At 43.3% G+C, this 144179-nt stretch overlaps 1 protein-coding gene across 2 annotated transcripts; it reads left to right on the plus strand.

Moving 5' to 3' along the window:
* Positions 1 to 18210: 18210 nt before the first annotated feature.
* On the plus strand, positions 18211 to 119955 carry cdh8 (cadherin 8). Of its 2 annotated transcripts, none has more exons than XM_056413038.1 (11): positions 18211 to 18468; positions 59412 to 59706; positions 87695 to 87814; positions 94032 to 94199; positions 94465 to 94652; positions 101566 to 101813; positions 110120 to 110256; positions 113014 to 113135; positions 113830 to 113947; positions 117337 to 117588; positions 117780 to 119955. In XM_056413038.1, exons 1-11 carry the CDS (start codon positions 18211 to 18213, stop codon positions 118271 to 118273), a joined length of 2400 nt encoding a protein of 799 aa, XP_056269013.1. In that variant the 3' UTR covers positions 118274 to 119955. The 2 variants fall into 2 exon arrangements, with proteins under 2 accessions (XP_056269013.1, XP_056269014.1); XM_056413039.1 differs by having other exon boundaries at positions 117789 to 119955.
* Positions 119956 to 144179: the final 24224 nt, after the last annotated feature.

The following is a 144179-nucleotide window of genomic DNA, read 5'->3' on the forward strand; positions in this document are numbered from 1 at the left end:
ACCTGCACTTCCTCTGCAGTCTTGGGGAATGTCAAGGATCCTTTGAGCCATTTTCAGTTTCCAGTGATGGATATTGGCAAACAGCTTGCCTCTGTGAGTAAGGATAACCTTCCATTTGATCAATCTTGCACCCGTCTCTAAGACTATACCCTCCAATAAATCAATAGCCTAGATGTGTTTGTCCTGGTGTTTTCCATTCTCCTCGAGCCCCTTCCATACGCTCTTGTCCTATAGTGCCTTTCTTTCCTTCTGCTGCCCTCGACAAGTCGACTATGATATCTGTATCCCTTTGTTTTTTCTTTTACAACTTATTTGTAGGCCTATTTGTCAGGCATGATCTAAAAGCTGTTGCAAGTTGCGTACTCTACAAATGTTTCATGATATAGCAGTTCACACTATGCTGTCTGTTGTTGGTCAATATTCGAGAGAACAAAGGAAAGGAAACAGTGGGAATTGGATTGAGAGCCAGGACAAGTGGCAATTTATCATCAAACAATGAAGTAAGGCACCGAGAACAACAGGACTTATGGTGTTAGCATTCACATTTTTCCATTAAGATTCTTCCAGCCCAGAGGGAAAAAAAATAGCTTTTAATTTCATGTTAGAACAGAGTTATTATTTTGTAATACTCATAGGAACACGTTTGTGGATGCCGCAATTAAATTTCATGAACAAAACACTTTTGGTCCTGCGGTACAATCCCTGAAGGACTGCTCGTCGCCTTCTTTTTCTACTAAGATTCCATGGAAGGGGGAGTTTTCTAATGACTTCAAATAATCTTACAGAGCGTCAGCCACATATACTAATAATTAATTAGACACTGGAAGTCCCTCTGAGATCCTGTCTTGGTACAAGAGAAAAAAAGAATTAGGTAGTCCAATTAGTTGCCAAGCTGCGAGCTATTCTAAGGTTCATCTTCAAATGTCGGATCGACTGCCAAGTATCCGGGAGTTGCATCAAAACCTTATTATATGGTGTACATATGCACAGTGACACAGTTACATGAGCTATTTGTTCTGGCTTTGTAGTTACACATTAGCCTGATACACTGATTGATACTGCAAAACATTGAGATCTTTCACCCATTGGTGTCCCCTCCTTCTGGAACTCTCCACCAGCACCTCGTTTGTAACCCCAACTAAGTGGTTTTGTTGCATAAACCTAAGTTTACTTTGGTTTTGTAGCATAATGTTTACAGGAAAAATATGCCCTTCAAAGCGACACACAGACAATACCATCAAACTATGTTGGATCATCACACACCACTAGCTTTTGAGTATATATTCTTCTTTGTTATAATACAATGGCCAATCACACACATCCTGTCTGCCATCTGAGCTTCAGGGTATTTTCAATCACATTTATTTTTACAGAATTTCATGTGGTTACACAGAACTATTTTGTTCTTTTGAATCAACCATTTACTGTTCTGCTGTGTACATGCACTCACAATCATTGCACAGGTATGGTCAATAAAAGAACCATATTCATGTTGCATAGCTTTATGTATAATGCAGGCATGAAAACGGGTCAGGGGTGAAAAAGGTGAGGAGGATAGGCGCGGGTGTGCTGGTGGTGACTTCCACGAACATCGATGTTGGACGTTGTATGATAATCTATAGGTCCTCCATTCTGACACCAAGTCAGTGATCGGGCCCTATAATACTATAATAATAGTAATATTGTGTATAATATGGTCATTCATGAACCAACTTCCTTTTTTTGTTGTTGGCGTGAACAAGTCTTCAAGTCTTGTGCTCTGCTGAGCCATGAGTCTGTTCCTTGAGTCTGTTCCTCGAGTCTGTTGTGCCTCTACCTGGTTGTCACGATCTTCTATACCATACCTGCCATAAATATCATGATACAATACCATAAAAACAGTATACCATAAATACGATACTGGTATATTTATCTATAATAGTAATAAATAAAATATCTGTATGGTTCACTTTTTACCAACTTTTTCAACACTTAAATAGCAGTAATATTAGTATTAATACAGCAAGATATTAATGAAACTACATGGAGCCATCATAGCATTGATCAATGATTATACACTATGAGGCCGTTAGTCTCTGACCAGAGGATACAGAGTTCATCAGGAAGAGCAGCTGTAGAGTTACAGAACTTTACAGACTGACCTTAAACATTTTACTTCTGGCATCTTTTTTTATTTTTATTTTTAAAGCCGAAAATTCCGCCACTTAACGCGTGCGCTCTGATCGCTCTTTTAATGAAGTATTGAGACTAAAAATATGCTAAATCACATCGCTCTGAACGTACGGGTACTTTGTTAGCATCGCTCCACCGTGCAGCAGAAGTAGCGTCTAACATTCAAGCTAACCTAAACCACCAAACGCTGAAGACATCTTGACGCTGATTGGCCGAGTCGCGACACGTCCCATCAAAGATGTTTTATTGCGAAGAGCAACACTTCACACTTTCTCCGCGTCCCACTCCAATCTCATAAACGCCGGCCGGCCAATTGATCCCCCCCTACCCCAAAACAAAAACTCTTCGGATCTACACGATTCACGTAAGTCACCTATTTTGGTTTCAAAACGGCGAATTTCGCCGAAAGGTGAGGGATTCTCATGCCTGATAATGGTATGTGACCAGGTGAGTGGGGAAGTCGGGTTATGCAGGTCAGGAGAGAGTGGCAGGGTGTGAAATGGCAGAAGGGTTAGAATCAGTGGCGGCTGGTGAATTTTTTTGGGGGGGGGGGGCGCAGTTTAAATATCACTCAACAATGAGAAGAAAAGAGGTTTTGAGTAGAATATTGTAAAAAACAAAGCTTTATTTAAAGAACACAGCGTGCTCAACACTGTCCAATAACAACTATCAACACACTGTAACTTTGGGCATGAGAGGTTCAGAGCAGCTTTAAGGAACATTGGGTTGGGTTTCAGAGGTTTGCAAAATAAAAGAGGTTCAGAGCAGAATAGAGTCAGAAAGAGATGCAGCACATGTTACATTGGGTGACAGAGCAGACCCACTACTGTAAAGAAAAGTAGCCTCCTCTCTTTAAAGTGGTCACTTTACTCTCTGGTTAAAGTCAATCATGTCTGTAACCAGCCTGTTTCCATTATTCTTGAGGGAATGTGTCTGTTTTTCAGAACTTCTTCGTTGTGTTTCGATGCCAGTTCGGTCTCCTTCTCCTGACTGTAAACAGGGTTAGCTTCAGGCTGTTAGCGAGTTAGCTCCATGCTCTTAGCTAGATAACTGCGGCAAGATTCGTGCTTTACACTTGTCTGCAGCTCTTTAGATCCCTCACCCTGTTGTAGTCCAGAGAGTTTCAGTCCCTTTGGAACAACAGACGGGAAATTAAACAGCGCATTACTCACTGAGCCTCCAGCTGACAGCTCCGTTAGCAACCTGCTCCCGTAGCTCCGTGGAGCTCTCTGGCTGAGGGAACGCCGGTCTCTGATCTGCCGAATAGTCCAATCACGTGAAATAATAAAACGATGTCATTGGCCAATGAGCGCACATTTTTGCGACCCAAGATTCACGTTTCATCCGCCAATGAGAAGCCGTCCTTACTGAAACGACCGTGAAATGTTTTCTCGATGCCGTACACACACGTTAGACCAGCGCCTCGAAAATGGGGCGGGGCTTCTCTCCGTGATAATGAGTGGCGATATATTATATTTTTTCACATTAACTTAAGTGGTTGTTGACAGGCTGACGGTCTCCCACACACATTTAGCGCGTCAACACGGTATATTTACTATTTAAATGATTTGGCATATAATGTTTTTTGACAGGATGTATTTTTTTTTCTTCTTTTTTTTTTTCATCTAAAAATTTTAAGAGGGGCGGCGCCCTAGCGCCCCCTATGGACGAACCGCCACTGGTTAGAATGCTAAAAAAACAGGCTAGAGGAGGTAAGAGGAATAGGGAAGACTTTGGTTGATATGGGCACACTTTGTCTTTCTTGCCAAAGCATTTCAGCTGTTAATGTACATTTATTGCATACAAACAAGAATTTAAAGGGTACAATCAACTTTCAAATATGACCTTATTAAAATGTTGATGGGCGCAAAGGACGACTTCACTCATAGTTGTGGATATGAGAAGGTAACCCGTGCCGCAGCCTCTCCCTGAGCTGGCAGCATAGGGTTTAGTTGGTTAGGTTCTCATGTCAGACAGTTTTTCCTACAGCCCACCGTAAATTAAATAATACGTTCTGAGTTGGAAAGCATTTTTGCTTATTGTTTATGGTTGCGAGTTACGGATGTGAGGTTATTTATTGATATTGGCTGCTAGCTCACACTTACCAAACTACTGCACAAGCACTTATGTACACTCTCACATACCCATACATCTAATACTCCTGACCTATGGAGTATTGAAATAGATCTACACCACTGTGTATGCTATATATGATGAGTAATGTATGCACCACCTCAATATCCCACTGTAACTTCTGCACCTGTTTTGACTGTTCATACTCACTCACGTAATCACTAAGGGAGGGCTTTGACACCCTTCTTCTTTCTGTGTGCGTTTTAGTCGTACACCCCTGTTCAACATTTACCAGACCTGATCCTGGTTTGAACTTGTCTGGGCTTCAGGGGTTCTATAAATCATAAGACCCTTCCTTGGTCTATGTCCTGACGACAGCTCATCTTTCATCCTCTTTAACCAAGTGGCTAGTCCTCTTAATGAGTCCTATTAAAAAGGTAAAGTGTCATTATGGCAGCACTCTCTCTATTCATTACAACCATCAATGTCTATTGATGTCTGTCTTCATCTCATCATAGAACTATTGCACCAGCACTTGTCTGTATCTATTACCTCACACTCGCATTACACTCAATTAGTGTCCAATTATTTCCTTTTTGCCACATTCAGTTTTGCTGTCGTGTCTGAATGCTCACAGGATGACGGCCGTCAGAGAGGCTGAAAAAGATGGAGACATTTTTATGAAGAGAGCTTGTTTTCGTAAAAATGACTACACAGTCACTTTCTCTTGACTGTGGGTTTCCATAAATAACTACCTTTCTAAGCTCAATGCAGTTTAGTGAATCGAACACACCCTTAATCAAACCAATATATAAAAATGGGTATGACTCTTCTGATGACTTTTAGCCTTCACTTTCACAGCCGGGTCAAATTGACCCGGGAACATCATCTCTGTTATATAAACCTGCAGGGGGGGGTTGCAAATACATGATATTTTTTTTGTATTTTTTTTACGTTGATTACACTAAATAAGCTAAGCAGAAGAAGTTTTATACAGAAAGAGTACTTAGAAGTATTTTTCCTAGATTTTCAAACTTTGAAACGGGTCAATTTGACCCGCAACATAACAGGAGGGTTAAACAAGTGTGCAATACATTAGACCTGAGGCTGTTGCAACCAGTACAACGCATACATTTCATGAGCAGCTATGAATACCAAAAGCTAAATGAAAAAAACTCTGATGAATCTCTTGCCAGTGTTGATAGTTGGTCAACACTGAAATAACTCAGTGCCAACAGAAATGTCCAATACTTACAATCTTATGACAAATGTGATCTGTACCTTGTGTGTATTTACCATTTTCTTTGGCTTACGTAATGTTATGTTGCATGAAGATGGGTTTCAACATGTTCTCCCTCCCAAAGCTGTTCTCCCTACCAAATTTCGACATTTGCCCTCTGCTTAAAATGGTCCTGGATCCCCTTACAGGGAAAAGGCAGACATAACCCAGAGGAACCTGAGGCTTTTCTCATGGTCATGGACAGAAGGCGATGGCGTCATACCAGGATCCGAGGCAAGGTGGGGAAGTCCAAATGTGCATGGTCGGCAATGGAGAAGCAGTCGGAGGGTAAACGCTGGAGGGTCTGGCATGAATGCAGAGAACGATCTGGCAGTGAGTGTGTGTGAAGAGAGGGCTTAAATACTGAAGGGAGTAGGTGCAGCACACAAGGCAGGTGAGAATGATGGAACTGACGAGGTGGGGGTCACCAAAAAGTGTACAGTGGCAGGAGAGCAACGAAGCTGAACTGTGACAGGTCAAGCAGTTAGGCAACACAACTAGTTGTTATGGTTTAGGTAGCCAAATACTTGGTTAGGCTTTGGATATGGTTGTGATTTGGGTCAAAATAACTACTCTTCACTTCGTGACGAATACAACGGTTCAATAAGTCAACGTTAATTTGACTTATTGACGTGGACAGTGGTCTCCTGGGTGAAAGTCAGGACCCAGACATCCACCCTGCCATCCCTGAGCGGAGTATCTCACCCTTTCTTCTGACCACCTTATACTGACGAGATGGGTTTAGATTGGAGTAAGTTGAAAGCCTGGTGTGTCTCATACAAACATCAAAGAGGGCCTCAGCGTGTCGGTATCAGGTCCCCCGGGGCACGGACAAAGTGTCAGTATTTGATGACCAGAGAATGAGAACTGTTCACAGCTACATGTGAAGTGGGTTTTCTTCACGGAGTCCACATGTTTCGACAGTAGTCCAAAAATAGAAAACACACTGGCTCGAGCAAATACTCTCTTTACCTGACCTAAAGGCCACGGCAGTTCTCCGATGTGAGCCAGAGAGCATAACTGTGTTACCGCCAGCCGCCGTATGAATTATGTTGCTACTTAAGTTGTGTTATTGTGGTCAGGATGGCCTCTGAGCTTGTGAACGGTGCTAACGCGCTTCCACGTTGACCAGTTCTACGGTAAACGCAGGGCTATTCAGTTGATTTTAATCTCCAACCGCAAGGTGTCACCAAGTCCTACACAATGTTTCATATGCAAGTGACTTTTTTTTGTTGCTCCGTCCCGATGTGCGCAGACACGCCGGCATCGGAGCTCTGCGGCGCGCGAGACGGCGAACCGAGAAGTGTTAACGTGACACGTGGAGACAGAAATGACATGCTGTTGTGTAGATACGATCAATAACAGACAGCTGTTAATTTAATAAAAGAACAAAGACGTGCTCTTTAAGAAAAGGGACCTTAAATTACTTCTGCTGTAATTTGCCGCTATAGAGAAAATTACAGTGTGGCGGGCGGAGATCGACTGGTAGATCGCGATCGACGTATTGAGCACCCCTGCCCTAGACCCTCTATGGGGTCTAGGGTCTTTATTGCTATAGAAATATATAAAAATCAAATAAATGTATATAATATATTAATGTTGCACATCAAATTAAACAACAGAGCCAGGGCTACAATAATCAGTCAGCCATTTAAAAAAGACTCAAACTAAAAACTAAAATAATCATAAATATATGATGAACATAATTCGGCCCACTCAGCACGTTTCCGGAACCAGCGACCCTTAGCTGAGTGCTATCAGAAAAACTCTGGTAGCAAAAAGCACGACCGTTCTACACTGATTCCACACATATCTTACAAATCCGACGACATCAAAGCATCAGCGAGATATGAGCCAAAGAACACACCAACATGAATCGCTTTATCCTTTTACAATCAGCAAATAGTAGGATAATCAAAACACTTTTCCCGGTAAATCCACTCCTGGACATGCAGAGGTAACATGTGACCATGTGTAGGGAAGTTACTTTCAGCCTGTCGGATTTTACAAATGGCGACGACTTTCAGGATTCTATTGGCTCCCAGGGCTGTCGATCTTATCTTGGTTAATAGCCCTCAATTCTACTGGCTCTGACTTTTTATGAAATTGACCCATCCCCCGCTAAACTAGAGCCTTGCATACTTGTTTTTCATGATCAAATTTAGTTTGATGTATTTCAAAAGTGAAATATATGGTTTGGTTCATAAGAAAATTCAAAGAATTTTTTTGTGCCAAAAAGTCCATTTTGGAAACCTTCTCTCTGTACTAAAACCTCTCTAACTTTTTTCTGCTTCACTTTTTCAAAGTCAAACTTTCGTAAAGAATATTCACATATTGTACTTTGATTTGGGAGAAACCATTCAACTGCACCATTCCAAAGAAATAATCATCCTGAAAGTCCTTTCTTTCAATATTGTTTGCTATGTGCCATCTTCATTAACCAGTAATATATAATCTGATCCGTACACATCTGAACAAAAAAGAAATGTTTTAAAATTTTAAATTTTAAAATTATTCAAATAGCCCTAGTGGTTGCAGAGATACAGCCTTTTTTAGTTTGGGTATGCAATTTTTGAGCAGAGGCCTAAACATATCTTGGTCATCAGTAAGTTACACAGTGTCTTCATTCCTGACATTTTTCATAGATTGAATAACATAGGATGTTACAAAGGCATGGTGTTTTTTTAGAGACATCTTTGCTGGACAATCTGATCAACACTCAAATTCAAGCCTTATCTTTACACACTAAAAAAAAAAATTCAGTTTACTGCTTTCTCACAAGAAAAAACACCAAATATCCGAAATATTTAAACAAATATGGATACAAATATACTGAATATTGCACATTAGGCTTGCTGTAAGTTCACTCAGTGTTTGAGCAACGGTAATTCTCGCGTTGAGCCTATGTGAAATACACACATGTACGGGTAGGTGTGTGTGTGTGTGCGTGCGCGTGTGTGCACACACACACAACTCATTACTGAGTTGTAATGCTCATTTCTGATGCTCTAGCTTCTTGTTGCAGCAGCTCTGCAACCTTGTGTATGTATGTGTGCCTCCATCCCCTGAGCGTCTTATTACATGCATCGCCTAATGAAGCAAAAAATGGAATCACTGTTTGTTATATCAGCGGGGGTCTGAGGACTGTCCTGCATAATTGGGAAGTAAGTGGAATAGATATGTAAAGGTGAATAAATAAGCCCGATTTAATTAATGAGGACCAATGATTCGACCGGTGATAATTAAATCTGCCGTGTTGTTTAATTTGCATGATTAAGACATTAGTTAATGTTATGTTGTACCCATGCGTTACAGGTTGTTCATTCTCAAAATGTCAACACATCAGAATTCTCCACACTCCACTTATCTTCAGGAGCTTTAAAACTATCAGCTATATCAATTAACCTTAATCCGTAACCAATTAAAGTGTGACTTTTAGGAATGTTTCTGTACCAGACGCTGTACTTTTATCTTGTCCAGCCCAAACACAGACATCACCCAAAATCTCTTTACGGGAATTGTTGTGCATTTATTATGTTGCCTTCGCAGAAATGTGACGCGCTCAGTCTACGAAAATATTTAACATGCAAGAACTGCTGACTTATTTCTTCTCAAAACATTATTAGTCAGGGAATTAGTGTAATAAATGCCTTGATAATGTGTGATACTTTAAATTAGAACTAATCTGTCCATATATTTATTAAAACTGCAAGGGCTGCAGCTGAACTTTGCTAAGCTCCGGCCCCAGCAGCAACTCCATCAAGGTGTCGTAGCTACAATGGAGCCCACACTGTCACTAACTGCAAAGCATGATTAGATATAATTTTAAATGTTATGATATGGAGATTTTCTGAAAAGCAAAAACGTGATTTCAGAGAGAAGCAGACAGTGGCGTCAACAATTTGCATCAGAAGCACATATCCAGTACTCAGAAGCAAAAACTGGTTACAAAAAACAACCATGGCTCCACCCCAATCCACAAAAACTGCCTGAAAATTAAGAAAATGTTAAACCACTGCTTGAGTATTTATTGCGAAAGACATTTAGTTGTTGGTCCCTGGTAGGAGCCGTCTAATGTATGGCATGATTGGTCTACGTTCGTGGAGTCAAATTTAGCAAAGGATCAATTGTTTTGACCCCAGTACATTAGTATTTCATTGTATTGTTTAAAAAACAATCATAAAACATGCAGACAACAATAATATTAAGTCATTAGGAACAAATAGTTTGATAAAGTCATGATGAATTGTGATTAAAGCGCCTGGTCATTTAACAGAACGTATTCCTCTTGGTTTCCCAGTTAGTGGGATTAAGATAAAGCAGATGTCATATTCTTCAATACACCCCTCTTACTCGACTGGAATAAAAGTTTGATTTAATGCCGCGTTTTGTGATTTAAAAGAGGTCAGGAATAATTAGCATATTTAGACATTTTAAACAATTCACAGCTCCAAAAATAGTGTTTTAAAAAGCTGCCTGAATCAGATATGGCTCTTTTGAAGGAGCCAAATGGAAGAAACCAGTCTGAAACACTCAATTGTGCTGTTAACATTATACTGTCAAATGAAGAGGGCGGCACTTGACAAAGAAGAACAATGAGTATTTCCAAGCCTTTCATGTCCCCCAGCAACATGCCTATTGAGTTCAGCACTTTTACTGATATTGTATTGTAATTTTTCAGTGACCAAAGAAGCAGGTACAAGGTGGAAAGAAGGAAGAAGAACAACAAGAAGAAGACCATTAGGTGAGTTTAGACACAGAGCCATTCCCCCCACCTTAATCTACCAAACCACACTAACACATGCTAAGGCCATCCGACCTCTGCAGCTCATCCAGAATGCAGCAGCTCGACTGGTCTTCAGCCTCCCGAAATTCACCCACACCACTCCGCTCCTCCGCTCTCTTCACTGATTACCGGTGGCTGCCCGCATCCGCTTCAAAACACTGGTTCTGGCGTACCGTGCTCTGAACGGATCGGGCCCCGTCTACATCCGGGATATGGTCACACCGTACACCCCGGCACGTTCGCTCCACTCGGCAACAGCCAACCGACTTGTGACTCCTGCACCTCGAGCTAATCACTCGAAATCCAGACTGTTTGCTGTCCTGGCTCCTCAGTGGTGGAACGAGCTCCCCACTGACATCAGGACAGCAGAAAGTCTCTACATCTTCCGCCGGAAACTAAAAACACATCTTTTCCGACTATATCTGGATTAAAACACAGAGTAGCACTTCAGTGGCACTTAAATAGCTCTTATTATGGTACTTTTGTCGTTCGACTATGTTGAGGAAATGTTACTGTCTGTATTCCTGTTGTTCCTAGTTTGGATAAAAGCGTCTGCTAAATGACATGTAATGTATTGTAAGGTAACTGCATTGTCATTCACCGATATCCCCATTAAAAACTTGCTTCTGCCCCAATGATTGTTGCAGAAGCCCAAACATTAGCGAGACAAGGTTGCGACCACAATGAAACTACAGTCGTAATCTCTTGATCACATGGGAAATCCCGTGAGGAGGAAGTGAATGAGCATTGGTCCTAAGGGTGGCAATTTCTTTAAAGCTGCAATGTGACATTTCTTTTGTGTCAATGCCTCAATAACTGAACCAAAAAGACCCGAGCAAAACAATGGGTCTTTTGCCTTCTAAACTAGCCATGGCTTTTACAAAAGATTCATATCAGTGTTTTTCTGGTTTACGGTTATTAAGTTCATATTTTTACTAAATATCTTTGGCTTTGAGACTGTTGGTCCAACACACAGCAAGACATTTGAATAGGTCACCTTGGGCTTGAGGAAATCCTAATTTACATTTGTCAGTATTTTCTATTTTCAAGCAATTTTAAGACAAGGTGATTGATTAATTGAAAAATAATAAGCAGCCTAATCCATAATGCAAATACGTGCTTTTAAAAACAAAGGTAACAAAGTCCTTCACAGTTAAAACGCATGTGAATATATAGACAGACTGTATATGTGATCAGCTGGACTCTCAGCTGGATTGTTGGTTGAGCCGAATCATTTAACGTCTTAATTAACAGCATGTTGACTTCAATCCCAATATAAACTGGAAGCCAACATAATGAAAGCAGCACCAGGGTGATCTGGGAATACGGTGGAGTTGAAGCTAAACTACTTGTAGATGTACTACAGCTTCTTGGCTTGCAGCACACAGCATTACAATAGTTAAGATGTGAGGAGGCAAAACAATGTTTTTTTAAAATCTGGATAACAAGTGGTGCAGGGGGCAATCTTTCTCCCAAATCGCCTGATACGGATGCTTGTTCTGTGGCCCTGACCTTTAAACCCTTCTAGTGTTAGCTTTGGACACGTCAGGGACGTCAGTTCAATAGATATGCATAGTGTAATTTCAAAATTAACTCCCGACATAGGCTTACTAGTTACTAGTTATCATGTTACATATGCAAAAATCTACAGCACTTGATTAGGTTTTGACAAAAATAAAATAATTGGTAAATGTTTTAATAGAAGATTGTTTTGGGTTGACATCTATGTGTTAGTACGTATCTGGCATGTAAGTTAAGCAACAAAACTATACGATAAAATAAAACAACATATATAAGGAGCGACCGTAGTCATTGGGGTGTTAGAATTGGTTCAGTCAGGAACACACGTCCTAGATTTGTACCCATGTATTGCAACAAATATTACAGAAATAGTTATACTTAACGTTTTTTGATGCTTTGAGCTGCTGTCGCCATCTTGTATATTTGCTAACAGAAGTGACTGAAGAGGGAGGAGTCAAGTACACCCGAATGCTGAAACAGACATTTGTCGGCAACCAATATGTTACAATTACTTCATAAGAACAGAAAACACAGAGTGAAAGGGTTAAAGTTCAAAAACAAAAACATGTAGAGACATGTCAATCACAAGGTAGCCAAGCCCTGAATCATACCCTGTTTTATCATCTCTAATAGTCTAAATGGGATCCTCAATTAAGATCATTCTCTATTAAAGGAGACATAAAACTAGCAATTCAGATAAAAAGTCATGTTTAATGTTGTTGCCAGGCACAAACAGCGGCCTCCTGAGTGAAAATCATAGACTTTCTGACTCTTAGTAATGACCTGGATGGATTCATGTTGGCGTTATTTGAAATCCTGGTTGTGTTTCACACAAACATCTCAGTGAGTCAGTATCAGATCCCGAGGGACACTGATCAAGAATGGGTATTTAACACGGCAATAAGACAGATTTGCTTTTGAATATTCTTGAAATGAAAATAGCATGGCTGAATAACCAAGAGCTTTTTTTATAAACTGGGAAGAAAATGTGTCCTCTGCGTCTTTGAGAAGAGTCATTATTTGCATGACTGAAAGAGGCCACAGGTCAGAATAAATGAAAACATGCCACGGATCAGCTTGGCCAACCTTAGCTGTCGAGATCAGTCAATGAAGACTCATCAAACTGAGTGATGCGTCAGAAACTTGGCCAACCTCACCTTTTATGTACAAAATGTGTATTTGACGACATTTAACAGGCCCATGTACTGGCAACTAAGAATACCTCGGTGTGACCAAGCATACGAGTGGGAAAGGTTGTGCTCTAAGTGATTGGTCACTGAACAAATCACATCAAATGAATTCTAAACTATACCACAACATCTCCTTATAGTACCGGCCACTGTGGTGGTACTTGTAGTGCGGAGTTTCAGATGTGGAAGTCAGCGGCACACACACTGCAACCGCTCTGTGATTAATACCGCTGACAAAGCAGTGACGAATGATCGATTGAGGATGCTTGGATTCTAAAGACCATTTCCCCTCCACTTACTTTGCCTTTTTTCACAGCCATCTGATATTTTGATCACTGGCCGGACCAATGCCAGTGGAATTAATCACTAATTTCAAGCTGGAACCGTCTCATTTGCAGGAGTTTGAATGATAGTTTCACATTTAAGCGATGTCAACGGAGCTTCTACCTGATGCTAAGATAAATCCCAGAAGGAGGAAGTGAATGAGCACTAGTCCCAGTGGGTCCTCCTCCTTTCAGAGCTTTAAAGTGAGATTTTGTTTCACAATATAATGATATCAAACAAGTTGGATATAGACACACACAATTTCTTCAGTAATGCCACGTCCGTACTTATTTGAACCCAAACTACAATATTTTCCAAAACTTACAAAATAGTTTCCTTGGATCAAATACCTTTATTTTAAATATATTGTATTGACATTTGTAGGAAAACAAAGCATGACAAAACATGGAATAACTTTTCGTAAGATATCCTATGAGGCGTTGTATCAGGACACTAATACTTCGACTAAAATGTGCAAAATGTTGTCCAAACCAAATGTGTCCTTTGCCAAGCCATTATTGTTTCACAAATATTCATTTAAATGTTTTCTGTCTTAAGAATTGGTTAACCTTAGACAACAAAAATAAATGGAATAAGGTTAGGGAAAGCAAGTAACAAGGACTTTCAACTCGTGTAGAGCAAGAATAAGTAACATTTGGTAATGCAGCATGAATCAGGACTTCTGCTGCACTTGTGCTGTGTTCTGTTAGACACTATGTGTGTGATTAAGAAAGAGAAAGGGCTAGATTAGATGCACCATGGAAGTAGTTAAGTATGTTTTTTCTGCTTATTTACTCAAATATGTACAGTGAATCTAACCGACCAGTCCCCTGCAGTAGTCCTGTTTTTATCCATTTTACTCATACACACACACGCAAATACACACACACACACACACACGCACACGCGCGCGCGCACACACACGCGCGCGCGATACCTGTCCGTCAATGACATTTTCACTCATATCGAGGAAAGGAAACATGGCTCAACATTTACAGCCTAATGCATTATGCAGCAGGAGCTTTTAAAAAGAGATGATTGGAGAATTCCCATCTGAAACGCAGCTGCAACATCAAAGTGTGAGTGGGAAGAAAATTAAACGGTACAGAAATAAATAATGGTAGACTTGATGTCTTTGCTAATTGGGTTCTTTGGCACTTGGGTCAAAGGGGCCTCTGCCAGGCGAAGGCTCGGAAGAGCTGTTGTGGTAAAGGTGCTCTCTTACACAATAATGTGGCATGCTCGTCGTGGACCTTCACCCGCGGAATGCGTGCGCTAAGGCAGTCAGCTGGGGCGCTGGGAACGGCGGAGGCCGTCATTGAAACAAAGGCACGCAGACAGAGTGCGTAATACTCGGTGAGGTTGAAATTAGTTTCACAGAGAGTCTCGCAGTGGGGTGGGGGTGGGGGGGAGATAAGGAGCCATGTGTGTGTCAGACAGAACTCTGACCGTCCTCTCCGGCTGTATGAACGAAGGCTGCCCCCCTCCCGCCCCTCAAAGCCTGCTCCGCTGCTGCCAAGGAGCCGGACAAACACTAGAGGGCTCTCTCTCGTGGACGGCAGCAACTGTGTGTGCGTGTGTGTGTGTGTGTGTGTGTGTGTGTGTGTGTGTGTGTGTGTGTGTGTGTGTGTGTGTGTGTGTGTGTGTGTGTGTGTGTGTGTGTGTGAGGGGGGGGGGGGGGACTCTGCTGTCGCTCACACACGCACACTGGCATCCAGCTCGAGCATGACCTTTTCACTAACTGTCTTAATAACACCCGTGTTTCACCTCCCCCTGCTCCTTTGTCTCTTAATAATGTGGGATTTAGTTTTTTCACGCGCGGACACGTTCGTGTGTCAATAATACAAATACACTAACACCATCGAAGTGTCACTTTAAGGGGCTGGGGAATGCTGGGGAGCCGACCACACTTAGACTAGTTTGTACTTTCTGCTGTACGATGTGCGCGTCCGTCTGTCCATAGCCTATATCTAGTGACGGTGTAAATGAGCCGCGTATAGGTTTCGTTTAACTAATTGCCGTGGTCTATTTCATTCCGCTAATAACTCCGCGCATTGAGGGTGAACTCGTGCGTCGCCGCCTCAGCCAAGAGACGAGTTCGTTGAACGTAGAGAAGAAGCACGCAGTAATGAGACGACTTTTACCTGCACACGCCTATAACACCCACAGCTACAATATAGCAGGTAATCTGAGACAGTAACCTCTTTGCGCGTCCGCTGCTGGGCAGAGCTGCATGCATTAATTTGTGCGCCTGTTGACCAGGCTCCTCATCAACCCAATGAGCGCAGTGAATGGGAGGCTCTTTTCGCCACTGCGCGTCTCTCCTCCATCTCCTCCTCACTTTTCCAGTCGGCCAGCGAGGCTGTCGGAGCTCTCAACTACACGACCCCAACACTGTCACTCCGTCTTGACAAACCGCAGGAAGGATTTCTAGCCTCTGCGCGGTTATTTTTGTGTGTGCGCGCGTGTGTGTGTGTGTGTGTCTGGTGTTCGTTTACTCTCCGCCTCGTATGACACGCATTGGACTTTCTTTTTTCTTTTGTTGGCGTATTTTTGATGGAACGGTGAAAGGATGCAGCAGCGGGAAAGGATGCAAGTCTCACCGGTAAGTACACCCGCTTCCTTGATGGGCTATATACAACCAAACAGGTATCACTGATTCTGCGTTGGAAGGGTTTACCGGGACTTCTCCGTCGCGGGGATGCAGTGTATTTTCTTTTCCACCTCCCCGGCCCGGAGCGACAGAACAAGTCTACAGGAAGGTCTGCAACTTGGGTTTCTTCTTTATTCACGTTCCCCTCGACGCTTCTGTGGTTAGAAGTCACACACACGCCGCCTCTGTGTGGTAGCCCCCCCCCCCGTAAATCGGACTGCCAGTGCGCTCTGGCGCCACATTTCATGAGCGGAGAGGCGGGCTGATTGGAAGCAATGTCTCCTCTAAGGGTAAAACTTCAGAAAAGAGGGCAAATTCGGGTAATCAAGGTACGTGCCGCAGAATAGGGAGAGGCGTTAAAAGCAAGTTCAAACTTTGCAGATTTAATTATTTGCCGGGTGGCAAGACATTATATCATGTATCATCAAATCCTTGTATTTCTCCAGCTAATAGAGCACCTCGGACAGCTCCGCCGCTGCCGTGCGCTCGGTTGGCGGCGGAGCTGGCTGGAGCGGCTGCTTTCTGGCGTGGAGCTGTCCTAACCCCGTGGTGCCGAAACAGTCTTCTTTGCCACGCACTACCTTGGCTTAAAATGCAAAAGAGAGGAACACGCAATACATTAAATCAGATATTAATGGTTATATTCATACGTTTCATAAATGTTGGTTTATATTATCTTCATAACTCCCTTTATTATCCTTTTTTAAAATAAATTAAATGAAGAAAAAAAATATTTTGGTGGAGTTGGAGAATGTCACAGTAACTCGGATCACTCCACACTTTGTGATATTTCAGTTTGGCTTCAGGTGGAATACGTTTCAGATTGTTGTCCTTGAAATTGCAATTCTTGGAACCACACAGCAGTGGGACCACAGCGACGTACTGCTGTAGTAAAACTTACCAGAACTAACACCGGCAGAGCACAGCATGTCCACCTGCACCAGTTGTAGCCGAGGGAGAGCTCAAAGCAAACCCTGTGCCTTTTTTTCTTCTCCTCTGGTTTTGAATTCTGGTGAACAATGCGCACCAGTGTGTTGTACTGAAGCGACTGAGCTTCTGAAATGGACGTCAAAGCTTAAACTGTTTTTGATTAAAGGGCAACATTTACATAAGTTCCCTTTCCGTATTGCACAGCTGTGTCACTGTTGTATTTCATTTGGCAATTTACATGTGTTTTATTACAGTCTTACTGTGTAAAAAAATAAAAGTTAATGCCTGTATCGATTACAAAAAGGCAGTTCCACTGTAATTTCTCATATTTGATTCAATGATTAAACCGCTCCTCTAAAGACCCTCACAATGATCTCCTCTGGATTACTATGATATCAGTGAACTGCAGCACTGTTGACATTGTAGCGTTCACCTGCTCCCTATATCTGTAGTTTACACTATTGTGTGCATGCACCGGAGTTTGATGAATCTGATCGCGGCCCATAATACCCTTCCAAACAAAAACGTGTTATGAACGCATTCATCATAAGGAACATGTAATTGCTCAAAATCTTTTTCAGGATAATCCCCAGAACAACAGATTAAAGCAAGACAATCTGATGTTCTAGGCTGGATAGCCTCAGAGTACATGGGATACCCATTTGTTGTTCGCTAGTAATAATAATAATATAACAACACGATTGGAATAAAGTTTCATGTCTGTAAGATGTCACTTTATTATGAAAAAAGTGACATCTTAACTTCTTGTAAAAAAATTGGAATTCTCTCCCTGTTTTTAGAAATAAATTGGTTTTTAAGACATATAAATATACTTGCATTCAAAACGTTTTTTTCTCTCTCGCTTCTTCTTTGTGTCATCTGATTTGTTCTTTACTTTCTTATTACTACCTCCCCCTTTCTCTCCTCCCCAACTCCTCCTCCCAACAACTCCTCACTCGACTAAAAGACAGCTAACAATCGACTGTGGTTGCTCCCTTGTAGGTCTCCCCTTCGGAGTAACGGCAAAGGGATGCTGCGCTGCGATCCTCAACCCATCACCAACTGCTATGGAGGCATGCCAAGCCATGAGAGTGACCTTTATCACACCATGAATGCAAGTTCTGCCGTTCAAAGAGGACACAAGTAACCTTTTCCTTGTTATCAAAGAAGGAGCTCTTGATCTGAAGCGAGGGGCTGGAAACCAGAGGCCGAGAGAGAGAGACAGAGAGAAAAGAGTCTCGATCAAACACACAAAGAAACAAACAAAACACACAACGACAACATGCCAAAGCGGTCCGAGGAGATGCTGGTGGATCTGTGGATGTCCTTGCTGCTGGTGTGGATTACTTGTGTTCCTTGTGTGTCTACGACTCCCATCGTAGCCCAGTCCAGAAGCACACAAACCGTTGGGTCCGCAGCCGAGGCGAGCGGTCCTGGCGAAGGACAAAGATTACTGAGCCGCGCCAAGAGAGGATGGGTTTGGAATCAAATGTTTGTGCTGGAGGAATTTTCTGGACCCGATCCAATTCTGGTTGGCAGGGTGAGTGCTGTGATTGTCGGCGTTATATTAAGCTCGCTTATCGTGTGGAAACATTAATTCGGCCATTTGAATGCTCCCTCTGTTTTTCTTTTTTTTTACACTTCCCATGGGCCGTGTGAGGGTTTTGGGTGTCGAGGGGGAAGCAGAGATATGGGGACAAGAGAGACGGACGCTCTGAGGGGTGAGGGGGGCGGGAGGGGGTCTTGAAATGCTTTTGTAAATAATTAAACTCTCATTAAATAATGGTGGCAATATTTTCTGCTATGTCGGATGTCTTTGAAATATAAGAAAGTGTGCAGCAGTAACACAAAATGTTACTTAGGTTTTGCTTAAGTTTCTATCCTCCTCACAACATACAGACGCACGAGAAAGGCTCTGTTTCTTTTACATTAATCCCCAATTTTCTGCTAGATCTTTTTTCCTTCTTTTTTTTCCTATGTAACGGTTTAATTTGAGTTGTGCATAAAATAGGAGAGGTATGGTTGGTTCTTACCGTCGCGGCTCTATAATGAACAGAGCGTCGGGCTAATCCTGCAGCTAAGGGCCACCTGCTCCCTGGCCTGTGTGGAAGTGTCAGGCAGGTTTTCAGAGGAGGAGAAGGCTGCTGGCCAGCGCGGCCAAAGCAGCTTGTTCACAGCTCATTGCTGGGACTCACCTGGGGAGAGTCAGCCTGGCTGCTACGCTCGCTTCCCTCCCCAGAATATACATCATCCCACCCTCTCTGGCACGGGCAGGAATGCAGGCCATCAAGCATATTTGATCTCGTTCAGGAATAGCTTTTGCAAACACTGTTATGGTGCCTAATTGGTGGGCCTTTCTTGTTTACAACATATTGTATTGCATTTTACGATATCCTTTTTTTCAACCCCCAAAGACGTGGCACCTGAAAGCACTGAAGCAAAAAGTTGATTTTGCACGAGAACAATAAGTCACTCGGAACGTTTAAATACTTTTAATTTCACTTCCTTTTGTTGTTGTTCTTCTTTTCCTTTTTTCTTTCTTCTTCTTCAATTTCTTCTTCTTCTTCTATGCCGAGCATTGTCATATGGCTGCATCAATTAAACATTTGCCAACATGTGGGATTTGCACCTGTGTTCTCCAAATACCATACGAACAGAAAAATGCTGTTAAGTGATGCATTAATTTTGCAGGCGAGTCAATTAGGCAGTCTCTGCTGGATTCGACGAAGGCTGCTCATCAGAACGCTGGAACAAACAAGCCACCCGCGGGGCCGCGGTGACCGTACGTACGTGAGCTTGGAATTTAAAGGTTAGCTCTCAGCTGCCAGATATTGAGCATCAAAGATTTGATATATCAACCTAGTTAAATATTGATGGTTATTTTACCTGAAAATGTGTTTAAAAAAAGAAAAAAAAGGCCAAAGACGTACAAGATGGATGAAGCAGTTGTGACTCATAATTCCGAGCTCACACACACGCCGTGTGCCTGTGGCCTGAGTGTGAAACGATCCTATGATTGTCAGCAGAGGATTGGTGCGAAAAAAAACAAGTGTGCATGTGAAGGAGGCTTCTCCTCAAGGCCTCTCCGCAACACACCTATAGGACAGGTTAGTCACAGGTATGAGCATCTTTCCCTGGCGGAGGACATTCGAGGATCGGGTGCAGGCAGGGGGGGGGGGGGGGAATCAAGAAAAACTTGGCATTACCTATTGCGAGTTGATGATGATGATGATGATGATGATGGGTTATGTTCACTGCAAGGTTAAGTGCTCATGACTATGCCTGGCAGAGGTGAGATAAGTCCTAAGTTAAACCAAGATGGCACTCTATTGGTTTAGGACTATAAATCTTCCTCCCTCCCGGTACCTTTTCTTCCCTTTTTCTTACGCTTAATTAAAAAAAGAATGACATGTGTGATTCTGGTCATACAGATCTCTCCGTATTCTGCAGAGTTTCCCTCCCTTTCTGCTGCGTGTGTGTTTGCGGGCCTTTTATCAAGGAAGTCCAGGCCACGATTGGACTCTTTCCATCCCATAGCTGTTGGTGTGCGTGCGTCCCCCAATCTCTGCCTGCGACCGCGGCTCCCCTTGACTCCTCCAATGGCGGGAAAGCGGCGTGAGAGCCAGTGTTTGCGAGAGCGACAGCGAGAGATTGCGCCATCGATTTTTACCGGCGTGTTCTCTCTCAGCTGAGGCTATTAGCATAAATGCAGGAAAGCAGGGGAGGGTGGGGTGGGGTGGGGGGCGTTTAGAGGAAGCGAGGTTGTGGAAGAGCGAGGAGGACGGCCACAAGGCGTGACAGCAGCCTGCCCCTTTGCTGTTCTTCTCCGGCGCGTCGTTCTCTCTTGACATTGTGATTCACTGAGCGGCGTGTTCGTCAGCCCCCGTCAGTCCCATTGGCGTCGGGGGAGCGGACATGCAGTACCTGTTAAAGTGAAGCAGGGGAGACAGCTGTGAAAAGCTTGTCGCTCGGCTGTAGCTTAAAGCGAACACGGCGTCGGAAGGGATTTTGGGATTATTCATCGTGAGCCAGGGCACGGTTCAGAAATATCCCGTCATTAGAAATAGGCAAATGGAGTGTTGAAGGTAGTTCGGCGCGGACTCAGCGAGGCGACGTGCGTTGGGCCATTGTTGACCACGAATGGGAGATGCCACTCCAGTGAGTAAAGACTCTCACCATTGGAAGGCAGGCAGAGGGTACTTTAAAAAGTAAAGCAGCTCTTGATTTCCAATTGCACAGCCATGATGGAAAAGTGTAGCCCGGGTTTTTAAGTAGAATTAGCGTTCTTTAGTTATACTGTTGTTGTAGTGTTGTTGAAGAACTTTCTTTGTCTTCTTTGGCACAAGGCCTATCCAAACCCAGTGCAATGTCAGCCATGTGTTCCCGCCATTTTTGCCCTCTCTTCAATCAAAGCCATTTCAATGATTCAAATCTCCACAGAAGCAGCTAATTTACACCGGGCTATTAAAGGCAAAACAAAAGAACAAGTTTATTGTGTTTGCACCAAAGCAACATCAGAATTCTTTACATTGTAGTGCGAGGCAGATTGATGGCACTTAGCGCCGCCGTATCTAACAGCCTCAGATGCATCTTTTAAGGATCCCTTACTTGTCGGCGATCATTTAGCATATGGCATGTGAGGATTGATAATGATGGATTCCAGTCTTCCCAATTGTAGTGCAGATGTGGTAAATTGACTGATCCTTCATCCCGTTGTCCAATGCTGTTATTCACCACGACATTGTATGTATTTTTTGCACAAAGAGAATTGAAAATCAACTATTAATATTCATTAATTCAGGCTGTACTGCAAGACTGACAGTGATGCAGAACCGGGGAAAAAGTCTTTGATTATTGATTCAGCAAAGGAAATTGATATGTTCGGAAGAAAGGAAATGGCTTTGTCTTTGTGGGTGCTGGGGTAGAGAAACACAGGCTTCATTCTCCCATACAAGCTGTTTGACAGGATTCCCAGCAGGAAGGGCCACAGTCGTATCATATCGGTGGTGTAATGGAAGACTGCCAGGCGTTTTCCTGGAGGCACAGGTGATATTCTCTCATGAAAGTGATGTTTGCTGGGCTCCCCCCTTAAAATGTAAGACCCTTACTGTGACTAGTCTGTAAAAGTTTCTTTGTTGTTCTAACTCACACAGGCGGTACCCTCTAATGCGTGCATCATACTCTCCTCCAATAGCGAGCATGCATTATGTATGTAAGAATGAGCATTAGCATAGCATAAGAAGTAGGCGGGCTGTGGTGACTAACCTCCAGCCGCTCATGGTCAGTGTGGTTGAATATATTTTTATGTTAGGCAGGGCGTGTTTTTATCAGGTTCCGTCCAATAGAGTCCAGTGGAAGGCGGACAAAGGTCACGATATTGTAACCCTAGTTCTATAACCACAGGCTTCACCCACCGAAGGGGATGTGCAGCTCCTACCCGAGAGGGTGTGGGATAGCAGGAAGCTCGTCAGGAAGCTTGTGGTGCTTCCCTATATACTCTGGTGTTCAGACATATTCGCAAAGATACATCCTGATTGGCTACAATGAAGCACATTTTCTGTGGGCGGATGTGTGCCTGTGTGAATGGAGGAGAGTATAACTCAACTTGTGGGTATAGAACTAAGGTTACAATATTGTAACCTAGGTTGATCCAATTCAGAGGGACGTTGAAATAAGAGAAGATAAGATAAGAGACCATAGCACGGAGACGTTGGCTCAGAGTGTTTCTCAGATAAAGCAGGTGCCCTTAATATGTATTTATTCATGTACTGAATGGTGTATCTGATGAAGTTGAATGTCCATGTCTCAATGCTATTCTATGTTTACCACCTCGACTAGGGCCAAATTCAATTCAGAACTTGTTGTGCCTTTTGTTGCTTTCTGCACTTTGGACTGCGAGTACAAAATGTGGGACATACGTCTATAAATACTGATGTGAGCTGTTCAGCTCGGCTGGATTGCCTGTCAGTCTCCGTCTCTGTCCCCCACCTGCACCTCTTTCCCCCTTTCTGTGTGTGATGGGGTGATTATGGAGAGAGGGACTCTTGAGCCAGAGTAAGCTTGCCTCCGGTGCCAACGGGGTGCGGTGCAATGATATTGTTGAATTCTCCTCCAACTGTCTGGCTTCAGCAATGCTCGGCCAGCGAGTCAAAGCTAAGGCGGGATGGCGTCCTGAACGCAGCCGCTGGAGCAGTCTGAGACTCCCCGGTGCCACTGGAGGCCTCGCTGATGCTGGTTGCCAATGCACCAAAGCCCCCCCCCGATTAGCAAAGATCCCCGACCTTAATCTGCATTCACACCGGCTCCGTCACTTGAGCGGATATCTGGCTATGCCTTTGATTGATGCCTGAGGAGTGGGAGTTAACGAGAATATTAGCCGAATTATTACAAATGATTGATAGCCATTATGACACATAAATTATAAGCATTGGCTCGGCTTTAATACATTCTGAAATATAGCCTAAATTAGACACAGGTTCCAGTGCCATACTGGGAGCCGGTTGAAAAGAAGCTGTCATCATATCCCGGAATGGAAATCCCCGTCGATGTGTGTTGGACTTCGTTTCATGCCATTTGGTTTCCCACAGCCACAACAGCTCCTGGAATACAGCTCTGTAATCTCTCTTCAGGCAGCACCACAAAGATCCATATTGAGCTGCAGTGTAGCAGCAGCGCCTCTGTCTCTCAGCTCTTAGATCTCCATCCTCTCCTCTTGTGAAATTTAGCAAAGAAAGGGAAAACAACCCTAAACAAACAAACAAACATGCTTCCATCCCTCTGCCCCCTGCCTCCTTTCCCTCTCTGTTACCGCTCTCCCCTCTCTCTCCCCCCGAAGCTCACCTGTACAGTATATCACTGATGCCGGCAGGGCCATTATATCAATGGGTCCATGGTCACAGTCTCCCTCTTCTTTTCCAATCTCTCCCTCTGTCTGTCCCTCCCGGTCTGTAATAAAACACTGGGCCCAGCAGTGGCTCTGATAGAGCTGTGGGAACACATTAGTGCTGCCCTCCAAGAGCCTGACAGGTTGTCTATGGCTTTGTGTTGTCGTCCTGGTTCCCATTAACAAGCTGCGTACGTGCATGAGTACATGCGTGCGTACGTGCGTGCGTGTGTGCACGTGTGTGTGTCGTACAGTCGTCTTTTCGATTATTGGCGTTATGGACTAAAATGAGATAGGCTTGGATGGAGTACATTTAGACATGAGGGTTATGTGTGCACCAGTAAATACAGCGTGTCCATGAAGCTTTGTGTCAGCGGAGTCATATCCATGAAGAATTCCTCTCGAAACTGCTCTATTTGTGTTTTGAGCAGAAATTGCAGCGTGATTACGGTGGTATTTCCACTTTAGTGGTGACCTCATCCTGACAGGTATTATTGCTTTTCGTATCACCGCCGCTTGTATCTTAAATGTTATTGCCAAGTCATATGACCAGTCTGTCAGTGATCATTTAATAGAAGCACTCTGAAGCACGTTGAAATATGGCAAACTTGTCTTTTTTCACCCATTCTCTTGATGTCTTTCTGAACACACCCAACACGTGGCTGCCGGTGCGCCGCCTCTCCTCTCACATGCACCGAGTGGCCGCCGTGCATTAAACCGCATGCCGTGCATTAAACCGCATGCCGTGCTGCAATTCTCCTCCCCAGCTATTTTCATAGGGGAGCTGAAATCATGTTTCAGCTGAGTGTATCGTAAAAGGAGGCCGCGCGGCACGTCTCGCCCGTGATCCCCCGAAGCTCTCCTGTGTACATGCATCAGCTGCAATTATGATTTAACAGGAAGGCACATCCATTTGCGTGGCTTTTTAGAGTCCCTGAGCAAAATAACAAGCTCGCCGCTATCACGCGCATCTGTGGCTCGGCGTGATTAAATCCATGTAATACAGTGTTTGTGTGTGTGTGTGTGTGGGGGGGGGGGGGGGGGTTGAGGACCTGGGAGGGGAAGAGGAGGAGGGGGGGGGGCGTTTTGCCAATTCATAGAAAAAGGGTCCCTTTATGGTTTCACCTTGGACCGCGCTGCCATGATTAGCCCTCTCCTGTGTCAGTGTTTTGTCAGTCAAATTCTTCCTTTGGAAATTCTGAAAAAGCCCTGTCTTCTCATTAAGTTCCCCCCTCTTCTCATCTCCTACCTCACACTCTCTGGCTCACCGGGCCTGGCCTGTGCGGAGGTGGAGCGCTTAGCAGGCTAAATCATTCTGGCTCCATGCCTTGAACTTTGCTCCAACTAATTTATAGGAATTAAAGCACTTCACCTCAAAAGCTTGGCTCATGCGCTGCTTTGGCGGAATTAGCCTGGTTCCCTTTCAAAACGTTGCCTTGTTTCCTTCTCGAAGCATCAAGAGATGCATTTGCAATCGGACGTGCGTAGGCCACGTCGGCCGTCGCCCCGCATTGACATTTAAACAGTTGTTGATTTGTCAGACAAAACACGCCGCTGGATAATCATATCCCTGAACAGGCAGCGAGAGCCTGATGCTGGACATTCTGCTTACTTATTATTAATCTGCGCCGTGCTTCCCAGTCAAAACACCGGCCAAGCGTCGGTAGCAGTAAATGAGGTTACAATTATTCAAATCTGATTATTCAAATCAAAAGATGATGATTATCTGAAACCTGCTAATTGGCCCTTGCCTCTGACATGGTGGATGTGGGCACAGCGGCAGCGGCTAAAGACTCCGTTCCCCGTGCCAGTGTGCTCTTGTGGGCTCAGTGTGTGGCTCAGCTCCCCGAGCGACGGCTCCCCTCCTATGGACGGAGCCCAGCGTATGTGAAATTCTGCAGGCGGCTTATCCCTGCGCCTGCGCTCCTATTCACACGTCCCATCGGCCAAACTGGGTTGCGGGAGTAATCTTGTTAAGAACGGATGTTGTCATTGTGAGACTGGATGTGCATTTTGGCTTCACGGTTTGCTGGGAGCACGTGGGCTGGAGGCCGTGGAGACAATGCGGGGGGAGGGGGGGAGTTTTGAATCAGTGGGGGGAATGAGTGCCTATTCCTGGCACTTAAAAGATGACAGTCCTCAAACCTCTTCCTCCGCCTCCTTACTCCCCCGCCCTCACTCCTTTCCTAGTTCCTTCTACAGCTCACTCACCCGCCCCATGCGGCCTAATAATAACAACAAAGCTTCCGCGGTAAACAGTGGATGTGACATTTACCTGTAGATCGGTGTCTTCACCTATAACAGGTATTAAAGATGATGATTATCATACCCGCTGAGTGGATGGCAGAAGGTTGCTCACCTCAATCATTGAGTTGACAATAAGAAAAAACACACACACACACACACACGCAGTAGAATCAATGCTCATCCTTTGCTCTTTTCTCCCCTTCAATGCAAGCACTCCTGATGCTGGTATCTGGGTGCCAACAGACTGTGGTTTTGACCTTTCTCACAAATGAATTATTTCGGTTTAATGATCCCTTCTGCAGAGAGTACAAAAACATGAGCTGAAATAATAGCCACGGGAGGGGAGGGCTGGAACGTAAAAGGGCAGCACTTTCACCCCCGCCCCCCTTCTATCCCCCCCTACCATCTCCCACTCCCAATATTTTACACTCTACCTGTGAAGACACCTGCATCCCTCTAATAATACCTCTTCCTTGTGTTTGTGTCTCCAAGGTGCATGTGACACATCTAGCCTGAGCCTTGTAAATGAAGTGACTTCAAGAAAAAGAATAAAAAAGAAAATTGGATGTACCAAGCAGGTGGTGATGGAAACACACCGTGCGCGTTTGTGTGTGAGTGTGTGTGTGTGTGCGCGTGTGTGTGTGTGTGTGTGTGTGAAAGTGACACTTTGCTTCTTTATTTTTCCTCCAATGTTTGATTAATTCTCCTTTTTTTTCCGGCTCAAGAAGGGATGGGTGGGAAGGAGAAGAGAGGCAGACGCATACACAATTCAGAACGTTATAATATAAAATCCAGATGAATCATGAATGCCTAATGGGAATCATGGTCGCGCGTGCAGGATGTTAGAATTGTTCTCAAAGAATCCGGGTGTATGTGCGCTTGTCAGCCAGCGGCCGCGTGCGCAAAGAGGTACACGCCGTGTTGCGCCGGCCCTCTCGGCTACTCCGCCTCTCTCGATGGCAACGGAATGAGGTGTTGAGGGACAGTGAATAGAGGATGCCAGAAATATGTGAAAAGCTTTTAGGGAGTAGAGGCCGTCTGCTATGGAAGTCTGGCTAATTACCTTCATCCGAGCTGCAACTGCCTGTTGTTGTGCTTGTGGATCGGACATGCACCGCTCATCTATTTGATGAAATATTAACTAAATCTTTTCTAACACCCGGTCTTCTTCTATTGTGTTTTAATGAAAGGCAGAGTTCCAAGAAAAACGTCTGCTATTATGAATAATAGAACATCCAATTAGTGTAACATCATCGCAGATGAATTTGATGAAAGACCAGACTGGTGTAATGTTGGAGGAGTGTGAGCATTCAGTTAAGTTATCACAATGCGTTGGGGCCTTGTAGGTTGATTGTGTAAGACTCTGTGACGCCGTCATACAATATTAAAACACGGGGAGGGCTTTTTATTGAGCATTGCCGACAAGGACGTTGAGCTGAAGTTTGAATTATGAATTTCACTTTTTGTGTATAAAAGATGTTGAAGCCGCCACTACTTTGCATATTGTTGTTGTGTTTTTCAGAGGAGGATGACATCTTTTTTGTACATATTTGTGAAAAACAGCGCCTCAGCCTCAAGCTCCCATGACAGCAGTGGACTGATATTTGAGAGGCAACTTGGCTAGAAAAAAATAAAAATAAAGGAGTAATATCAACTGACTGGAGAATGTCACAATCTCTCGTTCAAATGTTGAGAAAATAAATATTGTATCTTTGCTTTCAACAAGCACACATACAGCAACATATCCTCATGGAACAGTTCTTATGGTTGTATACGAGAAGTGATTTCATAATTGTTTGTGCGTTTTAGTGATCAGTGCATCCCTGCTGTATTTACACAACAACTACCTGATTAGGGTTCAGAAAAGAATGTGGTTTAGTTCAAACAACTACAGAGGTGACATTGACTTGTAGTTTCACTCAAGACCAGGACAGCGATCTCCTGGGTGAAAGTCTGGTGTTTATTTGTTTATTTATTGGATCCCCATTAGCTGACGGCTTAGCGACCGCTAATCTTCCTGGGGTCCACAGAAATCAACCACCCATTTGTCCTGGCTCATAATTACCTGTATTATATTTCTAGTGCATTACTTTGCCACAAACTAATTGTGAGAAAAGCTGTTTATGTTCAGCTTCAGAGGTTGTATTGTAAGGCCGACCGTTTACGCCCACTAGCTCTTGAACTCTCTGTGTAGATCATTGGTTCTCAAACTGTGTCTGTCGCGCCCCACCGCACAAACAACATTGTAACATTGTCCATGCTGAATTTTCATTGAAATAACAACTTTGTGTGACTCCTGTGAGACAATTGCAATCACTTTGAATTAAACCAGATTGCTCCATCAGACAAAAACAAATAAAAAGTGGAATCATGTTGGTCTATCAATGCAAAAAACAAGTTTAAATATTTGGCAATAAAGACTTACACTAAATATCTTTACAAAACCATAATATGCAACCGGTGCAGAACTAAATTAGTGCAGGTATGTGTGAGCCATCAAATTCTATCAGTATTTGTTAAAATTTACTCTGAATGACCGAGAGCCTGAAAATTAATCATTATAATTGAAAAAGTATATTATAAACTGAGTCCACCTCCTCTTTGCAGAATATTATGAGTACAGTTTTAATTGTACTGTCCTGTATGACACATGTCATCATATGACGGATGTTTAGTGTCTCTGAGCTCAAAGACGCGACAACACGTTTCCTCGTGAGAGCCACCGAGCGTCATGTGAAACAGCTGAAGGCTCCGTCTCCTCACAGAGTGAAAGCAGTGGTGCTTTCAGGGACCTTGTTTTTATGAAATTGACCACGCTGATAGCATCGGTCAAAACCTTGTGTCGTTCACGGCACATCTAGGCTTCTCTGTGTATGACACAGTGTGTCCATTTGGAGACACTCTTAATCAGCGCCTGCACCATCTGTGCAGAAAGCCACACAACTCTCCCATCTCAGCCCGGGTTCTGCAGGTTACTGGTCAGCTGATGGCACTTTTACAAAGGGATTTTCCCGCATGCGTTATTGAACAATTTAATTCTCCCTGCTAGCACACATAGACATTGCACAAATTACAGTACTGCCATTATTAGTCAATACCAAAGTGTCAGACCAACAATACTATGGTAACATATTATTGTAATGGCTGTTGTCACAGCAGAAGAATTAACATAAATGTCCATCTTTTGGAAGTTATAGTTTTGACCATTACATGATTGACCAATGTACTTCAAAGGCAACAATAAACTTTCATATCATATTTGAAATACTATAAAGATAAACTGTGTATAAGAAGTGTACATGCTCACCAGGTTGTCGGCCAATAGTGTACTACGGTTTGAAAGCCTCAAGTTCAGTTGGCCATAATTTACTAAATGAACAAGAAGACTTAAAACCATTAAGACCATAAACTCATGTTTACAATGTTTACTGATGGAATAAATGAAGAGATAAGGAGAGTACTTTTCTCACAGACTTCTATAGAACCAGAGGAGTCGGTCCCTGATGGCCAATATATAAACTTTGCATATTCATGGTACTTCCCCAATGGATTGACTTTTCAGAACCAGATGTTGCGGCCTTAATATAAAGCATTTCAATAGTTTTATGTACATGGATGAATTGCTTTGTTATTATAACAGAGCTTTCCATCTCCTAAGCTTATCCTGCTCTGGGTCACAGGGGGCTGGCAGCAATCCCAGCATGCACTGGGCACGAGAAAGGGGTACACCCTCACAGGCTGCTAATCTATCACAGGGCTCAACACACATTGACACATTCACACTCACATTCACACGTACAGGCAATGCAGAATGTCCCGTTCACCAGTTAACCCGTGTGTAGCATCGATGTACTCCTATAAATAAATAATGCTGTTTTCTGGGGGGTTATTTTTTCCCATATATTATAAAATAGTGTTGAGACAAAATAAAAGCTCCATTTGCTTTTCACTTGTGCGATTAAGAATGCCATTTGAGTTACGCATTAAACTGAATATCCCAAAATATAACATTGTCCAAAACATTATCCTTTGAGGAAATTCTATATAAATAGTGAACACAAGAACGTAAAGATACTTTAAAAATTCACAAAAAAACTAGAGTATGTCTCCCCCCCCCCCCCCTCACCTCTAAGAGGAGGAGCACTTTGCCAAATGGCACGCTGCCCTTTCACGTTACTTTCTGTGCTTCGTCTGCGTCGCGAAGGCCGTTAGCTGATGAAGACGGGGAGCAGCTGTGGTGAGGCGGCAATATTTTAAAGGCTCCACACATCTTTGAATGGTTTGTCATCGGGCGGGGAAGAAAGACCGGCCTGGGCCAACCCCAAAACCATTGAAGCCTTCCATCTGGATGGGAGCACAAGTCCACGCCCATCTCAGTCTGTGCAGCAATCCCGGTGTTTACAAAAGTCGGCGCATGCTTGAACCACCACTTGCCAAGATGTGGCCTGTTTATCAGCGTCCCTACATACACGCAGTAGTGCGCAGGCACATAAACACAGGGGCAGGTAAACACACACTCTCTATGCGTCTTACTGAGTGGCCAGATAAGAAAACATAACATTATCCTTTTGGTGTGTCTGCTCTACCTATCTGTGTGTGTGTCCGCGCCATGAGTGTGCACTCAAAATGCAAATGTCATATCTGCCTTGATGACTTTTTTCTTCTTTGTAGATGGCCGGTGTTTTTTCTTTCATAAACATCGTGCTGATATCCTGGGACGTGTAATTACCACGCTGCAGCCGCGCGATGCCTCTTTATTAGTTTTCTGACAGTGGCCGTCTCCGTGTTTCCTGTGTGTGTTTCAACGTGTGCGAGGCTCTCCTGTGTTCCTGTTTGCACAGCTGAATCCTACAGCACACTTGTCCTCACAGTATAGTACATTCTGCCGTTCACGCACACCCACTTAAGTGAATGGAAGATATTAATGTGTCAGTTCAGCTCAAAAATAGTCATAATATCCCAGTTATTCATCTGCAGGAGCTTCTCATCGTCGGGTATTTATGAAGGGATCATATGCAGGTGACACGCACATGGAAATAGGGCGGAGGGCTTTAACTGAGCAGCGCGCCGTGGAACTTCAGCAAATACCGCCGCCGCATCAAGGCGGATATTCAGATAAGGATCTTTTTGCACAACCCAAACTTGTGTGTGAACATTTGCCTTACGGGAAAATGCATGTTGGAAAGGTCTCTGTGCATACGTAATGAGACTACTCTGCGTTAATCGATAAGGATCACACTTCCCAGGTCCGACTCCGGGGGGGTGGGGTGGCAGGGGGGAGGATTAGGGCAGAGGCCCCTTGATCTCGGGCGGTTTTGCATAAAAATCACAAGACTCCTGAATTCTGCGCGCAAAAGGAGCTGAGCTGGCTAATTGTAAGGTGCATGCTGGGATGGACACGCTGTAGCGCCGTGTAGTGTCCTCAAGATGCCTTTGACAAGGCCGCAATTACAGTGAAGTCAGAGTGCTGTGTTAATGGCGCTTTCAGAGTGGAGGAGAGTAGATGGCTGTTTGGAGTCATGCAGCAATTGACACAACGTGAGCATGCTTTCAAATTGAGCGCGCACACACACACATGGTGCACAGTGCGTCAGAAATATCAACTAATTCCAAATCACAGCAGGCGATCAGACAGGAAACGTGTCCGTCATCTCTAAGCAGACGTGCTCATCCTCAGCCGTAGGAGAAAGGGTATCCAGAAACGCTCTGGAGCTGCATTCAGGGTCCTCGCTAACTCCGCATCAGATCAACATGCGCCTAAGCGGCCAATGCAGCTAAAGCAGAGAGTGGGGGTGGGAGGGCATTAAAGGAACTTAATTGCTACTAATGACCATTAGGAGTTTAGTTTTCATCCTCCAGGGGCCGTAGAAAAGGCCTTTCGTCTTATCAGTTGATTAGGAGCAAATAGAGGGGGCCGGATCCTGCATATTAAGTCAACAGGGGGCTAACATTGTGTTTCTCTATCAAGGGGAAAGCTGAATCGATTGGCGGGGAGCTCATCCTCTGCTAATGCCCGGGTTCTAATAAATGAACTGCTCACAAACCTAGCCCTGCTCCACTTGTCCAATATTGGCTCTTTTCTTTCTTTTTTTCCCCCCCTGCCCCATTGAAATTGAATCTATTAAAAAACTAAAACAACAAAAAAATAGTTCCATTAGTTCAGGGCTTGGACTTGGTAGACTTGTCCTGCTCCTAACAGCAAAATGCTGTAGAGCATTGTGCTCTGTGGCACTTATGCCTTTCCAGCAGCAGCGCTGGCATCCAACTGTCAGCCAACTGTTTTTTTATTTATTGTTTCTCCTCTCCGTGGATTCATTTGCATTATGCAAATGAACAATTGATATGGATCTTCTCCCCTCCGTTGAACATTTTGCACAGCAATTTGCCAAGCAAGTAATTACTTATTGATAGAATGATATTACACAGGAAATTGTTGCGTAAAATGGCAAACCAATCTCATTCAAATAGCGGCAAAAATAATAAGAAGAGCAGCAATAATAAAATTAGAAATCATGAATTAAATGGACAATGGAGTTGTGGAGGCTTGCACTCATCACAGTTGCTCTCAAGGCGCTCCTCTTCACAGCCACCTGTGGTTGCACTCTGGGCTCGCGGCTTTGAATTTAATTAATTCCAAACATTATTAAGGATACAAATTCACTGTCTCACTCGACTGCACCAAGCAATGTATTTGAGCCGCAGGTATATCAGCAATTATCCATACGGTGATGGAATATGTATGCTGTGTTTGTGTAAACTGCATGTCACATTGTGTTGTGGAGCGATACATTTTTCTCTTTTATTCTGTTCTCAACATTGTTAAACTGAGTTGGAGAACAAAACAAATGTTGTTGTTTTTTACTTCCAGTATTTCATAAATCCTACAAAAGCAATATATTGCAAACTGGAAAATGTAACTTTTCAATTTCTTTTTATTGAGATGGACATCACGTTTTTAGTTATATCTGTGTTAAGTTTGTTTAACCACTAAATTAACTGTGTTGAATAATAAATCAAAGGCTAGATTCAAAACCTGTGTAAATGTATTCTATTAAAAAAAAATATATATACAGTATATATATATTTTGTAAGGCCAGTTTTAAACAACAGCAAAGCAACCACACACATCCAGCACTGTGACCTCTGGTAACCTTGAGAGAAAATAGAGTCATCCAAGTCAATACAGCATTATTAATATCACTCCAGTAGGTTCAGTGGTCGGTCGCAGAAACATCAGACTCATTTTTAATTAGCTACCCCATAATGACCCATATCACACTATTATCACGTGACATATTTCCTTTTGTCTGTTTGCAGAAATGCCTTATTTCCTAACGCTTTGTGTGTCTGCTATGGCGCCATTCCAGCTCTGATATTGAGAACCTCCAGAGATTGGCACCTGGAGGAAAATGGAAAAGAAGAAGAAGAAAAAAAGAATGTTGTGTGCAGCTGCATTTTCTTCCTCAGTAATCGAATCCCTCAAAAGGGGGTCCATTTTTCTTCATCACCTCAGGTCCACAGGACCTTTAAACAGAGCAAGGCACAGAAAGAAGGCGCCATAGAACACAATTATAATTCCAATATAGTCTTGTAAAGGAAATGTAAACAGATAGCTGGGCTGCAAAGCTGCCCCCATTTTCCCAGAAGACTGGTAATAAAGTAGAAAAGATGTAATACTGGAAGAGGCTTTTTACCCCCTGTCCCTTTCTCACTCCAGAAATTGAAAAGTGTGGCTCTCTCCGATGACACTGGTGGAAGAAGGGAGGCTCTGAGATTTATGGGTCGACCGAGGGGGGAGGATTTTTACCAGAGGCCTTAATGCGGTTTTGCAAATGAACTCTAATGCACGAGTATTGATAAGTATTAATGGCGGTCCACAGTGCTGCTACAGCCCCTGTTCACAGGATGCAGTAGCCGTGCATATTTTGTCGCAGACTACATTTCAGAACCCTGCGGACTCCGACAGAGGGCCCCAAACAAGCCGCTGACCCCTCCAGACATCTGAACGAGAAAAAATGTACGGCAATTCTTTTTTATTAGAAATAGCCTGCAGCTTTCACATTGACAGATCTCGAATTCTGAGGGCAATAATTTTATTTTCATCACTCTCCATAGTTTTTCTCCTCTCTTGAATATTCTGTTTGTTGTGTGCTGTCTTGGGGGTTAGCATTTGTTTCATGACCAATTCTGTTATATTAATTTTTTCCTCCCAAGTTTATTCTCCAGACATTGGAAGGCAGAGGAAAACAGCAAGAGGCAGCTTATGATAATTTCCTGGCAGTGGTTGCAACTGTCCTAATAATGATTACTGGTGGTGGGAGCTGCTTGGGCACACAGCTTAGGGGTGTGTGTGTGTGCGTGTGTGTGTGTGTGTGTCTGTGTGCGTGTGCAGAGGCCGGCATGTTGCACTCAGTCACAGCAGTCATTGCTCTTCAAATCATCTATCATTCATACAACAGAGAGAGTTGTAACAGTGATATAAGGTCAAGAGTGTCGTTTGAAAAACAGCCCTGATGGATTTTATGCTGTTTCATGTAAAGTATTCCGTTCTTGTTTAGCAATCCGGCGGTGACGACTGACGCCTGCTGTCACAAACGTGAGATCTTTTAGCGTGACCTTTAGCGATGCAGTGCGAATGCAATCTGGTACACACTCAGCCTAGAAAAAAGAAGAGGCTTCCGGAGCCGGTTAGTGGGATGTATGTGACATGGCCGCGCGGCTTCCCACGAGTGTAAATCACAGCGAGAGCGAGAGAGGCTTGGACTTGCCTCTCTCGGACGTGCGCCTCCGTTGTTGTGTGCGTGCAAGCATGTGGGAGAGCATCGCAGTCTGGGCCATGAAGCAGTAAGACCCGGCAGGCCGGGAAAAGCACGGAGGAGGGTGGACGGGGGTCGGGGGTGTGTGTGTGACAGTTTAGTGTGAGAAGGGGATATGGCATGGCGCTGCTGAAGCTAGTCATCCGTCTGCTGTGACACCCGAAGATGTCCCCGGGACTCGGCGAAGGCGGAGAGGAAGTGTGGTCGTGCAGAGGAGTGGGCGGCGGAGTGGAAGTGTCATCATACTCTGTAAGTGTCACTCTGTCTCTGGTGTCCTGTCTGTCCCTGCCTCACACGGACGCCGCTCGCTGTTGCTCTTTCCAAAAGTTTGACCTCGCAAATGCAAAAAAAATCTTTTTTTTGTTCCGAATCCATCACACACTGGGCTGCTTTGAGAATCTATTTTCTTGAACCTTCAATCACTGTCCTCGGCTTGACCGGCCACTCGTTACACACGCATCACATTGCTCTTTAGAGCAACAAGGTTACATGGAAACATTTGGATTCCACATGGTTGTAGGCCTTCTGTGTGCGGCCAGCGTTTTACAGGGGTTTTTTCTTCATCAAAAGAAATGAAAGGTGGAGGAGCATATTTGTGTGATTCTATTTCATCAACAGAATTTCGGAGCCACAGCTTTCAAGTTTGTGATAGAAGTTTCACAGAATTTCTGTGGAAACTTCTTTTTCAATTCAATTCAATTCAGTTTATTTGTATAGCCCAATTTCACAAATTACAAATTTGTCTCGGAGTGCTTTACAATCTGTCCACATAGACATCCCTGCCCCAAAACCTCACATCGGATCAGGAAAAACTCCCAAATAACCCTTCAGGGGGGAAAAAAGGGAAGAAACCTTCAGGAGAGCAACAGAGGAGGATTCCTCTCCAGGATGGACAGGTGCAATAGATGTCATGTGTACAGAAGGACAGATTTAGAGTTAAAATATATTCAATGAATATGACAGAGTGTATGAATAGTTCATAGTAGGCATTATATGATATTTAATTTGTGTTTTGTAAATAAAGGGTTCAGATTTTTGATTTTAGTTGTTTTATCCGTAGCCACATTTTCATCGAACAGGAACAAAGCATAACAATAACTAGATAACAATAAAACACAAGTTTAGAACTGAAAGAGATGCCATCTTGTATGGATGCACATGTGCAGGTAAAGATACAACACAGCCACTGTGGGGGAAATGCGATAAATTGAGAGATGACAAAGACTGGATAGGGAGCGCTGACAGCGGCCATGAATTGTGGATCATTGGCAACCGCTAGCTGCCATGGCTCAAGGTCTGATTCACAAAGATATTGCGCTAATGTTATTACAGGGCCAACTGGACTGCAAAGTTTTGCATCTGATTGCAGTGATCTATGTGGCAAAGTGAAAGTGACAGCCGGACAGGCTGAGGCTATTCAGGTCCATGTGGACCCGGCTTTGGACCTCGGCCTGGACCTCATTTCACCTCTCTCCCTGCATTGTGCTCATCACATACGTGCCTTTTCATGAAGAAGACAACTCTCTAATACGGTCACTTAGTTGCTTGAGATATTTGAGAGCTTTTTTTTATCACACTTTACCGGCAGTGATCCCCAGAGCACCAGAAAGCACGTCTCCTCATCAAGAGGTTCGCTTTGAGGATTTACCTGCAAGACACAGCAGAGTTACTTCATTGATTATTTATGTTTTTTCTTTCTTTCTGTGGTTAAAAAAACCACATGAAGGGGAGCCTAATATATTTAACTTTCACGGCGCACAAGGTTCTCTGCATCCCAGAATGAAAGAGTTTGAGCGGACACCCCTTTATGAATACGCTTCAGCTGCTCCCAAGTCTCTGAAGACGCGAATAGAATGTTTTCGCGTGTGGCTGCAGTGCGGTTCTTTATATCTGGCAGCACAATTAAGGATACATTTTACATTTCCACTTTCCTTGTCACTTTGAATATCACTCGGTGTCTTTTTGGTCTTGTTTGCAAAAGCCACGCGACCATTTTGTGAATTAGCCGCTCGATGTGCATAACACATGCACGTCTTTCTTATCCCACGCTGTAATGGTGTTCTGCCATTCAAAGACAAGATTACATTACACACATTAGGACCGGTAAAAGGTTTTGAGCCCAAATTAGTTTTTTCTCTGCGACAAAAGGTGTCTGATGGTTCCACACGTTGAGCCAAAGCTACAGCACTTTTGATGGCGTAAAAAGAGGAGTGATGTAAATAGTTGTGAGTCCCTGGGAGACAGAGGGCAGTCCAACAAAACAATTCCATGAAGGCCATCCCATCTATCGCAGGGAGAAGATGAAGGGGGGGGGGGTCTTCTAAAACGGTTTTGCTTATGAGTTTTCTTTGTATGTTCATTGATTAGCAGGAGCCACGGACAGAAGGAATGGATGACGTGCAACAAAAGTCAACACATCCAACAAAGGAATACAACTGGGGACCCTGTGGTTGTGTGGCATCTTAGTTAAAGGAGTAGTAGGAAGTTACGAATGGAAGATGATGTTTTGTTTGCCTGCATGTTCACATGTTTTAGGCTTATAACACGTGTACGATTTTCCATATGAATGGATGGATATGGCAGAGACTCCGCCTACCAGAGATATAACAACCATGTTGAGAGGACATTCTGTCACATAAAGGCTGTGGATACATATATATAGTGCTGCCATAGGAACTTGTAAATGCTTTTGAAACAGAACAAAATAAGAATACGTTACTGTTTTTTTAGAAGAAGTAACCACATGCTGACATTTATTGTTCACCATGATACATACAAAAGATCACAGGAGCACAGGCAGCAACATGTACTTAAAGATGCAGCCGATGCAGAATGATCCCTTTCAAAGTGTTATAATGTTATGAATATTAAGCACGAAAGCTAGGGAGTTTATTCTTGATGATTAGCAAGAGTACGCTTGATATTAAACATGTTTAACCTAAATACACAACCACATATTGCTAACTTTTTAACAATGAAAGTAGCCTGAAGCTGCAGCTCCAAAAGTCACTAAATCTAGTGGGAAAGTCACCGTGTCGGCAACACTGACAGCCCGTCCCTTCAGGCCTCCCACACAATTATCATATGCATGTAAACAACCAGCAGGGCTACTTTTAACATATATGATGCAGACAAATCGTTTGGAAAGAAGATTACCAACCCTCGCTTTATTACGTAGCATGTTCATTTGTGGGACTTAATTTAATGTATTCATACATTTGTCGGGTGGTTTATTTTGTAACACATACTGTGAAATTTAAATTGTGTTTTAGATGTGAAATTTAAATCTGTAAAGTATGAAGCTGCTGTCAAATAAATGGAGCAGAGTAAAAAAATAAAACTGTATTTCAATGGGAATTCAGATTCAGATTTAACTTTATCTTTGCACAGAGTACAGGGGCAACGGAATGTAGTGTTACATCTGACCAGAGAGTGCAAAGAAGGAGTATAATGGTTGAGAAATCCGATTGGAAATATTCAAGTGAAGTGCACATATCCTAAAAATGAACATCAGTGTAGTACTTGAGTACATTTACTTAATTAATAGCAGTTTCCACCCAAGCAGTCAGACTTATCCCAATAGTAAATGCGTATTAAAGGCTACATCACTTATTCCATGACTCCACCTCCTCTACTGCTTTACTAGCACTAGTTATTACCTTTTGGTTACCAAGTTTCTCCCAGTGGGTGACCCAGTTGGGAAAAGGAACAAGACAAAGAGAGCCAGATAGACTGTGTGTGTGTGTGTATGTGTGTGTGTGTGTGGGGGGGGGGGCAGAGTTACTGAGATTTTAATGGCTCCAGCTTGCCAAGTGCGGTCACAAGCCCCCGATGCACCGACGAGGCCTTAATCAAAGACCCCACACCGTGTGAGTGACAGCGTCAAAGTGCATCTGCATACTGAAGGGAATGCACCGCAACTTTCTCCTTTCTTCACAATTAAAGTGGGCGCAGGAAATGGAAATGCACGCTGTGATGATTTCTTCCTCCTCTCTCTCCTCTTCCCGCCCGCAAACAACATGAGCGTTTATCCGTTCGGCTGTTAAGTGTGTGTGTGTACATTATTCCACAACCCTCAGGAGGCCTCAAAGAAGGAGAGTAAGGGGGGAGGGGGGGATTAAAAAGGATGGGAAAGAGAAGAGGAGTGAAAAAGTGAGAATAACACTGCAGAGAGAAAGGGATGATTTTTCACACCTTTACAGTTTGTAGAGTATTTTAGCACCCTGAGGAACTATGCCGTGTCACCCCCCCCCCCCCGACCAACAAAAATAAGTGTTATGCTGCTGCATGAAAACATCTTTCTGCAACGGCAGGATGTACAGCTCTAGCGGCTGACCGACAAACTCTCAACACGAGTCGAATGACTTTCCATGCTTGAGGACATCTCTGTGGCTCGCGTTTGCTCAGAAGCATTCGTTTGTTTTATTCTGTCTTCCCACTTTTCCATCAATATTTAAAAACACTCTTTTTCGAAAAGAGGTAAGAAGCAAATATAATAGAAAAAACACTCCCAGCAACATGAAAACATGTATGTACAGGTGTAAGCCGCCCTCCCATTAGCCGATTGGCAACTCATGTGCCGCACAACTCTGCAACGAGCCAGCAAAATTGAAAGGACTCCTCTGGCTTCTGGGTGTCGCCACTATGGAGGCCACGAGAGCATCCCCCCCCCCCCCCCCATTGAAATGTTTAGTTTTGTACTTGTGTCCTCCGGACCTTCCAGTCCCCCCCTGCGTCTTGTCCATCTAACTCCAAAGCGCCTCCGTTTGGCGTTGTTATAAAATGAAAAGACCTGGAGTATACGGCCACATGCTCACGCCATCACACTTGGGGAACATGCCAAATTAAATGTATTTTCATACTTAATGACAAAGACGAGGGCACAGAGGGGAGACGCCGAGAGCAACTTAAGAGATTGTGGAAAAATCCTGTGCCCTCTCTTTTTGGATTTTTTTCTTCTTCATCCACCTGTGCCGGCCGTGCGGGTCAGCAGGTTTTGGCGACCCTGTTTCTGTGTGTGTAAGCATTTTTGCCAGCATCTGGAGCGACTAAATGGATATTGGAAGCTGTTGCCGGAGCCGAAAGAATGTTGGACAATGGTTGAGATTGATGACTGTTTGGGCGCTCTCCCTGTGACCCCACCGCATCTGGCAGGAACAAAGTCAGGCAGGTGTGACAGCCAGCATCCATCTAGTAGTCAGCTGTAATAGGGAGGGGGCATTTGTAGGGGGACACACACACACACACACAAACATGGATGCACGTAAAGCCTGTGTTTTCCACACATTTTTGCAAGCAAGGATACACACACATATCACGTCACATATACACACACACAGATGCCACACAAGTAACGTGAGTCAGGAGAGGAAAAAAAAGTATTCTCGGCAAGCTGCACTGTGTCTTTCCAGGAAGGAGACATTTAGCGACGCTGACATGAATCAAATGTCCCCGAGCGAGCAATCACGTCGTATTATGGGAGACAAAACACATGTCGCACAGATGCAGCATCCCCCCCCCCCCCCCGCTAGTTAGCTCCGGACATGACAACCGTCGGAACATGTTTCACAAAACCATGTCCCCTGTTGGCCGAACACGTGACATCTACCACACGTGCTGTTGTTGATGTATCTGGCTGGTTTGGGGGTTTTGGTGACGTAAGTGCACTCAAAAAAACGATTCAAGCCCTTCTTAGAGGTGACACATTTAAATATTGTTTGATACATTTAAATAAATCAATTACAAAACGAAGATATTTATATTGAATGGGTGTAACACAAAATGTATGAATACTTTCATTTATTAGATTTATTTAGGTTACACTCACAAAAACGATTCAAGCCCTTCTTCGAGGTGACACATTTAAATATTGTTTGATACATATAAATAAATCAATTACAAAAATAGATATTTATATTTAATGGGTGTAACACGAAATGCATGAATACTTTCATTTATTAGATTTATTTAGGTTACACTCACAAAAACGATTCAAGCCCTTCTTCGAGGTGACACATTTAAATTTTGTTTGATACATTTAAATAAATCAATTACAAAAATAGATATTTATATTTAATGGGTGTAACACAAAATGCATGAATACTTTCATTTATTAGATTTATTTAGGTTAGATGGTGCGCATATCAACTCAAAATAAATGTGTTTCATTGAGGACTACCCTTTGCACATGCGCCAGCTGAGAATCAGTTGTTTACATGAGGTGAAGACACTTTCATGGCTGTACGGTGGTGTAGTGGCTAGCACTGTCGCCTCAAAGCCAGAGGTCCGTGGGTTCAATTCCCAGTCGGGGCGTTCCTTCTGTGTGGAGTTTGCATATTTTGTTAGTTAGTTAGTTTATATTTTGAGTTGGACAAGCACAAATTAATTTAATTCAATGAATATCGTTATTTTATTTGAGATGTATTTAATACAAATGAGTTGGACTAACTTAATTACATTTTATTGCACTGATGTGCTAAATTTGAGTTGGAGTTGCATATAATTATTGGATGGAAAATCTGCCAACAATTTAATTGAGTTCATCCAATGAGTCATTTCTTTGAGTGGGAGGAATGGACCAGAACGCAGCAGTTGCTTTGGAAACACAACTAAATGTAGGATTTTTTATATAAACCATTTCAGTAGGTTTATCATTTATGGTCTGCTGAAGACAATCCATAAGAAAAAGACAACCCTGGAGAGTATTTTCCTGGAGAGAAAATTACAGACCGACTTGTTTGATATCTTCCAAGACCTTTCACACTCTGACACCTGCTGTCTGTGGCCCATCAGGGAGGATCTCTGGAATAAGTACCACTTTAACCCAGCTGGCAGCAATCTCCCCTCATATGGAGCCAACTGGTAAATACACTTTGACTAAAGATATTAATCAAATGTAAAATGTGTTGTTAGCAAAGCAGAGAAACAAGTGAATATTCCCTTATTTGGAAATGACTAACATTACAGAAGGAAAAGTTACCCACAAAGGCATTTTAAAAGGGGAAGCGCACTCCTTCTTCTTAAAGGGACCAGACAGGTCAGGGAATTAAAGTCTGGCAAAAGGAAACCTGTGTGAGCAGAAAGACTGAACACAAGTGATATACAGTATATGTAAATATCTCTCTCTCTCTCTCTCTCTCTCCCTATATACAGGACTGTCTCAGAAAATTAGAATATTGTGATAAAGTTCTTTATTTTCTGTAATGCAATTAAAAAAACAAAAATGTCATGCATTCTGGATTCATTACAAATCAACTGAAATATTGCAAGCCTTTTATTCTTTTAATATTGCTGATTATGGCTTACAGCTTAAGAAAACTCAAATATCCTATCTCTAAATATTGGAATATCATGAAAAAGTATACTAGTAGGGTATTAAACAAATCACTTGAATCGTCTAATTAACTCGAAACACCTGGAAACACATTTTCAAATGGTTGATTTTGTTTTGCTGTTATAAATCTTTTTTTTAACTTGGTCTGAGGAAATATTCAAATTTTATGAGATAGGATTTTAGAGTTTTCTTAAGCTGTAAGCCATAATCAGCAATATTAAAAGAATAAAAGGCTTGCAATATTTCAGTTGATTTGTAATGAATCCAGAATGCATGACATTTTTGTTTTTTTAATTGCATTACAGAAAATAAAGAACTTTATCACAATATTCTAATTTTCTGAGACAGTCCTGTATATATATAAATATATATATATACAATTTTTTGTTCACCAAAATAATAAACAAACAAATAGTCAAACAAAACAATGCAGGTTTTAATCACCACTAATGGTATCGTGCAGATAAGAATGTATGTGCCCAAGATTATTTTAGCATAATAAAGAAGAATTGACTTTCATTTGTGCTTTTTTTTTTTTTTAATACAATAAATAATAAACCAGAGCAATAATCTCCATACATATTTCTCTGGTTACTAATAATGCACAGAACCATACTCAATACTTTGGATTGTTCAGGGATAATTTTTAAGAAAGTCATTCACTTCCAGTCAGAATTCATCAATTCCATCTGTAATAGATACAGAAGCAGCTTTTCATGTAAACCAATCTGACACACAGAAAACTCAACGGGCGTATAACACCTACACACACTTTATCAAAGTACATCTCCAGATTCTGTTCACGGATGTGACAATTCCCTTCTGCTGTTTAATACGTGGAGCTGGATTTAAGCCCAACCTGCCCTTTAACAGCAGCTTATGATGGAGTCTGCAGTGTGATACGAGTATGGATCAATTAAAAACGTTTCAGCTTGATCCACCTTGAACCCAACAAACACCATAATTAATAGATGCAAAAAAAATGATATAAACGTGAAATGTGTTTATTTCCTCTTTAAATTGCTTCTCTGTTAATAGTGTATGTGTTCCCATCTATATTATATATCATTGTATATATATATATATATATATATATATATATATATACACAATGATAGATAATAGCAAATAAATCTGAAATAAATAAATATGAATAAAATAATAGCAATTTAAAAATTATTGTTACATAAACACTTGTTGCACATGCCGACAAACATCCTCAATGTTCCTGCAGTTCCCAAAAAGAAAATGCTTGACCTATCTGAGTCAGACTGTCTGCTGTAGAAAGAGGACGTTGACATTTCACGCCTGAATGCAGTCATGCAGGTTTCTCTTTGCAGTAAAAGCATCTCTCAGCTGGGTGGTCTATGCCACCATTGTTAGAGTGCCTTACTGCGTCAAGCCCCAGGGTACCTAGTCCACCCCTCTCTCATCATCCCCCCAACCACACACCACCATTGCCAGCACCCCCACCCCTCCCTCTCCCCACCGCCCTCCGCTGGCATGGAAAATCCCCCATGAGCCTCTTCTCTAAAGTAAATCACAGGTAGGGGGAAATGTGAGCCCGGCTGATGCACCGGCATTGTGCCGTGAAATCTCTTGACATTACCAACGGGCAATTCCAGAAAAAGACTCCGATCGTGTGTGTGTGTGTGGGGGGGGGGGGGGGGGGGGGAGATGAAGAGGGAAAGGAAGCGAAGGACAGAGAGAGAGATGTGAGGCGACATGAGCGTTTCAATCACTATTGACTATTTTCTTACTTTTTTTTTTACCCGCTGTCTCGTCTTCGTCTCCAGGACGGCGGACTGAGCTCAGGACGCTTTCATCCCCAGTCTATTATTGAGATTTGGCATGTTTTGTATGTCTCTCTCTCTCTCTCTCTCCCTCTTGTATTGGCTGACAGAGAAACTACCTGTTTTTGCTGGTCTTAAAAAGCACTTTTAATTCAGCCGCTGGATCTTCCAGCTTTAATACCCTCTAGGCCTATCCTGTTTTCTCCCTTTTTCTCCTGAGGTAACCTTTTAACAGACAACGATTGATATTCTTTTTTCTCTCCCCGGCTCTGGTAGCTTTGTTATGCAAAGGAAAAAAGTGGAAAGATGAAGATAACTTGGAAATGAAGTGAAGGTAACAAGGGAATCAGGGACATGAGGCAATTTCCATGCCCGCTACTCTTTTTTTTCCAAAGCAGAAGGAAGGACTGAATGACTTTTACTTTGGAGTATGAACATATTTAGTCGTACTCCATCTCAAGTGTGGCATTCCACGGGGGCTTTCGGAGGATTCCGCTTGCTGCGTCTTGGTTTTGTGCTTTTGGATCGGTGCAGCGGGGTGTAAAAGCCGACCGTTTAGCCACAGGACATGATTATGTAAGCGAGCGAGGCCTTGGATGTCGTTGTAATGTAGCTGCGTAACGCACTCCATGGTTGCTACGCGTGGGCCGAGGGAAGAGGGGGGAAAAGGAAAGATGTCCATCGTGTCAAAACAACAGAGATGATTCCGTCTCCTCCTCCCTTCCCATCTACCGTTTCCTTTGTTCTACCTCCGCCTTCTGATCCGTGTTCCAGACGGAGCGTGTGAGACGCGTACAGTGGCATCATGACATGCAGAGGGCGGGAGAGGGGGAGGGGGGGAGGGCTTTGCTTGTGGCTGCCGTCCACTCCAAGGTGGTCTGACATCTTAAAGCGGTGCTCTGTGCAATTGCACATTCACTCAGACAAGCGTGTTGACGTGGCTGCCTAGCCAATGGACCACTTCTACCCCCCCCCCCCCCCCCTACCAGTCTAAAGCCGGCTGCCAAGTGCTTCCGCGAAGAGGACGGCTTAATTGTTTCTGCCACAGCCATGCTTCTTCTTCATTTTTCTCTCTTTCCTTTCTTATCCCAGGGACGGGGGTACAAATGGAGCCTTTATTTGCATGTCTAATGATACTCGATATCACAGGGGCTCTCAAAGGAGGAAGGAACAGATGATTATTAATATAGCCAATGAAGCTCTCATTTACTCTGCCTTTTGTTCTCATAGGCTCGAGAAAACACTGCTTTACCCGTATCAAAAGCTATTTCCCGTAGAGAGTTTTTAGGAATGTGGGGCGCTTGTTGGGGTGGGGATGGGGGGGTTGGACCGGACGCACACAATAGAAACATGCAACATCAGTTTGGACAAAGGACTGAGCTATAAAGGAAGATCCTTCAATATAATGCAGCCGGTATATTGATCCTCCTGGAGATGAGATCAGATCTCCTACTTTTAAAAGTTTTACACAAACAGGTCGTGACTCCTGTATTTTTTTGTGTGCCAGCGATTGGTCTGATAGTCGTCCTTACATGTCGGAGCAGCTTTTGGCATTCAATGCTACGAATGTTTGAGTGATCACAAGCAGTTTAATGCCCATTTACAATTGATGTACTACAGCTCCAGCCTGCAGTGCTGTTCTCAGAAAGGGCCTGCAGTGGAGGCTTGCCATGAGACAAACAAAAGTGCTTAGCAAAAGCTGTCAGAGCCCATTATTCAAGTCCCCCATACAGGAAACTTACTGGAATTGTTTTCGACGCTAGCAATGCACGCCTTTTCCAGCAGTGGCAGTTGGAATTGAAACTGGCTATAATTTGCAAGGCTTCTCAGGTTGAGAACAATGACTGTGACAGCTCGAACAGGCACTGTGAAGCACATCTGCATTTTTCCACAGGAATAAGCCCCAAAGAAGGGCTCCGGCACTCCACGTCTCCCAATTATAAAAATATGTGCATGTCTATATATACTGTTTATGAAACACCTCTCGAAACTTGCTAATTGCAATGCAAAGGAGATTCAGAATTATGACTCTTGTGTCCCCGCAGGAGTCTTCGCTAATTGTGTTTATATATTATAATATCTTGTCATTAGGAAATATTTAAAGTTGAATTCATATTCATGCAATCTCACGTATGGTGACGTGTAGCTCAACCTTTGCTAAGGCCTGTTTTCAGAAGTGTGAAGTAGCTCGCTGCGTTGTACTTTTTTACTCTTCTATATTTAAAGAGAGGAAACTTCAAATGCTTATGAAATGTGATTCATATGAATTAAACTACACCCTAATATTTTAGGAATTAAATACAATTACAAATATATTAAAGTAGATTTTCAAAAGGGTTATCCTGCCTGATTTAAAATGAAAAAAAATGATTTTTAATAATAGCTCCGTGCTTTGGTTTAAACACAATTAGAAGTGCAGCACTTTAACTAGCAAAGGAGCATTTATAGAGTGAGGTGTTGCTGCTTTTAATGAGTGCACCGACATGACTGGGGTCAGGAGGGATTAATAGCTTATATTATGTGGTGTATAAGTTCAATTTGTTTAACCCTTGTGTTGCCTTAGGGTCATTTTGACCCGAATCAACATTACACCTCCCCCCGCCTTTGGGTCATTTTGACCCGATTCAATGTTTCACCCTCCTGTTACCTTTATATTTACTAACATATTTTACCCTTTGGGTTCAATTTGACGCCAGCAATTAAAACCTCCAGAAAATTATTAGAATTAATATTGTTTTCCAAGTTTAAGTGTGAGGCACTTTATGTTTGTTTGTTGACTACCGAAAGAACACCGACATTAAACATTGAATGGGGTCAAATTAATCCTAAGGCGGGGGGAGGGTGTAATATTGATTCGGGTCAAAATGACCCTAAGGCAACACAAGGGTTAAACGTTAATTAATTAAAATGCACATACATTAATAAAACACCTGATGCAATATCTGTTGTTCTCTGCACAGTGTACCTTCATGAACCACGGAACATGTGAAAATATGTCTTATTGATGAGTTGATTTAACTATTAAGTTTGCTGCAAAAGCCAAAAAAGTTTTCAGCAGTCAATCGAAACATTGTAATTCCTCCCCCAGTTCTGACCTCCTCTCACTTACTATTTGTATTACTTGCTCTGACTACTTTTCTGCATCACTTTCCTGCAACACCATGAAACCCACCAGTCTGCATGTGTTGTTTGTGACATTTAACAAGATCACAGGATCGCATGTTTGACAGATGAGCTTGTGATGCTTTCAAATCTACACCCACCCTCATTTACTCAGTTGTTACACTATGAACAGCGAGAGGAAGAGGAAAAAAGAGAAAGAAATCCTGTGAGAGAGTGAAAGAAAGAGGGTGGGAGGAAGGGAGGAGAGAAGAGGAGTGAGTAAAACGTTGAAATATGAATTACAAACCCGAGCAGCACCATCTGGACCGAGAAAACACACATCATAGTGCAAAGCCGGCACATTAAATTAGACTTGCTACGGGATCCATCTGCACCTCGTGAAATCAATCTCATTCCTTGATTTGATTAGGTCAGCCACGCTGAAGAAAGAGAAAACTGTTGTGCTCCTTGATTACGCTTGTTTTGCTTTGCACCCCTCCACACCCTCCCGCCTCCAGCATGTTGTGTATACCGATGAGTTTTGGGCCAACAGGTATGGTAATGACAGTAGTCGGGGTTAATGCTAAGAAATCTCCCTCTATTTAACACTCAGCGTGAGTGCCGCAGCCAACCTCCTTTACAGCTTTTTCAAGGTGTATTTTCTTTATTGTTTGGAAAATTTCTCTGTCTTTTAAAAAAAATTATTTTCTATTTTTTTTCACTGTCTGCAGAGCTCTTCGCATGACACCGCAAGAGCAAATTATACTTCACCAGAAGTCTTGTCTCTTATTCACCTTTGTCTTCTGGCTTTGGGCACACACCAATGAACAGATCGAGTGTCTCCTGCTCTCTTGCTGTAGCAACAGGTTGCAATGAGCAGGCAGTAAAAATTCATTCCGAAGATTGCTTGCATATGCGATAGGTCATCCTGGAAGTGAGAGCTATCGTAGCCGAGAGCCTGGCCACATTATACAGAGTTGTTTTTATTCTCCTCTTTCCCATTCTCTCTCTCTGTGGTGACACTGCAGCCTGCCATGATTAAAATGCATCCTCCCGTGCATCCATACTCACAAACAAAAAGCTTTTCATGGGTGGCTAAATCTAATTGTGTTGCCCCCTTGTTCTAAAGGTATCTGCTTTGACTTTGACTTATTCTCCAGAAGCGATAACACGCCTTCGGCAGTGAATGCAACACGTGTGCCATTGCTCAAAGTGCAGGGATGGACACGGAGCACATTAGCCCTGATTGACCTTGGTGCAGATTGCACACAAATCGGGCACAAATTGTCACGTGTTTTTTTCTTGTCTCATTAATTCATGATTGTCCGAGAGGGAAATAAAACAGCATGAAAGTGGAAGGTGAGAGCTTGCTGTTGATTCAGACCACAGTTCAATAATAGTGGGAAATAAAGGACTGTGTGGAGAATGTATAACATTAGGAGCGTCTCTCTTGATTGTAATTACTGTACCCTTTCTGAGTGGCCCCGGCTTCAATTACAATCCGTCACCTTTGCTCGTCTGGTTCTTGACACTCTCTCTTTCCCATCGTCTCAATAAGGAAAGAGTGTCGTCAGCAGTGTTGAGCAAGTTACTGAAAATTAGTAATTAGTTACAGTTACTAGTTACTTCTTTAAAAAGTAATTTAATTACTTTACTAGTTACTGTATATCAAAAGTAATTAGTTACTAGGGAAAGTAACTTGTAAGTTACTTTTATGTCTGCTTTTTTAATGTAATGAACAGTACTGAACAGTCAAACACAATAAACATATTTTGTAGACCTATTTATTGCAATCAACAGGGCAACAGGCCTTCAAATCAAGCAGTAGTACAAAAGTCCCTTTTAATACTTAACTTTATACAAAATAACTGTCTCTTAGATGTGGATAGGGTCTTTGCACCTGCACATAATTTACAACTCACCACTACATTTTTGTCTTTAATTTCGACGAGCGAAAAGTAATGTCGATACTTCCAGGAGAGAAAGCTCATTCTATCCGCACTGTCGGCCATGATGTGGTTTAATGCTCATTGATTGATTCGATTGGTGTTTATTGTAGCGACCCTGTGAAGTGGCTGTCAATCACAGTGTGGCACCGTACATGCTGGTCGAGGGGGCGTGCCTGTGATTGGCAGAGTAGAGGGGAGGCGGGGTTAACCTGCCGGAAAACGGGAGTTAAGGTTGGTTGACGGGAACCGTTGTTGTTGACGTTCGAGCTGCTGAGCTGAGAGGAGCACGCTGTCTGTAACATGTAAATCCGCATTATGTAAACACACTGTGTTGGTGGATGCCCAATAAAGTGAGGATTAATAACGTCGTCCCGTCTCCGTGTCATCAGTGCCATAATGTCCGAGACGTTACATCATTGCGCCACCAAGGTCCTGCGATGTCAGATCAGAAGCAGCTAAAGTAGGCCTAGCTTGTCTTCTTGTCTGCAAGTGTTCATTTTTCACAAAAGAGAGTAACACGAGTAACAAACTCATTTACATTTCAGTAATTGTAACTGCGTTAGTTGAGTTAAAAAAATACTTTGTTACATGCTCGTTACCACTAAAAGTAGTGAAATTACAGTAACGCGTTACTTTGTAACGCGTTACTCCCAACACTGGTCGTCAGTGATAATAAATGAACAGGAAAAAGGCAAGGCACTCCTTGCCCTTTTTTAGCCTCCATGAATACCGTGTTTGACCTCTCAGAAGAGCAATACTAATTATTGTTCTATTGCGACAGATGCCCATGAATCCCCACGGACCAACAATGGAACAATAGATAACGATTCCTCTCACGACTCTGTGAGTCATTCTGAAAATGCCGGTTATTTGTTCAACGGAAGCAAACATGGATGAATCACATTGGTATTTCAGCATTTATGTAATTTGGCATTATTTGGTATATAGATTGAGGAGTCTACTGTATTTAATGTTGCTCTATTTCCCAAGGAACATCCTAATATGCACTATTCCAGAACCACATACGTTCCCTATATGGTTTGCCTCCAGTGAAGTCTGCAGTGGTTCACACCAGAAGGGAACTTTTCTGTCCAATTTGATAAAACGCTACATACCACAAGACAGACTGGAGGGAAAATGTTCCCCAGAATAGCTAAGTGTATCATATATCATGCATTGCGCCATCTGTTCGGTACATTCAAAATGTTATTGCAATATTTAGAATTACAGATTATTCATGTAGGTGTAATTAACACAAGTCTAAATCCAACAAATGGGAGGAAGCCACAATTCATTTCTAGACATGTTTGAGCAGAATCTATCCGGAGTAACCATTAGGCTTCAGTTGCCTCAGGGCGTACAGATAGAAAAAAGGTAGCTCTAATTTTACCACTTTTGCCAATGAATTACTCCCCGTTGATCCCTCTGCAAATTCTTTGGATTTGTTCTGTAAAGGCTGGGTCACATCGACCAGATGAGAAGAACTGGGTCAAAATAAGACTCTGATCTGAAAAGAAAAAAGGCCAACATCTGGCTGTTCAACCCTGTATCACAAAAATGACGTTCCCCCAGACCTAAAATGCAATTTGCAGTTACGTTTGACTGAAACGTATTTCTCTCCAAATTACGTTTGACTGAAACGTATTTCTCTCCAGATTACGTTTGTATTTGACGTACTACAATTACAAATACATCTCTAATCAACGTATCTTTGCCGTTTGTTGTCTCTCTTTTCTACAATGCTGTTATGAATTGGAAAAAGCGTCCTCTAGTCTTATTTATTATTATTGTATATGTTGTTTCGCCTGCGTATTCCGACAGCAATAAGCGTTGTAACGGATCATATGAATTGGCGTGAAGACTTACTGCTGGTGACGCTCCTTTATTTTCTTTCTTTAGGTGACAATACATTAATTAAAACTCGTAAACTATCACCACCTCATCACCACCTTAACAGAGTTAGTCCCATACGGGTCCAATCAACTATTAAACTTTGTATACAATGCGCATCTGTCCGTAATCTATAACATAAAGTTCGGATTTTAACCTAAAAAAAAGTGCGCTTCCTTTTAACCTTTCAAAATAAAAGTCAGATTTATCTGTTAAGCGGAAGTAGTATAAAACGTCTATATTTATTCAAACAATACAATATAAAAGGCATACATCAAAATCAATAAGGAACATGCTAAACAGTCAAACATCTCAAAACAATAAACCATTCATGGGGTTATTTACAGGTGTGTTTACTTCTCATCAAACAAAAAGAGCAGGTACCCGGAAAAATCTGGGAAATAATTTGGGAATTGTTAATAAAACATGATTTACCCTTCAACTTCCACTGATATGCATGCAAACTAATACATCGCTTCACACACACACACACACACTGACAGAAACACATAGACACTCACATACGTACACACACACACACAGGCAGAGACACACACATACTCACACACTCTTACACACGCACACACACAGACAGACACACACTCACACACACAGAATGACAGAAACACACACACACAGAATGACAGACACACACACACACAGACACACACTCAGACACACACATACAGACACTCACATACATACACACACAGGCAGAGACACACACTCACACACACACAAATACACATGCACACACACGCATACTCTGCAGACTGACCCTTGACCTCCCAATTGTCTCAGATATAACCCTACTGCTTTATATTAAATATATTATATCTACCTAAATATAAGACTTTGAGGTCATGAGGGGAATACCCTTCAAAACCTTCACAAGAGAAAATTGTCACCGTGCCAATAACCCTTGTACGATCCTTAAAACCAGTCTTTTAGTACATTTTTCATACTTTCAATCGACTTAAAGATCTGGATTCCTTTCAGATTCAAAGAGGGGCATCTGAATATGAATACCCTAACGTTTTGGACTGATAGCTCTGAGCTATGGGCCCCAAAAACAGGTCCAAAGGGTCAAATTGGGTCTTATTCTCTTAAATTTGCATATTTTTTGACAAGTGCAAAAATGGCCATAATCTCCTAAATATTTGTCCTGGAAACCCAAATTGAACACAGACACTCAGGACAGGGCCTACAATGAGGTGATGGGGTGAAATTTCCTCCAAAACACCCACAAGAGTTAATTGGCTGTCTGAAATCCAGGACTTGAAGAGGGTGTGTGGTTTAGAAGGAAGCGCACTTTGTTTTAGGTTAAAATGAGAACTTTATGGTATAGATTACGGACAGATGCGCATTTTATAAAAAGTTGAATAGTTGTTTGGACCCGTATGAGGCTAACTCTGTGAAGGTGGTGATGAGGTGGTGATAGTTTATGAGTTTTAATTAATGTATTGCCACCTAAAGAAAGAAAATAAAGGAGCGTCACCAGCAGTAAGTCTTCACGCCAATTCATATGATCCGTTACAACGCTTATTGCTGTCAGAATACGCAGGCGAAACAACATATAACATAATAATAAATAAGACTAGAGGACGCTTTTTCCAATTCATAACAGCATTGTAGAAAAGAGAGACAACAAACGGCAAAGATACATTGATTAGAGACGTATTTGTAATTGTAGTACGTCAAATACAAACGTAATCTGGAGAGAAATACGTTTCAGTCAAACGTAATTTGGAGAGAAATACGTTTCAGTCAAACGTAACTGCAAATTGCATTTTAGGTCTGGGGGAACGTAATTTTTGTGATACAGGGTTGGGCTGTTGCAAAAGGTGCTATGTAAACTAGTCCACGCAGCCTTGGGGTTCCCATACATTTTACATAACAACATGTAATCTACGACATATTTAATGGGATACGTGACATTTTCAGTGCGATCACCAGATCTGGAAATGTAACCTCGGTTGAACAAGTCGGTCGTCTTCACGGCATCAGGGTTTCACCAAACATGACATTCAGAATCAACACAGTGCTGGATTTTTTCATGCGGATCCACGTCAGTTTGCATCTTTTGTTACATTAATTCACATCAAATGCTCCTAGAAAGTGGTGGAAAGTACCCATTTGATGTACTTACACAATACTTAGGTGTTTCCATTTTATGTTATTGTACAATACGCTCCACTTCAGAGGGACATTTTGTAAATTTTACTTCTCCACATTTATCTGATAGCTTCTAGTTCAAGTTGTTCTCATACATTGTTTGTAACAATATCTACAAATGCATATAACCCCTCAAAAAAAACCTTTATGTATTAAACACAACCGTAAAACCAGGAGGTATAAATAATGACCAACTCTGTGAAGGGAGGTCCAAAAACACAAGACTTTCACCCAGGAGAACGTCATTTGTGTCCCATCTGAATCCCTTGTCACAGAAATCATGTATTTAAGAAACATCAGTTATAGATATTTCAAACAAAATGTTGGCTTCTTGCCACATAACTTCAACACATAATAAAAACATTGATGAATGTATTTGCTATACACCTAAACAAATTATCATCTGAATACTTATCGGAAAGGAAGCGCACAAAAAATAAAGAATGACTCCCAACATTTTAGATATAATGTTTTCTCTCAGATTAAACCAGTTGTCCCTTTTGGTTTGTGACAGCAAGTAGGGCCCCACATGTTTCAGATGTGTATTATTTGTTTCAGTTTCACCAAAGACAATTCACCTTTAAATGTCTCAGACTGTTTTATTTGAGTAACGGTTTGAAGCTCAAACTACCCTCAACTTTTCCAAGAGTTCACAAGAGGAGAGTCCAACAACTTTACATTGTGTTATTCCTTTCCAACCCCAAACATGATTTTCTTTAGATTTTTCCTGTGACCCTTTGGAAGACTCCTCAGAAGGAAACCACAGACTCTAACTGTATAAACAAAGTACAACCAAGAAGCTACAACACAACCAGCTAACAGTACACTCATTGTTGCATCTTAATCTGTCATCTAATAATGCCATATATAACAATACATTTCTCGCAAAAGCAATTTTTCTTTAATGAGTAAAATGAATTGTTTCTTGGACTTCTGCTGAAAACACTTCTGTTCTTGATGCACATTTTTTTTTACATTGCTTTCCCATGTAAAGGATCTGAGTTCCACTACTGATCATTTTTTATATGTATGTAACTGTGTTTTCTCCAATACATTTCAGCAATAATAGTAACTAACAGTTACAGAGGACTACAATAAGTAGAATGTGGATAAGGCAGTCCCACGTAGCGAGTGCAGTCTGTTCCAGGAGACAACCACTGACAAGCAGCATCACAGTGACAGCATCTCCTCCCCCTCACTCCTCGATTCAGTCTCCCTCGCCTCCTGCAGTCCCACTGCTCCGTACATATGAAATAACACTTGTCCTATCTAGGATGTGCCTTGACAAGGAGCAACATCATTAGTTCCCTCTGTAGGGCTTCACTAAAGTCTGTAAAAACCCAGGCCTGAGGCAGGAGTTGGCGGGTTAGGGGGTTGGGAGGTGGGGGGTTGTAGGCTCTTACTCATTAGGACCCAGTGATTGTTCAAGTGATTGCCTTTAAAAGCTCATCTTCAGTGGTGACGGGCATATTTCCTCCTCCGCAGACAGGAAAAACAGTCCTGTGCAGCCCCCTGACTGGGAGCTGTGGATGGCAAATGGAGGTGTGTGCGTGTGAATCAGAAAGTACTTTAATGTACTGCCACAAGATCATTTTATCTGTCAACCAAGGCTTTCTTCATCTCTCCGAGTTGCAGCTTCAATCTATTTGCAACAATGTCTGTCTTTTCATCACAGCACAGGACAGAGCCATAATAACAGGAAAGAGCCACGATAACGTCCCAAGTCCGTACACACACACACTGCACTCACAAATGGCATATTGCTTAAATTACGAGAGTGAAGCAATCATACTGTGTCCTTTGTTTACAAGCAGAAATAAACTAGGCACATGACGGCTGGAGTGCATTGCAGTATATTTCAAAGAATCCAAAGGATGATACAAAAGATGTTACAGCCAGCCTGCTAACGACTGAGTAATGCAGAGTAAACACAGATAGGTCAATGATCTGTGTGTCCAGCCAACCTGTGTGTTGGTGGTTTTTGGCTGCAGACTTCATTGTAGCACACATGCGCATCAGTTTGCTGCTAGTTTCCTAAAGGCCACAGTCAATGTCACTGATTCTTGATGCTGTTTTTAGTTTCCCAGGCAACTCAGTTAATGACAGGGACCTGTGACAGACCCCCAGCCCCCTTTCAGTAATTGCAATCTTTGATGACTGCTTGTGCACTTCAAAGTGGGCGACCAAGGCATTTAAAGAACTGCAGCTGGTTCCAGCTGGATCGGCTCAACTTTCTGGGAATGCGGTGTTAAAGGTGGGGTTTTTTAGCAAAGAAATGATTGATTTTCAGTTTATTCTCAAAAGAAATCACACAGTGTACCATTTTTATAAAGTTGTGGACTTAGTTGTCCATCCGTTATTTGTATTAACTTGGCATGTGCCACCTAGACAGCTGTACAGAGTGGTAACTTAATATAAATGTTAAATGTTGAGGAATCAATCCTTTAAAATGAAAACATCCAGGGAGTAGGCCTGTGGTGTGGTTGATATGTATTGGTGTTGTTTTAAATCTCGTAGCCGCAGTGCTTGACTGGCCATCGGGGAGTTGGGGGAAAACTTCTGAAAAGTTGGTTCATTCCAGGCCGAACCGGCTGGTGTTCATAGAATTTTCATTTTTTAAGATTCTGTTGCCAGGGGTTGATGTATGGTCCCCAGCCTTGGCGTGGGCCAGCCTGGCGCTCACCGCCACAGACAGAGTGGAACGCTGCCTGTCAGACTGGGCCCATCTCATTCTTTGAATATTCAGAGGCACATGAGCAGGCCCTCCCAATTTGTGTTGGTCTTTATTTTTTGTTGAAATCTGGCTGTGTTTTGATTCAGTAGCGTTCAGCAGTGGTGACATGCTTATATAAACTGAGTAGGCAGGTGTCGGCGTCCTCAAATGACCTTCATACTAGAAGAAAACTGACAATAACAGACATGTTTTTCGGCTTGCGTACTCCTCATTTTAAAGTCCCGGGCTGAATTCCAGTGCCATAGGCAACTGGACGTTGCCCTCCACTTGTGTCATAGCTGAACAAGTCAATGACCCACACCGTGGTGCGTGGAGGATACCAATAGATACCTGTGAGAGCATTACATTCATCTGCCAGTGGACCTTAGAGCAGCTAAAGCTAAACTGAAACTTTATCTAGATATATAACTTTATTTGCCAGACTGGTTATTACCTTCGCATTGAAAATGCGGAAGGTTATGTTTTGATCGCCGTGTATTTATTTATTTATTTATGTATTTATTTGTATGTGTGTTACTCGCATAACTCAAACAGTATTAAACCGAATCGCATGCAATTTCGTGGGATGATTGGTTATTATCCGGGGACCATTTGATTAGATTTTGAGATCGATCGGGTCAAAGGTCAAGGTCATGAAAAGGTCAACATATTCTTGAATCGCATGAAATTTGCTGGGATGATTGGTTATTATCCGGGGACCATTTGATTAGATTTTGGGATCGATCGGGTCAAAGGTCAAGGTCATGAAAAGGTCAAAATCTTCTTTTTACCATAGCGCAGTCAATTTCTATCCAATTGGCATGCAACTAATGCCAACATGTTCGTAATTCAATGCCCAATCTTGTGATATGCGAAGGTATGCACTCTCCCGAGTGCCCGTTCTAGTTATTGTCTGTTATCTGTTTTATCGATTGAATTACTTTTTATTTTCATATAAAAATGTATTTATAGGCAAAACATTCTTCCTTAAGAACTTTATAATAAAAAACTTGTCAATATATTTTTCTTCATCGTTGCGTTTGTCAAATGTACTTTCACGCAGAAAATAAATATTGTTTTTGTGAGCGTTCACCCTGCAAATCAACGCATCGAGCAATCTAGTTGTCCTGAATAGACTTAAATGAAGAGGCTCCAAGTTTGAATTAAGATGACAAACTTTCTAACTCTTTTCAACCTTGACAAAGGCAGATCATAACAGAGCCAGTGCTTTTAAAGCAGACATTGACATATGCACTCCATAATGGTCTACCCGAGGGAAATCAAATTCAATCACAGCATTTTGCTTGAAGGAAACCCAATAAAATATTCTAGAATAAAGAACAATGACTTCAGACAGACAGAAAGACAGACAGACAGACAGACAGACAGACAGAAAGATAGACAGATGCTGCTGCTGCTGGCAGTTTATCCTCTTCCTGTGCACATTTATTCAAACCATTTATTAAAAAAGTGTTGCAACTGTTGCAAATTAGCATTGCTACCGGTATGAATATTGGTAATTTCCATGACGTCTGTTTCCTAAATTCACTTTATGTGTGCAGATTCTTGATTATGAAATCAATTATTTAGAAAACAATTTCCAGGTCCACTTTCGCTCCTGTTATGTCCCACTGCCCTCATCAGCAGACAGAGTTTGTACAGTAGCCGTGCAAGTCGACGTGTTCAAACTTTACCTGGTTGAACTTGACAGGTCATTTTGACCTTGAATCTGATCGAGTAAGAATGTCTACATTTCTCAATCGTTTAGCATTTCTATATGGGTGACATCACAGTATTAATGTCAAGTGAAGAAAGGGAGTCTTAATTGTCAAGGACACAAGGAATTAACTGTTGAATGAATGGGACAGGGACGTTGTATGTGTACAGAATGTAAAGCCCTTTGAGGCAAATTCTTAATTTGTGATATTCGGCTGTATAAAATAAACTGAATTGAATTGAATAGGTCGCAAAAAACATTCATTCTATTTTGCATAGCCAAAGGCGATAGATATGCAAGATTAAATAGTCGATTTGCTGTCCAATGAGCGAAACGTGCAGCCATAGGATGAAAAAAAAGAAAATGATGACAGACCATCATTAATTTGAGCTCATTTAAAGAGTTTCTCAGTGTGCAGGATGTTGCGAGGCATTTGTGTTAATGAGCTACATCATTCATGTAAAATGATGGCACAATTAGGAAAACAAAAGTGCAAGGTGTGACAATTTAAGTGAATGTGCTTTGTCAGTGTCTGCAAACAACACCTCTGAGACAGTATATGCATAAAAAACATTGCGGGGGCTTTTGGTGGTGGTGGGTTTGGAGGTCGGGATTTTCACCGGCAGACTTTTACCTCGCTATTGTGCACCCTCACCACGCTCCCACAGGATCTTCTGTTGAAAACTCGGTGGCAGGAAATGGAATTATAGCTGCTGAATACCGATGTTTTGATGCGTGCCTGTGTGCCCCGTTGTGTGTGCCCGGCGGCCGTGTGTTTTTTGAATAGCATGCATATTATCAAAAAACTACAAACTGAAAAGAGGAAGGCTGCCAGCCGTGTCCCAATACCACTGCAGCATTGCTGGATTTGTAAATGCCCTCCCCGCTGCCTCTCTCCTCCCCTCTGAAAGTCACTCACCTTGGAGATAAAGAGGCTCATTTGAAAGGTGACTTATGGTAAAAGAAGAGCTCTTGGTGTTTGTGTGAATTAAGAAAAGTTTCTCACCTCCCTCATGTCGAAGCCCGGTACAACGTTTCTCTTTTTTTTCTCTGACCTCTTTTGTTTCGCACCATTGTATCTCCTACTTCAGATTTACCTATTTAACCCAAACTCATTTTTCGCCGTTTCTTTCATCCACAGATGTTTGAACCGCCTTATGTAGCATTGTCAGACTCATTAGTTCTACTCAGCCCGTGCAGCGAGTGGGAGCTAACCACTCAGCCTTGCACGTAATGCAGCTTTAGTGAACTAATGAAACTGTAATTACAAAAGTAATGAGGAACAGGCAGTATTGTCCAGTTTCTTCGGGGCAAGCTATTGGTGAGCATGAATAACCGTCTGCAGAGTTTCCCTCTTTAATCTTGTATGGATTCTGATACTTTTTTGCCCTTGCTGTGTTATAGAATGCATATTCAAAGCACTTCTTGCTTCTTCATTCTGTGGATTTCCGACTGCAGGGAGCAATATCCCCCCACAATGTGTGTTTGTATGATGCATTTGTGATGTATAATGAGGAACAATGTAGGCTAAGGTCCATTTCCCGTGCTACTTATAAAGTTATGGCCCCCAGCGGGCCTCATTTAGCAAAGTGTAGGCTATGTTGAGCCACGTTTAGTTTCTCTGCTGCCATAGCTGCCGTAAAAGAACAGCGGCTAAAGAATACTAACATTACAGCCATACTGTTCACTTATCTGCATTTACACGCTGAGAACTTCTAGAATCTGCTGAGCGTATTAACCTGTATTCATTATGCTTCACCCCCCCCCCCCACACACACACACACACACACACGCATGTCTCTGGGAACAAAAACCCAAAACTCTGCTCCACCTTTTCAACTGTTCTTTTTTGCTCTTAATTGCAGCTACACACAGACTTGGATGTGGGCGGCAAGAACATCAAGTACGTCCTTGCGGGCGAGGGCGCCGGCACCATCTTCGCCATCAATGAACTCACGGGCGACATTCACGCCATGAAGAGGCTGGACCGCGAGGAGAAGGCCGAGTACACTCTGACGGCCCAGGTCGTCAACGCCGACACGGACGAGCCCTTGGAGCCGCCGTCCGAGTTCATCATCAAAGTCCAGGACATTAACGACAATCCGCCGCATTTCAACGAAGGCCCTTACCGAGCTTCTGTACCAGAAATGTCTGCTGTTGGTGAGTCACAATAGACACGCTGCCTTTCCGGTGTGTGCTGCACACAGCAGCTTAATCATTGTGTGAGATTTCCGAGACGACTGATCTCTAATGGGCTATTGCGTAGAAAATAATGAGTGGATGGGAACAAGACGGAAATGCGTATGCCTATTTACATGCATGCTCGCTAAGAGTGTCTCGGCAAATGGAAATATGATAAATTACTCAATCTTCCCCCATAGCTCAGTGCTAGGCCGCCCGATGCTATGGAAAAATCAGCATAAGAGGAAACAGCACTTGCATTCATGGCAGGCATTTATTAAAACAAGAAAAAAAGCTATTCTCTACTTTCCATAGGTCAGGGGCCATTCTATATTATGTGTTGCATTTGGGAAAACGGGGAATTTGTATCGCAATCTGTATTTCATGCTGCAGTCAGTTATGTGGTATAGCTGGTGATCATTGCAATCAAATATTTATGGAAAGCTTTGAAAATTCAGAATGTAATGTGTTGAAGAAACAGTTGGAGAGGAACTGGCGCAGAAAGTACTGCAGTGGAACACTTTATTTTGTATCAAAGATTCCCCCCCCCCTCTTTCTTGACACAGTAAAGTAGTAAGGCTTAACAAACCTCGCCTTAGAAAAGGCTGTGCACGAATGCTTTTTAATTCAGGATTCAAGCGTTCTAGTATAATCACAGACGAAGCGGAGGAAGCCAAATAAAAGTATAAAGGCTTTGCGTTCACGCTGTCTCTTAGCTTGTCAACACCGCCTAATGCTAATTGCCACCAGCTACCTTTCCTCTGTGCCCCAAAACCTGGCACACATTCCGCCGCAAACACTTTCCATTTTGCTGTATGCTAATATATTCATATATTCACATTATTATTCAAACCATGCATTTAAATGACCACTGCATGATGATCACACAATTCAGATGTATCGCCCATCGAGGATTGGCAGAAGCTTGTAAGTGGATCAGTACACTGTGTTTTTTCTTTCCCTTCAGGGGAGCGATCGCCACTGACCCCAGAGCAGCAGGAGTCTTGTAGACAATGTTTCCATCAGTAAGAGGAAGGAGATCAGAGTGTGTTTTTATGCTGTTTTTGACATTGGAGGGGTTCAGTGCCGTGGGGGGCCGAGGTCTGTTGGCCAGTACGGGCTTGTTATTGAGTTCTTTCTTCTCATCGAGCATCCTCTTGTTACCTGTCACAAAGTTGACAGAACACGCTAGGGCAGATGGTGCTAGGTATGTAGCGGAATCTTTTGGTGAATCCCATCTGTGGGTTGCAGCCTTTACGTCGGTTCATGGAGGCGAAGGCGAATTTGCTCTCAGCTCTGCATGATCGTGACATTTATTAGCTGCTGTTGCGGCTGACGCCACCGCCGCTGCAAAAAAGGAACACAACACAGTGCTAAGGAATCTGTGTAAACACAGAAAAACTATTATTGTCTGAACTCTGTTCCTTGATCCTCGTTGCTCATTGTTGTGGATCTCGGTTGTTCTCTAAGACAGCTCTCTAAGGGTTTCGCCGGTGCAGTGCATGGACACCATGGTGATGGGTATGGAGGGAAGCGGTAGTTGACAGCACTCTGTGATTTGCCGGTGGGAATAATGCATACGAAATGGGAATCGGCGTCTCTTTGTTGATTGTTGTTCCCTTTTGTCACTACTGATTAATTAAACATTTGCGAAAAAAGCTTGGTTGTTCGCTTGAAAGGCTTTTTTTTTCTTCTTCCTGCGACTAGTTTTCCACTTGTTAAGTTTTCATGCGGCGTTGTGGGAAGAATGTGACGCTCCGGACAGACAAACAATAAGCCGTTCGTCTCTCTCTCTCGCCTCATACGCATAAATAAACCAGTTTCTTTACAGTGGTGTTGCATCTCTTATCGCGTTGAAATGAGAATTTGTGCAGGCCCCAGTGGATTACTGGAAGTGTGCTGTAGAGTGGATAACTAACAATGTCCACAGGAAAGGGGAGTAGAAAAATAAACAAATGTTGGTGAGGTCTGCTCCGTATGAATCCCCACCGCCACCACGAGAAACTGCCATGAAATTACGGCATGTGCTAAGAGACGCCACATTACGTCTGGTCGGGAGTTTTGCTGAATGTGCTGATGCCCACCTGCATCGAATAATCCAAAATTAAATCCGGGCCATAACGTGCTTATTCTTGTGACGATGTTATCCACTAACAGGGCTTGTCAGTTCCACTCCAGACTTCATCACTGTCTTCCCGGCTCCTGGCTTATCAGGAGTGTGTCCTCGGCGTATCAGTGAGAACGGGGACAAATATCAACACCAACCTTTTATCTGCCAAGGACTACAGCGAGATAGAAAACCCCCCTCATTGAATGTCACCATGCCCCATATGAAGCGGTCCCCGCAGCCGGATGAGATATGTGACATAGGCCGCTGGGGTCGCCGTGTTTCCTGTGTGAGTAGGAGCATAGAGGTTAATGGGAAATGAAGGAGAAAGACCTTTTGTTCTTCTTTTAAAAGGGCCAGTTGGATAAGACGTGTGGCGTTCCGTGACTTTTCTCTGACTTTCATTTTCCTGAATGGCTGAGAATGGAGGTGACTACCGTTCTAATTGTTCGGCGGATCGTCTCTCCGAGTGCAGCACGACAGCGAGAGGAAGCGGAGAGCAGAGGTGGTGGATGTGCCGGATTAGAGACAGCCAGTCAGAACCCAGTTTGATCTGATTAGTGTCAGGAGCCAGGAGAAATGTGAAGTCAGTAGAGATTCTGTGACCGACGTGCTTGACTGGCTGTTGCTATGTGTTGCTGTTTGACAAGGGGGGGAAATAACTTGCGTTTCCAAAATGTCAACTCTTTAGTAACAAGGGAAAACAGCTGCGTTCTTTGATTCTTTTGTGCACTTTCATGGGGGCAGTGGAACAAGCTGACAACATTTGGAGTCTTGTTCCTGGCCACCGGACAAATAGAAGTCCAATGCTCACTCCTCTGTTTTCTCTATGCACCGTTTGTGTGCGCTCGCTACTGTTGTAGGCCATGTCCTTTCGAGAACAGCTGCCTGCAATGGCTGGAAACAAGGTTGTGGGCAAGTAAACAAGGACAGTGAATGAACAGAAGTTTAAGTACAGGGGTCTGGAGCGCTTGGCACACAGTAATGTTACAAGACCTAAATGGCTGCAAATAGAGAAAGCACAAGCAAGTACAAAAACAAGTCCAAAACAACATACGGGAAATTCCGTCCGAGTACTGTTTAATGCCAGTAACAATACCAGTCCCATTAAAGTGATACAGATATCAATAGAGTAATTAATTTGACACCCAATTGGCTGGTTAATCTCCTCACCACATGCACAGTGCTCAAAAAGTGGCCCCTTGAACCACGGTGGCGCTACCTTATTGTAGCGGAAGCATGACGCCAAACTTGTTGGTTCTCCTCCCCGGTTAAATTTTTTTAGCAATGTTAAAAAATATACTATGTTATTTTGACGTTTAAGTTATTAGCTATGTATTCGTATTAGCATTACACTTGCATGTCCTCTGGCAACTTTGTTCTGTTGTAAAACCTCCAGCTTGTTTAATTATTCATAACATTTCATTCTCAATGCTATGTATGTTTCATACATTTTTTTTCTCCTGTCTCTAGTTGTGTTGAGCTCTCTTCGGGCCCGGAAGTAAAGGCCCTGTACGGTCGTGCAACCCCATCCCAGAGTAATAACATAATACGTGTCCCAATTAGGTTTTGATGAGAAAATGTAATCACTGCCTATTAATTTTACAGAGAATGTTTTTCTTTAGACCTTAGTTAAAAAAAAAAAAAAAAGCTCTTTGGTTGAGGTTGGGAAACGATTGTGGTTTCAGTTAAATGTTAATACCCATAGTGCCTCTTGCTAAAAGTCACTGGAGACACTTTGTTCTATTAAACCAAGAACACAATCTCTCTCTCGTTCCTCGACCGAGTGCCGACACATGGTCATAAGACGTTTCATAAAGGTTTAGTTGTTGTAAGCAGATGTTGTCTTCACAGATCTTCGATTCAGAATCAATCAATTACAAATCAATTACGTAATCACTTAACATTTATTTAATACATTGACGACCAACACTTATATTTGAAATATTTGAATTCCCAATATCTTATATATATATATATATTATCAAAGAAAATATACTATGCTGGCTTTTCATTCCCTCCAACACATTTCCTGCTGTTAATTAGTAAGATATTAATGTATATATTTGTAGACGGTTGTGAATTGCAGATTAGATCTCTGTAGGTTCATCACTATTACAACCCTTTCCAAACACACATACTCATTTCATCTATTGTTAATATAAAGATATTAATTAGTTCAGTTTTACCATTTTATTTGGGGGGGGGGTATCTAATTGATTTAGTTGTATGTGCTTTACAAATCCATGGCTTGTTTAATTTCCTCTGCTTCTACTCATGAGGCAAGTACATTATGTGGTCTTTTATTTTTTAATTGAAAGATAAAAAATAAAATACAATAAATATTTACTCTACTTCTCCATATCCCTTAGTCTCATATGTATAATCTGTAGATAATTATGCTTCACTGCAACTTCAATTAAAAGAGAGTTTGTAGCTTGTTTGGGAAAAGCCCGGCTGTGATTACAATTCTAATTCATTTGCACGGATCTCTCAGGATTAGTAGACCCAGTTTCCCTGTTAATGGGGGTCTTCGACTTTAAGGCCAGTACAAGCTGACAAATACTCCCCCCCCCCCCATCCCCCCCCCGTATGTCTGTCGACCATATGCTGGAATTACGAGGCACTGCTACCCTTCTGCAGCTAACAAGGGGGGTGTGATGTAGTTGGAAATTACAAAGTCTGCTAGAAGTGACGCTTCAGGTAATTAGGAGGAGGTCGCTAAACCATCCTCCTCAGGGGTTTTTTTTTTGGGAGGGGGTGCGAATGATAATAATTGCTTCCAAACAAACTTGCCGAAAGTTGTTTTGCCGGATGGAACCCATGTGAGTAGGCCCACGGGAGTGTTGGGCTGCGAGCCTGCTTAATTATCAAGGCGATTAATTAACGGACGCGTGGACAGATGGCCCGTCGCCTCTCCAAACGGCCCGTGCTCCCTGAAACCCCGACAAAATGAATACCTGCACGGAAGCGCCGATCCCCGCCAAATGTGTCAAGATCTGCTAAATTGGAGCGCAGACATAAAATTGAAGTGACATTAATAGATTACCTGGGGTTGATTTGCATTTTCAGAGTTATTATGGGTGCGGGGTAACAGGACTAACAGGCACAGCCGACTGTGGGGCCTTCATGATGTTTCTGATTACGCTCTCATCACCTCCGGCAGCTGGGAAAATAAGTAAAGGCTTGTCATCGCAGATTTGGACGATAAATGAGCAGACTTGATCAAGGGGAGATGTATGGAAATGAGCGTGAGGCAGACCTTTATCCAAGATGATCCTCTCGTGCTTCTAATGTACAGCAGAACAGCGCACTGTGATCACAGATGATTTAATACCCACACATAAACTAATACATAATCCTACATGAAGGATAACGCTATTAAATACTGCTGTGTGTTCCATCAGAGAAGGTGTCTTTGTGTTTATCTATCTATCTCTTATCTAGGATTGATTCCTATTCCTACTCATTTATTTTCTTCAGATCAATACAGGGAAAGCTGTGCTATTTTCAGAGCATTTCACGCTCCACTTGGGCCAGATGTATTTTTTTTAAACCCTTCGTTTGTACACCTACAAATAGGATTGTGCTATGATAATCTCGCGGTAAATCTTGGACACATCTTGGTCGTGGAAAGTCTGAGTCTAAATGCATTAAATGCAGTTTAACTTGAATAAACCCAAGCAGTATTTCAGGGTCACAGCAACCCACATAAGTAAAAGGAAGCACATTTTATAGTGCATCTCTTATCTGGCATATCTCTGTCGAGCTTTGAGCAGAGAGTGAAGAGCGCGGGTGTCTGGTGTTTGTGTCTCTCTCCTCTCCTCTCTGATCCGAGACTCTGCTCTGCAGCTTGGCAGATGGACTGAGTGGCAGGGGGCCCCTGGCCCTTTAACATAGTGGGCAGCTGGGCCAGACCTGGGCCAGAGCTGGGCCAGAGCTGGGCCCGGGGCACATCTGACGAGCGGGCTCCGGGGCTGGGCAGGGATACGGCAGACCGGGGGGGTGGCTGTGGTGGTGGTGGTGGGCGGCTCACAGGCGAAGCTGGGGTGAGAGGGGGTCAGAGCGGTGAACCCCGGCCAAGGCTGTGACTCTCTCCCAGGCCCCTCTTACTGCCAGGCGGCGTCCGTGCTTGCCAGCCTGCCCTTTACTGTGGACGTGCTAAATAGGGATAGGGCAGGGCCTCGGAGGCAGAGAGGATTTAACTGTAAATAACCCGCGACTCCTATCTATCTCACCTCGTTTGGCAACAGCGTTTGCACTTGCGCATCCGTGTGTACATGCACGTCCATGTGCAAGTGTATTTTTTTTCGGAGGCTTGTTTTTTATCCACATCTGCTTATGTCACCTGTCAATAACCCCGTGACTCCTTCTTTTATTTGTTTATTCCTCTGCAAATACATTCTTCTTCAAGGCTGCTATACCCAGCAGCATTGTGAACTCTGCATCCCTTTGTTGCACAAACACAGCCTCATGTACATAAGAGGGGAAAAAAAGGAAAATATTCCCCAGCTACCAGATACGTTCTTCAGGAGTAAAAAAAACAACAAAGCGTACGCACAGCTGCTCAATATCACATACACATGTGTATTACTAATTCAGCAACTGTTATTCATGATCCAATGTCGAATTGTGTATGTAACATCATCAGTCACCGGTCCAGATACAGTAATATAAGCCCTTTAATGCCTCCTGGGGCCGTATTGTCTTTTGAGAGTGCATGTGCAGAAACAAACGGTGCACGTGTCTCGTGCACATCTGCAAGTCACACATGCACAAGTGCATATAAGTGCACATACCTCCTCTGTGTTAGCATAATGCTGTGCAGTCCTTAAGGTGGAATTTGTCTCTGCTCTCTCATGCACACACATTTGTATTGACTTTGTTGTCTCCCTCTCTGTACGCCTGCCGCCCTCACTCATCCTCCCCTTCGCTCAGGCTGATGCTCCCTTTTGGTCTTCCCTTGTGGGGGGAACAAAAAAAAGTATCTGGCTTCTTGCCCTGATGAATAACAAAAGACTCTCAATTAGACGCAGGACAAAAAGCAGCTCTCGCCACAGAAAGCCGCCTCTTTTTATCTTTAGCCGTGCAGATGAAAAAGCAAGAGAAGAAACATGCAAAAAGGAAAGGAGGTAAATAACAAACAAAGCCCATGAAAGGGAAGGTAAATGAGGCAGCGTGTCCTATCCCTGTTTTCCTTCGTAATGATGAGGCAAAGAATGTGAAGAGTCGGGGCCGACACAAATGCCACCATCTGTTTTGTCGCAGTGTATGTGATTATGAATGGATTTCATGCAACAGGATCAACAGTGGTACAATATGGAACATGAGGGAAGCAAAGGTTAAGAATTAGATTCTAGTTTTTTTCCTTCTTTCACAAACCTGTCACGTCCCAGCTCACTGTACCCGTTTAATTAAAGTGTTTGTCATGAAAGTTCTTTGCAGCCTTGAAATGAATGTACGACTCATATTTCTCTGTCATCCTGTCACACGCTGCTGATCATTGTATCAAGGTCAGTTAATCAATCTGAGAGGGAAAACAAGGGCACAGCATCCTGCACACCAGCGTTAACGCAAGGCATCAGGTGGGACTAATCCTGGTTCAGTGTGTCGTCGGAGGACACCGCGATGCCTCCTAATGGCCACTGGTGGGCAGATTCCCCTCCGAGTTTCAGTCACTTTTTGAAGAAAAAACTTCAAAATGTAACCAGCCTCGCAGTCGGGTCTCACGCCATATTTTAGCTTGTTTTCTTCAACCAACTGAAGAAAAAGACATTTCTAAATTGGGTTTAGTAACGTTTTATTTGACATTTGTCTCTATTTTCAGAACAATTACTGAAAAGGATTGATTGATGAATGGATTATTTGTGAGAATAAACAGAAGATGAATCAATGATGAAACTATTGTATTCACCCTTGGCTTTCTGACACGTGGGCGGCAGAGCCTTTGTTATCTGTTGGTTCTGATTTGAATCTGTGTGCTGCTGAACAGCCATTGATGCGAGGCAGTAACAAAGATCAACTTGTGCACAATGTAACTTCACGCTGAGAAAGGAACATTGTACAAGACTGCTTCAGTATTGGAGCATTGGAAACTTGCAAATTCAATTCAATTCAATTCAGTTTATTTGTATAGCCCAATTTCACAAATTACAAATTTGTCTCGGAGTGCTTTACAATCTGTACACACAGACATCCCTGCCCCAAAACCTCACATCGGACCAGGAAAAACTCCCAAATAACCCTTCAGGGGGGAAAAAAAGGGAAGAAACCTTCAGGAGAGCAACAGAGGAGGATCCCTCTCCAGGATGGACAGATGCAATTAAGTTGTTTTTTTTTTAAATTGAGAGAAACAATGATTCAATTAAATTAAATTCAGTTTATTTGTATTGCCCATTTTCAGAAATTACAGATTTGTCTCAGAGTGCTTTACAATCTGTACATATAGACATCCCTGTCCCAAAACCTCACATTGGATCAGGAAAAACTCCCAAACAACCCTTCACGGGGAAAAAAAGGGAAGAAACCTTCAGGAGAGCAACAGAGGAGGATCCCTCTCCAGGATGGACAGGTGCAATAGATGTAATGTGTACAGAAGGAATCATTATACACAAATTGAAACACAGTAACAACACAATCAATGAATATGACAGAGTGTATGAATAGTTGGTAGTAGGCATATTCCACGATCGAGACCTCCACGATCCATCAGGCAGATGGAGGTAGAGAGGAGGAGTTTGGCGGAGTCTCAGCAGGGCCATGGCATAGTTGGTAGTAGGCATATTCCACGATCCAGACCTCGATGATCCATCAGGCAGATAGGATATATGAAGTCAATAGGACTCCGGGGAGAAAGCAGAGTTAGAAATGTGCAATTCATCCACAAGGAGAGAGAAAAGAGGAGATAGGTGCTCAGTGCATCCTAAACGTCCCCCAGCAGCCCATAGCAGCATATCAAGGGGCTGGACCAGGTGAACCTGATTCAGCCCGAACTATAAGCTCTGTCAAAGAGGAACGTCTTAAGTCTCCTCTTAACTGAGGTGACTGTGTCTGCCTCCCGGACTGAAGGTGGAAGCTGGTTCCATAAAAGAGGAGCTTGATAATTTTTCACTTTTTTCTTAATCAATTTTAACTTTGGTTTTAAAATTTTAATAGTGATACATGATAATTGGAATATCATCTTCCTGAATGCTTGTATGAGTTATAATTTAAAATGTTATTGTGAGTCTTTATAAATGAAACTTATAGTTGCAAAGTGAATCGATTTAGTTCTCTGCCATTGCATCATATTACTTTGCCGCTGTGATTTCACTGCTTTGATATTTTTCCCATTCAGTTCTTTATGAATGGTACAGTGGATTTGAATAGCCGTCCTTCTTGATGGGCATTTGATGTGAAATCGATACTTATGGCCTTTTTGTTTATTAGCTTTCAAGCTACGCTTCAATTATACGTATTGACTTTCACAACATAGATTGACACGTTAAGGTCCATATTGAAATTTCTTCACTTATTGTACTTTTCGCAATGTCTAATGTAATAAATTTTATGGTATTTTCTTTAATCAATTTGTAATTAAGGGATTGATAAAGCTGGAAGTGTACATAGCGTGACATACTACTATTTGGATTGTGCATTTCTGAATAGAATAGTGTAGAATCTGTTTTTGAATCTTTTCACCTGAGATCCTATATTTTTTATGTGAGATGATAATTATTACCTAATTGAATGTAAGTATTATTAATTTATGATGTTGTAATTATATTCTCTTCTATCAGATTTTACAACTGGATTTTCTCTGATACTTCGGATGCGGAAATCTGTTTAAAGTTTTTTTCGTTTGCAATGCAATATAGGGTACAGTGTATTCAAAGGTGATGCAGACAGGTAGCTACTACATGATACGAGAACTGGTAACCTTAAGTCCAGATATGCATACGTGACATCGTTGCATATCATGTCTGGAACAGGTTCTTTCATAGCTATTTTGCAGTGATTATATAGAAAGTACTTAATTGTGCAACCTACTGTTCGATATCTGAGCTTAACGTACGTTAATGTTTTAGTAGAGTGCTTTGTAAGTCATGAGATATGGCATTGATTATGTTTTGCTAGTGAATAAACGTTATTGCAAATCTACAATGGTACTTTTGGTTGTCTTTTGTGAGAAGTTGTGAATTACTGTCATGTAGTAAGCGTTGTGTCATGCATCTGTACGTATTGTAACGTACGTTTCCATGAGTTCATGATCATTGATGACCGCAAGACAGCTCTATACTGTTGTCTTAGTCGCCTTAATATCTCCAACTTAGCATAATTGTCCATTCTAGTATTCACTCTAGTACCATCTCTTAACCTGCTGCACTAAGCTCTACTCAAGTTTGACAACTCGATACAGACAACACATAACTATCGACTTGCCAATGAGTCTAGAGTAGAACTGTAACTCTATCATTTGTAGCTAACGATCATGCATTCATGAAATTACTCACCGTAGATTGGTTGATGAGTTCAGAGCATTGTCGAAGAGAGCTAGCCTTGCAGTGTCCTACCATCTGATATTTGATCTCTCTTAGGTCATTAGTTCCAGCACTGTGTTAACCTCGACTTAAACTACTCAATCAAAACCTAACAATCTTACAGACTTGAATGTAACTGTAACGTGTAGACATTTCATCGTTAATATCTTTCTAATACCTTGATAAAATTGTTGGTGCACTTCAATGTAATGAGTTGATCTGCAAGCTAAGTATGTGAAGCATCATTTGTTAAAGTAATGACCGTATATGTTCAGTATACATACTGCAAACTACGATAGAACATTAACATGTAAATATTGTAATATGTCTGAGTCAATAGTAATTGTATGACAGTATTAAGTCACTACTTATTTTTTCAGCTACATCATGTAAACTATTCTGCATCATTGATCATTAACATGCTAAGAATTATCCTCATAGTACATATACAGTTATCTGCGAATTAACATACTAGTTGACACAACTAGAGAACTTAACTAGTGCGTACATTAATGATAAACTACCTTATAAGCTATACTCATGTGACTAATCATGTATACTATTAGTCATCTTATGGTTCTATCATGCTATCATAACAGTGCAGTAACTAATCTTCACTGAATATAACAAATCACAACACAATCATACATACAATAACTTAATTTCATATAAACATTTCAGATATGTGCCAATGAAACAGTTTATTCAATACCAGAATGCGGTCTACTGTATTTATTTATTTGGACCATGACTGATGTCTTACAATAGTCTTTTCTACTCTACCACTCGCTCTTCTCTTTGACTATTAAAATTCTAATTTTAAATGCTATTACACACGATAGCAATTGTACATTCACGTAAACGATACATGTCAGATTGACAGCATGTAGCGATAGCTTAAGTTGTATCGCCAGTAGTGTAGCACATTACTGAGGTAACAGCCACGATGCGTCTGGTACATGACTTACCAACTGAGTGACAACATACTCGTCAACATTTGAGAAGATGAACATTATAGGTCATACTGTATGATGCTTCTCATCTACCATTCATACTACTACACTATACAATCATATCATGACAACACACACACAGCATGAACATTGACCCGACACGATATGAAGGCTAGCCAGAACCCAAGGACGCCAGGATTGGAACGCCAATGACCATCCAATCCAAGACCCGCATGTCCCAGCAATCCAATTAAGACACAGTAAAGCCACGTGGAACGATCGGCCACCCGTGCTCCATCGATCCTTCTACTTAACCAGTTCAACATCAAATAATGCTGAAACTAAACAACACAACAACAACAACTAGAGGACATCATTAACAAGGACACTTTGGCAGTCTTGTTTGCTGTCCATCGAATTTTGTCGCATAATGTTGTCTTTTAACCTTTTCTTCGAGGCTTTCTTGTCCATGTGGTTCTTTAAACGTTGATATTTTACAGCAGAGCGACACCAGATTCAGGTCTGGAGTCTGTTTGTTTAACCCCCCCACACACACACACCCACACACACTCCCCCCTCCCTTGTCTCGTCTCATCCGCCATGCGGGCGGCTGATTTGCGGCATCACGCAGCCTTCCTGCCCTGGCTGCTCGTGTGTCGGAGCATTGGGCTGCACTGCTCTCAACGCCGCAGAATGGATTAAGTCAGTTTGTGGTTCTTCCTCCGTCACAGTCTGGTGTCCACACACACACACACACTCTCACACACACACACACACCGTCAATCTTACAGCAGGTTTACTATGTCACACTGGGGGCTGCTGTGTAATTGGGTGAATCTGCTCTCCAGCACGCTACAGAGATAGCCCTTTAAAATTTCACTTCACTTCTGGGAGTGTAAACAAACCTTAGGATTACTAGGGGTGTAAATCCACATACCACTATTTCTGTCGCCCTCCTCTCAATCCCCCCCCCCTTCTTTTTGTTGTCGGTCTGCCACCCACTTTGAGAGTTTAGGGGGGCAGGCTAGGCGTTTTGCTCAGTATTTGGAGTGTGTTTGTGCATCCGTCTGTCTCCCTGTGTTTGATGACTGGGGGAGTGCACCTGTCTGCACGGTGTATTTTAGCATGTTCGTGGTGCGGACACTTTATGTGGCGACATGCAGCTCTCTGTCTGTGTGTTTTCCGTCTGATGGATTGCTTGTCAGACGGCAGCGTAGCGCCGCTCTCACTGACTGACGAAGACATTAAGTTGCCGGTCACGTGGACGTGGTTGTGTTTCACTATTCCTCCGGGAAAACGCTTTAACCCCTTCCGGCTCCAGGACGACTGTCAGATGACAGAGTGCATTACTTAGAAGGTGCTCGGCGCTCGCGTCCGCAGTCCGGCGGAACTCAGTGGAGTTAAGCGGCTAAATGCAGTTGTGTGGGAGGTGGAGGACCTCTGTCACACGTGGCTTGGAGATGGGGTTGTAACCGCCGTGTTTTATGAAATGATTTCACCTCTGCGGGATGTAAGAATAGACAATATGTAATAGAGGGAGCACATCTTGCACTGCAGCAGCTTGGGGGAGTCGTTGCTGAGGGAGGGATGACAACGCTTCCCATCCTTTGCTTTTAATGCAACGTCATCCTCCTCCCTGCTGCTGCCCCCAGAATAGGAAAATAGCACACTCTGAGAAAATGTGAATGTTGGAGCGAGCGCTGAAATACTCTCCCCGTTTCAGATGGCTGAAAAAAAATTCCCTTCGTATTAAACCCAGGCAAGATATTTAGAAGGGATACTCATAGTACTCACAACAGCACTAGACAGTCTCATCTAAATGAGCAAAGAGATTTTAATTTTTTACTCACATTACCTAGAAGAACGTGAATACTCGCCTGTGCATATTCACACAGTAGAACTATTCTTGTTTTTGTCTACAATTACCGCCTCGTGTCTTAACGCCCTCCGCTAACCAATCCCGTCAGCTTACATCAATGTCTGTTCTAAATCTAAGAGAGTTTTAACAATATTTTTAACCTAACAGACAGTTTTTAGTTTGTCGCTGACACTTCCATTTGTACGAGTATGAGTTGTGGGCATAATCTGTCATATGGGCTCACAGTGACCTTGACCTTTGACCAGTAAAGTCCAATCAGTTATTATTTGATGAGGTGTTGTGTTTTACAATCCAATGAATACTACATGATGCACAACATGGTTGGTTGACGATTGGATATATATACACTACCGTTCAAAAGTTTGGGGTCACTTAGAAATGTCATTATTTTTCAAAGAAAAGCACTGTTTGTTCAATAAAGATAACATTAAATTAATCAAAAATACACTCTATACATTGTTAATGTGGTAAATTAATATTCAAGTTGGAAGTGTCTGGTTTCTAATGAAATATCTCCATAGGTGTGTAGGCCCATTTACAGCAACGATCACTCCAGTGTTCTAATGGTACATTGTGTTTGATAATCGCCTTAGAAGACTAATGTCTGATTAGAAAATCCGTGCAATTATGCTAGCACAGCTGAAAACAGTTATGCTGGTAATATAAGCTATAACTGGCCTTCCTTTGACCTCGAAGTTTGTAGAACAAAATTAATACTTCAAATATTAATCATTATTTCTAACCTTGTCAATGTCTTGAATATATGTTCTATGAAATGTTCAATTCATTTGATAAATAAAAGTGTGAGTTTTCATGGAAGACACAAAATTGTCTGGGTGACCCCAAACTTTTGAACGGTAGTGTATATATATATATATATATATATAATCACAAGCCAACAACAACGTCCGCATTGTCAAAAAAAAATAACCCTTTGTTGATTTCCTATTCCTATTACTAGCTCTCCCTTCATCGTGGATCGAAAAGGCCTCCTCTCCGGCTGCACAGTGCTGTCTGTCAAGTGAAGTTCACTGAGATCTCTCTTGTTCTTTTTCTCCACACTGATGTGGCCTAATGGTTTGCTGAAAGATTGGATACTGAAGCCATTTTAAGCCAGTTTAAGAGGGCAGCATGTGAATATCCCTCCTGATTTCCGCACCAAAATATAAATCTGTTATGTTAAAGGTGTTATTTCATTACTCTAGTCGAGTTGTGTCGTCATTTGCTATCCGTTCACACAGAAATACACAAGCCATACACACACACACACACACTGGGAGTTGTATACTCTTGGCCACCGAGCAGCTCGTCTGGAACGGTGTTGGGCTTCACGCCTCGTTAAGGGCATTTTGGCAACGGTGTATACATAAGTAATTTGTTTCTGGTTTTAAGTAATAACCCTGGTTATCACTTTCACGGGCTGGTGCTGGTGTAGTGTGGCATATATATACAAAATATATCAACCGCAAGTTAATTTCCCACCATGGTTTTGCATTATGCTGAAACTGAGATTTGTGCTTTTTTTCTTTCTTTTATTCATCAAGAAAGCATAATTCACATTAAACACTCTCACCCCCGTGGCAGCGTTCTCAAATTAAGCAACATTTTGTTCATTTACCCGTGATAAAGTTGTTCATTAGAAAATATACTTTGCCTTATTCTTTGTTATTACCACGATGATGTAAATGCCTTGGGAGCAATTAAACATGTGAAGTGGCCAATTTTCAGTCCACCACTTCCAGTGCCGAACTCTATCTGCGTGTTGCTCACATTTTCCACGGACTAATTAAAGTGAATCAATGACACAACCTTTTAAAATGGCGGCGTATGTCATGGCCATCGGTGGGGAACAAAGGACCCTCTTAATTATTTTGTTCCTGCAGCTCCCGTAAACGGCTTGTCAAGGCAGCAGTCTTTGTAGCCGTCTCCTTCATGTCATGTACACACGCATAGACAATGACACACACACACACACTGTTCCTCTGTGACAGCTCCCTCTCTGTCTTATGAACGACTAGTAATTGTACACAACAATGACAATGTTAGTGCTTAAGTGTGATGATCCCCTTACTCTTTAAAAGTGCAGCATCCCTCATCCATCACCGGCTCTTGGGACCAGCGTCTTGGATGCTGACAACCATATCTTATCTGCTAGATGTGGGGGTTTTTTGTTCCGGTTGTAAGCCTGCCTCTCCGGCCCAAGTAGCATTCGGTCGAGTCTAATTTTAAAGAGTCTGTTGCGGCCTGATTGAAGCACATATATAATCTTTTCAGCATCCGCAGGGTGTTCCCTCATTCATTTGCCCCGGTTCTTCAGCTGCTGAAAGACGCACTATAGCATGAGTATGCATTAGTCCCGTTATGAAGACTAATGGGCTAAGAGGGGCCATGTTTTCTCCTGCCTTGCAATTATTTACTGGGCCTCCCTGTAATCCAAAATACTTACGTCTTTCGGATATAAATATAAAACCGGGTGGCAGAGGAGAGCGGACACTTTTAGTCAGGCTGTAGATCATGTGAGCGCTGGTGGATAATGGTGATACATGAAGAGGTGGGGGGGGGGGTTTACATTGGCAAATGCAGACAAAACTGCCAGTTGTTTATGAGCGTGTTTATTTTTTTAAGGGTTCCCTACAAGCCCAGCTGCCTTGTTACCATAAATGTCCATCTGCAGGCCAGAAAAATCTAAAACTGTCTCTGAATACTGTCGGAAAAATCAACTGGCGATGCTCCAAGTACGTCATCTTCTCCTCTGAGAGGGAATAGAAGGACGGGGATGGATGGATGAAAGGACGCCTCGACACGCTTGTTTTCTCCACCTCATTACAACCGTTTCCGTGTTATCAAGAGCTTTGGCTCACCACACTACAGCACCACTTTTTCATTTGACGATACTCTGCCTCGCGGAGCTAATCGCTTCTTAATTCGTGCGTTGTCCCCCCCCGTCCATCCGTGCACACGCATTTGCAATCGAATAGGCTGGCACTGTCCAGAAATAGTGCTGGCGGCACGGCCTGGAGAGATGGGCTGTCAGTCCCTTTGTCTGATCATGAGCTATTATCCTCTTTGCCCACGGACGGAAGAGAGAGCAACACCGGTGTCTATGTGATCGTGATCAATACAAAATCACTTTCCTGTCACCGCAATGGCGCTGTCAGGGGACGGACCCACACACCAGCCATTTCAGAAAAAAAGCCGTAATTCTGACCTAGAAAAGCTGGACGGGCAGGGATTTTGTGGGGGGTGGGGGGGGGGGGGGGAGCAGTCGCTAAGTGAAGGCTGAACTCATTTAAACAGTCATTTCCATTGAATGCATTATTACATTTTGACTATGCTTGGGTGTATTACTTTAGTCTGCAATGCCGCTGTGAGGGAAGTGACTGTTATGAGAGCAGAGACATATATTTACTGACCAACAGACTCTATGGGAGTGGCTACAGTAAGTGTGCCGTTAACACCTTTCCAACAGTTGTGTAACTTGCTAATGCACACAGGTTCGCAATTTCTAAATAATATACGGCTATTTCCACATTTAATCATATCACTTCACAGCAACGACTTCTGCTAATACACATATAAATCGACTGTGAAGATTTGTATTTTAATATAATGTCACATTTACCTGAGTGCATGGAAAACTATAATGCCAGTTAGAGGCTCAGCAGTCTTTCTGCTTTTCAGGTTGCTGAAAGTGTTCACAGAAATGGAATAAAAACAGATCCTTTTGTAAACGGTGTGAGAGTATATACGGAAAAAGATATGTACAATACCAATACTGCTGCACACTTTAGCCTCATGTTGAACACTGGACTGTGTTGTTTAGTATCAAGGTATTCATAGTTTCGCCGTTGTCATGGCAATGGCAAATAGACTTGTCTTCCAACCACATGTCATCATTCACCCATTCATTTACTGATGGGTCATGCAGGGTGCCACCTGCCCATCAGGTTTCAAATGAAACCTTCACACTCATTCCATTCACAGCAAGGGGGCTGAATCTTAAATAAGTACATTACCAAGACTGTGATGTGAACTTTAGGTTCACGTTTATTAAAAAGGTCTCCCATGATAGAAAATCAATATTAATTGATGTTGTGTGTTTTCTCTTTCAACCTACATGAAGTGATTTCTTTGACCACACAGCTCTGAACACGATGTTGACATATCATCACACGATATAGTGGACATGGCATCGATCGCCTGAAACCAATTTGAGAAGAACTAGCTTTGTTTTTCACGTAGCCTCTCAGGTAATTTAGCAAAGCGGACAACATGAACATAACATTATCTCTTTGCTTCCATTTCTCAGTGCAATCTCTCGTTCAGCATGTCTTTCCCGGGTCTGCTGAGAAAACTGAAATAAGCGAGCAGTTGCAGTTTGCTGTCTGTGTTATTATACTGCGTTCCCACTATGAGCGACAAAGCAACCGGCTACAAGTCATCTGTAATGGAAGACAGTGACATGAAGCCACCAACTGACAGTGTACATTTTCTCCAATGACGCGGTCCCCTTCTCTCTGCCCCACAATTCCTGCGGTGTTAATTAAATGAAAGAACAACTTGCCGTCACACAGTTCCCAGTTGCTATTTATGCGGTCGCTGAGCACCAGAGCAACACCTTCATGGAGACTCTGCAACTAAGTAGTTTTGTTGCTTGAGTAACGGTGATGTTTAGCCCTCAAAGGGTTTGTGGGAAATAGTGTTCATTAAGGGCAACTTAAACAAGAAATACCAAATAAATTAAGTATTCGATCATTTTAAATGATAATGTGTCAAACAAAGACAGGATTTTAGTCCAGAAGACCACTGGTCGTTAACTAAGAGTAAACGTTCAGTTGTTAGTGACGTGAGTCTTGAGTACCATAGTGTGAGCGTCTTTTTACTCACAGGCAACCTTTAGTGTTGAAAAGTGAAGCCAATATTGAATTGCCTTAAACCTTCATTCCACATTTCTACCAGCCAGCAGGAGGCGACTCCTCTGGTTGTATAGAAGTCAATGAGAAAATGACTGCTTGATGTATTACCTCAGTAAACATTTTATGGTCTCAATCTTTAGTTTTAAGTCTTCTTCAATACATGATGTTCATTTAGTAGAAATGATCCATTGAGATAATAGACCATAAAGCAGGTTATGTTTTAGGGAGAGGCCACCAGTTGATTGACAGGTCCCTACCCTACCAGAGCCATATACGCCGTCTCCACATCGCTTCTCTGACGTCCAAATATGGTCCATTCCCTTCACTGGTTGCATAAAAAGCCAAGATGGCTGAACTCAAGACTTTCAAAACAGCAACACCTAATTCGTTCTCTGGCCTCTCTGATGCCATATTGCAGCTACCAGTGGCGGGCCGTCCATTTTCTACCTAGGCCAGAGGTGCTCAATACGTCGATCGCGATCGACCGGTCGATCGCGGCGACCTGCCAGTCGATCGCGGCGTAGTATTGGTAGATCGCATGACATTAAAAAAAATTGGCCCGCCCCTCTGTCACTTTCTCTATAGCGCTACATTACAGCAGAAGCACGTCATTTCTGTCTCTACGTGTCGCGTTAACAGTCCTCTGCCCGCCGTCTCGTGCGCCGCGGAGCTCCCGACACCGGTTTGCGCGCATCGGGACGGAGCAAAGAAAAAGTCACTAGCACCCCCCCCCCCCCCATCAACAACTCTTCTCGGGTTGCGCGCGGCAGGTGAGCACACTTACTAGCACCCCTGTCAACAACTCTTCTCGGGTTGCGCGCGGCAGGTGAGCATACTTACTTGCACCCCCCGTCGGTCGATCGCCTTGGCTTGGTCACATAATAAGTAGCTCGCATGCTGAAAAAGTGTGAGCACCCCTGACCTAGGCCTTCAATGCCGTCTTACTACAGCTGAACAACCTAATGTAAGATATTAGTTCACCAGTGTTTCCGGTTGGGGGCTTTTATTGTGAAGGTGCACATGAAGCGCAACACCTACAAATACATACCTGCAGAGTGCAGATACATAAATACGCGCATGACGGGATGCTGCGTCATTAACGGACAATGCTTGTCGTCCACGCCACCATAACAAAACACAATGACAAGAACACATTTACAAGATCCAGCCACATTTATATATAACAAAACATGACAACACAATCAGACAGAACTCTGGCACTAAAACGCCTCACACGCAATAAAATCAGAAAGAACCATATAATAAAAACAACAGAAACAAATGAACACAACAAGCAGCTCACTCACCAACTCCCTTCACTTCAAGTTAAAGTCCATCCTCCTCTCTTTGCCAACACAAGACTCAATGAAGCTAGCTAGCTGTGGTGCGGTCGTAGGTTATAATTTCCTTCTTTTCCTGAAACGTCCTCCTTGAGAAAGGCTTCGAGATTAAATCCGCCACCAAGTCCGCTTATCTTCCTTCTGCCATTACAAGTTAAAAGCAAAAAACATAAACTGTGTTGAGTCCTTTACTTCTTGAACTCCGCTAATCTATCTCCTTCTCCTCTCAGTTGAACTGCATGTGGGCCCACTAACCAATCACAGCGCAGGTTAATCTGATGTACTTTCATGGCCTTTCAGAAGGCCAAAGACCTCAAAAAATACACCCAGTATGTCAAACTAGTGATATGATTGGTTGAGGATCATGTCAAACTAACGATATGATTGGTTGAGGATCATGTCAAACTAACGATATGATTGGTTGAGGATCATGTCAAACTAACGATATGATTGGTTGAGGATCATGTCAAACTAACGATATGATTGGTTGAGGATCATGTCAAACTAACGAGATGATTGGTAGAAGATTATGTCAATCAACGATAAGGCCTCCATCTACTTCACCAGGCTGTACTTAGCCTGTGTGAAGGCCTAAGATGAGCTGCTCTTCTTCCATAGAGACTGTGGAGGTGACATCAACAAGCAACAGAGGAAGACAATAGTGTAATAAGAAAATAAAAATTAAGAAAATAATTTTTAAAATTAATTTATAATTTTTTTAAATTATAAAATAGCTTTAACTTTTAATTATGTTGAGGCCTTCAGAGAAGGCTTAGAAGGCCCTGACAGCCCATCACTGGCAGCTACCAGGAGGCAGTATTTGACAAGTTTGGAGTGAGAATGGGTTGACTAAAAGGGCTTCAAAGAAAAACATAATAATATCTAATATTTGCTATGTGCATACCTTATACATAACAAATAAATCACCAATAAATATGTGCTGCCATGCATGCCACTGCCTCTCTCACTATTTCACCGTGTGATTCTCCCTCTCTCTGCCGTCAGTGTAAAGCCAGTCAGACATAAACAGTTTTGTTTTATCCGGGTAGGGCTCACAGCAGGGCACCACGCCTCACGCAACCCATGCCTCAGTGATATCCCTTCTCTGTGGCTCAGTGCCCACATACATATGAATGCCCCCTATCTTCTACCCTTCACAATTCTGTGCTGGTCCAAGCTGAGGTGTTACACGGCTGCAATGATTGTGGGCTAGAGGGAAATGGAGTAGGAGTCTAGCATTGCAGCAATAGTAAATTCACTTTAATGAGACATTCTTTTGAGTGATTAAAGGTATTATGGTACTTGAGCTGAAAGTGCTTTCCTGTGGTGTGGTTCACTGAGTTGTGCTAAGCATGCTGGGGGTGAATTTTGGGCGATGGGTCAGAAAAACAGCTCATGTTAGATCACCTGAAAAATACAACTTCTCTGTATGTACATGATAATGAAGGCTTTGTAATAGTTTAGTGCCATGCCGTGCTCAGCACTTTGCAAAATATCTGGAAATATAACATTTTTTGGAAGGTAGTTTTTGAAAGGGACTTAACAAATAAGTAACATTAACAATGCGAGAAATTGAGAAAAGTTAAAGAGGAAGGGGTGGATTTGTCAAGGTTTAAAGTAGTTTTAAAGTGTGCTGTCTTTGTTTAACCTACAGAGCCGCTATGGTTTTTTAATAGATATACTCTGTCCCTTGGTTGATGTTTTTGTTCGTAGTGCTCAGAAATATATTTGCTTTTGTTTGCAATGTAATGTGTGTAAAAGCATTCAGAGAAAAAAACATTTTGTATTTAATTATATATATATAGTATTAAATTCAGTTTATTTCATACAACCAATATCAAACATTTACAATTTGCCTCAGTGGGCTTTACAATCTGTACAAATATGACATCCCTATCCAGGACCTCACATCGGATCAGCAAAAAATAGAAGAACAAATCTTTCACGGGGAAAATATAGAAGAAACCTTCCGGAGAGCAACAGAGGAGGATCCCTCTCCCCGGATGGACAGAAGCAATAGATGTCATGTGTACTGAAGGAATCTTTACAGAGTTACAACACAATCAATGAACGTATGAAGAATTCGTAGTAGGCATGGACCAAGATCCCGACCTCCACAATGCATGAAACAGAAGGAGGTAGAGAGGATATATACATATATATACAGGACTGTCTCAGAAAATTAGAATATTGTGATAAAGTTCTTTATTTTCTGTAATGCAATTAAAAAAACAAAAATGTCATGCATTCTGGATTCATTACAAATCAACTGAAATATTGCAAGCCTTTTATTCTTTTAATATTGCTGATTATGGCTTACAGCTTAAGAAAACTCTAAAATCCTATCTCATAAAATTTTAATATTTCCTCAGACCAAGTAAAAAAAAAGATTTATAACAGCTGAGTGTTTGTCAAGGCTCAGGAAACCCTTGCAGGTGTCATTAGACAATTCAAGTGATTTGTTTAATACCCTACTAGTATACTTTTTCATGATATTCTAATATTTAGAGATAGGATATTTGAGTTTTCTTAAGCTGTAAGCCATAATCAGCAATATTAAAAGAATAAAAGGCTTGCAATATTTCAGTTGATTTGTAATGAATCCAGAATGCATGACATTTTTGTTTTTTTAATTGCATTACAGAAAATAAAGAACTTCATCACAATATTCTAATTTTCTGAGACAGTCCTGTATATATATATATATATATATATATATATATATATATAGTAGGTGGGGCAAAGGAGCATCTTTAGCTTTAACATATTGGGCGCAAAAGTGTGATGTATACTCGCTGTAGTGAAACCGGCATAACGTGCGCACGGCAGAAAATGTAATCTTCGCTGGTTACGCATTGAACGCGAAGGCTCCGCAACGTGTCGTAGCGCTCAGCCGTGAAGCTCTGAATCTTTGTAACTAGGCGCCCGCTGTGGGCCCTGGGGTGTTTTCAGACGAGACTGTCACAAGTAGTTTTAGGATAAAAAGACTCTTAATATATCTGACAAAGACAGGCTATTTTAAAAGCGAGGAAGAAGATCTTCAAAATGTCCATTTAAGTTTATATTTTCTTGACAGGGCTTGTATAAAGTATGTCAATGGTTATGTGATGAGTTTACAGGTAATTACATTTCTTCTTTGGCATGGAGGAAGTTGGTTCATGGTGTTACGCAGGTGAAACCAGTTGACTTATTTTTTTCATATTCCCTCTGGTTTTAGAGCATGATGCAACAAACAGCTCTCTGAGCCTTTTGCATGCTCATTGCTCGCGTGCCATCTGTGGAGGCGTTATAGTTCAAACAAAGCTTGAGTCGTGCTCATTCAAATGTGTGAATAAAGCTGTAGATGAAGTGCAGCGCTTGACTTCGAAGCGCGTTCCCTTTTCCAGCAACCCGCCAGTGAGCGCCGGCAAATGAAAAACCTGGGAAGGCTCACGGATACATCTTTATGACCTTCCACTGTTTGATTCTGCTTGCGATACTTCCAAAGCAAATAAGCAGGCTATACAGATGAAGCTGTGGTGTGGAATAATGTGTTACAGGAATAAGTTGAAACGTCCTTCCACAGCCATTGTGTGTCACATTGGGCTGCATCCCCTCTGTGGTTCAAGGAAGATTCCTATTGATTTCCTATGACCGAGCCAGTCTGAAGAGTCATTAGGATGTGTGTGCCCTATTATTTGTGTTGGCTGATAAAACAGGAGGCTAGACCCCCACCCTCATGCCTTAATTCCGGGGCCCCTTCAGAATCCGCTGGACCTTCAATCAAAAACAAAACAGCTTTACATTTAATGTGGATGCCTCATTTACAATAATGGCATCCTCTGAAAATGATCTGCCAATGAACGAATGGTGTGGCATTGAATCCTGGGAATTCCCGGACGTGATTAATGAAATTACGCTTAGTGTGGGGAAACAAGCGTAACTTCAGGCTGTGTTTTGATATATGATTAATGTGTGTCACTCCGCGGGCCACTGACCCAACCAACAGGGGGAGATTTGGCTTTCCCTCGGGAACATTCATACATAATCTCTCAGTGTCCAACCTTTGCTCGACAGTGGGGGGGAAAGTGAGACAAATCCATTTAGACAGGAAGTAGCGCACGCATGCACTTGCACTAACAGGTTTGACCAAGAACGGTGTGTAAGTAACAGGACATCGGTTCCATTCTTAGTGAACATTTTCAATCGTGTTTTTCTTCTCTCTTTTTTTACATGCACTGTGTTTTGGGGTTGTTTGAGCAGCCATTCCTGTTTTTTTCATCCCTGGAAGTGTTGCTATTTTTGTAATCGCTGCAACACTACAGGCTTCAAGTAAAAGCCAGAGACAATACTCCTCCTACAATCGAGTTTCCGCGCCCATTGCGTTGCCCTTTCTGCAGTGTCCCTGAAATTTCGGAGCATTATCAAGGGGAAGGACGAGCTAATCTGCACTGATTTGAAACCGGACCAAAACACTGGCTTTCCTAATCCCTAATTTTTTTTTTATCGGGCCTGGTGAGGAGCATTTCACCCCTGTGGGAGGGAAAGAAAGAGGGAGCTATTTCATGCTTCACCGGTTCCACTGTTTTTATGAATATTTTTTTTCTTTCTGCCTACCCTCTGCCTTCCCTAATTCAATACACAGTGTAACTGGATTTATAAAGCATATTTACAATAGTCGCACACCTTTTAGAAGTACGAAGGTACTTTTCATAATTAGCTGGCTGCCTTCTCCCATGTAGTAGTAGTAATTTAACTTTAAGGCAGATAAGGCTCTGTACCTGTCAAAAAAAGAAGAAAAAAAGACAGGCAATTTCTTGAGCTGTCTCTCAATTTCCTTTGTTTGACAATTGGCAAACACCAATGGCACACAGGATATAATTTGCTTCAGCATGAGCACACCTATTTGGATTATTGCACACATTTATGGGATGCAATGGTGATTTCCTCACATTCTGTCAACCTATTTGTTTGAAATATTATTGACTTGTCAAACACGTTTGTAGAAACTCCCACATAGCGTCAGTTTGTATAATATCTGTAGATAGCAGACATGGATAACCTCGTACTGAGGCGTCGATTCTGAAGGGAATTGACAGTAAGCGGTTTAGTAGATTCATGGAGAGAAAATTCCAAGTCTATCAGCGGCTGATATCAAGTTCTACCAGGCAGGGTATTTTTTCTTCTGCTAGCGTTATCGCAGCAAGCAGAAACACGGGGAAGAAAGAGAGCTCATTGATCTGCCGTGATCTTGACGCTGCAAAAGACATGGGGGTGTAACAAGTGGTATGGAATTTACAGGGTAAGCTTTGGCAACACAACAGCATAGGTCATCATAAGACGATGAATTACTGGAACACCTCGGTCTCGGGGGACCACTTGAGGCTCGCTCACTGTGAAATAATTGGGCTGCAACAGTGAAACTGTGATTCCAGTCAGAGTGCAAAGGTGGCTTTTGATTTGTTTTGCTGTTACAAGACCACAGAAGGCGGCGGTGTCTATTAATCAATGGCTGACTTATGTAGCAGATGTCATTAATGTGTAGAAAATGGCACAGATCTGAGACACATCTTTGGTGTAGTGCTATTTTTTAATAAAAAACCTTGTACTTGGTTGGTTATCTTTGGGGATAACAAATGTATTCCCATGAGATTGCTTTGAACTTTTTGTAGATTAACTGTTTCTTACAAAAGCATTTAATTGGATTGATGGTCTTTTCATAAAAAGTGAGCTGTTTTTGCTGGAGAGAGTTGCAAATGTGCAAGAATGCATGGTGTGTGTGTGTGTGTGTGTGTGTGTGGGCCAAATGCAAAACAATGTTGTAAAGGTGAACTGCTGTTATTGTACTTACTCTTCCCTGAGACATCCACTTTTCCCCACTGGCTTTGCTCTTTTGTGTGTGTGTGTGTGTGTGTGTGGGGGGGGGGGGGGGTTGGGATCCTGGAAAATATCTCCAGCCCTCCCCTGTCCACATATGGGTCACAGCGTAGGTGTGACATTACACATGCTTGTGCCCCTTCCTTTGAAGTTGGATTTAGAAACTTCATTCAAAAGAAGTGAAATCCGCCGCAGCGCAGCGACTCTACTTCAGTTTCCATCGGTGGACATTCCCCGGCTGCTGTTTTGCATGGCTCTGGCAGCTTATTAAGTACAGGTCCATTCCTCGTCCATACGCCTTAATTCCTCCACACTGTGTTCAGGCTCACATGGCTTAATGAATGTAAGATTCACTTTTGGAGCTTTTAGGAATCTGTAGTTCCAACCAACTGGCCTTGAGCCGGCACACTTTCGCTGGTAAATGAGCAAGTGGCCTTTGGGCGCTGGCAACATGGACTGAAGTTCCACACTGATCATTTGCATATACTACCTAATATGCAACGATACAAATCTGGTTAAAAATGTCCAACCCTAACCCTAGCCCTGCACACCGGTCAGCAGGTCAGATGGAGGTTGTCTCGGAGCATGTAGAGGCAGCAGAAGACAGCTAGCCGTCCGTGAGCAGTAGTTCCAGCACATCTGGCATTTTTGTAATTTTTTATTTTTTTTCTCGGGCGGAAGGTCCATTCTACAAGTCATTTCATCTGAAGCGGACAGACGTGGCGCCCGTGGCAAGACCTGTGCCGTCTGCGACGAGGGACGACTCCCTTTGTTGTCAGAACACCTTTAAACATCTCTCACAGAAACAATTAGCAGACCATCTGTAGCTTCCTGCCAACGTGGTGCTCGCTGTCAGCATGTCAGCTTCTTATCTCTCCTTTCTCTCTCACACACACACACACACATACACAACACACACTTTGTCACACAAACACTCGTCACACAGAGACTGATGAGGAGCTAGGTCACTGTGAATTAAAATGAACAGGTTTAATTGCGTTAATAGTCTCATTATATTCAGTTTTTCAATGCATTTATTTCCTTATACCTGATATTGGAGCCGTCCATGGTGGATTGAATTGTCGCTAATTTGTTTTTGTGATTCGCCTTGAGCGTTCGACAGAGCTAGGGTATTAATGGAAGTCCTTACGCACATTTCCTGCAAAGCTCATAGAGTCAGTCGGATAAAGGAAACCACTTCTGCTACGTTGAGTAATGTTGGTGTGAAGGTGACGGCATATTGCTCCAGTGATTTAAGGAATAGTGATACCCGATAAACATTTTAAGGATACTTGTCAACAGTTTATATTCACATAGTCAAACTTTGAATTTGGCTTGAAGTTTGTTCAAAGTCACAAGGCTCAAATGTTTGTTTACTTATCTCATGACCTTCAACAACACTTAAATTTCCCTGTTGCGTTGCATTTGCACACATGCTCACATGTTCAGCAGAGGCTAGCATTAACCAACACACATGAGTGTGACGTACTGATACTGAAGAAATACTGAACCAGGTGAAGTGAAGATTATTTGTCTTGACGACAACGACGTTCATCCCTGTTCGCAAGTACAAAGCTGATACTTGGTGAAAACATCTGTTGAACAAGTATGAACATGTAAATGAAAGTGAAACCTAAGTCGTCTGTATCAGTAGTCTGTCATTCACCGCGGCTACGTTAACTCAGAGCAGGCACGCTCACACTCGGCTAAGTGCATGTTTTCTTTTTTTACTTTGTGTTTAGCTCATTTTTTCTTGTAAACTTCTCTGCTGGCTGAGACTCAATAACCGAGTGTTGGATTGGATTGGAAAACTTTATTAATCCCGAGTGGGGAAAGTAATTTGCCACCAAAAACTCAAGCAGACAACAATAGACACAGTCTACAGTGCACAACAGACACAAACACATTACAATGAATAAATAACACCAGAAAAAACTTTGTTATATTTTCCCAATGTAATGTGACATCATAAACTCAGCATTTATGTTGGGTGTCACAACAGATTTAAAAAAACTATTTCCAAGGTAATGGTCAGAAGTCCTGTGTTTTTCTGCCTGTCCTAACTCTTTTGGGACTTTGGGTCTCAAATATCTGTGGTTTACACAATAGTACGATGACAACATTTAGTTTCTCTTTTCAAATGAACCACTCTGTCCCTCTCCATCTCAATAGGACTCGTTGTGTCTCTTACGTATTAAAACATGTATATATATTTATATATATAAATGCTTAGATGTCATACACAGTGGTATATTTCAAAGCACAATTGGCATGAGGCCGGATTTTTTTTCTCACAAAATCAACCCCACATAGGGTTAAATGGTCTCATCTTGATTGGCACAGCTATGTAGAGATGATTGCCTAGCGATTTATAGTTTGTGTCTTTCTGCCCCACAGGTACCCCGGTTACCCGGGTAACAGCAACAGATGCCGATGACCCGGTGTACGGTAACAGCGCTAGACTGGTCTACAGCATACTGGAGGGACAACCATACTTCTCCGTCGAACCCAACTCTGGTGAGTGCGGAACAGAGTATTTGTTGGTGTTTAACAATTATGAGGTAAATGGACCTGTACTTGAATAGCTCTGTTCTCGTCTTCTGACCATTCAATGCACTCTAACACTACATTACATCATTCACACCCATTCATACATTGATGGGAGGAGCTAATGATCCACCTGCACATCAGCAGTAACTAACATTCACACACCGTAGGAACAGCGACAGGAGCAATTTGGGGTTAAGTGTCTTGCCCAAGGACACACCGACATGGGCTAGCGGAGTCGGGGATTGGACCGCCAATCCTCTGATTGAAGGACGACCCTGCTCTCCACTGATCCACAGTCGCCCAGATGAATCTGTTTCTCTGCAAATCTAAGAAGACCAAGCAGCACACACATGTATGAGCACATCGGATCCAGTAGCCACCCGTGCGGGATTGGCCATATCCTGTTGCTTACTACAACCAGTTCAAGTATCACACTGTAAATATAATGCTGAATACTACAAGCAACAACACAGACGGCCAACATGACTTTAACGAAAGGGCACACAAAAAGAGGACACCTCTTCGGACAGTCGGAGCTCTTTGTGCTGTTCCTCATTGTTTGCACGACAAAGCCGGACGAAGATCTCCATGCATTCCAAACGTTGCTTCATTACATTTAATGGGAGCTATTAATACAACGCACGCACAGCCTTTGTTTGTTTCCAACCAATGGAGAGCATAATGTATTACAGAATGTAATGAATGAACGCCACACCCACAGCGGGACAAAAAGGAAAAGAAACAGGTTTAACAGAGGGAGAGAGAGACGGTGATTACATCTAAGGATTATTTCAGTGTCTTTCTTCTCGGCGTGGCCAAGCACACCAGGCCAGAACCTCTCAGTATTTAAACCTTGTCCTTTTTTATTGCCTGCTTCGACTTTGAGAAATGAGCTATAAAGTCACCTCGGGTCAAGTGGTGGGCTCAGCTTTTCTTTTTTTTCTTCTTGAAAAGTACAGAACGTCCTTACGCTTCGATTGTGACCAATCCATGATGGGATAATTAAATATCTTAATTAACAAAGTTACCTCTGCTGCGTGAACATGCCCATCGTTAATGTGCAGAAGGTTCATGCTGCCTGCTGATGGATATTATTCAAAGACAAGTATGAATGAACGGGTTATTCAGAGTAGTTGGACTGTGGAATCGTAGAGCAAAATCAAAGAGGCTAAACTTAAAATACATAGAAGGTTTAGGTATTAATAATATCGGATTAGGGAAAGGTCCAAAAAAAAAAAAAGATGATTGACGCTTATGCAACTGTTACTATGCAAACTGTGGCAACTAAACATGAGATGAAACAGCAGCAAGACATCTACATCAAATGAATACATTTGCACATATCTGCTGTAATATTTCCAGTTGTATTACAAATCAGAGCATGCTCATTTGCAATGCTGCCTGAGTATTTGGTATCCGTGCTGCACAGATATAATAAAAGAAATTAATAAAAAAAGAAAGACAGATGTGACTGAGGGAGGGTGCTTTTAATGGACATGTGGCCTGCCCACAGGTGGAACAGGTTGGTTCCAGCAGGCGGAGATGCAACAGCTTGGCCCTCCAGAGGTGGCCTCAGTCCACCGCTGTGCATTCATCTGAAATGCATACGTTTTATGAGAGGACAATAAAGGGAATTATAATAATAATAAAAAAAGAAAAAGAATAGTGGAGAAGACCACATGGCAACTATGTTAACGAGTGTGTTACTTGCTACGTGCGTGCGTCACCTTTCAAGTTTCAAGTTTCAAGTTTTTATTGTCACATCCCCTTTTATACAAGTATAATCGGTTCGTGAAAAAAAATTTATGTGTGCAAAACCGACAGCAGTATATCCACACACAAAAAAGAAGAAAGTCTTGCAAGCCAGAAAATGCCCGCTAAAAGGGAGCTGACAATGTTGGTTATGGCTTTAAAAAGTTGTGTAACAACCAAAACAACAACAACAGACCATCTGTTTTGGTGAAACGCTTGTAGATTATGCTGTTAACTCAGGCTCCCCGGGCCCCGCGTCGCCTTCCTCTGCAGACGTCCCTATACAGCTGCACACTTATTGTTTCCAAACATGAAGGGTATGCTGGGGAGGGGTGGATCAGCGGGGGCACTATTACTAAAAGAGGGACGTGAAATAACGCAGGGAAAGTATGTCAATGTGAGTGAATAAGTAGAAAGCACACACACAGCCGATGTGGAACAGAAATAAGACCCCGCCGTAACGTGTACTCTACTCCCAATAGATTTTAATAAGGTAACGCTTCGATCATTTAATTAGGTAACGCCTCGATCACGCTGAGATCTTCTCCGGGCTTATCAGACGGTGGTTACCGACATCAGTGATGGAAAGCATTATAGGCAACACATTGTTACTGACGCGTATAATACAATAATACGATCCCCCTGGGCCGGCTGAATACGACTAATACACGTGCAGCCTTTCACATGATGTAGGCGGGTGGGAACAATAGTGAGCTTTTATCAGTGGGACACATCCATACAAACATAATGGCTCCTCCATGATGTGCTTCCCTGTTTGGCCGGGTCAACTGCTCATCAGCGGCATGGTTCAACAATGGGTTGCATGAAATTCAATATTAAAACCGCCGAATTATGAGATTCATATTGGCATCACTGAGTTGCGTGATTCCATTAGTTGATTGGTCGCCCTAAATGCTAAATGGGCCAGTACTCATATGCTGTAACATCATTGCGTTGTGCATTCAAAAATAATAATGATATTAATGACTTCTTCCTTTCACAAGGCAGACTCCTCAGCAGCGTCATTGTGCATAAAGTTATCTCAAAACAATTTCCATATTGGATCTTTAATTGCTTTTCTAGCTGATTTTTTGACATGCGTAAGCAATATTATTAAATAATGTGGAAATGACATTCATAAGAGAGGAGATGGAAATCAACTGCTAACAATTTTGGGGGAAACGGCGCACAATAAACAAGCTCCGAGAAAGGGACTCTCCAAATTCATGTGCATAATCAGGGCGAACACTCACGTGGAAATCGGACTCGTCCTCGCCGCTGCTGGGCGCCACAATGCAGAACGCATCTGCAGCCGGGACGCGGCTCTGGAAGACGAACTGAACGGACAAATTATGGTTTAGCATTCATAACATCGGTGTGATTGTGCAGCACGTGCAGATGGCTCATTCAAGTGAGCCAGATGTTTTAATGAATGTTGATGAAATATAAAAGGTAAGGGGAAAACAACCATTAAAATGCATTTGACACTCACAACGCCACATTGCTTTCAATAAATAAATAAACGCCATGCCCCAATTCATCACTTGGTTAATGGTCGATGGAGAAAGAAAGGAAGACACCAAAAAAGAGTTGAGGCAAATATCTATGGAAATGAGTGTTTGTCTATCCTCCCTTTTCAGTGATTGGGAATTAATTTGAATAATTAACGATGATCAACAGAGATGAGAGTGGTGCTTCGAGCATGCTGACTGAAATGTCAAAAGTGAAAAGTGTGTGTGTGTGGAGGGAGTTTGCGTGACTTGTTTGTGTTGCTCTTTTTATCTATGGGTGCATTTTGTTTTTATTATATTATATATATGTAAACATGTTTGCTGCTGCTTCTAGAAATGTCCCCCTGGGGGTGAATAAAGTAATATTTTATCTTATCTTAGACTAGTGACAAGACGCCGCATGGAGAGTTTAAGTGTTGCTTTCGTACACGAAGCATGCGCCCGTATAGGTTTGACAGTTTCTATACATTTTTGTTTTTAAAACACTAGAATGAGTGGAAGAAAAATAGGGCATTTCGTTGGTTAACATTTTTAAAAGCAAAAAAATGGCGACGGTTTTCTTCTTTTGGGGACAAATTGATATTCGGTGAGTCCGTCCTTCTGAGACCTTGTTGTGCGTCCTGTGTACACTTACAAGGACGAGTGAGACGATACACTACGTAGCGTACATGTGTTTCAGATTCAGAGTACACCTCAAGGTTCTCTGGATTAATTGCATGAAACTGAACACTTGGCCCATCGCCTAGTGTGAAGATTATTAGGATTATTATTATTTTAATTGTAATATATGTAGTTGGAGTAGTAGCAGTAAAATGGATGCAATATGAACTGTCCTTGTGTAACCCCTATGTTGTGAGGATATTCGTTTAGTAATTATGTTGAATAAAATGGGTCAATGTGTTGTTGAGTAATTTATATATAACTTTATATATATATATATATATATATATATACCTGTATATGCTAAAAATTATTATAAATTCAAAAGAATAGGCAAAAGCAAACATAGGACAAGAAAAAAGGTAATTTGATTTTAACGGGTCTGTGGGACCTGAGCAATGATGATGACACAAAGGTCCACATTAAGACACCTCCCTTAGTGGTTGTAGAAGGTCTGTAAAATACAAGGTTGAAACAAAATGTTGAAGTAAACTAATTATAATCATTTATTTTATATAGCGCTTCTCAAGGCACCCAAAGTCACTTTACAGAGTGCAGAGTCCAGTAGTCATACACACACACACAGGCATACCGGTGGTGGTAAGCTACATCGGTAGCCACAGCTGCCCTGGGGCAGACTGACGGAAGCGTGGCTGCCATTCAGCGCCTACGGCCCCTCCGACCACCACCAACATTCATTCACATCTATACAAACCGGGGTGAGGCTGCGGTGTATGTCTTTATGATGGTGGGGGAAACCGGAGTACCCGGAGTAAACCCACGCAGGCACGAGGAAAACATGCAAACTCCACACAGAAAGGACCTGGAACGACCGGGACGACCAGGATTCGAACCCAGGGCCTTCTTGCTGTGAGGCGACAGTGCTAACCACTGAGCCACCGTGCTGCATCTAATAGTTTGGAGTCTGGGAGTCACACTGTGTCTCTTGATTGCAGGTTCAAATTGATTGCTATCCTGAACCCACAGTCTCCAAATGCATCATTTGTCAAAAACAATTGCTTGTTCGGTCGTTACTATGACGATGTTCACAATTTATAGAGCTATTGAAATTATTCTAATGCAAACATGTAACACTTGAGACGTGCATTCAAGTGCATTCTGAAGTTTGGTATTAGAAAAGCTGTATGGAAACGTCATACAGGAATGTCGCCGGAGAGCATGACACATGAAACATGGCCAATACAAGATGACAAGAAATAACGAAATTAAATCTCTCCATTGTATTATCCTAGATGGTTTCTTTTTTCCAGTTTGCAACCTCTACACTTCTTCATGTCTTAGTGTATAGTGTCGACTTCTGACAAAACATTTCTGTAGTTCAGTCATTTCAAACAGTTTTTTGACAAAAGTAGGCTCAAAATTTGCATGCCAATTTCATCGAAACAGAGCTGAAAAAAAAGCTTGCCGTATTGTATTTGAAAAGATTCTTATTAATTTAGGTGTCTGAAATAAGAGGCGATTGCTCCTTCTTCCAATGCAATGACATTTTTTCTTAAAAATACCCAACCCATGTTTAGATCATCAGTGCTGTGTGTGACCTCAAAATTAAAATAAAAAAGACCCTGAAATTGTCCTACATCTTGTCGGAAAAATCTATCACAAGAATAATAAATGCGGGCCCAGACAACATCCTTACCCCCTCTCACGTTTTTCCTCACAGCATATTCTCATTGTCTGAGGTAGTTCAGGACCAAGGCAGGGTGTCATGCCTGGCTTTTATGAGGGGTTTTATATTCATTTGATGATCCTGCGGGTCTCTGTTTCCTGAGTGGATTATCCGTAGATGTCGGAGCTGAGCCCTTTTTATATTCAGTGCCGTGCCAGAGTCAATAAGGTCCATTCTGCATACAATATTCAAGATTATACAAGACAGACAGCATAATTCACACTGGATCAGAATACAAATGACTGCAGACGGCAGAACAACACATTCAAAGACAAACAGCTGATTCTCAGTGCTGGGAATGGCTCAGTCATGCCCACCATAGACTGGGATTCAAACCTGCAGGGATGTTCTTCGTCTTTCCCTCTGCCTCATATGGATTCCTTGTTTTGTAAAGTCATGGTCCAAAAAGAGTGCAACCTACAAACCGAGAAGTGAGGTGGGCGTGACGGTCGCAGCGTGCCTCGCTTTTTTTTCCCTCACGCATGCTCGTGCACACTCTTATGAGCATCATTAACATGATGTGCAGAGTATATCAGTCAAGTTTATAATTGCATTTATGTGTTCCCACCTCCAGCGACCATAAAAATTGCTCTCCATGGGATGGACCGGGAGATGAGAGAGGAGTACCTGGTGGTCATTCAAGCTAAGGACATGGGAGGACACATGGGCGGCTTGTCTGGGACCACGACCGTCACCGTCACGCTGACGGACATCAACGACAATCCACCCAAGTTCTCTAAAAGTACGTAACTTTACGACCTTGAACGTCCCAGGTCGAATCGGGAGGAGAAAGAAATTACTGCTGCTCTGAATGAGTATTTCTCTGTTTCGTCATAATTGGGAGAAATGAATGTGAATTAGTAAATTTCATTAAACAGGCTCCTCAGAAACTTATTCAAACTGCCATAAAGTCTAATGATGATGCAGTGCTGTAATATGCTTCCGTGGCTTTTTTAATTTCGATCAGCAGTTCTCGAAACCAAAGAGCCATGTCTGTTCCTCCCCAGGTTTGTACGAGTTTGTGATCCCAGAAGATCTACCGGTAGGGAAAATGGGAGGAAAGGTGAAAGCGAATGACAGAGACATCGGCGAGAATTCGAAGTCTACGTTCAGCATCATCGAGGGAGATGACCAAGGCATGTTTGAGATTTTCACAGACTCGCAGACACAAGAAGGGATTCTTCGCCTGAAAAAGGTAAGACACTGAACTCAGCAGTTGTGAGTTAACTGTAAAACTCGCCGATGTTAGCTAGACAAGTAGTGAGTTTGAGCCTTTGGGCCTTAATGTTTTCAGCATCTTCAATTACATATGGTATACATATTTGATACTGAAACCAGTCGTATAGGGCACAGCATGCTTTAAATGGAATGGCTGAAAGAGAGAGTGCTGCGGGAATGGAAGTCCACCCCTTTTGCTCAGCCCCTGTCAGTCATATTGGGAAGTGGGTTCCCAGTTACACAGCTGGACCAACTCGATAAAGCTATCCCAGGATAAGAAACACTTGACAGCTAGCTTAATGCAGAACTGTGTGGAAAAAGAGCTCAAATTTGCCGCACATTGTTGTGCATGCACATCATTTTTTTGTAATGTGCAGAGCGGGTATAATGAGACCATTAAAAAGAAAGCTGTAACCCAGTTTGTTTATTGGCTCTTATTCCAAAAACAGAGTGGCTGGAATATTTGTTTAAACTGGAACAAGCTTTGAATTGTTTAGTTTGGAGTTTTTAATATGTTAGGAGTGGGGCAAAAATATTAGAAACATATTTCAATATAATGCAGGCCAGTACAACACCACCAGAACATACAACCTCGATTATACACAAAGAGTTGAATGAACACCTCCCTAAAAAGTCAACAAATGATACCATTATCATTTTTCCACAAACCTTGCATAAACTGTGTCCCCATGTCTCTTCTGCATATCAACATTTCTACCATCGTGTAAATCAATTGTATAATGTTTGACTTCTCATGGGGCTTTTGCTGTTGAAAAAAAGACATTCTTAATGACGTTTAGGTTTCGGCAACAAAACTACTTAGTAGGTGAAGTTAAAGATTATGGTTTGGAATAAAATATATATGTTACTTCCGGATTCACAGTAACAGATCAGAATTTTTTACGTAACATGGAAAAAAGGCGTCCCCTTGAAATGTGATCGATAATGCAGTATCATGAAATGGGAATGTAAATTGTGAGACCAGGCTGAGGGTTGCATTCTATTGTATAGCTGAACCAAAAAAACACCCAGGAAGTGTTTGAAGTAGGTCTGATATTATTTTTTAAAAGAAATACAAATAGTTTTTTTATATATATAGAGCAGTGATTTATATTGGAAAAACTATCGATGAATGACCCCAAATTAATAAGCTAAGCCCTTGCTGCTACAGCTAATTTCTTAAAGACATTAGCAAAAGCTGTGTAACATTTAGATTTTTTAGTTCTTCTTCATCTGTCCCACTTCTGGGGAAATTCTGTTTGTGAGAGAAGGCTTTACTAAAAATTAAAACATTACATATTTAGACACCATGGCCTGTGCGAAGAGTACCTTGAAGGCTTACGGAGGAACTTTTCACTTTCTTCCATTAAAAAAAGACACGATATTAGCTTGAAGTGAAGTTTTAGAGCCATACTTTCTGTGTGTGTGGACAAGATAATCTCATTTTCACATTACAGACTTTCCTGTTTAGCTGGAGCTGTCTCAGCTGAAGGCAAATTGTTACACACTGTAAATTGGTTAAGCCCTCATTTTAACATTAGTTAAATTCAGTTTCACTGAATTACCATCACCATAAGGAGCAGATGGATGACACCTAAAGTTGTATGTTGTGTTTTTTTTGTGACTCTAACACATCTACATGTGAGAGCTGAAAAGTACCGACCGAAAGCAATGACAGCGGAGCGGTTGCTGGTTAATTACTTGCTTACGGGAGCATTAGTACTAGCGGTCCCTCGGAGAAAATACAGCGCTCATTACATGTGTTCAAGACATTCCCCCGCATGTACGGTGCTGAGGAAAACAAGCTAGCGACATCACAAAACCCCAATCTCTAACCTTGAGGCAAACACATTAGCGTTTAATGGCATGGTGCAACGGGATGTTGGGGAAGCGCTCGCATCAATAACGTTGTATTCATGAACTCATTTTGAAGTGTGGCCGAGGCACATGCTTTGCTGCGGATGGAACACGAATCCGAGGATCTTAGTGATTTCCACACAATTCCACCGTGTAACACGTTTCTAGATTTGCCTCACATTTTTCCAGGATAAAAGCCATAGAGGTTTGACTCTGGATGTCATCTAGACATTTTCTCTCGATATCAAAGGAAGTTTGTGCAATCTAAAAGTGGCAAGGCGTTTTAATAACACTGTGACCCGCCAGCAAGTTCAGATGCGGCCGCATCTCAATCTGTGGAATATCAAATGGAGCGTTGAACGCGTGTTATCAAAGAAAACAACGCCGCTCATATATTCATGCGTTCTATATTCTGAGCCTCTAGATGCTCCGCTCGCGAGAGGATGTTTGCATATATTGAATCACATGTGATTGATGGATGGGCGTTCGGTAAGTCTCGATTCATGCTTGGTTCAGTGTGTAGAGGGGGAAAGCTGAGCTATCACTCAAAGTGTGGAACGGCATTGTGTTGTGATGTAAAGTCACATTACCCCAAGGACATGTGGTGTGACTTCGTCAGAGTGTGAACAACGAACTGCGTGGGGCGGCGGAATGTAGAGGAGCTTGGGCGATCTGCCGGGACCGCAAATCACCGGCGCTAAATAACTAGATGTCTTTTAGGCAACCTCCACTTCCATGTCCCTCGCTGTTCCTGGTTCCTCTCAGCTTTTACTCTCTGGTGATGTGTCGGAGAGAGCAGCAAGGCGTCTGCAGCGCCTCCAGTTGAGCTCAAAGAAGCAGCTTCTGTTCCGTCTCCTCTCCGGGGTTGTTTCTCCACCCGGGGTGACAGGGGTAAAAGATTCCAGTGTAACGGAACAGAGAATTAAAATTATTATAGATAGATCCTTCGCGGCAAGGTTAAAACATATTGATCCGTCCGGAGCTGGAGAGGCACGGACCAGGCGAGACATTCTTCTGCTGTTCGGGGTTTTAAGCTTTTTATCTGCTAGCCCCCAGGCCTGTCGGGGGATGTTAGAGGGATGCTGAGCTTTCACCCTTGCAGCCAACGCTGAACTTTGAAGTCTCCAAATGGCCTGTGTGTGCACACTGATTCGATGCAAAAATAAATAACACAGCAAGGATGTGGGGGGGGGACGAGGCGGGGAAGGGTTGTTAACACAGGGGAAAATAGGATGTCTCTTTGTTGCTGAGTGTAGGTCTGCCGTCCCCCCCGTCTAGAAGTGTAGCCTCGCTCAGTTAGGCCGTGTTGGTAGCCAGGACCGCGAGAGAATTTTAAACCGGCTGTGCAGCCTTGACTACAAAAATGTCTGCTACGTAGATCAACGGTCTTCCTTTTGCACTCATGCATCACTGAATAGGCAACAGTGGCACTATTCATCCTAATAAAAATCAAAGTGGCCGTCCTTGGATTACTCATTCAAAGTGGCGTGCAAAATTACTGAATTAATCATTTGAACGGGTCAAATATGAGTTGTGTTCTGACTCCACGGGTAGGATATCATACAGCATTTAAAAGAACAGTCCTTTTTCATTTCGTAATTGATGTTGAAAAATAATTAATCTAACTTAACTGAGCACATCAGGGAAACTGTTTACCACTGTGTTTTCTTCAGACCAAGACAGTGCATTTGGTTGAATTAAATATGGCGGCAACAGTGTGACCCCGCCTTCCCCCCTCCCCCCTCTTTCCTCGCTGTTAGGACACTGGAAACAAATGTAATGAGTTGCTTCTACATGCAGTCAAGTGGTAATACATATTTTTATAAGGGACAAGCCAATTTCCCTAGAATTGAATGTGGAATTTGCTAAATTACTTTTAAAGCAGCTCATAAAACTGTATATTGTTCTATAAACAATTGATCAAATGACTCTGTGTAACCATCACCTGTTGCCATCTTGGTCTTTGGTTGTCGCAGTCTTGTTATTTTACAAAATATATAATACTTTTTTAAGTGACAATAAGCTTTCATAAATTGAAAACACACTCCGCCCTAAACCCTGCATTAAGGCAGAGTATAATAATTTACTAAATGAACATAGTTTACGAAATGAACATCATGCTGTTGAAGGAGACTTGAAATTCAAGATTGAGACCATAAATTCATGTTTACAATGTTTACTGAGGTAATAAATCAAGTGAGGTAATAAATCAAGTGAGAAGTGACTTCTATAACATCAGACTTGTTTTTGCAACCAGAAGAAACGCCCTCTGGATATTAGAAAGAAGTGTAAGGCACTTTGCATTAGCAAAACTTTTCACAACCGTTTTTCATCTGTGTGTAAAGTGAAAGTCGTCGCTCACGTTGACAAACCCACATGGGATTTAGCAACTCACTCTAAATGTCCTCCTTTTATGGCCTACAGCCTTTCATATAGCTGCCAGAGAGACAGTTATTTCATTCTTTTGTTCAGGATTAGTCGAGAACAAAACAGAGCTAAAAGGAGAGGTAATCTTGGACTTGCACTTATCAACACAACCTCAGACAGATGCTCATGTTGTTCTGCTGGATGTATACGCGTCATGCTTTTCTACATTTTGTGCATTTTGCAGAATCCATAATTCCAGTGTAGCTTGGGCATACAGTAGTATGAAAATAATATTATGCACATAAAAAGCTAAGTGACAGTTAGCTTCACCTCTGCTGGAATAATTAATATTATTCTGCAATATCTGTCCATTTCCATATAATCATATTGACCATCAATCCCTTACTTTCCGCGAGCCTCGGAATTCAAGTGTAATCCATTGGCTCCAGGTCCAGCGACACCATGTACTTTCAGCACAGATGGCAGGATCAGAGAGAGGAAAGAAATAAAGGGGGGGGGGATGAGTAGCAGAAGAAGGGGAGAAGCAGAAGAAGGGGAGGTTAATAATACAAGTGTTTTGTATAGCTTCTCCGAGTGCGGAGGAGGGAGGAGTGGGGCTTGGAGAGGCTTCAGGGGGGCTTGGTCTGACTGCTAGCGCCTTGATGCCGGGATTGTAGCATGGAAGTCAAAGCCCTGAGTCGCGCAGGCCCCCGCCCCCCCCTCCCCCCCTTCCCCGGCTGCAACCGTCTCACAGCTGGACCCCCAGACACCCCTCTACCCACCCACCCCCCTCCTCCTTTGACCTCAGGGACATTTCCTTCCCCCCCTCCCCTTCCTCGAACTGAATACATTTGCCGTTTTGTTCATCTCCCTTTTCTTAGTCCTCCTCTATCTCCCCAAGCCAGCTCCTATCCCCTCAGGCGGCAAGGCCTAGTTTTGATTTCCCTATAAATCCCGGTTATGGAGCGTGGAAGTGACTTGATCCCATTATTCTCGCAGCATCAGAGCGACCGGAGGTGTTTCTGAATGAAATTGTGACAGTCTGGGGTGTCCTCGGAGATGCCAAGAGACTAAAATTGTGACTCTCCTCTTTCTTTTAAATATTAATGATGAGCCATCTGTAAAGGAAATACTGCAGAGCAATTGAAAAACACTGATTAAACAGATATGTCAGTCACGGAATGACAAGTCCTGGACAAAATGTTCGGATTTCTCTTTTGAAAATCATACCTTTTGTTGATGGTCTTGAATACGCGCCTGTTCTCATTTATTTCACGTGAGCTGGTTGTGATAGCTCGTATAACAGCTCTAATGATCTGCTGCCACTGAGACCCTTTGCGGGGAGATTTGTGTTCTTTTGGACCGATAAAGGTTGGGAAATATGTTCAGGTTGTGCAGCTCCATAATTTACATTTATTGCACGTGTTTCATTTAAATCAAAATAATGATCAAATAAATTGTCTGTGCTGCAATAGACTGATAACATGAATGCTATCCCAGTCCCTCTCAAATTCTCTCTTGCAAGATTAAAGCCCCTTTGTGTGTAATGTTAATTTTGTAACAGTTTCCTTTTTTAACAATTATTTTTGGAGAAAACTGAGACAATTGTCTACAGTTTGGATGATCACTTAGCTCAGGCACCAGTAGCAGAAAGGGTTGCTGCCTGCCACAATGCCTTTTTGAATAACACTGTCACATTAAGACACTTTCTAATCTTACATTATATTTAAAATTGCAGGTAATCACTTAATCCTTTGTCCTTAATGCAAATGCATAAAAATAAAAAAAATATCATGACTTTCAAATTAAAGAAATGCAGGGAAAGAAATGAGCAATTCTCGGAAAAAAAGCATCATTTTTTATATAGTTTCTTTTTACAACATATACCAACGTATTATAATGAACAAGTACTCATTAAGCATAATATGCTTTTTTCTCTGTGTTGTTGTGTCATTTTGTAGCTGGTTGCAAATTGATTTTGTTCCAATACAATTAAACCTTATTCTCAAATCTGTTTATTCCACACAATTATCCTAACTGCCACCGTAGTCGCAGTTAGGATAATTGTAAATAATAAAGAAAATTGCAAGAAAAGTAGTTAATGGTTTGGATTACAAACCATGACTCGTTGTGTCATAAACTGTTATTTATAGTTCGGTAGTTTAAAATGTTTCTTTTGCCCAGTATTTAATTTACACAAAATCAATAGAGAAACAAGATTTTTTTTTAAGAAAGAAAAAGAAAAGGTCAGTGTAAGGTCCCCACTTGTCCGTAGTAATTACAGTTAAGCTCCAAAAATATTGGATCCCACATTTTCTTTTCCACTTATTTTAATAACAATGCATACTATTGTATAAGCCGATCATGCTCTATATTACTGGATGAAAAGAAAAAACTATAGCTGTCAGACGAATGGTGAGATGTGTAAGCGCATTATTTTTCTTTAACAGTAAGAAGGGGAAGCAAAAAGTAGCACACCATGAAAATACTCATGCAAAGTAGGGCACAATAACCTAGATAGTGTTCTAATGTACTTCAATAGAGGTACTTTTTCCCACTGGATTGTACATAGACTTGGTATGAAAACTGGCAGGAAGCTGGATAATACTTCTGCTGCCCTTCTGTCTTTGCCCCCCCCCCCCCCCCCCCGCCATTCCTCCCTCCAGCCTATAGACTACGAGAGCAAGAGAGCCTACACCCTGAAAGTGGAAGCCACCAACGTCCACTCCGAGCCCAGCAGTGGTGGGCCCTTCAAGGACACGGCTACAGTAAAGATCGTGGTCGAGGACTCCGACGAACCTCCAATTTTCTTCAAACCCGTGTACTTGCTGGAAGTGAATGAGAACGCCCCCGTCAACACGGTCATAGGGACGGTCACCGCCAGGGATCCCGACTCTACTGGGAGCCTCGTCAGGTAGGAGGGTGGAGGCTTCTCAACCTTTTCTGCTTAACCGTTTGGTAATGATTGGCCGGAGCGATACGAGGCTTAAGCAAACTTGAATGCATGAAAAAGGGATAGAGAGTAGAGGTTAAAAATGGGTTCTTTCAGACTATAATGAGTTGTTTTAATAAAAGGATTGAAAGTGAGGCCCGCAATTAAAAGTGTTCATGCCCGTGACCTCTGGAGCTACCCAATCAATAATTGCTCTCATTTCCACAGATGTGCTAAAAGAAAGAAAACAATTAGATTCTGAGTTCAAGGCTGCACAACTATTTGCTTTCAATGTGTGACCAGTCCTCCTACATTCTCCTCTTCTGCGACTTATTTTTGGAAATACCACAAGGGCACCTTGAGGATAGGTTATACAGGCAATTTTTCTCCCTCCATCATGGCATTTCATTAATTCTCCAGCGACTTGCTGACCGCATTCCTGCAACAACACTCAACAGGTTGGGTGTAATTGCATGGCGAGCAGGGAGCGGGCTGGGTTTTGTAGATTGGTTGAGGCTATAGAGCAGGGCTGGTTTATTCTACTTTTTCTTTTTTTCTCTTCCTTTTCTGGTGGCATCCTCATGTTTAGTGATGAGATTGTCAAGAGCAATTGGGCCCAGAGGTTGCATAATGTCTTTTCCGTGGTAAAAAGAGAAGTCATGACATATTTTGCCTTACTCTGTCCTTATTCCATGTCACAGCATTCTCGTGTTTGTTGAACAACTCTGTGTTTGTGAGAGGGATATATGTATCTGTAAATTAGTAAATGTGAAACAAAAACATTCAGAAAATTCTTAAAATAACTGCTCAATAGGTTATCTTTATTTCGGTGACCTAACAACAGTTTTTAAGGAAACATCAATCGTCTATAAATTTCAAGATGTTCTTCTAATTTATGTGCAGGTGGCGTCTTCAAACGTTTTGTTTTGTCCAACCAACAGCATTAAGCCCAAAAATAAAAGGCGATATATCCTCAGAAGCAATTGATTCAAAATTTTGATGGGTAAATATTTTTTTTAATAATCCAGCGGATTAACCCGTTCATTAGTCAATTGATCGTGGCAGCTTTGAATGTGAATATAGTCTTTAGGTCTTCATCTCGGGAAAGTAACACGTATTCTTTGATAGTCTGCATTTCTGAACCAAAAATACATTTCATCAACAGGTTTCATATCAGCCTTCTATCAGTCGTGCAGAAATCCACAGTGCCACTTTACGCTGACAACAAAACGACGAAAGATTAGAAAAAGCTATTGGATTGTGCTTCAATAATTGCTTAAAGAACAGGCGTGACAATGTTATGGAACAAGTCGAAACTCAACATTAACTTTGTGGTTTCACTTTTGGAGACCCAAGTAGCGGTCTGCTGGGTGAAAGTCCTGTGTTATTTCCCTTATCCCGCACCACCCTGACATCCACACACCATTAGTGAACTCGCTATTCATACTTACCACATGCCTTTCAATAAAGGCTGCTCAACATACTACGCCACTTTCTCTGCCTGAATGCAAAAAGAAAACCATCCATGAAATTTAAGCCAATAAAACATCTGTGATTAGAGTTGCAACAAATGTGCAATGCCAACATTTTTCCTGGCGACCGGGCTGGTACCGTGAATAATCTCCCAATGTGCAGTATTTAAAGCTGGGTATGTCTGCCGACGTTCTCGTCATTTGCCTGCATCGTTATTGAAAGAAATTGTCACTAAATTATGAATGAGGGTGCTCGCAGATGGCAGCCCCCTGCTGACACGGTCTCTTCACATTTGTTGCTATGACACTGTCCAGATATTAACATCCTGTCTTGGCACTTCGATGTCAGACGCTTAGAGCGCGATGCAGTGCAGACAAAGGACTAACTCATTGGCTGCTTTTCTTTATGCACTCGGTCGCCCAACTTTTTGTAGTCTATTTATCTCTCTCTCTCTCTTTCTTTCCTATTTGTCCCGAGGTCATTCGCTTACCCTCACTGTGTTCATTACGCTTTTAATCACCGATTTTACAATTCTGTGGAAAAGTCAGGACAATGGATTGTTACTCAAGGGCTTTGTTTGACTGCCGTGGCTCCAAATAAGAAGAGAGCCTTTTGATGAAATGCTCAAGAACTGTGAGATTAATTTAATACTTTCATTTTTCAAACTTTCCATTATGTTTTTTACGAGAGACATAAGAGGAAGCGGTAAATGGCCGGTAGAATGCTGCGGTAATCATCTGCCAACTGATTAGCGTCTGGGAAATAACTACTCAAGGATTACACACACACAGACATACTTTTTCATGCCAGTTTGCATTTTGTCACAACACGTTGCTTTGCCTCAATATGGGACTATTTAAAGTACAAATGCCCCCTCCTATCTACCACCAACCCCCACCCCCCTGCTAATCTTCAAGATGAGCGTGATCTATCACAGATGTCAAATGTTTTCTTTGTGGCGGGTGAGATGAAGCACACTATTATTATTGAGGGCTTACTGTAATATGATGCTTCATCAAAGACCAAGATTTCATGTAGCATTGTACTGAAACTATGAGCTTTGGGCTGATACAATGATTAAAGTGTGGGGATTTTAATCCTTCCATATACACTGGCTGACAGAAGGCTGTAGCCACCAGTAATGCCTCTTACATGGTCAGAAGGATATTCTAAATATTGCAAACTCTAGACAAAAGCCTCACCAGACAATAAGCCAAGTAAACTTGGTTTGTTCGCAGTGCATACACACCGCAATCACCCTGTTATGAATGTTCATGATTACTTGATTTTTCATTTGGTCTTTAAAAGATCCAAAACCCGTCGTTAAATGTTTTGTTTTGCACACCCAAGAGTCCAAAGCTCAACGACATTTAGTTTGCAGTGATGTGAAACTGATTACAAAATCAGTAAATCAGTAAAGAAGCTTTTTATTTGAAAAAAAATTAACCAGTTGTTAGAATAGCTGTTGATTATTTTTCTGTTGAACGTCACTGATTCATATCAGTCTTTTGGTCATTTATTAGGTAATGTAGTGAATAAAGATAAGGTAAAAGACATGGAAAAAGTGATTTTTGTAGAGAAGCATAATTTGTTGTCAGTATACATGAGTATGTTATCACTGAAAGCCTTTTGTATATGTCTTCAAGATTTGTCCAGAAAACTGGTGAGAAGGAGAGCATTCTTGAAAGCAAATGTGTGAGCATATGCGGCCTGTTGATCTGTACACTTGTATTCACCGTAAATCAAACTCATCCATTTATGATTTCCCTCCTCCCTCCAGTCTCTTTATCTCTCCCTTTCTGTGTCACACTTAAACTTTCGCTTTTAAAGGTCGGTAAGAGACAGAGCTCCGAAAAAAATGAAAGACGACATCAGTAGTCAGCGAAGGAAGATGGATCTATAGTGGAGGGGTGGCAGCAGTAATAGCAGCGTGTGGACTTTCTCCTGACCACCATCTGAACGAGCTCTCCAGTCGACCCCCCTCTGATTAGAATCGCTCTCCGTCTCAATCCCCCCTCCAGCTGGACCAGACTGAACCAGTCTGAGTCGAAAGCACTCGGGGCAAGTGCTCTGGTGTGCATGTCCTCTGCACTCAGGAGACAAACAGCCCCTTAGCTGTACTTAATGCATCCAACCAACAACATTTCAGGTGCACTCCATGAAATGCTCCCCCAGTATTGCCTCTCTCTGGGGCCTGTGCTCTGTCGTTTTCTACCTGACTGATCACAAATAAAAAGCAATGTGACATCTGGCAGTCACCATGGCTGTCTGACACACACTGCTATTTTATAGAATAGAATCGAGAGTGTGTTTTAGTCCAAAAATATTGATACCGTGACAAGCGGTGTCACATTCCTAGTTCGTTTTCACCCTCCTTTTCTTCTTGCATCTTTTATCGTTGAGGGAAATTGAAATGGAATTCTTTAAAGCTTCTCACTGCAGCCCCTCTGCGTATGTTGTCTTAGCGCGGCTGTCGGCTAACACACTGCATATGCTAATGCCAACTGTCATGTACAAAAAGTTGTTCTGCACTGAATGTCAAGACGGCCTTTTCTGCAGGACTTTTGCTATTGTGTTATTTATGACTCTCAAGGAAAATCACCTTCCTGTAAAAAAAAAAAGGCTAACGTGGAGGGGTCTGCAGACAGGAGTTGTACATCTGTGGTCGTCCCTGTGGGAGTACTGACCGAATGACAAGCAGGGATGTCAGAGGTTTTAGTTGTCTCCATCTTGTCACCTCTTCTCCTTTCAGCTTGTACAGGCACTCAGTCACTCACATTTACACTGACATGGAGATAAAACACACAAACACACACTCATACACACACATCCCCACACACTCACACACCCACAGGTGTCAATAAGCACAAAGACACACTTACATGGAAATCTTTCCCTGGATGCTCAAGCCCAACCGTTGTACATCAGAATGAGAGTGCACGGTGGCTCATGGACACTGAAGTACTTTGTGTTTTCTGTGATGCGGTAAAATCACTTTGATTGATCACAATGCTAAAAAAAAAGGAACCACATTGTAACTCGTAAAAGAAGAAAAGATACATTCACCCTGGTACAAATGAACCATTGAAAAAACACACCATTAATCCATTAACTCAGGAGTTTTGCAAATACTGCCTTGCTTGGTCTGTTAGGACCAGTAGCTAATGATGTTCCTCTACTTTTGCAAAAGACATTGCTACTCCAGTGATGAATGAGTATTTAAACCTTCTTAAAGTTTGGAACTCACTAAAGTGCTTTGCAACTTAACTTTGAATCCCTTATATGGTCAGGATTTGTGAAAAAACATGGATCCTACATTTCCCAAAATGCAACTTGACAGCATTTTTTTTCCTGAGAGCTGATGACCGTGATGCCGTCATGAAGATTATTTTCTCAGACTCCCTCCAGAGCAACAAATGACATTATACATCTGTTTCACAAGCCGAGCAATACGTTTCTCATGAATAATGAACTGAACTTTGTGTAGTGCCCTTTTAATAATTAAAGACCCTTTTGTCTGAGGTCCTTACATTTAGAACATTAACGTACAACAGCACATAAACGTAATCGTGGTTTAGTTTGATTTGAGGTTGAAAATACACAAGCAATTTGCGCTTGTGACTAATTCTCCGACAATGAGAATCCTCTGTGGTTCTTACTAAAGTTCTCATTACAGCTTCTGCTCCTTACATGCATCTGTTGTCCTTTCAAAATAGTATTTTTTTTTCACAGGAAACAGATAAATCCTATCTTAATTTTAACATGCATGATTTATGCAGATGACATTTTAAGATGAGGAATGACAGTGAAAGAGTTCAGAAGTCTCGAGCTCGATGCAAATCAGAATCAGGATGCAATGGGTTCAGTTTCATAATATTTAATGGCAAGAAGTTTAACAAACTGTTAAAGCTCACGATCGTGGGGCCGAACTGACTGTTGGTCACACAGGCTACAAGCAAAAAACAAAGGCGAGTAGGTCTGCCTAACAAAAGTCAAGGAAGAGAGAGCTATTTTTCCCCATTACAGATAACATATTATTCTTCAACAGCCAATCACCTATCCTCATAGATTAGTCCTTTCTTCTTCAAAACATGCAACACTTTCATGTTGGCTTAAAGCCAGATATCAAAATGGTGGGTCAGCTAACTTAAAAGTTCCTTCACAATAAAAGTCCAGTATGTTACCCTCCGGATTAAGGCAACGTCTCGGGTTCCAACCGGCATCTACTTAATGCAACATCTCTGAAATAATAAACTAACATTCATTCCCATGCGTCATACATATAGACATGACTCTGTCGTTCCCTTATGCTTCACAATACATTCATCCTGATATTGTTCCTAATATTTCCTATTTATAATATCTTTCTATATGTATTCATTTAAAACATAAGACTTCCTCTATGTACATGTGCAGAATCAAAATAACCTAGTACAACCTTACAACAGCCACCGGGGGCTAAAGAGACAAGATATCGCCACCCACAGAAACTCATACGGAGAAGATGTCCTGGACCCACGGCTTGATTGATGGGTGATCTGTAAGCAGTGCGGCGCAAATGAGTAGAAAAATAAATAATGATCTCACAGATTACAGCTCATGGTTATGCACAGGACAGCCTCTGTGTTGCTGATGCATTTTGATGAGCATTATTGAGTTTGAAGATATTGGGGCGGCTTTAGCTCAGTGGGGTAAGAGGGCCGTCCTACAACCGCAGGGTTGTGGGTTCGATCCCCGCTCTCCCCATTAGTTGCAAGTCGAAGTGTCCTTGAGCAAGGCGCTGAACCCCCAGTTGCTTCCCGGGCGCTTCACCGCAGCCCACTGCTCCTTAATAACTAAGGATGGGTTAAATGCAGAGAACTAATTTCCCCTTGGGGATTAATAAAAGTGTATATTCTATTGCGACAGATGTGAGGACACCTCACTGCTTTTTAATATTTGGCACAGACAGCCTGGATGTTGGACTGGAGTCAGCCCAGTGGCGTTTTTTAAAGGCCTGGGAAGAGCAAGGCAAGGCTGAAAAGAGACGATACACGAGCGAGGGAGCACACATTTGCACACATGCTCACATGATTCAGGAAAACCACACGTAGAACGCTGGATATCTTTTTTTTATTTTTTATTTGCTTTTAATTCTTTTCACATCACGTTGTCAGTTTGAGTGACAGGTGGCAGAACATTTCAGGGTCTGTCTCCCCAATTCCACGTGAGGCTGTCAGAGTTTGACTGGGATCCACTCAGTCTGCAGGAGAGAGGCTGCTCCCAGGTGGTTTGCTGCTGTCTGCCTGTCTTGAAAGTGCTGCGCGTCTGCAGGGCGAAGAGAGAAAGAGAAACGATGGTGGGGTGGGGTGGGGTGGGGAGGGGGGGGGGGTCCTCATGGACCTCTCCCAGCCCGGCGTCTAGAGGATTTTACACCATTTCGTCTAAAAAATGGAAATGTCACGGCTCGGTACATCTCCCCAACAATTGGAATCTGGGCCAGTGCTTTATTTATTTAATTTCCTGTCGTTCTTGTATAAGCAGCACTCTCCTTCATATTACATTGTTGTTATTGGGACTTTGTCTTTCTCTGGCGCTCTTTTTATCTTTCCATTCCTCTGTATCTCTTCCTCCCCCTTTCCTGCCTCCCTCTTCTCCTCCCTCCGTCTCCCAGAGAAACACTGCAGGGTTCCTGCCAACAGGTCCGCACCGACAGGGTTGAACGGTTCCACCGCGAGACGATGCAGGACCGAGGGTTAGAAAGGAAGGGAGGGAGCGAGGCAGCGGGGGAGGGAGGGAAGGAGGGTCTGGTGGCTGTGTAGAGAAGGGGTCTGCAAGTGTTTGGATTAGAAAGAGACCCAGCTGGATGGAAAAGAAAGGGAGAAACAACTTCCTGGTTGTTGGTGAAGGGGCGTGGAGGTGGGGTGTTGGGGGGGGGGGGGGGTAATGTGCTCACTTCGGCCCAGTGTTTGAGGGGAGTGGGATGTTTATGGCAGTCACGCATCAATGGCGACTCCAACGTGTGAAAGCCAAGATGACCCATAATGACAGAACTCTTATTTTAGTCATTCTTGTGTGGGCTCGTCCCAAGGATTGGCGCTGCGCATGCTGCTACTTGATAAAGCAATTTCACAGCGTCAACATATTCTATTTTATGTGCACTCTAATTTCATACCCGCCGCTGGAGTTTTCTTCTCTCTTTTTATGTCTTGCCGCTGTATACTTAACACTGTACGCGTCTCAAACAGTCAGTGTGTAACAGGCAGGAAGAACGCTTCACAAATCTGTGCTTTGGGTTTGATTCAATTTGTATGTGAGCTGCTTCATTGACAAGGACCCAAAAGCTGCAAGAGGTTTGAAAAGGCAAACAAAATGATGTTGCCTGAGGTCAGACAAGGTCATACATAAGAGAAAGCTCATTGGTTGATCTCCATCACATCCACTGTCCCCTCCCATCCTCTGTTGTTACAGCTCCCGTGCGACACAGTGCTGTCCTAACTCATTAATGCAACGCCTTCGGGGGCCATTGAGTGTTGACAGATCCCAAATCTCTTACCCTGACACGACACGTGCGAATGGTCGTTATTTTTCCACAGGAGCTTTGATCTTCTTGGACCTTACGAGGCTTTAATTCCCCACTCTGCTGCTCGTGTGAACGCTGTAATTGTGCCTCAGATGATTATTGATTCCCGACAGGTTTTTACTCTGCATCAATCTACAGGTATCTCTTGGCGGTTGAGTGAGACGGCAAGACTCAAAGGGTTGCTAAAAATGCTGCATCGGTGGGTCGTTAAAGAGGCTCGGCTCAGATTTCTGACGATAGATTGTCCTCGCAGGTACTTCATCGATCGGCACACGGACCTGGAGAGGCAGTTCAACATCAACGTGGACAACGGGAAGATAACGCTGGCCAAGCCGCTGGACCGGGAGACGGACATGTGGCACAACATCACGGTGACTGCCACAGAAGTCAGTAAGTGACCTCTCCTTACTCTGCTGCCCCCCGCCGTGAGCGCGGCAGCTCGTGCATCGCAATGTACAGATTTTGATCATACTATTAGACATTCATTGGCATGCACGTTCTTTAAAAACGGGGGAAGTGTTGGGAGTCACGTACAGTGTCTCCTTCTTCTCAACGACTTTGTGTTGTCTCAGTCAAAGGAGTCACTGACCTGCTACAAACAATCCACTGTTCAACAGAATGGCGCTTCGTAAACCGGCGCTTTTAATCGCTCCGAGAGTGCGGCACAAACAATTAGCATTTGAATCGGCGGAGGCATTAAATACGTTAATTTGCTGAGTTTTGATTGAATTAAACAGCTCAGTAGTCAATTTGTGGAAGTGCGAGAACATTAAGACGTATCAAATAAACAGTTTTAAAGACAAGCTCCAGAGTGGATTGCTCCAACGCCAGCATCCGTTACAGATTAAAGAACATCTGCGAACCGCAAAACTCACTGACTACGTCGAAAATCTTGCCGGCAGAGCTGCGAACAGCTCAAACCATACGTAAGGGTCTATTTGCATACAGATTGTTTCAAGGGGGCTGTATGTTGTGATAAAGCTTAATGTACCCCTTAAAGCTACTGGAATAGAAATGTACACAGCTTGTATCTTGTATCCCCCCCCATCTTATTCCTTTATCCATCCCGCTCTCCTTCTCCCTCCGTCCCTTTCTTCCCTTAATCAAAGGAAACACACATTAGTTGTCGGAGTAAATGAAAGCCCAAACGCTGTTGGAATGTTTTGGCCGTGCAGCACAGAAAAATCCCGCCATCGCAGCAGCCCGGTGGAGGAATTGAATGTGTCTCATTTGATAAGCCGGTTGCCTTGTCATTTCTTGCACCGGCACATTTAAAGCGTGTTCATGCCTCCTGGCAAAGTAACTGTGGCTCTAGATAGTGGCATCTCTCAGAACACCTAATAGGAATTTGCCAAATAAATATGGCAGTTTTGCTCCTCTTCACGGATGGGAGGGAAGCCGGTGTCTGCTCTGGCGTGAAGAGGAATAGATCTGTTTCCACTTCTATCCGGATGCCATTTGCCACCCAAATGGAGGCGTGTTCTGCCGCCTTGCACCAGTTGACATCTGACTAATCAGACTCTATTCCCAGTCTGCTGCTGGGCGAAAGTCACTTTTGAAAGGGGGGTTCTGTCCACCTCTCTTCCTGTGCCCTAATCCATCTATCACTGTCTATCAGACTGTCAATGTCCTCTCCTCACTGCTTACCTCTTCCTCAACTCATCTCCCAGCTCGTCTGGTGTCCTTGATTTATTCATTCATTCTGCCCTCAGCTTGGTGTCTGTTTCATTTCAGATAGAAAAGAATAAAAGCTTCAAAAATTATGAAAAGTTATATTCATTGGCAATAAGCAGCCTAATTCATTCCATGACGCTCTACTGCAGCTTCACATGCAGCCCAGTGACCAGGAAGAAAACACGTAAATGTTCAATGTGGAATCAATGTTGTTTATTTACAATAGTAACATTGTTATGGCTGTGACATAAAGTAGGAATCTTATCATTTTACCGTAAACCACAATTTTCTTTTGAACCTTAACCAAGTAGATTTAACCGATCCAATCGTTTCACGTTGATCACGTAACATTGTGTGTTTCTGCAAGTATGACATTTGGGTGATATAGAATAAAAGATATATTTTTGGTTTATAAATGTAGACGTGCAACTCATTTCACGGTTTGCAGAAACAAACAATGGCAAAATGCAATCTACCGACTGGTTTATCATATCCTCTGGTATGGTAAATAGCCTTCTGTATAGTAGCTAATGTTAGCTTTACATATGTACTTCCTTAATAAGATTAATTATTATATGCTGACTTTAAGCCTCCTTTTAAATCACTTGTGCTCCGGTTACACTACATTGTATTATAGATTTAATAAACATGTCTTTCAAGCAATTGGCCCGAGAGTCTTGGGAAATTAAGGCAAATTCAGTTTTCCATTATCTTGTAAGTGCAGTGGCCGCTCTTCTTTTAAACCATTTTTAAACCAAACATTTGAATAGTTACTATGATTGAAAAAGCCTTTTCGATTAAATGACAAAAACTCTAAGTCTTCACTTGCTATTGGCCATTCATTCATCTTTTAAGGTGACAGTTGGACCCAGTCCTACGTAAACAAACAATAAATAAATCAATAGAATAGACAACACACCAGTCTCATTGTCCACGCTGACTCTCGTTCCACAATAATACATAATTGCCTTAAAAGTTGCTGTTTGCACAATTGATTAATAAATACAACCGGTGATGGGGACACTCAAAACGGACTGTCAATTACCAGTGATGAATAATTTCAATCAAAATATAATCTAATTAAACTGCCTTTTATTGTCTTTTTAGACTTCAGTTACCAATGACTCATTATTATGCATATTTTAGCACTCATGTTTTAAACATTAAAGTGCACAGGGGATTTTCAAAAGCAATGAATGGGATTACTTCTTTTTCTTCTCCTCTGTTGCCTGGAATTCGGTTTCGCATTGCTGATACCAGCTGAAATGTAGATTGATGTGGCTTATCATCTGTCCTTCCATCAGCTCAGGGAATCCAAAAATAAGGGAAATGTAAACTAAGTCAAAGAATTTACCTGGAATATCATGTGTAACCTTGTTATTGTTGGTAGTTTATATGTTGCTGATAATATTTTTTATGCATCTCCTTTATCTATCTATATATCTATCTATCTATCTCACTACTTCACACTAGGAAACCACAGTCAGATATCGAGAGCCATTGTGGCCATCAGAGTGATGGACATTAATGACAATGCCCCTGAATTTGCAACCGAATATGAGGCCTTCCTGTGTGAAAATGGAAAACCTGGACAGGTAAAGAAACACAATTTCATTCATCAACACCCCCTACATCCCCCCTCTCCCTCCTGTAATGATTGGCCACAGTGAATTATGGTTTATTTTTTAACCACAGAGGTGGGAGTACAGCCCCCCCCCCCCAAACCCCCCTACAAAAGCCCTCCCTTGACACAGTGTGTGCGTGTAGCAGAGGGGAAATGAGAGCAGTCAGGATTGATCAGAGTGGATCATAATTCAAGACTGTCTTTCATGTCCTCCTCCAGATGGCTCAATGCCTCCCCCCAGCCAACATATCTGGACAAGTACTTAGCATTCTCCTTCTCATCAATCGACCTCATTCAGGGGATCTGTGTACGGACAATAGGGAGCTCTATTGAAAGGAAAAACTGGAGCCGCAAAAAAAATGGCAAACGGTCCTGAAGGGCTAGCATTCTAATTCCCAATCAATCATAAGACGTACGGCACGATAAAACCTATGATGACAGATTAACAGATAGAGCCAGTAGCCGGAAAGTGTGCCAGACTAGACAGGACCTCATTGATAATAATCTCAAACTCAAGGAATGAATAGGGCATATAGTTCATCAGGCGTGATCCAGCCAGTATTAGACTGAGGCAATATGCGGCGGGAAAAACAGAATAATAAATAGGCTGACTCCTCTAATGACGTTGAGCCGTCCACTGTACATCTCCTCATCTCTCAACGCAGGTGATCCAGACTGTCAGCGCGGTGGACAAAGATGACCCAATCCAGGGCCACTACTTTGACTATCGTCTCATTCCGGAGATGCTTAACAACCCCAATTTCACCATCAAGAACAACCAAGGTGAGCAACAAAAGGAATCGCAGAGAATTTTTTGTCTTTTTCTTTTTCGGCAGAATGATTGAAGTTTCTGTACATTTCTCCAATGGCTTTCCAGTCTAATCTCCAACCCGGTCGTGTTAGCCGTGCTCGAGATGAAATCTGGTGGATCAGTGTGGCTCACAATTAGCAGATGTGAAATTGTGTGGACACCAGCTTCTTTTTTACTCCCCAGTGCGTTTTGAAAGAAACTAAATGAATGGGATCCAAATGGCTTTTCCCTGGTAGTCTTGTAGCTCAATGTAGGGTGACGTCCTAGGAGCTGCGTTGCAGCGCGACAGATGGTGCTGAATTTATTTGCTAAATACTCAAATTGGTTTATATGCCCGTTTGTCTTCGTTCCATTCCCTTTCTCCTGCCTCTTCTCCATAACCGGCTGTGTTCACGATGACATTGTGTCATGTTTTCAGCTCGGGGCAAATAATCTTCATATGGCACTCGCCTTCTGTTTCGATGCTGAGACTGGAGGCTAACCTACTGCAATTGTCTATGAAAATCAAGTCATCAAATGGACAAGCTGGTCTTTTGACAAACATACAAAAACCTTTTAATTCTGAAATAGGTACGTTAACGGTAAAGGAAGTGGAATAATTACAGGCAGTGACACATTAAGCAGTAACAATGGAAGTAGAAAAGGAAAATTAACCTTTTTTTTGTCTATCACACATGCACAATAACCCTGTCTGAAAATGGAAAGTCAAAAAGAAGGGCAGTTTAACAGGCTACGGCTTGCTGCAAAGTACTCCGTATTAAGAGCGGATCAACCTCAAAGTGTATTAAACGTTCAGGTTCCTGAACCCTGCCCTTTTGTGAAGAAGAAATTTGCTAGATTCTTAAGATGATGTAACAGATAGAACACCTCGCTAGAAATGTTTCACCACTTAAAGCAAAAAAAATTAAAGCTCGCATTTCTTCTCATGTGTCTGAAACCACAGTAAACATGTGTTATGGTTCACTCTCTGTATCATACAAACAGCAACGACCACTTGGCTGTGGCATTGCACATTCTAAACAGAGAAAAGGAGCCCCTTTGCACCGCATCCCTTTCAATGACTATTTCTATCCGAATCCGCAGCTGTGGGAGACACTTGAGTGTAGAGCGCCGGGCTCCTGTGAGCCTCGGTGTCTCGCTTTCGTGTGCGTTGATGGTTCTAATTGTCGGGATTGCACATGAAGAGGTTAAGGGCTGCCCACACCGAGGAAGATGGCTGACGTTCGCACCAGCTGTAGACACGATATTGAGCACTCTGACCACTCTGCAACAGAGCAGAGCGGCCCAGACTTGGTAAGAGACAACATACATTCACCTCGCCTGGCAAGAATGACATGCTGCTGATACGTAGTCTTTTTTCTGAAGTTAATCTCCTGAGCAACACAAAGCAGATGCGGCCTAACTTGTGGCGGCTAATGTTCGCAAACTTTAGTTTGGCACTCCTTTCTACTGAGGCTAATGTTTTAGCCTTTAGCAGCACCCTATGAGCATCACTTGTTCGCACGGTGTCTGCTGTTTAGTAAAAGTTACATTGACACATTTTGAGCTCCAGCTGAACCAGCTTTGTGTCAATTCTCCCCCTTCAATCATGGAAACGTGTCTCGTGAAGGAGCTACGAGACAAACATCCACATTGGGGAAAAGTGCTCGCTAATGATTGCTGACTGTGCAGGCTAATTATCCAGCAAAATGAAGCACACTGAACAGCCTAAAAAACAACTACCTGCCAAATGTCAGTTTAGATATTAATAATTGTCGTCCTTTTTCTTGAATACTTCTACCAAGATAACGATGTTCTTATTGCATGTGCGATATATTCAAGCTGGTGTGCTTTCATTGTGTCAGTGCCTCTGCTGGAACAGTTGGAGGCTAAAGGAAATAATGAATAAAAGCAATCTCGTCATTTTTTACCCTTATACATGCTTATATTAGTGTACAGTTTTGAGAAGGTTGAATGTGTTATGAATAATTAAATAGCGACCAATTATTTAATGTCGGTGTTGCACGTGCAACACTGCTCTATTTACAAGTATAATTAAATATGCACAAAAAACACATTCTGTCCAACAGTCCATTCAAATCCACTGTAGTGTGAAGAAGTCCGACACACTTGTGCGTTTGGAGAAGGTTCGTTGATCGGTGGGATCAGAATTCTTCTTCTTCCTGGTACTGGCTTGGTCTTCATGAATGTGCTGTGTGCCTCACTTCTGCTGTCACTGCCGTCATTTGGAAACCTCCCACATATTAAGTTATTTATCGCGAAAAATTTATTCGAGAAAGATTTTTCTTTTGTTATGGTGATGATTAATATAGAAAGTGCAAACATTTTTTTTTTTTTATTCATCTGAATCTTTCAGACGGGAGATGAAGAACTTTTAATGGGTCTTAATATGTCAAAAAGAAAAGGAAAAAAGAGAGTACATCGGTACAGCTCATGTTCTCTTTGAGAAGCAGATTAATTTTTTTGCAGATGAAGTGACAGGCAGGACATTTTCTATTTTTAACATCAATAGTCACCAAGAAAATGAAAATGACCTTTATACAAGCACAAGCTCTAATGGTTTATTACAGTATCTTAGATATTCTGCCAAATGATCCACATGAAACGGGACATGTCGGTACTCACAAAGCAGAGCCATCCACTTTGTGGCAGCATTCAAGAAAATAAATCTGACCATATGCTCACATGAATTACAGATCGTGCAGAGCAAATACTTCCATCATGAAGCGTCCCATACTGTGATTAAGTTTGCTCTGTCAACGTGGCCATTCGCACTACATCACCAGATCTGTTTGGTCCCCTCCCTCCTCCTCGGTGCCCCCTCAAGCAGAGGCAAAGGTTAGACCATCGGGAGTCTTGTACGTTTTCTACGAGATCAGCGGGAGTAGATTCTTGTGTGGATGTGAGTGCTTGATAATGTGAGCAGGGTAAGGAGAGCCAGCTAATGAGCAGACAGCTTCACAGAAGTGTCATCAAAGGGCAGCTGGCACCTTTCTGGTTCAACATGTGTCATCTTCTAAGTCAGTGTCGCCTGCCGCGGTGCCTTCATTCCTTTGGCTTTTCAAAGAGTGTGTGTGTGTGGGGGGGGGTCAAAAGACTTGGGCTCGCCTTCCTTCAGAATTCCCAAATCGGACTATGAAGAAGAAAAAAAAGCAAAATAGGAAGGTGGCTGGAACTCATCTTCGGCACTGGAATGTGAGGATGAGAGAGGCGGGTGACAATTGATTTGAAATGAGTTTACCAGCATGCTGCACCGATCTTCACCCGATAGAATAATAGAACTGCGCCTACCATGAATAATAAAGACATTCTCACAATACACAATATCATCTCTGGCTTTACCTCTTTCTCTCTCTGACAGACAATTCAATCAGTGTGTTGGCCAAGCACGATACCTTCCGGCGACAGAAACAGGAGATGTACTTCCTGCCAATCATTGTGACGGACAACGGGAGCCCGCCGATGAGCAGCACCAACACCTTGACCATCCGAGTGTGCGGGTGCAGTAAGGATGGCATTGTTCAGTCCTGCAACGTGGAGGCCTACGTCTTACCCATCGGTCTTAGCATGGGAGCTCTCATCGCCATCCTGGCCTGCATTATACTGCTATTAGGTGAGGTATTTCTTTTTTGCATTGCGGTATTATTTCCGTGAATTGGTTTCAGAGATGTATATTCAGCCTTTTTGTTATCTCTCACCTCAAAGAATGATCTGCTTGTACGAGCGAAATATCGCCTTGTCAAAAGCTTGACCGAGACTTCTTCTTCTTTCTTCCTTTTTTCTTTCCATCTATCTTTCTGACAGTAATAGTAGTACTTTTTGTGACCCTGAGGAGAAACAAGAATGAGCCTCTGATTATAAAAGATGACGAGGACGTAAGGGAAAATATTATCCGCTATGATGATGAAGGAGGCGGCGAGGAGGACACGGAGGCCTTCGACATCGCCACGCTGCAGAACCCGGATGGCATCAGCGGCTACCTGCCGCGCAAGGACATCAAGCCCGACCTGCAGTTCATGCCGCGGGCGGGGCAACACTCCGGCCCGAACGGCGTGGACGTCGACGAATTCATCAACGTGCGGCTCCACGAGGCAGACAATGATCCCACAGCGCCGCCTTATGACTCCATCCAGATCTATGGATACGAGGGTCGGGGATCCATTGCCGGGTCCCTCAGTTCGCTGGAGACGGCGTCGTCGGACTCGGACCAGAACTATGACTATCTCAGAGAGTGGGGCCCGCGCTTCAGGAGACTTGGGGAGCTCTACTCTGTGGGCGAGAGCGACCACGAGACCTGACCTTTGGTTCGTTAGAAAACAATACTTTTCCAATTTCTTTTCCGTCCACATACTTGTGTATTAAACGCTAGGCGGTTTGCTGGCTTTTAGAAACAGGTGTTCAAAAAAGTATAAAAAGGTAAAAAAAACAGTTCATAAGAAGGGAGGCCACCTTTTTGTATTCTTGTTAGATTGAGGTATAGCAGTCGTCATCCACTACGTCAAGCGCATTGTAACTGTTGAGCCAAACAATGTCTTTCTTAGGAGATCTATGATTCTTGTGGAGTGTATCTTAGATTCCGTTGTGGAGTGTCTAGCAGTATTTTGGGTGTTAGTCATTTGCTGTGACTGCCAGTGGCAGAAAAACCCTGGGATCGCTGGTGGTTGCCCGATGAAGGGAACTCGCGGATAACGTTGGGTTCCCTGAAGCTTGAGCGGACACTCCATGCTCCATGGGCAGCACGCTGGACCTCAGGAGCTGCAGAGGGACTCTAGTTTCACGTCTCCCCAAGCCAGCCAGCTGATCGGTGTCGTGAGACGAAATGACAATGAAAAAGCAATATATGGTCTACATTACAATGATGAATGTATGTGTGGTTTGAAAAAAAAAGAAAAGCAAAAAGACAAACCAGTATTGGCTTTAAGGTGAATTTGTTAGCATTTGATATGTTCTCTGGTGGCCACATTTATAAACTATCTAAAGCCCAGAGAGGCTTGCTTTATACAACTCTTTGTATTTACACGCTACAGGTGTGGGTCGCAAGTGTTACTAGCCTATAAAAGACTGACGTGAAGACAAAAAAGACAAATGTAGAAACTCTGAGGCCTTCTTTTTACAGAAGCAACGTTAAATACAATTGTAATCTACTGTTTGTTTTTTTGACAAGAGATGTGTTGATTATTCATCATCGTTGTTTTTTGAGTTTTCTGTATTTCCGTTCTTGAATCTTTTCTTTTTCTTTCCCTGTGCTGACAATTTAAAGTGAATGTGTTTAGATTATTTTACATTCAGCGTTTTTTTCTACCACTTGAACACTATTTCATAGCAGCCAGATCATATCATCTATTGGAATTGATACTATAGACTAGATAAGCGAGCATAATAGAGCTCTTAAGTAACTGCAACAATACGGATGATCTAATTAATTGGGACTGCAGGAATGGGACCTTTCTGACACGTGCTAATTCTGCGTAAAATATATCTCACAATTTATCCTGAGGTACAGCCAGTGAGCGTCTGAGCACAATAGTCCAATTGATACCTGAGTATGTGGCTCACTCCAAACATTAAATCTTATTTAGGATACGCAGATTGCATTAGCCCAGGAAAAATTAAGACACAAATCCAAACCATGTGCATATTGTGCTTACACTGTATGATATCAATAAAAAAAAAAGACTTATTCTGTACATAGAGTTACTGCTAACGTCATTAGCTTTCAATGAGGTGGTAGGTTTGTCTCTGCACGTTAGCTCTTGCACATAATGAGATTTCCAATGGTACTACAGCTGCGTGCATACTCAGTTTGTACTGACACAGTATTATGGCAGTTCTCGGTAGACTAAACAATATATACGGAATAGTCCTACATGCAGATCATATTTTGTACTGTGCTTTGATGCTTATAAATGTGTATGTTCAATTATTTACTCCCTGTACTGTAATCTAAAATACCCTGTATTGTTTCCTACTTTGTGAAATATATTTTTATAAATATTGCTGAATGGGTGTGGTTTTCTGATGCAGATGACATGTTTTGGTGGATGAAAAGTCGCAGATATAAGGAGGACTAACAAAAGACGCTTTTGGTTGCATTATAGGACATTTTGGTTGCAGTGATTTTGTCCCTTGTCTCATAGGGACAAAACATCGAGGAATTTGGTTTTGACCTTTGTTAATCTGCGTCTTGTCTTGTACAATTCTACTGTAAATTACCCGAGTATCCCATTAAAGAGTCGTGAGTTTACTCTCTAAGTCCTGGTTATGTTCGATAAGAGGCGTGGTAAGAATCTTCAATCTTTGGGGTCTTAAACTAGCCCAAAAGTCTTTCGATTTGTACCCAATGATTGCACTATTTTCAAGTTTCAAGTTCATGTTTGAGTTATTAAAATTAATATCAGATACTGTCCTCGACCAAAAGAGTCTGGTCAGGTGTGTAGACTTGCTTTAAAACATAAAAGCCTTGAAGTTGATAAAGCAATTTTATTATAGATTGTATGTTGCCAATATGTTGTTTAATATAGAAAGATGGAATACTTGTTTTAAATTGCTGTCTATCTGATACTCTCCTCTTCTTCACCTCCTTTGTCACGCACCTCATCGCAGCAACCAGAATCAAAAGAAATATTGTTTTATGTATCAATTTATGTATCAATTTATTTCATGGATAGACATAGGCAGTTATTTAAAAAGAAAAACAATATCAGATTTGACATGATCAGACTATTAATGCACTATTCCATGCTGTTGGGCCCTAATCGTCATATATGATGATTATTACCTACAGTAACACAACAAAGCTGCCGCATTGGATGCCAGATTAATAGAGTTGTGGAAATGTCTAGTTTCGAAGATGCAGCGTGATGCAGATATTTGGTTCAATCCATATGTGATGCGTTTAGCCTTTCAAAAGTTAGACTCACTTCTCCAATTCTGCTTGTCGGGCCAAAAACACTAATTAAGAATAGATTAAAAAGAACACCTTTTTCCCATGTACCACTTTGTGCCCAGATTATGCGTCAGGGGTCGTTTTGTGTCACTTTGTATTTGTGTTGGTTGTTATTTTTTAGGGTATTTTTGTCCGTGGTTGTTTTATCCCTTTCTTGTTTTGTCATATTAAGTCTGTTCCTGGTTTCTATATGTCTCTTTTGAGTGACATTTTCACGTTTCATGTGAATAACAAGGGCACTTTGGGGCCTGTTCCGTAATCCATGCATGGACAAAATATAAGGAAAGCTGTGCTGAATTTCAAAAATATATTTCTTGCAGGGTTCTGCGTCGTCAAAAACAGTGTCATGAAGACAAAATAAAACCGCGATCGTTATATGTCTCGGACTGTTGGTCGCTTAGTCACCTGGCATATTCCGGCCATGTGCTCCTTGACTGCTATAAAAGCCTCATTCACTGTGATTCCTGCTGCTGTGACAAGCAGACATTTACATTAACCCACTTGACTCAAAATGTTGTCATTACAGCTTCATTCTGAACCTGCACCCCAAAACAGCAGCAAGATAGGAAATCTCATAAACGGGGATGGGGATGAAAAAATAAAATGCTTATCGTTTCCCGAGCACCTTTTCCTTGGCTTTTAAAAGTCTCTGATGTTGAAGGCAACTCTTCATCTCTCAAAGTTGATGGTTGGGTTGGAAATGTCCCGTCTCAAGAATATGCTTTATCAGTTTGACATTATGAAGTTGTGACAATTAAACTTTTAGAAGCATATAGCCAAAAGTGCTGTTGGAATAACATGCGGAGTGGTCCTGTCACACGGACAGGAACATGGCAGTCAATCAGCGTCCACATATGGTCACAATAAATCAGAGGGAACAAGCACTGTAAATGTTACATAGTTTGTCATCCAAGACAGTGTATATGATTCTAACCGTTAAGATATGATTAGATTAATGCAACATAATCGGTTTTCTATCATTATCCATCTCATCAAAGTGAAAACAAATATGACATATTTACTCCCATCTCACGGAGATAACATTATTTGCATGAGAAAGGCCTTAATTATTGTAATTAGTCTGCGATGTAAATTGTGGTGTTGTGTTACTGTCTTGGTGCAACATACTGGAATCCAAAAGCATGACTTTGAGACAGGGGTAGCAAAGATGAATGTCTTTACTGAAATCAGGCCGGGTGAAAACCGGGAGATCAGTCCGTGAGGCAAACAAGTCCAAAAAGGGAAAGGCAGAGAATCGAGGGTCAAAACAGGCAGGTCAGGAATATACACTGATAACGCTGGAGAACTTGGCACAAAAACACAAGACAATCTGGCAGAGGTCAAGTGCAAGGGAGGGGACCTAAATAGAATATAGAATATACACTTTTATTAATCCCCAAGGGGAAATTAGTTCTCTGCATTTAACCCATCCTTAGTTATTAAGGAGCAGTGGGCTGCGGTGAAGCGCCCGGGAAGCAACTGGGGGTTCAGTGCCTTGCTCAAAGACACTTCGACTTGCAACTAATGGGGAGAGCGGGGATCGAACCCACAACCCTGCGGTTGCAGGACGGCCCTCTTACCCCACTGAGCTAAAGCCACCCCACAAACTAACGTAGGGATGGGCTGCAGGTGAGATGGGCGTGAGAACCAAGTGAAGGGAATGAATGATGATCAGGTGTTAATGGCCGGGTCTGAAATCACATGAGTTAATTCAATCAGCAAACAGAATGAAAACAACTTATATAATGGGGAACTCGTGACAGTTACAGTAATACTCTGGTTATTGTTGTTCAATTATTTTGTATTCGTAAAGGAGATTAAACATACGACCATGTCCCTTTTCTTCCCTTTTTATTCTTTATTCCTTTTTATTTCTTTTTTATTTCTTTTTGAACATTGTCTCCTCTTTGTTAATCTTGTTAGAAGATTAGACTTCTGTTCAGTTTTATCTGATTGGGGGTTTTTCATTGATGACAAAAGCTTTTGATGGTATCAATTACTGGCTGTGCCTCACTAAAGTCAAAGGCACACAATCACTCACACAATCACTCAATCCTCTTGCCAATAACACCTATATATAGAGCTGACACACACACACACACACACACACACACCCCACACACACACACACACTAAAGGCAGGGAATTGCTCTACTTGATAATGTTCTCATAATTAAAAGAATATGGATAATAGCCAAAAGATTAGATACTTTTGATGTAATATATATCAAATATCAAAAGTCTTATCATCTGATTCCACATTGCGGCACAGCATTTACAAACTAGCCTGAGTGGCTCTGGTGTTCCAGATGCTTTTGCCCTCTGGGATTGGAAGTGATGTTAAACCTGGACACTGCAATCTTCTTGCACCTGATCCATTAGTCGAGAAAATAAATATATAAATCAGAAATAAAATCAGCCATAGAACACATTTTACCAACTGATAGCTCCCACTAAACGATAGCACAAATTGTTTTTCTGGAATGTGCGACACCCGGCAGGTCAGCAGGCTCATTTGTAGTTAATCTTCATGCGCCCCACTGCTGTGTATGGCTCCAATTCTGACAGAGGTCGCCCGACTAAACAGTAAATCAAATTATCTTCTCACTTTTGTCACGTAATGGAAGAGTCCCTCGGGTGACAACCTTGCACTTGTTGTTCCCCGCTGATATATGTCAGATTCTATAAGGCCGGCCTGTGGCTCCAGCTCGCGTGCCGTCAAACCTGTAATTGCTATTGCAGTGGCAGAGATGCAAACTCGGGTGCGGACTGTACACATTAACTTCCACTTTCTTTTTTTGAGATGTGGATATCATGGGTTTCTGTGGTTAGTTTTTTACCCACAAATATACCCTACTGTCTCCATTGCTGGAGCAACAATGAGTCGCGGACCGCTACTGACCCTCTGCTTGTGCCACTGTCTGTATTGCACATGTACTCAGACCCCTTCAAGCGCCCATCAAGCACAGAGCAGACGACAGATGACAGATATGGTATAGTTTTGCCTCAAACTGGGGAAACCAAACAGTCCTACGGTGCTGTAAATCTGCCCGGCCCCAGGCTTCCAGTGCGGCAATTACTTTGTGGGAATTTTATTACACACTAATTAAATTAGCAATACGCTCCATGTAAGCACAACATCACAAGTAATAGTGCTTGGAAAAGTAGATGGGCCCACTACAATATTTTATTGGACAAATTAATAACTCTTGGGGCCTTTGGCATCATTTAAAAAGAGGAGTTTTTGCATGTGTACATTTGTGTGGATATCTACATGATCTGATGCAGAATAAAAGATATTCTGAATTTAATGATATATGACAAATGTATGTTCTGATGAAGTCATAAGTTGGGCCTTTTTCATATGAATTCGTAACATCTGCGATCCTGTTGTAGCAAGGTGAGTCCAGCCTACGGATGCATTTCTCTCACTTCACAATATGTCACACCAATATGTTAGCAGCCCCTGTCAATGGTCGGGGATAAATATTAAATGCAGTGCCCTCCAAATCAGTGAACAGATGAATATAAATCCCATCATTAAAAGACAATATGTCATCAATAAAACCAGACAAATCTAGGATATCAGCCAAATAGGCTATGAACCAACTAATATCTCAAGAAAAGACGGAACATAAAACGAACAAATGCATTTCCTTCAGATATACTCCTTCCTGGTAAGTGTAAGTAAGTAGGCCACAATCATATTTTTGTGAGTAGTTTTTCTCAATTATCTCCCAGGTGGTTAACTGGATTGGGTTGTGTTCCCTGTATTAATGCCAACACCGAGTAATAGATATGTGAGAGAGCAGAATAAAATGTCCCCTGAGCTGCTTGTAGTCGCCCTGCTTAATGTGTAAAGCTGTCCATGGTGCTGATCATGCAATGTCACAATGCCACAGTCTTCGTTTGTTTGTATTGCAATAATAACCAATTGAAGCCTCTGACTGTGGAATTGTATGGATTGTAAGTTTAATGTACTTTGCCATTCTCTAAATTACAGGCTGCACTATCGGTTCACAAATAGTTCATATCCACTGAGGTGAATTTGAAGCATCATCATTTAAATATACAGTAAACCAGCATAGCATTGCATAGTTGTCTTTATAAAAGAAAAACTACTTTATATTGAACTTTTGAATATGAATATTTTGTTATATTTAAATGGCCCAAACAAAAAAAAGAACCCACACCAAAAGTGAGACCAGTTCCTTGAGTCATTGATCATCATATCTATGCAATCTTGTTTATGGCAGTGGTCAGGCAAATATATGATATTATAATTTATTAAATTTAAATTTTATAATATTTTAAGCTCACATCTCATTGAGGCCTCTGGCACTCAAGACCTGGAGGGACATATTGTTGATGTATCAATTATTATTCTGTTTGTTTCTATTTGACTTGAATTATGTCTCACTGTAACTCTTGTGGTACATCGTGTCACGAAGGAAACAGGTGTGAGGAGCCTGACTGGGAGCTGGTGGCGGGAAAATATAACTGGGCAGACACAGATAGTCTATTCCCATAAAGAAGCTGAATAGTTGTCGTAAAAATAATCAATAAAGTCTACTCTATGTCTCGAACGTAATCAATATGTAATAGTGCCATTTTTCTATAGGTAAATAGGTTTTCTTGAGGTAAATGTATAACATGTCACACTCTGATGTTGTAGAATTCAGATATGATAATAATAATTATTGATAGATCTGTAATCGTATTCATAGCACTTTTCAAAAAAGCTTCTTATTAGTTCAAACTAGTTCATAGCCTCGACAAACACGTATAACTTAATTTAAAAAAATAATCACGGTGTGATTTCTCTTCGACAAATAGTTGTCTTACCTTTCCTCTCAATAACAAAGTCTCAGGAGAATACACAGATCAACACATTTCTTTATTATATGAATTTATTCCCTCATTATGATTGAACTTATTCAGCCAGAATAACCTTAACTGTAACTTTTAAATTAAGTTCCATCAAACAGTGTTTGCATGTCTAATTTAGTCCACTTTGATCTTCTGCGAGGTTGCTGCGAGAAATGTTCCACAACATTACTACAAAAGAAAATCAAAGAAAACAGTGTGATCAGGTGCATCTATATGTAGTGGAATAAATGGACTTGACTAAACAAAGGATAATGAAATTCAGCAAAGATTAAAGGCAGGCATGACTTTTGGCGCCCATTGATGTTCTATACTGGAAAACATCACAGTAATGGTCCAACCAGTTTTATGTTCTCACCATTGGTCACTGAACCCAACCACATTAACACCATATGGTTGCAGCTGCTGGTCTTATTCTTTCTGCAAGCAGTTTGTTAACCTTTTGCTGACATGAAGGAGTATATGGCCAAAGCTAATACAGCATATTTTGACATCCAGTTCAGCTAAAGTTAGAACTTTTCATCTATCACATACCCCGCTTGATATACAGCAACTTTTAATTGGAATGGACAACGAAGTCATGGTGTCATATTGTAGAGGAAAACATCAAGCCCGCTGCTGGAGATCCAAAAGAAGCGCATTTTGAAAAAGGCAAAGTATCTGAATGCTGAATCTTTTTCCCAGCATCCTCACATGTTAAAAGAAAAAAAGTTGAAATACAGGTAGAAGTTTGCTGCGACACTAATGTGGTTGTGAAGTTATTGTTCCGAACCATGAGAGGAAAGCAAGACATCCGTGCACAAATCCAACCTATTTGTTAAAATATTGGTTGCAATTCATTCCTTCCCCTGGAGCAATATTACAGTTATTTTGTGGAGAGTGGAAGAGAAAATCCCCCCTATACACCTCTAATTTAACACCAATATGTTTGGGTTTTTCTGCTTTCAGCAGATGGGACCAGAGCTTTTGTTTTGATTCAGTGGTCTCGAACACGGTGGTCCTAATCATGCACCACGGAGTGTATAATTCACCCCCTCTAGCAATTAGCATTAATTAGCACCTCTGTTGGTGGATAGCACAGCCAAATAACTCTTGTAACCTGAATCAGTTCCTGAGCCTGCTGGTCGACTCACTGCTGCTGATTGGATGGAGATAGCTCGGCCCCACTGGACTACGGACACCAGCCCCAATGGCAGAGGCAGGTTGGTGTTTGGATAATCTTTGTTTGACAAGTATAGTACTCTTATGGAAGTTATTACAGCTGGTTACTTTTCTGAGAAAATACCCTGAAGTTATCTACTGTGGTGATTATATCATGCTCTTTTTGTTTGAACCCAATTTGTGTTCTCGAAAAATGTCCACAACTCTACAAATGGACAAATATATACAGCTTGACTCTCCAGTCTATTACTTAGTGAATGCAGCCGAAGGGTAGCTACCACAGTAGGTGAGATGTGGTTAGATATGCTGCAGACTGCCGAGAAGGAGCGGGTGAGGTGAATGCAGACAGGTGTGTATGACGAGCAGAGGAGCAAGGGAAGCCTGGAGGGCCACGCCACCAGACACCAACCAGGAGACACGGGGGGTGCTTTTCATTATCATTATCATTATCAGAACGGGGAAACTACAGGCGTTTCACAAATGAGACACCGTCATCTCTAAGTGATGTCAACTAGATAAGATGTGTTGCACAGCTGCATCAGCTGTCCAGTGTTCATGATTTCTGTCAGACGAGCACAACAATGTATACATGACGACTTATATTATATATATTTATGATACATCCGGTTCACAACTTAGCACACATACATTACAGCCTTACTGTGTGAAGCACCACATGTATGTCCTTATTATTTACATGACAACATGAAATACAGATTATAAATGCTAAATACAAGATAGTTTTGTTATTTATCCTTTACCTACTCTTTGGGTGAAGTTTGATCTGTTTGATATTTGACACCAGTAAAAATACCCTGATGTCATTCTTTTAGCCTGAAATATGATGACTTTTCCTATAATGACCCAAAATACACACAGATTTAAATATACATATATTATAACATTATAAAGGTATATGAACTTCCATTTAAGTGACTGACTTGGCAGGACTATTTTGTCTAGTTAACAGGCCCTTGATCATTATGGCTTTTATGTGTTCATGATTTATGTAAATCAGGACAATGTTGTAAAGCCAAAGAAATACACTGCCTGCTCCCTGAAATATTTATTAAGGATTAATCATGTATGTATTAATGACACAGAGGCTATTTAGACATTCTAAAGAAATATGTAGTTTAAAATGTGGTATAGACATTAACTATGAGTGAATATTTGATCTGAGTCAAATCAAGCCGGCATACTGTGAAGGCATTACATATATTAACAGGATATAAGCGGTATATATAATCACGTGACACCAGCAGCTGTTTGCATTTGTAAACATTATGTCACGGTTATAGTCGTTGAATTGGTTTCCAGCCTACGATCAATATAAAAACACATGAAGTTGAAAATGTCATGAAGGAATGCGGCTGGAACGAGACACGGCACAAACGTGAGTGGGATGAAGTTTCATCATCTTAAATAACTGCAACTCATGAATACAGAGGGAGAGCAGGGAGATTGCTGCCATGGTTGGATACTCTTCCGGCTGGGTGCCTCTTTGAAGACACTGGTGCCTCACATACTCCTGTAAAGGATAAGAAGGGACTTCAGTGTTAACTCACTATTAGCTCTTCTGAATTCCTCCTCGTTCCTCATCTACTCGAAGTCCATTAAATATTAACATGGATAAATAAGCGCAGGGCTCTCAAGTTTTGAAGACAGGCAATAGTGACATATCAGAATCAGAATCAGAATCAGAATCAGTTTTATTGGCCAAGTAGTTTGCACAACAAGGAATTTGTCTTGGTAAAGTGTCTCTGTGCTTACACAAAATGTACATTACAACACAGAACAAACAAAACAAGTAGTGCAGAACAGAACAAACAGTGCAAAACAGTGCAACGGTCTAAGAAGTAAAGTGACTTAAGTATATACAAGAAGAAGTGGAGAGTGCGAGAAGAGAAGGGATAAATATATATGCGACTGTAGTGCCGGAGATACGGAGTCGGAGGCGGAGTATTCAGGATCGAATTCCAAGCTTTAATATCCATCAAGGAAGAGAACCTTATCCACACAACTGCTTAGCATAGCGAGTTAGCAGGAATGACTTGCATCAACCCCTGTGTCACAACTTAACTGTCCGTGTGGCAACACCATTCCTAAAGGTGAATTATGTTAACATTACGTGTCACCACACAAGCCCCCCCAGAATTCACACATAAACAAAATCTGCGTGGCGGGAGGAACAACACGACCACAACGACTCCTAATAACTGGAGTTGGTAAAGACTCCTGCCTGTGCGGTCCCGTAAGAGGAGGGGAACAACAGGTCTAGCACCCGTGACAGGAGTCAAAGCTGGGGCGGCCCCTTCTCGGTGCACCACCGGTTGGCCCAAGTCCAAATGAGCAGCGACCACCAGGTGCTTATCCCGTGTTCCAAGACCCTGAAAGGTCCATCATAAGGAGGCTGCAGGGGACCTCTGTGTGCGTCGGCGGATAAACGTGCCCAGCCGAGCGAGATCCGTGGGCACCTGAACCCCGGAGTACGTGCTGAGTAGTAGGTACCGGGCGAAAGCCCCTCCGCAGCAAGCAAGAAAAGCCGGGCCTGAAATCCCTGAACCCTCAGCGGCTGACCAAACCATCTCCGCCAGAGCACTGCAGATCCTCCTTGGGCGCAATGCGCCCCAGCATCACCCAGGGCAGCTTGTCGACCCAGTTGCCGTCCGGGCTGGCCTTGCGCCTTCATGGAGCGATGGAAGCTCACAGAGGCCGTTAGCCTGAGGGTGTAGCGGTAGTCCTGTGCAGCTTAACCCCAGACCGCCAGCCACCATGTCTGATCCTGTCCACCATAGTGAGGAGGTATGAGAAACCCTGAGAGGGAGGCAACGGACCAACTAAATCAATGTTAACATGGTCAAACCTCCTCTCCGCACCAGGAAACACCTGCACCTTAAGCCTGACAACCCAAGTCCTCACGCCTTTTTAAGTCCATGCCAGCAGAGTGATGTCCGCGTCCGAACACCACGGGTCAGCGACCTGGTGGCAATCCGCCACCAGGTTTGACTTGCCAGCCACATGCTTAATGTCCGTGGTAAACTCTGAAATGTACGAGAGCTGCCGCTGGGCTGCCCGACCGATTCGCCACCACACCCGACCATGGCGAAGGTGGCGGCTAGCTCGATAAACGCCGTGAACTCACGGCCCTCCAGCAAGAAACGGAAGTGCCGCCACGTAATAAAGACCCATGAGTTCACGGTCAAAGCGTCTGGGCGTAAGTTGGCAGCTGAAAAAGGCGGCGGTTGCCAGCGCCCACCCACTGTTCGTGCAGCCGCGCCGACGTAGTCCGGCATCTGTAGTGATAGAGATGGATGCCGTGGGTGATGGTGTGCCAACAAAGCCGCCTGCGCAGCGGCCTTGACCTCAGTAAATGGGCAGCTCGGGCGATAAACGGTGATAGAAAGTCACCATCCCCAGGAACTGACTGTGAGCGGCGAGTGGAAAGCGACAGCCTCCACCTTCGCCGGGCAGGGTGTTGCACCGCCGCCTGTGACGCGCCGAGGAAGTCAATGGCAGACAGCCCGAACTGGCACTTTGCAGGATTAATGATTAATCCATGATCGCTGAGCGAGGTGGGACAGGTGCTCTTCCACCGAGCGCTGGCGACGAGTATGTCGCCCAGGTACACAAACACGAAAGGCAGGTCCTAGCGAATCCATCAGGCGCTGGAATGTCTGGAGGCGTTTTGAGCCCAAAAGGCATCCGCAGGAACTCAAAGCCCAAAAGGCGTAATCACCGCCGTCTTGGGAATGTCTAGAGGGTGCATGGGCACTGGTGGTATCCACGCACCAGGTCCACTTTGAAAACACCTTTCGCCCGGCAGATGCCGAAAAAAGTCTTGTATGTGGCTGCCGCGGGGGGGCGGAATCGCTCGGGGCTTGGACATGCAGCGGCGCACAGCCAGCTTAGAAGGGTTCAACCGCGGGCCCTGGCGTGACAGGAGGAGTGCTCCACGCCATGCTTGGTAGTGAGTGCAGAAAGGTGGGTAACGACAGGTCTGGAAACTCAGCCAAAAGTTTAAGAAAATGTCTGACCCTGACAGCGAGCTCGACAACACCAGGGAGGAAAACGTCAAGGCCAACCAAGCGTTTATTTTTAACGTCCACCAACAGTCCATGGGCACAAAAAGTCTGCCCCAAGCAGGGAAAAGAAATGTCCGCTGTCACAAACTCCCAGCTGAAACGCTGACCCCGATGCACAAACACATAGGCCGCCTGCCGTATGCGCGAATGGGGCCATTAGCACCGTCGTCAACGCGGACCATTCCCTCCACGAGCGACGCCTCTCGACGCAGGAACTACACTCCGCTGGGCACCCGTGTCACACAGAAAAAAGGGTCAATGCTGTCGCTGATGCACGGCCACTACTGAGCGCTGCCCTCCCGTTCCCGGAGGTTTGCCTTTGTCGTGGTAAAAGCACTGTCCGGTGTCTCCACGCTGATTAGACATAGGCGCCTCCGGCCTGCCTGTAAACAGAAGCGGTCCGCCTCCTCAGCCAAGGCGCTGGGTCTGTGATGGCCGTGTTGGCCAGCGCCGTCTGGACCCGGGTGGCAGGAAAACCTCCTTGAACAATATCTGGGGATCTTCCCCCCCTAGCAGATTCAGCATTTTCTCCATGAGATGCGACGGTCTGCTGTCCCCCAGGCTCTGAATGTCAAGAATCTGGCGGGCTCTCTCCTTAGCAGATAAGCTAAATGTCTTAAGGAGGAGCTCTTTAATCGCCTCGTGTTGCCTGTAGCGGGGAGCAGCGATGAATCCCACCAACCTGGACGATGTGGAACTTCCCAGCGCTACCACCAGGTAGTATTTTGCGTCCCGTGCGGACCTGACGGCAGGCGAAGTGTGCCTCACGTGCAAACCATGCCTCCGCAGCATGCTCCCAAAACTCCGGCAACTTTACATAAACATCACGCTCTGCCATGTTCACTAAGTTTCTGGAAACTTTCCTAGAAATGTCAGGGTCACCACTGTAGTGCCGGAGATACGGAGTCGGAGGCGGAGTATTCAGGATCGAATTCCAAGCTTTAATATTGTGACACGCGTGTTGCCGTCACCAGTAGGTTCCCCCCCCCCTAAGCACCAAGAAGGACTGAGCAGCCAGAGGGATAGTTGGTAATCATGTTTATTTCCATGGCAGACTGTGTTTCTGCCACCCTGACTCGATCTGCTGTCCAGCCAGCTCCTTTATGGAGACAGCCTCAGATACACATCAGCTGGACTGATTACCACTCTGATTAGCAATTAGTCCAGCTGATGACAATCAGACACCGTTCCTGAACCACACCCCGCCCACCCACTCAGCAGCCCACTGCCACATACTAACCTACCCTCCCCATGAGACCATCTGTGTACCCGGCCTATGGATCACCTTGAAATTAAAAGGCTGTAAAGCCAGGTACCACCGAGTGATTCGGGCGTTGTATCTTTCATGCGGTGGAGCCATTGAGCGGGCGTGGTCCGACCAGAGGGTGAATGAGCGTCCCAGGAGGTAGTAGCGCCGGATGGCGAGGCACTCCTTCTCCACCGTGCTGTACCTGCCTCCCTCTCCGGGCTGATGTACAGCACGGGCGGTCAAACCCCTCTACCTGCTGGGACAAACATCAGTCTGCAGAGTAAAAGGGAGCGAGAAGTTAGGTGTGTGAAGGAGTGGTTCCCCACAGAGAGCTTGCATTACCTCCTCAAACACAAACTGGCATCCACTGGACCGGATCTGAGGCACCGGTCAGGTCAGTCATGGGGCTGGTCAGCTGATGAACCAGCCCCAAAACTGCCTCACCTCTTTTTAGTCTTGGGGACAGGCTGCGATGCGGTCTTGTCCACCTGAGGCGCACCTGCCCCCCAGATACCTCCCTCCGTCCAACTGCACACTTCCCGGCCCGCCTGCCTCAGGGACTCCAGCACCGCGCCGGACTGCACATGCTCCGCCCAGGTGGTGCCATCATCCAGGTAGGCGGTCCATGAGGCGCTGAAAGGTGGCTGGGGCCCCAACCCAAAGGGAAGCGTGGTGAATTGGTATAACCCAAACGGAGTGGAGAAGGCCGCATTTTCCTTAGACTCTGGCGACAGAGGAATCTGCCAGTAGCCCTTGGTTAAATCCAGTGTCGTAAGAAACACGCAGTGCCCAGTCGGTCCAGGGGGCATTGGGTAAGCATCGAACCGTGACACCTCGTTCACCCTGCGATAGTCCACGCAGAACCGAATAGACCCATCCTTCTTGACCACAAGAACAATGGGACTACACCAGACACTGTGGGACTCTTCTATTACCCCATCTCCAGCATTGCAGCCAATTCCCGCTGAACCACCTTTCTCTTGTGTTCAGGTAACCTGTAGGGTAACCGCACTGTCACGCCCGGAGGAGTCTCGATCTCGTGCTCTATGAGGTTGGTGCGTCCTGGAAGGAGAGAGAACACATCAGCAAACTGCTTTCTGGGTCCCGATTGGTGGATTTTGGGACCTCAGGCCCCAGCTCCTCTCTCTCAGATACCGAGGACACCAGAGAAACAGACTCCGCCTCCTCCATGCCTTTAGGAGGTTGAGGTGGTATCAGAACGCACCACCTCATAGTCGACATCCCCACTCGCCGTGTGACCACAAAGGGCCCTTGCCACTTGGCGAGGAGTTTAGAGCTGGAAGAAGGAAGCAATACAAGTACCTTCTCTCCCGGTGTGAATTGTCTCAGCCTGGCACCTCTGTTGTACAGCCTGGGCCTGGAGCAAATGCTCACGTGACAGCTGACCCAGGGTGTGGAGCTTTGCTCGCAGGTCCAGGACGTGTTGGATCTCGTTTTACTGGTGCTCGGCCCTCCTCCCAGTTTTCTTTAATGAGGTCGAGCACCCCCCGCGGAGTCCTGCCGAACAAAAGTTCAAAGACAGAAAATCCCGTGGAGGCCTGGGGAACCTCCGTACTGCAAACAACAGAGCGTCAAGCCATTTATCCCAATTACGTTCATCGTCATTAATAAATTTACGGATCATGGACTTCAAAGTCTTATTCAGACGCTCCACCAGACCGTCGGTCTGTGGGTGGTACACGCTGGTCCGAATAGACTTGATGCTCAGTAACCCGTAAAGTTCTCTCAGTGTTCTTGACATGAACTGGGTGCCCTGGTCAGTCAGAATCTCTTTCGATTCCGACTGAGATGACCTGAAACAGCGCCTGTCGACACTCTTTGCAGAAATGCAATCCACGAAGACTAACACAAAGCGATATCCGCTGTGCGGTGAAATGGCCCGATGAGGTCCATAGCGATTCGCTCAAATGGAACCTCCATTAATGGCAGAGGCGCAAAGGTGCCCTCGGAATGGCCGGAGGGTTTACCAATTGACAGTCCGGGCAGGACGCACACCCACGCACATCCGCCCGGATGCCCGCCAATAGAATCGGGTCATTATCCGTCCAGAGTTTTATCATATCCCATGTGACCAGCCATCGGGTTATAATGAAACCATTTACCAGCAACTGGGTGCTTTCCTGCCCTGTGTGAGTGTCACGGCTCACTCTGTACAGCCTGTCCCTGATCAATGTGAAGTGCGGATAGGTCTGCGCTGCACCAGCTGACCATCAATTCGTATCACTTGGTCAAAGGCTGGAGTATCATCCCGAGACTGCTCGAGTGGAAAATCTTCCATGGAGTGAAACTCGAACCGGAGGAGTCGCCATAGAGGCCCTCCCGCCTGCAGTGTCGGACAACCTCGCGTCACCGCTGAGCACGGCGCACACACCGCATGACCCTGTCTGGACTTCCCCATTAACTTGTCAAAGCCCGCCAATCGATTCCCAAGATTAAGGGGCGTATATGGAGCTAACCGCAACCTTCACGTTATGCTTTTCCCCGTATCTAATCTCCGCTGACACTATGGGATACTCGTGAATGTCCCCATGCACACACCTTATCTTCACCCACAATGCCTCCACCAATGCCCTGGTCGAACCAGGCTCTGGTGGATCATAGACTGTGTACAGCCGGAATCCACCATTGCCTGATGTATACCCCTGATTCTTACCGTACAGCCGTCCCGGACCTGGGGAGGGTGTTGCAACCCGGATCACCTGGCCCACCTCCATCAGCGGACACTCCCGTCGGATGTGTCCGGCTGTCTGCACCTCCAACACGCCTGCCCTGGTGTTTGAGTTTACTGGGGCGGTATGGGTTGGTCAGGGGCCGCCGCCGCCTGGCCGTGCCCCGTCGCTGTCCCCTGGCCGGTGCACCGCCAGGTGGTCCTCCGCCCGTGTGATGGCGGCCTCCAGCGACGTGGGGCCGTGACATCGACCCACTCTGCTGTTCTGGTAGCCCCTCCATGAACCGCCCACGGCCTTCTCCACCACCGCCGCTGCAGCCACCTCGTCGCGGCGTCCCTCAGCCAACCTCCGGTGATCCTCGAGTCAGACCCAGCCGATCCATCACCGCCGGCCGCAGTCTGCGCCTCCCGTGAGCAGGGGCAGGAGGCGAATCGCCCACTCCCGCTGGCCAGCCGCATGCCTCCGCCACCGTCTCAAAAGTCTCCAGGAACGACTCGGTCGCCCCCGCCGCTTTTTGGAGTTCCACCCCACCAAGGGAAGCTACAGGTGTGGCCGCCACTGTCTGGGCGGCGTCTGCTCCTCTGCCTGGGCCAGGAGCTTCCCCAGTGTCTGCCGGCCTGCCTCCGCCTGGTCCTGCACCATCGCTGCTATCCTCCCCAGCATCTGCCCCAGCTGAATCCATGGCTGTTCTGGGTGCTGCTGGATGCTCTCCATGTTCTTTGTTGTTGTTGCTTTTTTTTTTTTTTCCACACAAAAAAAAAGAAAGGGTCCAGTGTGACACCCCTAAGCACCAAGAAGGACTGAGCAGCCAGAGGGATAGTTGGTAATCATGTTTATTTCCATGGCAGACTGTGTTTCTGCTCTCCACCCTGACTCCCGATCTGCTGTCCAGCCAGCTCCTTTATGGAGACAGCCTCAGATACACCAACACACGTCATCAGCTGGACTGATTACCACTCTGATTAGCAATTAGTCCAGCTGATGACAATCAGACACCCTGAACCACCACCCACTCAGCAGCCGAGCCTACACACCCCCCACTGCCACAAATATCCATCAAGGAAGAGAACCTTATCCACACAACTGCTTAGCATAGCGAGTTAGCAGGAATGACTTGCATCAACCCCTGTGTCACAACTTAACTGTCCGTGTGGCAACACCATTCCTAAAGGTGAATTATGTTAACATTACGTGTCACCACACTACAGTGGGTTATTGTTTAGTAGTGAGACGGCGAGGGGGAAGAAACTGTTTTTGTGTCTCGAGGTTTTCGCGAGCAGTGATCTGTACCGTCTACCAGAGGGGAGGAGTTTGAATAGTTTGTGTCCGGGGTGGGAGGGGTCTGCAGTGATTTTTCCTGCCCGTTTCCTGACTCTGGAGGTGTACAGGTCTTGGATGGTGGGCAGGTTGGCACTGATGATCTTCTCTGCAGACCTGACTGTCCGTTGGAGTCTGTTCTGATCCAGTTTGGTGGCCGATCCAAACCAGACAGTGATTGAAGTGCACAGAACAGACTCTATAACTGCGGTGTAAAACATGATCAGCAGCTCCTGAGGCAGGTTGTACTTCCTAAGCTGGCGCAGGAAGTACAACCTCTGCTGGGCCTTCTTGATGATTTTCTTGACGTTAGGTTCCCACTTCAGGTTCCGGGAGATTGTGGATCCCAGAAACCTGAAGGATTCCACAGCCAACACAGTGTTATTGAGTATGGTGAGGGGGGGCAGTGCTGGGGGGCTCCTCCTGAAGTCCACTGTCATCTCCACAGTCTTAAGCGTGTTCAGCTCTAGGTTGTTGCGACCGCACTACAGGACCAGCTGTTCAACTTCCCGCCTATATGCAGACTCGTCATCATCACGGAGGAGGCCGATGACTGATGTGTCGTCTGCAAATTTTAGGAGTTGAACAGATGGGTCTCCTGAGGTGCAGTCGTTGGTGTAGAGGGAGAAGAGCAGTGGGGAGAGCACGCATCCCTGAGGTGCACCAGTGCTGACTGACCGGGTGCTGGATATTGTTTCTCCCAGCCTCACCTGCTGCTTCCTGTCCGTCAGGAAGTTTGTAATCCACTGACAGGTGGAGGCAGGCACAGTGAGCTGGGTGAGTTTGGTGAGGAGGACTTCTGGGATGATGGTGTTGAACGCTGAGCTGAAGTCCACGAACAGCATCCTTGCATAGGTCCCTGGGGAGTCGAGGTGTTGCAGGATGGAGTGCAGCCCCATGTTGACTGCATCATCCACTGACCTGTTTGCCCGGTAGGCAAACTGCAGAGGGTCCAGCAGGGGGCCTGTGATGCCCTTCAGATGGGTCAATACCAGTCTCTCAAAGGACTTCATGACCACAGACGTCAGGGCGACGGGCCTGTAGTCATTCAGTCCAGTGATGGAGGATGTTTTGGGAACCGGAATGATGGTGGAGCGTTTGAAGCAGGAGGGGACTTCACACAGCTCCAGAGATCTGTTGAGGATCCGTGTGAAGATGGGGGCCAGCTGATCAGACAGGAGGGCGACACACCGTCTGGGCCTGCTGCCTTCCTCGTCTTCTGTCTCTGAAAGAGCCGGCATACATCCTCTTCACAGACCGTCAGTGCCGGTGGGGGGTCAGGGGGGAGGGGGGAGGTGATAACAGGGGATGCAGATGACTGTGTGAGGTCTGAATTGGAGCGGGTGAGGGGTGTGAATGTGGGGTGATCAAACCTGCAGTAAAACACATTCAGATCGTCAGCCAGTTGAGGGCTCTCCATGGAGTGGGGGGAGAATTTCCTATAGTTGGTGATGTCCCACAGGCCTCTCCACACCGACGCAGGGTCGTTAGCTGAAAACCTGTTTTTCAGCTTTTCAGAGTAGCTTCTCTTTGCTACTCTGATCTCCTTAGTCAATGTGTTTCTGGCCGACACGAGAGAGCACACCACCGAGGCAGCCATCCGCGGCGCCCCTGCCGTATGCCCACAGACCAGCCCCCCACCCAGAACGAAACCGTCGGATATCAGTCGCCCGCAATTCCAGGATGCTTTATTTTCATTGGTTGCTGGATTAAATCTTACCCAGATACAACAGATACGGTTTTTTTCTGATTGGCTATTGTGTAGCCCATTTCTTTTTTTGATTGGCTGATAAGTGGCTCCTCACAGCAGAAATCAAGGGGAGTGCTTGATTCCTCCATGGTGAGGGCAGCGCAGCCAGCTCATGTTTGCGCTGTACATACGATGTGTGGCGGGAGTGCGTGACGAAAGATCGAAATGCGTGACTGTCACGCTCAATGCGTGACACTGTAAGCATCAGCAGGGCCACGGCTGTGACGTCACACAATCGGACACTCATCATCCGACTCTCCTGTCCACTTTCAGCTCCGAAGAGCTTTTTTGTTTTACCTTGTTACAGTCAATCTGTAGTTTTTCTGTCCTAGGTAAAGATGGCTTATGGTTAGGGTTAGAATAGGTATGTTTGTTGTGGTACCGTAATTGCAGTAGGTGAAACTCGGAGGTTCCGTATCAGAACTACGGGGCACGGACAGTGGTCTCCTGGCTGAAAGTCCTGTCTTTGTACTCTACTTGAGGGGAAATGAAAACGTTAAGTAATGGGAAGGCAATCATGAAGTAATGATGCTTTCCCAGTACACTGCAGTGTGGCCACTTTCCTTGAGTGGAGACACACAATAAGTAACTAATCTGTACGTAATAATAAAGCAATGGTTCGTTAGTTATCTGCCATTTAGCTATTGATTCAAAGGCAATCAGGGAAGATTCGTTCAGGTATTGGTCAGCATGTAGATACACAGATACGTACGAACTAATCATTGGACTCTGCTTCATTAACATCCTGTTTAAGCAATAGCTGATGTGTTATAGCATCTGAAGTTAAAACAGACAACATGTATTTTCTTGGAGCCACTTCAGCTCCACATTGTCACTTTAAAATGTGCTGTACTGTGTTAGGAGTGTTGTTTTGTGTAAATAACTTTGCCGGAGAGCTATTTAGATTTGCCTTTTACTTTCGGTTTAACTAACTCATGACAGATAGGTGCAGTGTGCTATGTGGGTCAACATTTCCACAGTGAGAAAGTTCAGATAAATCAAAGCAAAGTCAATCAGAAAGACCTTTTCTGCATGGCAACTCAGGTGACACTATTTGAGTTTGAACAATACAAACCATCAAAGACAGTCTGCGTGGGTGTGTGCATCCAACAAGGTGTCCATGTTCAATATTGAAGCACACAACAAAGAAGCATAAGGGCTCTATTGTTGGTGCTACATTTCTTATTTGGCCATGCGCTAGCAGCTTGGTTTCTTATTGGTCTTTCGGCTGGTCCAGACATATCTGGACAGCTATCAGAGCGAATCTTGATATCACAGGGCTCTCAAGTTTTGAAGACAGGCAAGAGTGACATTTCCATCAGCACCACCCCGCAGAACGAAATTTTCGGATATTAGTCAGACGCGCGCAATTCCAGGATGCTTTATTTTCATTGGTTGCTACATTAAATCTCACCCAGATACGTTTTTTTTTCTGATTGGCTATTGTGTAGCCCATTTCTTGTTTTTGATTGGCTGATAAGTGGCTCCTCACAGCAGAACTCCAGGGGAGCGCACATTAAAACATTAAATAGCCGAGAGTTTTTTTCAGCGTGAGAAATACGATGTGTGGCGGGAATGCGTGACTTAAGACCGAAATGCGTGAGTCTCACGCTCAATGCGTGACACTTGAGAGCCCTGATATAATTCTGCACATTGGATGAATGCTACTGAACTGAGCGATCCCCGGACATTTTGAAATATCACGACAACTGTTGGTTAGACTGCCACGATCATCTCGCTCCACGATCAGGTCCAATTCTATTGATCGTTACTTTGACACATGTACATATAGCTGCAAATATTATTACATAAGCCTTAGCTTCACAAATGGTTGCAAAACTATTTGACTTCATCATGTGATTATAAAGTCTTGACAGAGTCTTTGGAGCTTGGACTCTACAGGGAGATTGTAATTGAGGGCCATCTGTCCCGATCAGCAACAAGATAAATCCCCTGTGGAGTCCAGGCCTGGTGGTGGTGATGATGAAGCTAGTGGTGATGATGGTGGTGGTGCTGATGAGGCTGATAGAATGATGAGTTGATGGATCTGATGAAGACTGGCAGAGATGGGGAGATGAAGAGCTGCGTAACAGCAACACGAATGAACTGAAGGTAGAGAGACAGTCATATTTAAAAGACACAGCAGCAAGATGATTGGCTAACGATGTAATTGTTTTGTTGTGCTTATTGGATAGAGATGATCAGCTGATTTAAACCAATGATTGACAGACCCCGAAAAATGACAGGAAGGGAATAATGAGTGAGCATGCATGAGGAGTGAATGACAGATGTATGAGAAATAAAGCACGGGCTTGTAAGAGTCTGGTCTTCATGACTGAACTCACGCGAGAGCTTCTTTTAGGTAACACAACTACTTAGTTAGTCCGATTACAGAAGCATGCAAGTTACCCGATAAAATAAATCAACTTTGACTATAGTGTCACATGGAGAATGAACAGCTGCATATATATAACATATGTCTATTTATTGATGGCTTGTACTTCTGTTGGTTTGAACCTAATACTCATAATGTATTATTCATCCTGTGACAGGTTTTGAAATTAAAGAGTTGGCAAGCTTTCCATCTAAAGCGTCAGGTAAAAAACTGATGACTGCAACTAACCTCTAGCTGGGCTCTGTAATAAACGATCAATACCAATTCTCGTCCAAAATCTAAATTACAAATCTCTCTCTCTTCCTCTTTCACAGATCCATCCACTAAAAATAAGTGTATTGGTAACATTGCTGCGCAGTATCATCCTCAGACGCTTGGTTTCAAGCACATTAACGGGCAGGATGTGAGCTCTTGTAGAGATGCCGTCTCTCTGTGTCATCACCTTTGATCGTGATATGCATATTTCATGACGAATGTAATGTCAATGAGTCCCAGACTAATCCACCTCGGAGCTGTGGGGAGCTCACCCAATGATAAGGATGAGTGAACTCAAACACACCGAGATAAATATTGTATTTTACGAGGATGGAGAGAGAAAGACGCAACAGCGCCAAGGGACATGGTGTCGGCGGGAGGTGAGATATGGGGGAGGGATATCCAGGATGGAGAGTGTTTGAAGAAGGAGTGAATGAGACGCGCAGCTGAGAGATAGCGAGGGGGGCGCCAGGGAGGGGGGCAGTAGGGCTGAGGTTATTGTGGGCCAAACGTTGCTGTCAGGAAGCACGGCATCCTGGTTGAGCTAAATCTCTGTAAAAGTTGACACTCTTCATCCTATGTTGACCCTGACTGCAGACAGTATTCAGGTCGACAGAAGTCTGTCTCATTATTGACTCATCTCCGATCCATGCATCATTCAAATCAATTAATTTCCTCAAACAACCTCGAAATTGATGAAACAGACTGAAAGTTCAAACTATTTCAATCTTTTAGAAGTGCGGCATGTTTTAATCATTACAAATATGTTCTCGCCCCGAGATCTTTTTTTTCTTTTTCATTCCCAACCCGGTCACTGGGAGGCAAATCCGAGGACACCCCAGTGAGCCGGCAAATGGCTCACACCTACAACAGAACCGCAGGGGGCCACCGGAGATATTGAACTCATTCAGGAAGACAGAACATATGCGGTTTACTAATTTGCCAGACGTACATCCTCAATTTAGTTCACTTCCTTCATCCCACACTATTTGCATCCCCCCCCACACACACACACACACCAGTAAAGAATGAGCACTTCAGTAACACATTCCCATGGAAATGATTCTTGTAAGCTTTTGATGCAGATGACTACAACTCAGCCTGAAAGCACCTCGTCCCAGCTCTCTTTGGAAGAGATGTGACACCGGATAAATGATTATGGGCTCCTCCATCCCCGCCGGCAGGGAAGAGGTTATGTGTTAATACAGGAAGAGAGGTTGTATTTTATGTCCAATGATTAGCCTTCTTAGACCTAATTGCATCCCTGGGGACAGCGACACTCCTCTCCTCCTCTTCTTCCCTTCTCTTAGCCTTCCTGCCCCCGGCCTCTCTCTCTCTCTCTCTCTCTCTCTCTCAGCGTGAGAGGACGTGTGACTGCGGAGCAGAGGAGCATTGTTGGTTTAAAGGTGGTTTTTTTCCACGCTAAAGAGTGACTGGGTCTACAGGTATGTTTGTTGTGAGTGTGTGTGGGTTCACCCGACTGTCTGTGTGTGTGTGTGAGTTCACGGAGGTTTTTGTTTTTGTGTCTGTGCGCGTTAGCGGCGTGCGGCTAGCGGGGAGCTAACCGGCGGGCTAACGGGGAGCTAGAGTCATGGAGGACTTGAGCTTCCTCACGCGGGCACACGGGATCAGGGTGGCGCCGAGTTTCCCGTGCTCGGAGGAGGAGGTGGGGCTGGCAGTGGGCGACGTGGTCGGCGACGACTGCGTGAGGTCCGCTGCCCGTATGAACGGAGCAGTGGTTCTGTTTTTAGACAGCGTGCCGAAGGTGAACGAGGTGGTGGTGTCGGGGGTGGTGATCAGAGGCATGTATGTGCCGGTGGCGCCGCTGGCCACACCGTCGGTTCGGGTCACCGTGGCCAACGTGCCTCCTTTTATAAAAGAGGAGGTGATTTTGAAGGAGCTGGTGAAGCACGGGAAGGTGGTGTCCCGGTTGAAGAAGATCCCCTCAGGGTGGAAGTCCTCCCGGATGAGGCACGTGTGGTCCCACCGGAGGCATCTCTCTATGATCCTGAACAACAGGGGAGAAGAGCTCTGCCTCCGGGTGTTCATCAGGGTGGCCGAGCACAACTACCCCATTTACATCTCCTCAGGGAACGGGAGGTGCTTTATCTGCAGGCGAGAGGGGCACATAGCCAGGGACTGCCACCGGTGGAGAGCTGCTGAGCAGAACACCAGCAGGGCGGCTCCTCGGGGGCAGAACCAGGGGGGTGCGGAGGGCACGGGGGTGCACAGCAGGGGGGGAGGGGGAGCAACCAGGGACTGCAGGTACCCAGAGGGGGGAGGAGCGGGAGCAGGCAGGAACTGGGGGCTCCCAGCAGGATGAGGAGAGAGAGCAGGCAGAGATGGGGGGTGCCCAGCAGGTTGTGGAGGAAGAGGAGGGGGGCACTGGTCCAGTCCAGCAGGGAGAGGGGGAGACGGTCACAGGCCAGCAGGGTGAGGGTGAGGAGGTAGAAGAGGAGGAGGAGAGAGGAGGGAGGGGCTGGTGCAGACCAGGAGGGTGAGGAGGAGAGGAGAGAAGAGGGTGGGGCTGGGGCTGAGGTGGCCCAACAAAGTGAAGAGGAAGAAAAGGGTGAGTCAGAGGAAGAGATGGGGGCAGGTGCCAGAGAGGTGGTGCTGTCGGACAGTGAGGTGGACATGGAGGGGGAGGAGGAGAGCCTCAGAGTCCCCCGGCTAAAGAGGAAGTGTAGGGAGGAAGGAGAAAACCCACAGGCAAAGAAGGTGATGGCGGGCAGACGGAGGTCGAGGAGGAGAGGGGCTGAGCCAGAGTCCAGCTCGGAGGAGGAATCCACCCCTCTTCCACACTACAGTGTGGAGGAGCTAAAAGACTTCCTCCGAAAGACGAAGCAGATGTGGCACGTAAAGGTGGAAGACCACTTCTGCAGAGACAAATTCTTCCTCTCTGCCACCTTCCTCACAATGAGGGACGAGAGAGGAGCCTTCACTCCGCAGGAATTCTTCAGGTTGAAGAAGATCCTGTGTGACCTCAGGAAGGTGCTGCTGGTGGAAGACGAGGAGAAGAGGGCGAGAGGCGAGGGCGACTGAGGGCAGGACACCTCCTGGCCTCAGTGGAGCAGCTTTTGTTTTTGTTATTAATGAACCTGAGCATCATGAACAATTTTCTTTTTCAGGATTGGTGCTGCAGTGAAAGAGATTTTGTGTTGATTGCAATTTGGTTTTATGTGGTGCACGGTTTGAAATAAAGTTTTTTCAAAAATCAAAAAAAATCTCTCTCTCTCTCTCTCTCATAATAGACACTCGAGACTTCCTTTTCTTTCATGACCAGCATGCATTCACAGACCCCTTTGCTCCACGTAACCTGAGTCAGCCTCAGCGAGCTACAGTGCAGCGAGCAAGAAGGATAAATAAATATAGGCAGACAAGCGGGTAAAAGAGACATGAACATTGCTGTTTTTTTTTTGGGAGCAACAGAGATGAAGAAAAAGAAAAAGTAAAAAAGGGGAAAGAGATT

Source organism: Pseudoliparis swirei, chromosome 4, assembly GCF_029220125.1.
Source record: "Pseudoliparis swirei isolate HS2019 ecotype Mariana Trench chromosome 4, NWPU_hadal_v1, whole genome shotgun sequence".
In the NCBI taxonomy this organism is placed as follows: Eukaryota; Metazoa; Chordata; class Actinopteri; order Perciformes; family Liparidae; genus Pseudoliparis; species Pseudoliparis swirei.

What these genes read in the sequence shown, in the direction of transcription:
- cdh8 (XM_056413038.1), top strand. Translation starts at nt 18,211, where the DNA reads ATGCCAAAGCGGTCCGAGGAGATGCTGGTGGATCTGTGGATGTCCTTG. An exon ending in TCTACTGGGAGCCTCGTCAG is followed by an intron (nt 101,814 to 110,119) that starts GTAGGAGGGTGG and finishes TTGTCCTCGCAG; the next exon opens with GTACTTCATCGATCGGCACA. An exon ending in AAAATGGAAAACCTGGACAG is followed by an intron (nt 113,136 to 113,829) that starts GTAAAGAAACAC and finishes CTCTCAACGCAG; the next exon opens with GTGATCCAGACTGTCAGCGC.